This window comes from Pezoporus flaviventris, unplaced genomic scaffold (genome assembly GCF_033815535.1).
Source record: "Pezoporus flaviventris isolate CSIRO_AGI_PZ_B2104156 unplaced genomic scaffold, CSIRO_AGI_Pfla_v1 ptg000029l, whole genome shotgun sequence".
Lineage (NCBI taxonomy): Eukaryota > Metazoa > Chordata > Aves > Psittaciformes > Psittacidae > Pezoporus > Pezoporus flaviventris.
This window is the reverse complement of record NW_026892577.1, coordinates 7368648-7492495: the sequence shown is the minus strand read 5'-3', so window position 1 is coordinate 7492495 and position 123848 is coordinate 7368648. Positions and strand designations below refer to the sequence as shown.

The window sequence follows — 123848 nt, the reverse complement described above, 5'->3', positions numbered from 1 at the left end:
CTGAACCCCACATGTGCATGGCACAGCTTGCTGTGGCTCATTTTGTGCTGTCTTTTGGGGGCAGGTTTTGGCAAGTGACACGCTTTGCGCTAAGCCTCTGCAAGATCAGCACCCAGCATTTAGTGCTGGTGCACCCCAGGAGCTGCCACCCGAAGCAGCGGAGCGCTGCTGCCTCGAAATCCAGCCCCTGCTCTCATTTACATCTAACCAGGGCTGTCAATGCCACTGATTTACTGGGCACTGAATAAATGTTTACTCTGAGAATGGGAACTCAGAGCCATGGTCCCTCGGCATCCGTGTAAATGCTGTCTGCACTGCAGGTAAAGCAGTACCTGTCCTGACAGAGCCCTAGACACCAAGTGGAAGGAGTTTAAGCAATGCCTATACATGGTACACAGGCAATGCAAAGGTGCATCAGGCCTGCAGAGGACACAGGCTCACGCAGTCCCCATGGGTCAATGCATTAGCAGCAAGATCCCGACGTGCCGTTCTGTTTAAGCTATCACTTGTGATCCTGAGCTTCTTCAGTGCCTTGAGGTTTGTTCCTAATGAAATGAGGGGGTGCTGTGGGAGGTGGCTGCGAGCCCTCCTCCTGCTTGGCTGGGCAGGAAATGGTTGTTTCTCAATCGGACCCTGTCCATACCTATGTGGGTGCTTGAAGGGGAAGCTGTGAATTATCCCTCTGGGATGGTCCCGGCTCTGGCAGGTTTTGAGAAAGGAAAAGTGGTTCTTACCCTAACTCAGTAACTTGGAACAGAAGCTTGAGCTCTGCCATAGAGCTGTCAGGGACAGCCATGCAATTGCCATCTGGGCATCATGCTGACCGGACAGCGTGGTGAAGCCATGGACACCCCAGGCTGCAACGGGATCCCTGGAGCAGTGCTAGCACAGGAACTGCTGTGCCCAGCTCCCGTCACCATCTCCTCTTGGCTGATGTGGACTCTGAAGCCGGAGCACTGGGCACACTGCTCCTTCCTGAGCTGCTTTAGAGCACAGGTAGGAGGAGGCAGTCAGAATGAGCCTGGTTTTAGCCATGTTTTAAAAGGGCAAATTCTTTAGATCCAGGGGTCAGGAACAAGCTTCTCCACTGCCAGATGAACTGCAAAGGCTGCTCTGCCTTCCCTGGTGCCCAAGGTTCTGTAGCCCACAAATAGCTTAATATTTGGGAAACTCAGATCAACAGGCACATATTCCCATAAGGAGAGCTAAAAAGGTCTGGCACGCAGGAAGCATTCTCCCATGTCAGCCTATGGCCAGCATATGATCAAAGAGCCAGCCAGGCTTCTCCAGGAACACAGGTACATGTGTGTACCTACCATTTTTGGCTGCTGCCTCCAATTTCCCAAGCTTGGGAAACACGGCAGGGCTGTGACTTGCACCCACCATGGCTCCCCTGTACGCTCCCTGTATGCAAGAGAAACACCATTAGAGGTGAGGACGTGCAGTCAGTTGCAAACAGCTCCCAGTGAGCAGGATGCAGTTGCTGCTGCACCTCCTGCTCTGAAACGTGCTCAGGGCTGCCGCTGCATGGGAACAGGGCTCTACCCGCACACCTGCCTGCTCATGGGTGCTCCCTCCCACCCCAGGGAGGAAACGTGCCCCGTGCAGCTCTTCACCCGGCCAGGGCTCCCCTGCCCCGCTGTGCCAGGTTCCTTTTCCATGTCAGGGTGGGATTAAACCGCCCAGCCCATTGTTCATGGCCGTCCTCTGGAGGGTTATAAATAAACCCCGTTTCCCTGCTGGCTTTGTGCTTTCCCATCTGACGCACCCTTGGTTTCCTCCTGTTCCAGGCACCTTCAAACAAACGGCCCCTTTTTGGCCTTGTTGGTGTTTGTTTGCTTCCGCCCAGCTTGTGTCCGAGCAGGCGCCGGTGGCGGCCGCTGCGCCCGGCGCACGTCTGGTATCGGGTGCCAGGATGCCGGGTGCCGGGACATGGTTATCTGAGAGTTATGTGAGTTTCCCGTAAATTACTCCGTGTTGTAGGTGTGGGTGTTAATGTGCAACCTGGTGACAGAGCAGCCGGTTTCACAGTGTGCGTGTGGTGTGTTAGCGACGGGATGAGGATGCTGAGTGGTCCAGGGGTGGGATGCAGGAGCCAGGCGCCATCCCGAACAGGGTGAGGCAGAGCCATCAGGCTCCTGCAAAGCCATGCACAAAGTGGGTGATCCATGGGTGTCACTGCGGCACAGGCAGGATCACACACCCACCATCCTAAAACATACTTGGGGTGTCCAAACCCAAGTGATTCCCCGATTAGTTTTAATGGCCGTAATTAATTTCTGAGCAATTTAAAGCACGCTGCAAACATGCAGCACTTTGAAAGCGACTCTAACAGCATAGTTAGTGTACATATTTAAGGAACTCTGAAATCCACCCACAGTCTGTGTAACTGCCCTTCCCTATCAATATTGAGGATTACCCATTTGTATCTTCTTTTGTGCTACATGTCTGTATTAGACACGGTCATAAACACAGGTCTGTGCCCTGGGCAGTACAAGGAAGGGTGTGTTTTGCTTTCTCAGCGCTCACATTGCAAGGGCAGGCTAATTGTTAACTCTCCTTGCTTATTTATAGCATTTGGGTGAAATCCCCGTCCCCTGGCCTGAGCCTGGGGTGCAAGGGGAGCCAGAGAGGCAGAGATGCTCTGAGCATCACAGGGTGAGAAGATGCAGCTGCGGGATGGAGCTTTCCCTTCTTTACCTGCTTCTGCTGAAGCCAAGGTCCTGAGGGCCCACACTGGTGTTAGGGCAGCTCTTCTGCCTCCTGAGTTTAAGGTTTTAATGTCCAGCTGGGTGTTTCCCAAGCAAGAGTTGAGGTCATTGCCATCTCCCATATATGTGCTCACACCACTAAGGTCAAAAAAGAGCAGAGAGAGAAATCTTCCTTTATCTTTACATCTGAAATTCAAGAAGAAGAAAAGGAAGCCCAAGCAAAGGGATGTGCTGAGCTCTAACAGCACACGGCCAGCCCCTGAGCTGGCACACGGCAGCCCAGCCCTGGTGACGCTGGGGACACTTCACCCCTGCTCAGCACAGCACAAGTGGGTGTCTCCTGTTATTGGACATGTTCCTTCCTCCTCCCGACGGCCAAGGCACACCATGGTTTCACATCCCGCCCATGTCTGGAGCCACCGGGTCCAAAGGGGGGCAGAATCAGGCAGTGGTTTCCCCGCTCCGCTGCCTCTGTGTGTAACCCAGGTTTATCTGTATTGTTTGACCAGCGCTGGCAAATTGCACCCTGCCTCGTGCGTCGTTAGGGAGAGGCAATTAAATACTGACCCGACGAGTACTGCGGCCAACGTGCCTGGCACAAACAGCTGCAATCTGCACGGCAGCTGGGGCAGGCGGTGCAAAACAGGCACCTTCTCCTTTATGGCTTTGCTCTGACCGTGCTGGGTGAAACCCGCGCGGGGCAGGGCTGGGCAGGGAGCACGCCTGCATCCAGTGGGTTTTCACGGGTTTGGTTTCAGCACAAAGGGCTGGCGGTGCCCATCATGTGTGGTGTTGGGTCACCTCACCAACGGCCTTGGGACTGCTCCATCCCTGGCAGGGTTCAAGGCCAGGTTGGATGGGGCTTGGAGCAACCCGGTCTAATGGAAGGCGTCCCTGCCTGTGGCAGGGAGCTGGAGCTGGATGAGCTTTAAGGTCCCTTCCGACCCAAACCACTCTGTGACTTTTTGCTTCCCCCCCCCCACAGCCCCCATCTCTGCATTTCTCCAGTGGCTTTCCCGCATTGCAGCCCTGCAGGCTGCTTCTGCTGGCAGCACTGGGTGGCCATGTCCTGTATATCCCGATATGATCCAGTGCTTCAGCTCAGCTGCCCATCAAATCAACCCTGTTCCTTCCTCATCACCCATGTGCCCGAGCTCCTGGCACCGAGCTTGTGCCAAAGGCATCCCACCACCAGGTTCCCACACCATCCCCAGGCAGGGTTTGCTGCCACCATCCTGCTTCACCCACCACAACCCACAGCACGTTCGCATCTCCATCCCTCAGCCTCCAACACTGAATCACCCCCAGCGTTTTGAACATAACAAATCCTCTTGCTAATCCTGGGCACCCCAATAAATCATTTTCCTCCATTCCCTGGAGGCTGGGAGCACTCTGAGGGATGGGGCTGTCTTGCTGGAGTGTTTTCTCCGTGGTATACAAATAAGCAGGGGTAGGTCTGAACCAGGATCTCTAGGATCAGCTTCTTGAAGGTGCTGAGAGAATTTCTGGGTAGATTAAGGCAGTACCTCTGCAAACAGCACCTTTCAGCATCATCAGTTTAGTGTGAGGTGTCCCTGCCCATGGCAGGGGGGGTGGAACTGGATGATTTTAAGGTCCTTTCCAACCCTGACTATTCTATGATTCTATCAAAGTGATGCTTGTGGTGGAGCAGGCAATGGGAAAATCAATCAGCACCAAAGTCTCATGGCAGCCTAAGGTTTAAACTGGGTGGTGTGGATTGAGTCACCTGCCACCGGGTTCAGCAGCCTGAAACAGGGAGCAGACCATTTGTACTCCTCTCTGTCGCCAGCTTTCTGAGAGCCAACACCCAGAGGCTTGTTCTGTGTTCTGTGAGCCCTGCACGAAGGAAGGGTGGCCATAGGAGTGCCCAGGAAGGGAAATACCCAAGGCAGGGCACTAACACGGAGCAAACCAGTTCCTGCTGAAGACGTCACCCACAATCAGCTGCTGATTTAAGCAAGGTGTGTGCTGTGCTGCCTGACCGGCCCTGCCGGGGACCCACCTGCCCTCAGCCCTGCTTTGGGGCCTTTTCTTTGGTCTTACTCTGCAAGCAATTTGCTTTTTGTGTGATCCTATGGCACCTGGCATCCTGGAGGAAACAACAGTCGAAGGCCCTGAGAGGAAGGGAAAAGGTTGAAGTGCAACGAACAGGTCACACCGAAATATTCCTTTACAACCAGAGAGTTTTATAGGCCAGGCAATGAAATGGATCAAATCTCTTCTTCAGACATATCTGACAGCACCATGCACCACGTTAGCGGAACCAGAGGACTAGTAAATGAGCTGCAAAGTGCTGACGCACTGGTGAAGAGGAGCAGAGGAGGTGGGGATGTCACTCAACGGAGCCAGGACCTGCACAAGAGGAGAGTCTGGGTTTGCTGTGACATGGTTGTCAATGGATTGCTCAGAAATTGGAATCCATGCACGTGCATGGCTGGGGCAGCAAACCAGGAGCTGAGATGCTGTGACTTGCCCATGGTGCTGGTGCAACAATCAGCCATGGCCAGGCAGAAAGTGGAGGATGCCGAGTGGGAGCAGCCTGGGAGGATGCATGGTCCTGCTCCTTAGTTACAGCGCGAGGAGGTGGAGGAGGACGAGGAGGAAGCCGTAGGGAAATACGGGGGAGAGAGAACAGCTTTTAAACCGTAGATAACATTGGCACACAAACAAATGGGTATTAACTGGTGGGGGCTGCTGGGAGGCTGGGAAATTTGTGAAGGGGATTATATGACGTGGCAGCTCAGAATAGTTGGACTAAATGACCCAGCAGATCCCCTCTGGTTTTGCCCTCCCCTTACGACACCCAGTGCTCTGAGTAGCAGCAGGGATGGTCAATTTGTATTTGAACATCAGGATGTCAAGCAAGTAAAGATGCATCCAAACACTGCTGGGTTTTTCTGTTCTTGGGATGTGCCGGGAAACCCTCCTGGATCAGCTCCTGTGGTCAGAACCTGCCTGCCAGTGTCTCACAGAGGCACAGCGAGCTGCAGGCCAAGGAGGTGTTGGAGGGAGATGCTGGTGAGAAGTGAAGGAAATCATTGGGCAACTGTAATTACACTGTGAGACTCACGAGCTCTTGATGTGTTGCTCCCACACTGACCTGGCAGAGCCAGCAGCTGGTGGCACCAGCTGCTCCTAAGCTTCCTCCTAAACTGATGCTCCTCCTGGGAAGCACTGTCACCTCCAAGCCACGTGCTCCCTTCCCCAGCCGGTCTCCATCGTTGTTGGCACTGTGGGTAGGGGCTGCCTTCACTGTGGCATGGCAGTAGGGCTGCGAGCATCGTCCTTGTGTCCAGACCTACCCCACAGCCTGTGCCCACCAGCAGGTTCCTGCAGCCTCCCCCTGGGCACTGACCCCTTCTCCTGGCTGCAGGGGAGCAGTGACAGCAGGGCCGGGCATGACTTCTGTTCTAAAATGTAATTAACTTTTTAAACTAAACCTGTACCCAGCCGTTGGTTCAGAACAACCCCTGAGCCCCTGCGAGGGCAGTGGGTAACTCTGCACTGTGATTATGTTGTTACCAGCACTGGAGTCAAGTATCGGCTGTGCCCTGATGGATTTCCCACCTTAATGCTAGCCCCAGCTGCTGCAAAGCCCAACTCAGCCACAAAATCCATGGGCACTGATTTGCCTGTGTGTAGGTGGGATCTCTTTGTACGCATTGTGTGACGAGCCCAGGCTCTGAAAGGTGTCGCAAAGCAGAAATGAGGTATTGCTGAAGGGATGGCCCTGGGGAGGGCGAAACTGAGCCCACATCCTTGCGAACCCCTGGGCATCGTTTCCATGCGCTCCATCACCTTGTGGGAGAATGTCTGGAAACCTCCCAGGACATTTCTCCTTTACAGCTGCTGCCTTTCTCTTCCTCTAAGCTTCCTTTTCTGCAGCTGGCCCACCAAGACATGAGACCTGGGGGGAAGCAAGGGAAAAATGAGGCATCTGAGCACCTCAAATTCATGCTCGGTCCCAAGGATGAGTGGTTTTATAGCTGTCAGCACCTTGGGAAGCCTGTCCTGAGTTAATGCATCAAAACACAGTGGGATCGGGAGGTTATTTGCTATGAAATCAGTAAAAAGCTGGGAGGAGGGACACAAGGTATTTGATAGCAAGAGGGGGCTCAAACTACCATCCTCTGGGAGGTGCGGGTCCCTCTTTGCTTTTCCTGCCATGCATCCTGCTTCTAACAGCCCCTCGGCCCTGGCCTAGAGAGCACAAACCTCAGCAACGTGTTGGATGTCACAGATATGGCGCTTAACATAAAACCCCAAAGCCAGAGCATGCGATACCGCACACTGCGAGTATCACAAGTTCTCCCTGCCTGGAGCAGTGTCAAACGACCTTCTCTTTATCCGCCAGCCTGGACTCGAGGATCAATCCATGTATTCCTAGGAGTGGTGTACAGTTTCCCGTTCAGCAGCTGGAGAACTAGATCCTCCGCTTAGCCCATTTCATCAGGGACACGCTCTCCAGCCTTTTGCCACGTCCATCTTCCCACCCACCTCAGCAGATCCTATCCTCCCCTTCCAGAGCCACCCAGACCCAGTGGGAATATTGAGCAGTGAAGCCACCCACTGAAAGATGTGCTTTTGCCTGCTGGCACAATGCAGTTTCAGACCATATGTATGCTTTCCCTTCAGGGTGGGCAAGAAAGAATCCTCTATTATTTTTATATCAGTACTGCATAGCAACTACTGTGAAAGGCCAAGTAAAAACAGCATAGAACGAGTAAGAGCCAAGAGGAGCTTATGCCAGCTCATAGAGAGAGAGAACTTACAATTGCAAAGATGGAGGGGGGGGGGCCATAGGGCTCCTCTTCATCCCTCCACTAAGAAGCAACTCAACCACTGCCTCGCAGAGAAGAACTTGATGATAAGACTTCAGGGTGAGCTCAAAGGTTGAACAAAGGAGAAGAGAAGGAAAATAAAGACAGCATGCACTTAACTGGCTGTATTTAGGAGGCTGCCGTGGATGAGGGCGCTGGACCACGGCTGCTGGATGTGTGAAGCTGATGATGTTGCAAGACCTCCTCCCTTATTGCTCCTTCTGGGCTGCCCCTCAGATCTCTCGATGTGCTTCCCCCTGCCCACCCTTTACTGCAGTGTACCCCCAGCCCATATACCCTAGAAACTTCATTTGTCCTGAGCCAGCTCTCTTGGAAATCCTGCCCTTGGGCCATTCCCTTGGAAATGCTGGTATCTCCCTACCTCATTCCCCAGCAGATGCCACATCTCTCTGCTGTCCCAGGAGCAGACAGGACAGGTAAGTGTTCTTGCACCTCCCGGCATCACCAACAGGCAATAGCCTGAGCTGTGCCATGCCCTGCCCTGTCTCTGAGTACAAGCACCATGGGAGATGTCCAGGCACAGTCTCCAATGCTCGACCAAAGCCCCAACCATGCATGGACTCCCAGGATCCAGATGGGAGCTGTGATAAGGGGCTGTTGCAGCAGAGCATGAGCACAGCCAGACCAATTCAGCACCCTGCTGCTGGGGGCCAAAGATGGACCCCAGAGGAAGAAAGAGAGCATCAAAGGGCCCAGGGCTTGGTCCCACTTAGTCAGTCAGGTTGTGGGGCTGGTAGCCGGGACCCAGAGCTGGGCCAGACCCACCAAGGCTCTTGGGGATGTCTTGGGACATCTTGCAGCCTGGCCAGAGCAGCAGAGCTGCTTGAACCCTGCCTGGGGGACACTTGCTTTCCTCGGTAGAAGTACCTTTAAAGGCAAGTTATCCTGGAACATAGCTAGAAGGGAAGGGAATCCAAATTATGATTAATCTGGCTTCAAACCTGGGGAAGTCACACTGGGAAAAGCAGTGCTGGCTCCTGACGGCTGAATCAGCACCGATCCATACAAAGCATCCAGAAAATCCCAGGAGAAGAGTTGTGCAGGTGCAAGAGGAGGACCAAGACATGCAGTTAGGTAACAGAAGATGCTGCTGTTAGGCACAGGATCTGCAGTGTGACCATACACATCCTCGTCTTCTTCTGGGAGAGGGGATAAGGCTTTGAAATGATCTGATTTTTGAGCAGTGTGGTGCTGGCTACCTCTGCTGCCTTGGGTGTGTTTTCAGTAAGGATTTTAAGCTAAGGTCATGGAAAGCTTTCTTCTCTCTGCTGGTGAGCAGGCGGAATAATGCCCTCAGCACTCCAGCGAGCTGGGCAGCTGCTCGTGTCCAGGTTTCCAGCAGATGCAACCAGGGCTGAGACATCCCCAGTGCAGTCCTCGTGCAATTAGAAAGCCAGAGACTTTATGCCTGATGTTTTAATGAGCGTTTGCCAGTGCACACGTGTGAAGTGGGAATTGCGTCTTATCTCAGCTAGTCAGTGGAGTTAATAAAAGCCAAGCACATTGTGAGCCCTTTATGGCTCAGCCTGGCTCCCACCTCCACCCCCTGCGCTGGTCAGCAGCTGAAATCCTGCTCTTCTGCATGGCCAGATGCCTGCAGGGATAGAGCACACTCCAGCCAGGCAGCAACATGCCATCCCACTCTGCTCCCTGCTCCCAGGCTCCACCTCTGTTTTCCCTGCTCTTCTCCAGGCCATGTCTAAATCCAGCTGATGGTTTGTGTCCCGTCCCGTCCCCCGTCCCCCCCCCCCCCAATTTTCCTGGGACTTCCCATCCCTGAGCACTGTTGATCCATCCCCGTGCCATCCATCAGTACATTGCGGATGGCAGCAGGGGCAGCCTGCCAGATGCAGTGATCGAGCCGTGGTGTCTTAGGGCAGGAGCTGCGTGGTGCTGCCAGCGTGGAGGTGCCACATGGCCATGGGAGAGGCTGGGCTGAGCCATCCGGAAAGCCTGGTTCTGGCACGTGCCCTTCCCAGGACACATGACCCAAGAAATCCTGCAGCCCTGCTTCCCAAAAATAGCCTGCCAGCCCCCAGCATTTGGGAGCCAGAGGGACTTCATTGCATGCGCTGCCGTTTGGGGCATCATCCCCTCTCGGGTGATTCAGGTCCTGTGACACTGCGGGCTCCAGGTACCAATTAACACTTACTAATATGGCATCTTTTAAACACACCACGACCTCTCTTCCCATCGTACCTCCAGCCAGTGGTGACCCCTATGAGGCCAGGGAGCCCCACAGCACCGGGCATTAACATGTCCCCACTCCCCAGCGCATCTCTGGGGTGATGCTTCACCCTGGATGCTCCCACAGGGCTCCTTGCTGGATCCAGACCAACCCGACCGGCAGGTCAGGAGCGGGGTTTCACACTGACAGCGTGGCAGCACGGCTTGGGCGTTGCTGTCACGAGTGGAAGCAGAGCCAGAAGGGTGTCAGAGGGAGCCCTGTGCCAGTGGGGTCCCCTCCTGCTCCCCCCTCCAAGCTCCCAGACCGGAGATAGCAGGCTTATGGAAGTGTGAAGGCTCTCCTCTTCCTCAGCCTGGGTCAGGCCCCCTGCTCTCTCCCAGGGGCAGACTCTTTCTCTACTTGCTTGGCTGCGGAACAAGGGGAAAATAAGGATACATCCCAGCCACGCTGTGCCGAGCCCTGACCCTGGGTCCGCAGGGACAGACGCGGGCTGGGGGTGGCTGGTGCCCCCCCTGCCTACTCCCCAGCATTGATTTGCTTTGGGCCAAATTCATTTATTAACAACTTTTGGAGTCTGTACGGGGGGGAGGGCTGTACGGGGGACACTGCTCAAAAAAGGAGTCATTTGATGTTAAACCACCGGTGTTCCGTGCCGCGGGGGTCTGTGGACATAATGGGGTGTCCCCAGCCCCCATCACCCCCAGGGCACCCCCAGGCTGCTGTCCCCTCGGGTCCCTGCGCAGGGGAGGACCCTCGGGCAGTGGCGGGAGGTGACACGGGGTGAGTAGGGGCAGGGCCGGCCCTGCTGTGCCTCTGCGTCCTGGAGGCGGGTGCAGCGGGGTCCCCACGCCACACCGGCACCCCAGCACCGTGCCACCACCGACTCCGTACCCCGGGGGCCCTTTGCCGGTGAGGGGCCACAACACATCCCGGGACAAGCCCGCCCCCGCCCCACCGCCCGCTCCCCCCTCTTCCCCTCCCCGCACCCCGGGAGCCGCGCAGCCGCCGGCGCTCGCACTCCGCAGGCGCGGCCGGACCGGGCCGCCCCGCCGGGGCGCGGGGGGGGCGGGACGGCGGCGGCGGCCCGTGGGGCGACACAGCAGCGGGGCGGGCGGCGGCGGCAGCGCTAGGACCGCGGCGGCCGCGGGGCTCGCCGGCAGACGGACGGGGGGACAGGCGCGTACGCAGCGCCGCACAGGGAAGCGGCGGCGCGGCGGGGCATGGGGAAGCGCGGCCGGCCGCGGAGGGAGCCGCGGGGCGCAGGGGAGGCCGGCGGGGCCCGGTGCCCCCTCGGGGACATCTGCAACACGAGCCCCGCGGCGGGCATGGACACCTTCCTCTACAACGTGCAGGTGCTGCTGGAGGCCGCCAGCTACCTGGAGCGGATCGAGAAGGAGAATAAAAGTAAGTGTGGGCTTGTGGCCGCGGCCGCGCGTGTGCGTGACCAGCGGAGATGGGGGGGGGGGGGGGGAGTTGGGGGAGGCGGAGAAAGAATAATAGCGCAAAGTTTTGGCTGGGTGCAGGGGACACGGTGACAAAGGGAGCAGGGGCTGGCCTGCACCCCCCGCGGCGGGGGCACGCGTGGGACCCCCCCCGCGACTGTGGAGACCGGGCCCGGGGGGAAAGTTTGGGATGGAGAGCGGAGCGGAGCGGGACGGGGGGGGGGGGGGTATCTCCGCTTGCCGGCGGGAGCGGGCTCGGAGGGGGGACGCGGAGAGGGGACCGCGGGGAGCCGGAGCGGCGGGGGAGGAGGCGGTGACACGTCCCCGCTCCCCCCGCCGGGGCATGGGCAGAGTCACGTAGGCAAGAGGCAGCGCTCGCCAGGTAGCCGGCGGGGAGGGCAGGGCAGGGCGAGCGCCCGGTGCGGGGCGGTGGCCCCGCCGCACCGCCGGCCTCCTGCTCCGCGGGTGCGGTGGGGTGCGCGTAGGCTGCGCCCCTGCGCTTTGGCCCTGCGGAGCGGTGCGCGGAGCGGGGCGAGGGCTGCCGGCGGCACCGCGGGGCAGGAGCGCGGTGCGAACAAAGGGTCCGCCGAGCCTCGCGGCCGTGCGCGCCCGCGGAGCCCCGCGCGCGGAGCGGACACCCGCGGCCCCGCCGCGCCGGCTCCGCCCCCGCGGCCACATGGTTCGCACATGGAGCCGACCCGCCTCGCTCATTGGTGGAAGCCTCCTGGCGGGGCGGAGCCGCTCGGGCCGCTCCACCAATGTACGGCGGCGGGGTCCCCCTTGTGACGTCACGCGTTGCCGAGTGGGGCGCGGAGCAGGGGGTGCGCGGTGGGGGGGGGGATCGAGCCCGTGGTCCCCCGGGTCGCTGTTCCCCCCCGGTGTCACAAGGGATCGTGGATCTCCGGCTCCTCTCCCCCCTGCGCTTCGTCCCTGTTCTCCTCGGGGTTCGGTTCATCTTTAGTCCCTATTATGATTTATTTTCTGGTTATTTTTAAATGATTTTTTTTTATTTTGTTTATTTTCCTCATTCATTTTCCCTTCTGCATTCCCAGTTTTCTTTCCCCCCTTTCCCCCTCCTTTTCATGGAGCATGTGCTGCGTTTTCCTTTCCGTTTAACTTTACAAAGAAATCAGCGAGTCCCCTCACCACACGTCTCCATCGCACACCACCCTCCCCTTGCTGCTCGTCCCCTATGGCACCTACAGGTCCCACTCAGGGGAAGATTGAGGGTGCCCTTGTTCTGCATGCACGCAGCCTTCCAGGGAAAGGGATCCCGCTGCGGAGAAGCGGCTCTGCCGCTAAAGCCGTGGTGGGGATGGTCTGAAAGCCCTTGTTCTCCGCTCGCCCTGAACAAATCCAGGCTGCTTTTCTGCTTTGGGAAGTTGAATTGATATTGGGGTGAGGGGGATTCCCCCGTGCTAATCGCTGTTTCATAATGAATCTGCAAAGCCGTGCAGCTGAGAAGCTGAGCTGCACCGCGGCTGCGAGCAGGGAAGTGACAGGAGTTACAGGAAAACCCGTGTTTGTGTGTGCAGGCAGCAGCACCAACGCTTTGGAAATCAAATGGAAGAACAACGCTTTGGGTTTGTTTTCTTTAAGAGCGCTCTTGTCTTGAAGGGGAGCTGTCACAATCATGGTGGGGTTTCTCTGGAAGGGGGAGATGGAATTTTTCTTGCTGCTGAGGTAGATAATATCTGATGTTTTATACGCTCCATTTATAAATGCAGCATTTTATGCAGCTCCTTGTTTGGAACTGGAAAATGAGCAGGGCAGCAGGATGCAGGGGGTTTTAATTGCTGTATTTTGAAAAGAGGTGTTTGCATCCAAACAGCTCCATTCCGGAGCACTTGTTTTCACTGAAGCTTTCACTAACAATCATCACGGTCGTCGTATTGAAAAGCCTCACTTTTATTAGGCAATTCTGCAAAACCCCTCAATATCTTAATTTGCAATCAGGACATTTTAGATTGAAAAGTCCCATTTAACCAAAGGCTCAACTATTGAACGTGCTGTTCAGAACGTGACCGTCGTAAACCAGGCAGCTTTTACGTGTTGCTCCCAAACAAAGAAAAATGCTGCTGGGATTGGAAAACAATCTCTGAGCGTTACAGGCCCTGTCTAAACTAGGGAATAGCTGCAGGAGCGGAAGGGTTATATCCTAACCTCTATACATGGTCTTACTGGGAAGAGATTTGCATGTGGAGCTCAGGTTATTGCACCGAGAGGATGCTGTGCCCTTCCATCTGCCGGCAGCCTGGCAGGGATGTTGGTAATGCCTGGGCATTCCTTGTTACAGTCTCCAACCTGGCAATTAGCAATAACCCAACCAGCTCAGAAAAGTTTGGTGATGGAGAGACTGTGGCCAAACGCGGTCACTCTCCTGCTTCCTGCAGGATGCCCAGGTCACTTGACCGCGGTGTTACGCAGGGCTGTAAGGAGCTATTTTGGTGTTACTCCCAGCAGGAAGGTAAGTGGCTGAGTCACAGCCCGGTTGGGCGAGGTGCTTACACGTAGGGGAATGACAGTACCCTGCCCCAAGGAAACCCAGTCAAAAACAGAGGAAACAGGGAGATGTTTGTGTCCTCATGGCCAGGACGGGGGATGGGCTGGGTGAAGCACTAGGATGTTGGATGGGATCGGCATCACAGCTGTGTGGGAGCCAAAGGCAGCAATTTAAGGAAGGGCTGTTATGGCTGGGTGAGCTCCAGAGGTTTTCCTGGTTGTTTTACACGGTTTCTAATAAACCACACTCAGCATCCGCATCTGTTCTTCCAAGCCTTTGGTGGCTGTGCCAGGTTATCTACCTTTTTAACACTGTCTCAGGCAGGAGTGGATCCTGTTTGGTAGACAGGCAGGGACAGCCCTGTCTCTTGTGGATCCCAGCTCTTAGATATTCCCAAGTGTGCATGTCATACCTTATGGTGTTTGAGGAGCTGCAGTGAGCCTCCAAAACCCACCAGTTTCCCATCTCTGCCTGCAGGTCAGTGGGGTGAGATGGGTGCTGGAGCCTTCCATATCTAGGGCAGAACTGTCAGTTAAGTTTCCTACCTGCTTGGTGCCTAGGAAGAAATGAGGAGATGATTTTTTTACATTTATAGGTCCCACATCCCATCATCATGGTTTCAAATAATAGCAGAGGGCTCATGGGTTGTGCTGGATGACTCAGGACCACAGGGCTGAGAGCCACGGAGCAGAGTAGGGTGTACCGTCAGGGCTATGGCAGGGGGAGAATATTCTTCGGAAGTGCCCCTTTGGCACCAGCAGTGAAACCACCCATGTAGTATTCACTTACCTTAAAAATATACTGGAGTAGAAATTATTTGTATTGCAGTGTTTGTATTACAGTACTGTTATCAGACTGCTTGAGTAAACTGGAGTATTTTAGCTACTGAAATATAACTCAGTTATTTTTCCAGTTGAGCCTCTGGAAGTGAACAATGGTGCTGCCTTCCTGCTTGCTGCAGTTCTCACGGCGAGACCACAAAACCCAATCCCAACACACCTTGCTAACTGACATGTACAGGTTTCCAAATGACCTGTTTCTAGAAATTTAAGCTTGGTATCTAAGGAATAGAAATGTCACATGAAAAAAAAAATTACAGTGGTTGTTTTCAGCAATGGAAGTTGTGCTGGGGGCAGCTCCGTTGGTGTATCTGTAACCTCTGTAAATGCCACCTCATGAATAAGCATAGCTGGGAATTCATAGCAGCTGAAATGCTGGAGTTTGGAAGATGTTTTTAGAGGGACCTGGAATAAACTCAGCTGAGGTTTAGTATGTGCCAAGCATCCCTTTTGTGTGTGCGGACTCATGCTTTTGACAGTAGGAGTTGAGTAAACATGTGACAAACTCTTGGGATGGGATGACTTATCTGTAATAGACATGGTATGTAATATATACTGATCTCACTGCAGATACAGACCGATGTTGCCATATCCTCTTCTAAAAGCATGAAGGCAGGCAAGCCACTGTAACAGAGGTGTCCTTATTCACAAGTCTAGAAGAGGTCTGCACGCATGGGACAGTGAACTTTGGCCTCTCACAGAAGATAGCTACATCTTCTTTTAGTGCTGGCTATGTTTATTGACCTTCTGACCAGGAATAAGAAATGGGTGACCTTAGATTTGTCCTTTGCTCCTGAATAATCCTCTCTGAAGGAGAGAAAAACTGAGCCTTGGGGATGAGTCAACAGTATCTTCATCATGAGGCTCTTTCTGTTGTTTGCATGCTGCTTGGGGTCTTTTTTTGACAAGCTAAAGTAAAGAAATATCAGAAACCTATAATTAGCAGAGGGGAGAAAGAGCCGAGACTGCATTCGGCCTGTGTGCAGAGCTCCCATTGAATCAATGAGAGCTGAACACATGGTTCAAGGTCAGTATAGATGGTCTTGGGTCTTACAGTGATATGATATATGGAGCAGTCCAGGGCTCCTTTATTTATATATTTTCCACCCAGGTCACAATAAACCCCTTTCATTCCTCCTGGTTTGTGACCTGGCTGCAGTGATTCATGTGTTAGCCACATCCAGGTTGGGTTATTTTGACTCATGCTGTTTGGACCTCAGCATAAAATTCAGAAGGAAGCCACAGCAGGAGAAATGATAGGGCAGAGGTAAAACCATGGGGCTGTGCCAGGAGCACTACTGAGATCTGATCATATTCCTTGTCAGCAGAGCATCCTGAGAGCTGGCAGAGAAGCACTTCTGCTGTTGGATGAAGTATCCCACCTTCTTATTTAGCTGAAGGACTCCGTCCTCTATATGACGTATTTTTTATTTCCAGGAGGTCCTCTTACTCAATTTTGGATCAGTCAAGTGACTTAACCAAAGTCACAGAGTAAGCAACTGACTGACTCAGGATAAACTGGGGCACGACACAGGTCACAACACGGTCTGGAAACAGCAACACATCTCCCAGAGGAAAGGAGCCGGTAGCCCAAAGGGCCAGTAGACCTGTGGCTTTTACCTTATCGATTGGCAGAGCTCTGTCTTTGAATCAGAGTGAGGTATGCAGCATGTGCTTTATTCCTCTTTAAACTCTTGGATATCCAGGTGGTTTGGCTCTGAAATGCCTGTCCTCACTAGTGGATGGGTTCCAGGCACCAGTGGGAGTGCTGAAAGGGATTATCTGATGCCTTGTGAAAGAATGAGGCTCCTGGATGAGAAATGAGGCCACGTCCTATAGGCTGTGTAGGTCCCTTGTGGAAGGTATTGCAGGCATTGGAAGGGTGTTGAGTAGGTGGGACCTGGGATGTTGTCCAGCCTGCTGCTACAAGTCCGCCGACGCTGAGCTGTTAAAAGTACAAGAGACCTGGTTGTTACAGCGTGTGCTGAAACGTGGGATATTCAGGTATGCCAGAGATGATGTTCCCCTGGCTAGGAAAACAAGGGGTTTATGGGTCTGCTGATCTGGGGAATCAGCGAATCTTTTCACTGCTTTAGGAGCAGCAGAGAATTGTTCCTCCTGAGGATCGTTATTTGCACCTTGCTTGCAGGAGTGTTAGGTGTCAAGGCTTCAGAAGCAATATCAAGTCTTTGCAGGGATTGTGTATAGGTGGGCAAAGGAAGCTCTTACAAATTCCTTTGCCCACCTTTGCCATGTTTATATATCTCCCAGAGAGTGGACAGATTTAGGGATTGGAGGATTTTAGAAAAGGTCAAAGAAGGGGTGGAAAACCACGCAGTTTAGTCAAAGGGATTGCCTTTAATGAAAATAACTTCCACGTTGCAAAGCATTGTGTAATTTCTAAACCTTGTGTCCAAAGCAGAGGGTTGGGCATCTCATTTCGTGAGGTATGTTCCTGTTCCACCTCTAGCTTAGGGTGTTTCTTCATATGAGCAATTACGCTGCTTACACCTCAGTTTCCCTTCCTGCAGAGTGGAAAGAAAAGAGGTAGAGTCACTGCAGGTTTGAGAAGCTTAAAACATTACTTTCTGGAAAGCTCTTAGAAAATTTCCTTGATGGAAGATGCGAGTTTAATGCAAGCGACGGTGATGTTGGTAAAAGACCACATCTGTTCTACTTGATTAAAATAGTACAGCAGCGTTTCAGATGTAAATATTAATTGATTTCTGCACTGCAGATTTCTTCTTGGATATTTAAATTGTTGCTAAGGAGGAGGGAAAGGCTATCAGGGAGATTAACAAATCCATTATTAAGGCTGGAAATGGAGGGCTGCCGAAGTGCCATTTAATAAAATGTAAAAAGCCCCTTTCTAAAGGGCGAAGCAGCAGAACACACAATGAAAGTGAATCACAGCTGCCAGAACGGATGCCAGGCAGCAAGCACTTATAATCAGAAAACTGTACTTACAGATCATTTGGAGCCACTAAATTAAATGATCTCATTCTCCCCTAAAATATTCTTCCCTTAGCCCCTCCCCAGTGTTGCCTGTGGATTGCTCAACCACATTTAAAATGTGACTTTTGGGGCTTTTGGTCAGCAGTTGAATAGCGTTGGGCTCTTCTTGCCATTCACTTTCCACCCACTTTTGTTTCTGTCACATACAACTTTGGCATTTTGCAGGCTGACCTGCCGACATGAGCACTTGGGATGGCAACTGAAAGGTTTAGCAGATGTGCTTGGCTCTGCTTGTCTGCCTCTTTAGGGCTCCTTCCTAGGGAAGATGTCCCACAGCTCACACTCAAATTTGTCTTTGTTTCACACAGATTTTTTCTTCTAATTGTACATTGTTTACTTCAGAAACAAAGACTTGGAAGCCGAGCTGATGTGTGAATGGAAGAGCTAATGCTACATCGTTTCACGTAGAACTGACCCTGCTGTTACTTCATTTCAGGGCTGATTTCATTCACTGTGTGTATTGTGTCCCCCTCCTTCTTACTCTTTCATTTTATGTATAAACTTTGGCGTCAGGAGGCTGACACTTTGATATGCTCCTAAACTTGCTCTCCATTTTCCAGCCGTGGCTTTCCCTGGGTAATCTCTAGAGTGGATTTTCCGAATATGCCATCAGAAAATCTAGTGTCAGTGGATGCTGACAGGAACTTGTCTTGCAGAGATTTGGGGGCTTTGTCATGGGTTTTTTGCGAGGGAGGGTTGGGGGTTAATGTTTAGTATTGCTAATCCTGAGAGGCAAATGGCTCCCTGGTTTTGGAAGCAGGTTAGAGGAAGCATAATTAGAGTCCAGAAATGAACTTGCGGAAGGGTATGCACACCTGCGTCCTTTTCCCTTTGTGAATAATCCAAAACCATACAAGTAAGTCCCTGAAACTGATCAAGTCTGAAACTTTCCATGTGATTGTAACTATCTGCTCTATTGGCAGTTCCCAGCATAGAAAAGAGAGGTGGAGAGAGAAAGAATACTTCCTTCCCTGAGTTCTCCTCCAGACAAAAGCCAATCTTTACAAGAGCTGTAGTCGGCTCAGGGTAGGTACGTGAATGGACGCTGTCCTGCCTGAGTGAGGGCTGGGGCTTGCTTTTCCACAGAGCAGGATGAGGGAGGCATGACCCTGAAGGTGTCCCAGCTTCCTGTACTCTTCAGTGATCCCATCTTAAAAGAAGCAAAACAAATCAACCCTTTGAGATTGGGAGATGAAAAGGGCTGTGTAAGAACTGAATGGTGCTATTATTTTTACCTCCATCAGCTGCAAGCCTGCAGTTTTCTGAGAAAACCTCAGAAATGGTGAATCAGCAAAATGTGTTTAAAGAAAAGTTAGCTACCCTGAATCCATTTTTTTTAGGCCTTCTTAAGTTGAGTGCTGCCAACTCTTGCAACTTCATCACGAGTCTCCCAATACTTTGTGCTTTGCTTAAAGCTCTTGCTATCAGATAGGAACCACTAATTGATAATCTCAGGTTTTCTGGGGGTTTTAAAGTACTTTTCCAGGGTACTTTTTACCCATCATGATGAAGGAATACTTATAAATGTAACCTGTCATAGCCTAAAGGTTCAGACCCATGAAAATAATCCCAATTAGTACTACAAAACAGTCCTTTGAGGGTTTCTAAGTCAGTATCAGTTTGGGATTCAGATTATTACTCTGAACCTTCTGATTCTGATTTTGAATGCTCTCTGATTGGGCCCTTTTTGAGAGTAGATCAAATATTTCAGAGACTGGTATCATACAATTGAATGTTAACAGGTTTTTAAGCTCTATTCCAGCAAACGCTGAAGCTGGTAAAATTTAGAGTTAAATAAGTGGTCTCAAGGGCTTGTGCCTGTATGAAAATCAGGATGTAAATACTTGATTAAGGTGCTGAGAAGAGTGATCAGACTGCAAGGTATAGGTGTGACAGTATTTGTTAAAATGAGTGGTCACTATTGTTACTTGTTTACGTGCTGCTTCAAATACAGCGAGGTCTGCCCTCTGTGACACCTGGCTATTCTCTCAAAGGGCTGTGTTCACATTAGGAAATGATGTGAGTTCCCAGAGTACCTTCAGTTCCATCTCCACTGGTGAGATGTGGAAAGCCCCCACGCTGTGGCTGCCAGTTTCCTTTTGTAGTCTCCTTGCTTTATTCTTGCCACAGTCCTGGCACTTGAACAGCCCTGGTGTCTGCAAGGGGAAGGATGAAGTGGCTGCAGGTCCCTCCTGCCTCGGAGGCTGTTACCATTTTGGTGAGCATGGAGCTCAGCCTGCACGTGGTGGCCCAGAGGGAAGCTGTGGCATACTCATCACCCCTCCATTTACAGCTGGGTGCGTGGATTCTGAGTGCCGCTGGGTTTGTGCCACTGATGAACCAGTGCTGTGAGCTGGCAGGGAGGGAGGAAGGAAGGATGGGGCAAACCACTGCCACCTCAGGGCCCAGTGAGCACAGCCATCACCTCAGGGTCTGGGTGAGCACAGAGCCATCTCCTCAGGGTCTGGGTGAGCATGGAGCCATCACCTCAGGGTCTGGGTGAGCACAGAGCCATCTCCTCAGGGTCTGGGTGAGCATGGAGCCACCTCTTCAGGGTCTGGGTGAGCATGGAGCCACCACCTCAAGGTCTGGGTGTGCAAGGAGCCATCACCTCAAGGTCTGAGTGAACACGGAGCCGTCACCTCAGGGTCTGGGTGAACATGGAGCCACCACCTCAGGGTCTGGGTGAACATGGAGCCACCACCTCAGGGTCTGGGTGAACATGGAGCCACCACCTCAGGATCTGGATGTCCATGGAGCCACCACCTCAGGGTCTGGTTGCACAGGGAGCCACCACCTCAGGGTCTGGGTGAACATGGAGCCACCACCTCAGGGTCTGGGTGAACATGGAGCCACCACCTCAGGGTCTGGTTGCACAGGGAGCCACCACCTCAGGGTCTGGTTGCACAGGGAGCCACCACCTCAGGGTCTGGGTGAGCATGGAGCCATCACCTCAGGGTCTGGATGTGCATGGAGCCACCACCTCAGGGTCTGGGTGAGCATGGAGCCATCACCTCAGGGTCTGGATGTGCATGGAGCCACCACCTCAGGGTCTGGTTGCACAGGGAGCCACCACCTCAGGGTCTGGGTGAGCATGGAGCCATCACCTCAGGGTCTGGATGTGCATGGAGCCACCACCTCAGGGTCTGTTCCACCACTACGCCAGGGCCTGGACTGAGGCACAGCCCTCACCTCAGGGTCTGCCTCTGCATGGAACCATCACTGCAGGCATCATGGCACACAGCCATTGGCCCGGGGGAGGGGGGTGCGCTCTGGACCCCCACGCGTGTGTCCGGGTGGGTGTGCGGTGTCCCTGTGTGGGGGCCCCAATGCCGCCACCGTCCCGCGGTGCCCGAACTACATTTCCCAGGCAGCCCCGCGGGCGCGCTCCCGTGAGCGCCGGGCAGAGGTAAACAAAGTGGTGCGGGGCGGGGCGGGGCCAGGGGCTGAGGGGCCGCCCCGGGTGGCTGGGTCCTGGCGGGGCCCGACGTGGGGTGAACCGGGGGCTGGGCCGGGCGGCAGGACGGGTGTGGGGCAGGAGTAGCAGTTGCCTCCGCCGGGAGGAGGATCCCGCTCCTTCCTCCGGCATTTCCTCACGCGTTCCCTTGCCACCTCCGTGCGCCCATCCCAGGAGAGCCGCCCCCCCCCCGGCCGGTACGGAGAGGGCTGTCGGTGTGAGGAGGCCCGGGGGCTGGGGAGAGACGGCGATCCCGCGGTGCACCCCCCCGCTGCCGCCCCCGTTTCCAGCGAGGGGGCGGAGGGGGGCCCGGCGCTGCGGAGTGCCATGGAGCAGGTCCAGATGATCAACATCCAACGGCTGCTGGAGGCGGCCGAGTATCTGGAGCGGAGGGAGAGAGGTAATGGGGGGAAGGAGGGGTGCTGGGATAACAGCCGTGGTAATGGGGGAAGCGGGGTCGGGGTCAGAAATCCCTGTCGGAGGTGTGAGAAGGGGATCAGAGCAAGTGTGTGCTGGAGGAAGTAAACCCCATCAGCGAGGGGTTTGATGAGGGACAGGACTGACCCGCCCTCCTGGAGGTGGTGGCTGAGGTGGAAGGGAGAGAGGGGGAGGTTGCGGCGGATGGAAGGAAAAGTGGTGTTTGGTGTCAGTTTCCCACCAGGGTGGTGGTGGGTGGCTCTGGCTTTGCGGAGACAGCGATGGCATGATGAAATGTGCCTGGTTTGCCCAGTTCAGATAGCTCAGACAGGAGCAGAGACGAGGTGCTCTCTGGGCTGTCCTGTTTTGATGTTTTCAGGTGTTTTAAGTGGCGTGGTCCTTCCTCCAAGGTTGGCAGGGCCTGTGTATTCCCCTTCCTCTTTTCTGCACCTCCCAGTCCGCTTCCTTGTGAATACATCATCAGTCATCTCCCTGAGCTGGTGTGGCTAAGGGCCTCCCCAGCCTGGCTGATGGGGCAGTGATGAGGCCTGCCTGCTGCTGACTGCTGTTTTTTTCCTCTATCTTTTGGTTAATAACCTTTTTTTTTATGCCCTGCCTGTTGATTCTCATGCAGAGTGCGAACATGGCTATGCCTCAGCCTTCCCCTCTGTTCCAAGTCCTGGACTACAAGACCCAAAGCCCACGCGGAGGCTGAGCCGGGCAAGAAAACACAGCGGCAGTGGCAGCAATGCAAGTCTTGCCAACAGGTATGATGTGGGCAGGAACACGTGGGATGCAGGGATGATGGAGCTGGAGAAGAAAGCTGGAGGCAGAGGAGAGAAACTTACCCTGTGGGGAAAGGGGGAAGAATCTGAGGGGGGGTTCAGAGCTGGGAGACACAAATACGGTGTCCATTCTAGGTCTGTGGCACTGAGAGCAGAGGGGACACGGGGGAGCTGTATCTGAAGTGGCACTGCTAGCTGTCTGTGCCAAGACCCAGATGCTGCAGAGGGAAAGGGAATAGGGAGATCTGTTCATAGGGCTGAGGGAGGAGGTAGGCAGTAGCTACACCCATTATATACAGCTGATGTCTTCCCAACACAGAAGTCACTGCTTTTAAGGGATAGTATGTGTGCAGCCTGGGTGCTCTGGGATTGTAATGACAGGCGTGATTTGAAGCAAGGAAATGATATTTTGAAATGGATCCCCTACAACAAACGGGAGAGAGGGAGATGACTGGCTGCTATGTACAGCATGTTAAAAATTCAGTTCAGGAAAACGAAGCTGTCTTTCACTGTGCCTTTCAGGGCAGTGGGGTTTCCCAGCTTTCTGACTGCTGGGTAATTGTAGAACTCCATGTTTTGACAGTTCTCTTATACGGCATTTCTTGGTTTCTTAAATCTTGAAGAGACAACAGGGTTAAGCCTGTCACTTGGTGCTGTGATAGAATCTGCCTCTCCCCTCTTTTTCCTGTTCCTTTTGTTTTCTTTCACTTTGTTCTGTAGGATTGTTCAGAGCTTGTTGAGACCTTCTGGGATAGAGAAACTTCAGAAGCAGAAAGTATAATTTTGAAAATGTAATTGCAAGCTTGCTTTTGCTGCAGCAGGGCTTGTGCAATCCATAAAGTAGTGGCAGGTGGCTCAGGTGATTAAAGCTTTCTTAAGGCCATTGGGAAGTGCCTGTGAAGGCCTAAGGGAAAGGTGCCTTTGCTTGCAGTGATTCTGCTTCGGCAGCATTTGATAATAAAGGTTCTTTGAAGTGATGTTAGGACACCTTGCTGTGGGGAGGTTTTCTTCATCAGGATCAGCATATCCTGAGCTTTTTGTGTGCTCTGTGTTTATATTTACTTCCATCCTTCATCCAGCCTCTCCTGATCTCAGAACAGCTGTAGTCATTTACTTTTTCCCATGACCCAAAGTCCCGAATCCCAGTGACTTTGTATTGGGGAATTCTGGCAAATGCTGAATTGAGATACGCATTTTTCCCCTCTAGGTTTCTCGCGTACTATTTTTCCATCCCACACCTCTTTCTCTCAAAGGCCTTTGTCATGGCAACCTGCCCTTCTCCAGAGGGGGCTGGAAGCACATCCCCCTCAGGAGCTCCTTAGCACGGAATCCAGCAGCCTGTAGGCTGGAGAGGGGTGCAGAACACTCCCTGTCCCTGGGGTCTGGGTGCTCTCATGGGGCACCTTTCTGTGCTGAGACCAGCCCACTGGGCTAACAGTGCTGAATATATTGATGTGGGGGGAATGGCAAGAGAAGCAGAAAAGATACTTTCTAGTGTTACTTAAAACTGTCATTATTCAAGGAATACTGAGGCCAAATAGATTATTTGGAGTGAGATTGTTACCCAGTGTGGTGCCTCCCATGCTTGTTTCTGCCTCAGGGAGTGACAAATGCCAGGTCTCCTCCAGACAGAGACCAGAGTGGGTCTTTTGGGGAGCTCAGATCTTATAGGCACAGTTGGAAATGGAAGTTTCTTTTAGCACAAGTCGTAGCAGCTTGCACTTGCTGTAGGAGATGGCAGGCCTTCCAGATGGCTGCAGTGCTGGGAAGTGACAACTGTGAAGTTCAGGGTGCCTCCAAATTCACTGCAGTGTGTTTTGTGTGACGCTGAGTATAGCATCAGCCTTGTTTAAGGAAGGCTCTGTATCATCCCTTCCTGTTAAAATCAAAGGGACAATTCAGTAAGTTCTGTCTAGTGGAGTTTGAATGGACTTTGAATTAAACATCAAGCCTTGATGAGGGGTAAAACATTTCATGTGTGGACATGAATTGCTTTTGTCTAAAAATGTTTAATTTTGAGCATAATAGAGAAATCATGCATTTAGGTCTTGTGCAGATCTTGTCATTTAAAGGCCTCCTGTAAAAATGTCTCTTAAGCAACCTTGCAAAGCACGGTTGTTTTCTTTTTCTTCTTTACTTATACATTTTTAGAAGTCAACATGTATGCATTGCTGTTGGTCTTTAGTGAACCAAATAATCCATGATTATGTGGTTCAGCATATTTATGGAGCCTGGATGCTGTGTAATTCATACTTTAAATTGAAGTATTTCCCTTCAGGATTTGCAGCCCAGACATGGGCTCTATGCTGTCATGTCACGAGCACCCAGAGAAGTTCTGAGGAGCAGGCAGCCCAGCTCTTGATGGCAGTGGCAGAACAAGTCTTATAGAACTGTGATGGTCTCCCAGTCCCAGCAAAATAGTTCTATTTTCTACCCTGAACAGGGGTGTGCAGATAAGAGGGAAAACATTGCTTCAGTATTTCTCATTTTCATGATGCATTTTTAAGGAGGATATCTTATCTCAGTCATGCAGCTGGCAGCAGATACGATGCAGAGGGCTTCCCCTCTGCAATCCTCAGGACATTATCTGTAGGGATGTGCAGTGTTTTACATGGGTATTTTAAAGACCTCATGTTGCAATCTGAGGGTTAAAACCTAACTATATTTAAAACTATGCAGTCCTGTTTTAATCAGGGGTATTTAGGTACTGAAACTGACCCACCTGCAAAAATATGTGGAGAATTGCAGTCTTTGTGGCCTGGAGTTCATAAGAAACACAGGAAACTTTTTGTTTTAAATGCCATATAACACACAACTAAAAGCAAAACCCCAAGCAGCTCAGTTAGCCAAATTTCATTCAATTAGCATTTAATTTTGCCTCTTTTTTCGTTTGCTCTTGACAAAAATGTCTTCTGTTATTTTGGACTGGGATGAAAAATGAACAGAGATTTATTCGAACATACAGGATTTAATGTTCAGTCCTTCTGAAGACATGTGTGGGGCAGAAGCTGAGCTCTGTAAACTTCCTGGAGAAGTGAAGTAGCCCATGCTGGGAGTACAGTTCTGTGGGCACATGACATCAATGTCACTGGAAGCTGCTCTTAGGGACCCTCCATGTGCAGTTCTAAATAGACCCAGTGATTTGAAAGGTTCATTATAGTTAGTTAGGATTAGACTGGTTTGATATTTATACATTTTGGAAAATAATTGAGAAGATTTTTAAATCAATTTAAATCGTCGTGTCAGCAGGAAATAAAATGAACAGCAGGGATGCAAAATGATTCCCTCCCCCCCCCTTCATACAGTCAGTTTAATGAAGTTATAATTTATAACAGAATCTGAAATTACATTGCAATATTAGATTGTCCTTTGTGTTTGTTTTTATTTAGCCTCTCAGGCATTTAGAAAAGCCTGTTAGTTTTTGGCCTGATCCTGGGGAAATGCCAAGCACCCCCCCAACAGCATTAGGAGCCCTCAGCTCTCCCAGGAGGCCTGTGTTGTTAAGGGCACTCAAAGAATCTGTTGCTCAGTTCCACGGGTGAGGGTTTGATCTCTGTCCAGTTTCTTTTTCCTTTCACTTTCCTCTCTTCCCATTATCCTCCCTTGTGTTTGAGGCTACTACCCAAAGGCCTTTCAGACAACTACAGCCCAGTAGCAGGTTGGAAGCAGCAGCTGTAATGGGTATGGTAAGGCATTTTGGACACGGTGTCTTGCACATTTGGGTGTCTGGGTTTCTCTGCTCTTCTGGCTATTCTAGTGATGCAGCTCATTTTCTCTGTCGTTGCACTCTCTTCTGCTACATCTGAAACTTTTTTTACACGCTTCTAAATCCCATCACTTGGTTTTGTGCTTAATCTTCTCTGTAGCCCTCCACTCTCATAACCTTTGAAGCTGTTTTTTGAGGGTAGGAGTGGGCTTTAAGCTTAATTTGCTCGCAGTGTCCCTGAGCAAGGATTGAGGGGGCAGATAGGTTTGCATTAGGTGCCTCGTGATGGCTTCACGTGCCACAGGCTCACTAACAAGGGTGCAGAAGCTGAGAGGATGTAGCGTGTGTCGCTCGCTGCAAGTCAGCCTTGGCTGGCTGGTGCATGAGAAAACCTGATTTCCCAGAGCAGCAGTTCTGTACAGCTGTACCTCATTGTGCAGAGGAGGAGTAAGGGGGTTGCTGAGCACTTGCTTAAGCATGGTTTTAAATATATCTTTTCTGTCAGAGGAGGTTCCCTGCCCCCCCATTGCTCTGATGGCTGAGTACCTGCCAATTCTCAGTCCTTCCTACAGCCTCTGGGGTTAGGACAGTGCTGATTTCACTGGGGGAGAGGAGGCGCAGGGGGCTGAGTGTCTCTTGTGTCAGAGATTCCTGAAGAAGCGAATCGCTCTGTCAGCCCCTGTTCGTCTACTGTTCTGCACAAAGCCCCTTGCCCCTTTCTTCCCATCCCAGAGATCTGGTCTCTGAGGCTTTTTGTTGGCAGCTTTGCTGCTTCCTTCTCTATATCAGTTGTTATTTGTTTCTGGGTGATACTTGGTTTATTTGCTGGTGAGTGCTTTTATTTTTTTTTTCAACCACTTGCACTCATACTGGATCACACCTTACTGCACAGCTATTGGGAGCTGAGTTTTGTCTCGTTGTGTGTAGGTGGGTTAGAATCTGACCCTTGTGTAATATGCTCGGAATAGAGACTGCTTTCTGTCTCAAGTCTTGTAGTGCCAGGGAGCTTTATTGATGGCTCAGGACTTGGCTTTGCTTCATGGAGTACAAATCCACATGTGTAAACCAGAGAAGGGATGAGATTTGCTGTGCCATGTTTTGACTTATGCCACATTTTGATAAATGTAAGAACAATGGGATTACTATGTGGAATCTTCATGCTGCTGTTGAAATTTTGGCTAGACAGAGTTGGAGATGGGATCTTATCTTCCAGAAGAGAGCAATATATGAATATGCTACTTAATTTTTCAAGAAAGGCAAACTGGACATGGTTGAGCTGTTAAGGATTGAATCCCACTGTCCTGCAGGTTTGTACTGGAATACAGTTGATCAGAGCAGGTTGGCAGGTAGGGCAGCAACTCAACACTGTTCAGCCTCTGCACATCCCATCTGCCCATTTGATATAATTTGCCCCAGTGCAATTTGCAAGTGTAGACAAGCAAGTCATAGTGATGCTGGAGTTTCTGTACCTGCTGGCAATAAGTTGTGCCTTTCCTTGTCTCTGCTGATCTACATCAGAAGCTGAGATCCTGCCAACAATTTGGGAAGAAAAAAGTACCTCATGGAGGTGAGGTTTTGTATGCAGCATCTTCTCAGTGGTACCTGGCTTTGCAGTACAACTGGCAGCTTACCAGACAAAATACAAAAAGTGAGGGTGAACCTAGCAAATGGCATGAGAAGCATAAACCCCATGCCCTGGAGAGGAATGCGGCCTCCAGAAGTGCTGGGGCTGATGTAGCAGTTTCTGTGGGGGATCCCACTGTGTTCCCTTTTGTTACCTTCTTTATTTTATAGCCCTCCAAGAAAGATAATCCTGCAGAGCTGCAGTTCCTGCTTTCTTTTGTGTATTAGCACCATAGCCATCCATAGGGAGATCTGCATGGCAGGGAGTCTATGCAAATCCCATGATTCTGGGATGAATTTATACTTTGATACCTTCAGCAGGTGTAAAATGTAATTTGTGGTCTCTTTAGACTGTCTGAATTGTGCCTTTGTATAAACTAGAAGCAAGCCCAGCTGTCGATGTTGATGTGACTTAGCTGTAACTCACCACTGCAGCATCACTGTGCTGTGAATTGTCACCTTGTATGACTGAAGGGTCTTGATCCCTTTGTCCTCCCAGATTTGGGGGCCTTCTCTCCAGGAGCATGATGTTTTGCAGCAGTGGGACTGTTAGTCAGGGCTCTTGCTTTACATGTTGCAGCACTCTACCCAGATAGAGCTGTGCTGCAGCTGATGTGGGCTGGTTTGCATCACTGCTAGCAGTGCTGATGCAGTGACAAGAAACTTCAGGTTTTAGTTCTTCAGTTGTTAGCCCCAGCTCCCAGAGAGATTTGGTGCTCTGGGATGGTGGGGAGGATATTTGGGCTAAACCCGGTCATCTGTTCCTTGAATTCCCTCATTTTCTCTCCCCATTATATTCAGTGTATAGTCAGTTCTCTGGTTTAAGTAGTATTCCTTGTTTGTCAGGTGTTCTGTTGGTTGCATCTTCCACTCTGAGCATGTTTGTATCTTCTCTGTGTAATGCCTCATCCACAACATCTGCAGGGTTTTATCCTTCATGCTTTTGTTTAACCTGACCTCACCCGCTACTTGACAGTGTATTATTGGTTGTCAGCTGTATGTTTCCTTCTGTTCCCCTGTTTGTAGGTAAGACTGACTCTTTCCTTTCTTGCTCCTGGTTGAGCTTTTAAATCCATTTCTCTTTCTGACCCAACCACACCAGTTGGTGTCATGCTGCTGAGTTAATTGTCTTGCTCATTGGAGTTCCTGCTGTTGATCAGCTCCTCATCCCTCCTGACAAACGTCTGTCCAAATTCAAAGACTGACTGCTGTTTGTTCTCCTCTTGGGAGTGTTAGCTCCTACTGCCTACCCCTTTTGAACCAACAAAGATAGGATTTGGTTTTGTTGACTTATTTTGGGCTCTCTTGATCAGAGGCAGTGCACTTGGCTGGCCTTTGCCTGCATCTCTTCTCTATGAGACACTGCCTTGTTGATCAGCTCAGAGGGAACAGGCCTGCTTTTTCCATCGTGCTGGATATATTCCCATCTCTTATTTCTGTGCTCCCTACTGTACTTCCATTCTCTGATATAAAAGGGATTTCACTTCAGTTCTGTTGCTATATGAATCCAGTTTGAAGTAGCCTAGATGATTTCCAACATTATCTCAATTACTTGTTTATACTTTCCTGCTTGCTCCTGTGATGTGAACTGAGAGCAGTTCTTTTGCCTCAGTTTTGATTAAAGTTCCTCTGGATAAAATGGTCGATTATTTTCTGAACTCTTCTCATTTATCTCTTTTCATCTGTTACACCATCAAGAAGGGAAAACTTATGCGAAGGAACAGAAGACATTGAGATTGTTGTTGAGACTATTACTCCAGTGGTCATTGCCCAGATGCTTGGGCAGCTGTAAAGCGATGTATAGATGTGGTCAGGTAATATGGCACCAGTTCTGGTTTGCTTTTAACAGTTAGGCTACAAACTGCAACAGTTCATGAACCGCTTCATAAGTAGCATGGCCATCTGGGAACAGTGGGAGGTAGCCACCTCACTGCCATCATGTTAGTTGCTGCTGTTTGTGAGCCAGAGCTGTAAGAACAGAAGAAATTGGAGTTCTTCCACTTTTCTCAGCCTTCCCAGATGCTTGATGAGTATGGCCCTGTTGACAGAATACAACCACAGACATCAGGACATGTGGATTCTTTTCCTCGTTATCTTACAGTCTGTATGAGCTTTTGTGCCTCAGTTTCCTAACGCAATGTATAGCTAACAGTACTGTTGCTGTGTTTTCCTGTTTTCAAGTATATTTGCCCTCCCTTCATCTCCAGGTGCAGTATTGCAGCAATATCATTGTAACATGAGAGATAACTGGCAAGTCTAAATAGAAGTGAAGAAAGTCTGGCCTGGCCCACAGCCATACAAATGCCATCAGTTTCTTTTCAAACAAAGTGCGTTTCAGTCAGGTGGTGTTTACTCAGAAAGCCTTCTTTTCCCCAGTGCATCTGAAGGCAGTTTCTTCAGGTCAGAAGATGCGTATTGCAGAGAAGTACGTGTTCCCCAAACAGACTGCTGCTCCGCAGATGACATTGGTAGGGCTATTTCTGGATATGACCATCTTCCTTGAAAGGGTAATGTAATGTGTGGGAAGAAGCATGGTATAGGGCAGAGGGCTGGCATGCTGGGCCCTTGGATCGTTTCCCAAGTCTGCTGCCGAAAGGCTGCAAGATCTGGGCACGTCAGATGACCTACATGGGTCCTACCATCTGTACATTACATGGCTTCCACCATCTGTACATTGGGGTAATGCACACAATTTTCTAATCCTGTTTTCAGGAAGCAGAATCAGTGGTTTGGAGCTTGTGGCTGTTTGAAAGAAGATGAGACTTAGGATCCTATGTTTTCTAGGTAGATTTGAAAATTGACTTCTGTGTCTTTATTCTCTCCTGTGAGTTACTGTGATCTCTCTGCCATGCAGGCACCAGCAGCTGTGATAGTGGTTTTGGTGTGGCCTTGGAAGAGACTGAGTTGCTGACCATGCAGTGAGACTTGTGGAGCCTGCTGGAAGTCAGCGGGCAGGGACTGCATAGAGCTTCCTGCAGCATCAGGTCCCACCCTTCTCTGTAATATACTTAAATATTCAACAGAGAAAACTTTCTTAGCAGAGATATTAAGGTGCTAGCAGGGGCTAGATGAAGAGTGTGCCTCATTTAGTTCATTCATGTTGTTTCAAATTACCTGTTTATGATGTTCATGTAAGGATGTTTGTGTAGGGTGGCACTTGGGAGAGACCTGAACAACAGCGCATACCTGACACTAGTGTGAGGAAGTGTCTGTATTTTGCTGTTCTCATTCTGTGCCATGCTCTTCTCTGTTCATGGGGGAGCTTGGAGGTGAAGCCACCTCACCAGGTCGTGAAAAACATGGTTTTGTCAATGTATTAAAAAAAAAAAGCAAATTCAGGAATCTGTCTACAAGAAGTTCAACTCACATCATGGATCATAGACAGGAAGCTTGCTTTGATGAAGGCAAAGAATATACCTTTTCCTGACCTGTAAGAATCTACCTGAATTTGGCCAAGTTCTGAGTCATTATAGAAGATGGCTGCTGCACCTCCAGGGGAGGTGGGGTAGAGTTTCTCTGCTGAAATGGCGAAGATACCTCCCAGAATGAACATACATCAGACTTTGTGTCTGATCTGTGTGCATGAACACCTTCTGGTGTGGTTACTGTGGGCAGGAAGGGAAGGAGGTGGTTTCTGTAGGGCCTTTGCTCACTTGTAACAGAAGCTAGAAGGCAAATGAATAGAGCAGTGAATGGAGCAGCACACTGGAGAGCTTGCCTCACTCTTGGCCTTTGTCAGCAGCCCTGTGTGCATTCAGCAAGTACCTTTTACTCTGACTTGTTATAGGAAACCCACAAATAGTATATTCTTCGTATTGTGATTTTTTTCCTCCAAGAAATGAGCCTGGGATCTGAGCTTTGGAAGTGCTGATGATGCACAGCCACAAGGGTTCACCAGTGGGAGTTGTGCTTTGAACATGTAAAGTGGCCCAGAAAACCAGGCCCTTGGGGGTCTGGAGGCACTCAAAGGGACGAGAAGCTGCAACTCTGATCTCCCTGTTCATTAGCTTCCAATTTGGAAAGCGAGGATGCTTGACAACAAACGTGCTTGTGAACTGCCTGGCTGCTGCTCTGGGTGAGCCTCTCAAGAAGCCTGGAAGGAAACCACCGGTTCTGTATTCAGAGCAGGGCTTGGCTTGAGGCCACACGTTGAACAATGAGGAGAAAACAAAATATTGAATAGCTGCTTGTTCAGCAAACCCAGTTCCTCTTGGCCGTGCAGGGCCCTGCGTGAGGGAGTGTATGACATGGGGCAGTTTTCCCTTAGCACTTGGGGCTGGGACGGCCTCTGCACACGGGGTCTCTGGTGGGACAGGAGAAGGCACGCTTGCTCCCAGCCTGTACAGTGGGAGGAGAGCCAGCTGGGAACCTCTGTGCTGGCCCCAGATTGCAGCAGTGAATGCAAAACAGCATTCTTGCTGTTGTGTGGCCTGGCTTGGAAAACACTTCCCCTGCAGAGAGCTACCTTGTGCTGCTTAATGGGCTGTTGAGGCAGCCCAGCTCTAGAAGTGGGAGTCACTCATGGTGTTCGGCAAGGAGGAGCTGTCTTCCTGCGCTTTCCTCCCTTGTGCTGAAAAAACAGAACATGCACCAACAGAGGAGTGTGCTTTGTTTGGGACTGCAGCTGCAGTTCCTTCCCCACCTGAGGGTTATGCCTGATGTGTCTGTCACATTGGTTTTATCAGTAAACTAATAGTACTTTGCTCTTGGCTCCTAGTTTAGGTTCTTCTCTGGCACCTCATGCAGTGGTGCCTGAGAGTAGGGTTGGATCACTTGGCAGACTGTGCAAAGCATGAGGATTGTTTTTTTTTTTTTTACCTATTTCAGCTTACAGTAATTATGTAGTTTATCTTTGACCCAACAACACATAATGATGTGTTGACACATCACAATGACACAAATGTCCTTATTAGACATCTCTGGGATGCCTGAGAACAGCAACCCACTGATGTGAGCTGTGTCCTGGGGTTCAAGGAACCCAAGATAAGTACTGTGCTCTGCTACAGAGTTCTTCTGTGATGTTGGGAAAATCACTTGGAATTTGTGTTAGTGTTGTTTCGCTGCATTAAAAGTTAGGGAAGAGTTAATTTCTGAAGTGTTGTCAACAGAAATAATGGTTGTGAAGAGCAGGTACCAAACTGAGAGGGGCTTTATAAATACTGTAGGTGGCTTTGGAGACATTTACTTCTTTAAGGGATGTGTGCAATGCAGCTTTAGAGGTTGATTTTGCCTGAGTGTTGCAGGAGGCTTTCAGGACACTATACAAACCCAGGGGTAGGTGGCTTCCTGCACTTGTGAACCACATGAAGGAGCTCTTTCCCCCTCATTGAGCTGAAAACAGACCATGGGGCCATTTCTCCTTTTCCAAAGATGAACAAACATGAACAGGTGCCAGTAATGCTGTGTCTCCTTCTCTGCTGGAGACAGAGAATGTGAACTTTGGAAAGGGTCTGGCTTGATCCTGGGAAAACAGCTTTGATCAGAGCCCTGGGAGGAATCTGATACCATGTCCATCTCAGAGTGACAGAAAAACTAGCCAGAGTTTGGGGCCAGGTTAATCTGGTGCATCGCCATTGACGTCAGTGAGAAGGTGAAACAGTCTGTTCTGTCTCCTCACTTCTGCTCCTTATGGAGAGGCATTCATTCTGGACCTGGAGACCAAACAGTGTGGGGGCATCACGGGGTGGTGATGACTAAGACTTTTGTCTTTAGTATTGCTTGGAAGGAAGCATTCTGTTAGACTTACTGATATGCAAGGCTGAGGTGAAGCACTTGTTAGCCTTGAGGCTAGTACTTGCAAAGGGCATAAGGACAGCAGCAGCAGGACTTCTGCTCAAGCTATGCCATCTCCTGTTAAGCTGAATCCCATTCCTTACTGTAGGAACTCTTGGCAGTGTTGATCAAGTACCATAAGCTGCTGTGTTCCCAGCCAAGGCCCTGTGCAGCCCTCTGAGAGCCAGGCTTCTGGTAATGCCAAAGGTGAGGTGGTTTAGAAACTCAGGCCTTCAGCATCTCCATCTGTGGAGGAAGATTTGACTCTTGCACAGCTATTGTTTGTCTTACCGTTGGGCTGAAAGCCTCCTGTGCTGTTACTGGTGGAGATTCTTCACAGGCTTCCTAGTCTATGGCTTGTGCAGTTGGTTTTGTAACTACTCATGGTGTTGAACTACTGCTACTTGGAACCCTGGCAAGACACTGAGGCTCTTCAGCCAGTAAGTTTTGTTTTGTGGACACAGGTGGATTTAAAATTGAAAATAGCTGTTGGTCACCCTTCCTTTTCATTTATTGTGTTTTGCCACTCAGCTGCTTCCAGTAGGACTCATTTCTGAGGAAGAAGTTCCATGAAAGAGAGAGCAGTTATGTAGTTCACTGGTTCCAGAAGGGTGGGTTGATCTCGGCTTGGGGAGTGGAAGAAGGCATTTCCTGCAGGGGAGTTTGGTAGCCAGGTGAATGAGTATCAGCAGAGCCAGAGGGTGGGAAAGGGCTGTAGGAAAAGACCGAGATTGTATGTGGTGTGACGATGCATAAGCAGCAGACGTGGCTGAACCTGAGTGAAGAAAGACAGAAAGCAGTTGGTCTGGTCTGTGGATGGGTGTTCTTGCTGTTTCAGGTACATGATTCAGGTAACTGTGCCTTAGTTTGCATATGCTGATGGAATATTTCTTTCCTGATTAATCTCTTGTTAAAGCAGAATGGGATGAGTGAATTTGGAGGAGAAGCATTGGCTCTGTGTTGGCACTGAGGACATGTATTGGAAGAGGTAATTGGAAGTGGTCATTTTTATTCTCACTGACCCCTTTACCTGGGGGCAGTACTTAGGGGCAGCAGCCTCTCCTGAACTGCTGGTACCTCTGTTGTGATGGAGCTGTTGGAGTCCTGGGCTCCTCTGGAGCTGGGAGCTGGTGCCAGGTAGAGACAGGAGGGTGACCAGGTACAAGGAGATGACCTGGTCATTAGGTCTGGATGCCATCTGTGTTTCATGTACTACAAGGAGCCTGGATTGCTGTCCTTTCACAATAGAAAGCAGTAAGCTCACTGAGAAGTCAAATCAGAATGCAGATATGCTGCAAATGCATTCGTGAGGCTGTTTATCAATATTAAATGTGTAAACCAGAAAGGTCAGCAGTGTTTAATGTCATGTGGCAGCTCCGTGATTTTAATTACAGTGAAAAACCCAATGACAAATGAATTCAGTGCTCCTGTTCCTCCCTGCTGCAGTTTGTTTCGTTGGCTTACCTGTGCTCTGGGAAAGTTTGACTGGATCAGCTATGGTAGGAGATTTTATTTATGGAAAAGGGACAAATCACTATGTTTGATTCACTGGGGAATTCATTGTAGCTTGATGTTTCAGGAGCACCTTGTTACAGTGCTCAATAGCAAGGTTGCAGGCAGAATCACAGCGGCTGCTGCAAAAGGCTTGTTGCATCTGACCTTAAATTAGAGTGACTGACGGTGCTTCCCTGTTTGTTCCTATTTTATATGCAGTTGCAGGTATCTGGGATAAAGAGGGATAAACTTCAGTTTCTTTGCTTTCAGGTTCTTGTTGTTTAAAATCAGGCCTGCTCTCTTGGTTTTGTTGTTTGCTTGGCTCCTTTACATTCAGCTTCTAAAACTCTTCCTTGATCTTTTCCCAAGCTGTTCTCAAAATGCACTCAGCAGGATCTTTCTTCTCATATAACATTCTTTCAGTTTTTAGCAGTAGTTAATCACTTCGGGTGTTTAAAATTTATTGTTAAAGAACTGCCTGCTGTAGAAACCTGACTTTTAAATGAGAACCCTGCAGACGGTTTGTGCTTGAGCTCCTTTTATTGCAGCTGAGGACTGGTACATGTGCTGGGGCTTCTTTTCCTCTCTGAACATGTCCATACCTGCGTGGCTGTGGCTTCAGCTTTGCAGGTGGGGGCAAGGGCCTGCTTGCCCTGTCTGGGTATCTGAGTTCCTCTGGCTTGTAGTTCATTCTCAACAGCAGTGTGCTTATGTCACTGGGTGACACAGGCTGTGGCTGACTATCCACAGCAGCAAAGCACTGTCACACTGAATGCGTCCATTCCTTGCTGTTGTACAGGCAGCATTACAGGTAACCCTGAAACGTTCCCCGAGTGCTGCAACAGTTTATAGCTGTGCTGTTCATCTTGTACCCATCAAAAAGCTGGCTGTGGCAAATAAGGGTAGAGCTTTGGTTTCAGTCTGGCGATACTCCGGCGGTTCTCAGCTGATGATAAGCTCAGCTGGGTTAAAAAGGTCCAGTTACATGTGTTTTTAAAAGATACTTTTTTTCCTGAATGTAGTATCAATAGAGGTTCCTGTACTTTTTCCACTTCACTGGCAGCACTGTCCTTGTTTAACTTCAAATAAATCTTAGTAACATGTACAGCCCAAAGACGAGGGGAGAAAATTAATCTCTAGTTCAGGAGCTACAGAAAATGAAATGAATTATGAACAGAAGAGAGAGGTTTTTTTTTCCCCTGTATCCGTTGTCCAAGCAAAGGGAAACTGGCACAGAAGAGTCAGTGATTGGTGGTAGTGGTTTGGGTTTTTTCCCTAAGTTTAGATAAAAGGAAAAATTAAAACTTTTCCAGATTGCCCCAGTAAGACCAAGCAAAGCATAAGCAGGTAAGAGAAGTAACATCCCTGTAGGATTCATCCAGCATTGCTGAGATTCTTCCCTTTGCATTCAGCTTCAGTGGGAAAGTGGTGGTAGGGAAGTTGGGGTTTGGTTTTTTTCCTTGCCACAGATATGGTTGAAAGTCACAGCATAAATTCCCTGACTTGGTTAAAAGCCTGTGACCCCTCTCAGTTGTTTTGTTCATCAGAAGGCAGATAGGTAATAAAGAGTCTCCTGTGTGAGAGGAGTAGGGAGAACCTGCTGGTTTAATTTTGTTCACAGCAGTGGGCCAAACTTTGTTCTTTCGGTGCTGGTCTTGATGATTGGCCCGATATAATATAGGAATTCAAGGCATTACATAGCTCTGGCTTCATAACAGCTAATGGCATAGGCAAGAACAGGGCAAAGTCTCCTGCAGGAACATACAGTAAATAAACCAATGAGCATGTTCCACAGAACATACAGGCAGTGGTTTCAACAGGCCTCAGCTCAGCCTTGGTGGCTTAATTTGTGTCCAAGTTGCCTGGATAAATGGATTTTGCTGGTTTAGACTCCATGGAGGGTATGGGTTTGATCTGGGAGACTTTCTGGATTAAATATTATGTTCATGTTTCTGATTGCTGGGAAGCAGAATTAAGGAAGGCATCCTCTCCTTTTGGGAGGGAATGAGTTGCCTCAGCTTTAGGGGTTTGTCTGTATGTGCCCTGCCTTTACAGTATCCCATATCATGCTGTGCCCAGACATACAGCACCATTTTGTTTTACCTCTGTCCACCTGCAGCTCTCAGCCACAGCTAAAACTCATTTGCCTTGTTTTTCACAGACATCCTTGGCTTATTCCTTGTCTTCAATGACGTTCTGACACCTGTTAAGTGCTCCTCCTCCCTTTTTTTGGAGAAGCATTTAATTATGACAGGGTTTCCCTTGGAGCATATCCTCCATTCAGTTCCCTAATTGTAGAATTCTCTGTGGGATTCTCCAGATGGGGGATAGAGGATAATCTTCTCAGAGCTCCGGAAGAAATGTGATGCCAAATTACAGAAAATAGATCCTTTTTATTAAGCTCTTGGGCTCCTTTTATTTTAAGGTGACCTTCTGTTAAAACGAAATGTTGGCTAAATGGCTATCTTTTTTTAAATAATCCTCAACAACTTTACCTGGGTTACTAACAACATCCTTAGATTAGGAATCCTGAAAGGATTTCAGCTTTTGGCCACTCATGCTGCCATCACAGAGGCAATGAATGAGCAGAATGAACTCGCCAGTTTCCCTTTGGTTTTAGTTGGTCTCATTTTCCAGCTGTGAGCTCTAAGGGAGTGCTGGCAGCTTGCTTGGTGTGGCAGGCAGGTATAAAAACAAAGCCCTCTCCTTTGTCAAGTGGTCACAGGACCACTTGATGGGTCACTCACTTTCCTGTGAGCTGGTGGTGTGGCAGTGCAGTTTCAACCCCTCGGGGGTTTCCAGGCATCCGAAAAATGCTACTCAGTAGCACTGATGTTTGCAAACACAGCAGTGTTGCTGTCCTGGTCAAATATTGCTCCAATCAGGTTCTTTTAAGTTTGCTAGATCTAGTGTGTGACTGCTGAAGGGCTCTAGGGATTGTCCTCACAGAGCATATCCCGCAGGAAGGCTCCCATGTGTTTGATGTGCTCCATGAGCTGTGTTAACAGCTGATACCAAGAGTTTTACAGGGTGAATGGAGAAACAAAGGCATAAAGAAATACAACTGCAGCCCTGTAGTGAGTTGGTGGGAGAGCCAGAAGCAGTCTGGAAATGGCTGATTCTGGTCCCTGTTTTCATCATTGCCTCTTTGTGATTTTGGGTGCATTTAAGTCTCTAGGGAACACTTCCTGTAGCACCAGTAGAAGAGCCAGCTTTGCACATAGCAAGTGAATACCGGAGGGGAAGGATCTTGTCTGCAGGGAGGCTGAGGTTATAGCTGTAGATCTGAACATATGTAGTTGCTTGGCTTTAGGCTGGATGTGCCACAGGGGATGTGTACAGCTTGCAGCAGTTGAACTTTGATGCTGAGAGGTCAGAGGTGGCTAATCCAAATTTTTGTTTGTCTTCCAGGTCTACGCACAATGAACTAGAAAAGAACCGGTGAGTAGCTGCTGAGCTGGATTCCAAGTGTGATGTGCTTTAACCTTACACATGCAGGTGCTGCTTGATCAGCTTAGGCAGCTGTGAATGACCACTCTGCATCGTGTCCTTCTAAAAGGGGGGGGGGGAAGACACAGAAAGATCTGAAAAAGAAGCCTTGGTTTTGGTTGTTTTTATTTCCCTCTGAAAAGGCAAGAAGTGACCCAGTTTTGTGACTAATCTGTATGCAGAGTAAATACTCTGTTCTTCTCCTGATACAGTGAAATCTGATTGGGGCACTTTCCATGCATGAGGTTGCTACGGAATCAGGTTTCTTGGGCCCTGGGTAACACGTGTTACCATGAACCGAAGGGCAGAGCTCTGTGCTCTGTACCCTCTCCCTGCTACCCCTCTGCTGGCTGTGACAGTCACTGTGTGCAGAAGGAAAATACCATTGTCCAGAGGCTTGGAGGTCCTGTGGAGACTCTCTTTTCCAACCTGTTTTAGGATTGTGCCTGTTTATCCTTGAATCTGAAGTTTTAGCAAGCCTTGCAGTTTTGTTACTTGGCTGGCTCTGCTCTATGACTCAACCCTTTTGTAACAGGAGTTAAAGTAAGATAAATACCATTGAGACAAGGGGAGCTAGTTCACACACAGATCAGATTATTGCCTTCTATTCAGGATGCTATAGTTAAGGTTGTGGCAGGGTTTCCATTATAAACTTATCTTGGCTCTTCTGTGGGATTTTAGGGGGGCTGAGCGGGGTGTCTGTGTTTTTTGTGCCTGCTGGAACAAAGGCAGTTCTCTGGCCAGCTGCTGCTATGAAGAAGCCCCCAGGGTGGGAAAGCTGAGTCTAAATAGGTTGATTACCTCCTTTTCCCTCTTAGCAGCCATCATTTAACAAGGGATGTGAGGACTGTCCCCAACAAGGGATGGCCAAAGATACACAAAGGCTTCAAGCCATGTGGGTATCTCCATTCAGACAAGATCTTTGCATTTATCTTTCAGGGAGTCAGAGCTGAGTGCTTCATGCATCATGTTGCCCTCAGTTTCGCACATGTGCCTCCTCCCAGGCAGCAGCAGTTCTGGGAAGCAGCTCAGCCTTTGCATGGTGTGGATTGTTTCTTCCTCGTTGTGTTTCTACTTCCTGGTAGCTTTGGGGGTCTACAGAGTTGTCATGGACCTGCCTTTCCAGGGTTTTTTTTTTGTTTAGGTTATGTTGCTCCCCAAGTCTCAAGTCCTAAGTTGAGCAGTGTTGAGAAGTGTTGGCTCCTGGGTTTTCCAGTGCTCTTTACAGTTTTATTTACCAATGAGGGAAAGAAAATGCAGTGCTTGGGGCTGACCCAGCACGGAGGGTGCTTTTTTCTCCATGACAACAGTAAGCCGTCACTAATTCTCAATGTGGTTATTTGCATGTCTAATTGTTACTGCAAATGCTGCTTGCCCTCAGTGCAGCTTTAGAGCAGAGCTGTATCTATCTTTCCCTGTACCAACCTGGTCCTCTCACACTGCCTAGGTTTGCTTGGGGATGTGACCATTTCTTTTCTGCCCTGAGGCTTGTGGCACAGGCAGTGAAGCTTCAAACTGTGTGGGCGAGATGTTGGCAGCTTGAGTTACATATGTATTGTCCATCTAGGGACTGGCAGGTATTGATGGGTTTAGGATGTGTCTGATAGCAGCTGGCTGTGTGAGCTGGGCTGCCTTGATTCTGTGTCTTTAACTGAGGGCAGTAGTACTACCTGGGGTGGGGATATCATTAGGATGACTACTGTCCAGCACTTTGTTATATATGTTACTAGTGAGAGGGGTATTACTACCTATGCTTCTCCTTCTGCCACTGTTTTCTGAACGTTGACAAGCTCTTTGCTTGCTACGAATTAGTCTTTGTATTGCAGTTTGTATAATACCTCTTCCTCTCCTTCCATCTCAGTTATGCTCCCTAGTCCCCACTTGCTCCAGGTTGAAGTCTCCTAACCATCAGCCTCCTCAGCAAGATCTTTTCTCCAGGGCTTCCCATTCCGAGGCACTGTATTCCAGGTCTGTGTGTCAGACATGGTTTTACAAGCCCCTGGTTTTCATCCTTCTGGGAAGGGCACACACGTGATCACGTTGGGTGGTCTGTCCAGCCAAACTGCTGTATCTGGGATCTTTGTTTAGGAGCACATTGCTTCTGGTTTAGGATTATCTGTCTCTTAATGCAGGTGCTGTGGCCTGATCAGCTACACACCTCTGCAAAGCCAGCTAGGCCCTGCAGTGGCTGTGCTGTGGTTGCAGTGGTTATTACCAACCATTTGGACAAGGAGCTTCATATTGGAAGCATTTATTGTCAAACTCCAAGCAGTGTTTCTGAACTGAGGGGATTGCTTCCCCGTTAGATTTTCACCATGTTTTATTTGCTGTATCGTTAAGTTTGTCAATGTCTCCAGACTTAACTGTTGCAAAGATAAAAGCCTTGATAGTAATGGCTTTGTGGCTGGCAGGTGCTCATTTCCCCTATTATTTGAGATTATTCCTTTTGAATCTCACTGTTATCTCCATTATTGACACACACTGTAATTTTCAAAATTGTCCACTATTAGGTCTCTGACTCTGGTTTTTCCCTTCTTGTCTGTGAACAGCAGCCTGCTTATGTTCAGTTCAATTTGGTTTTAACCCATTCAACAGTTACGCAGAGTTTCTTTCAAGCACTAGCAAGAGAATAGCAGAAAACCAATAGCTCCCCTCCTCCTTCCTGAATATGTTATTTAACTCGGCCTCAATATTGCAGAGCTGTTGACATTTCAATGTAGCATGATTAAGAATCTTGTGCCCCTTTGATGTTGATAAGTAACTAAAAATGTATTAAAAAACCTAAAGCCATGTTTTAAGCTCCACTCCTTTTCTTGGTCTTGAAACATTTCATGAACACTCCAGTGGTTCTGCTAAGGAGCTGTTTCATTTGGTACCAAATATTAGCTCTAATATTTAAGTGACTTCACTTTCTGCTTTGATTTGTCGTTTTTTTTTTTTCGTTAATCTGAAAAGATTGCAGTGACATTTATATAAGGGGCTTTGTTTGATTTATAAAAGATTAAAGTTAATTTATAGTTATTATCTGTCATTAATCCTCATACAGGAAAATTGTTTGCGTTTTTTATTTAATGGATATGTGTTTCGTTTTATCTCTACCCAGGATGAGTCAGAGCATGTATTTAAACAAGAAAACAGCATTTTGCTTCTCATCTGCTGCAAGGCCATAACTAAAACTATACTTTGGAGTCCTTTAACAGGCCCAACAAAAAATGCTTTGTAAGCAATACCCCATCATTTTATAAAAGAAAACATGATAAAGCAAGTGACTGAAAGATGAACTTTGCTAGTGTCATATATTCTTTAAAAAGGAATAAAATTCAGGCTTAAGTTAAATGCTGTGCGTTACACAGATAGCAGAACGAACTGTTGTCTGTGAACATTTCTGGCACACACCAGTTCTGGAAGGATGTGGTCAGTGTGGTGTTAAAAGCTGGTGCATGGCACTGCGATGACTTCCCTGCTGCTCTGTGAAGTGACAGTTCTGGTAGACCAATGTAGTGGTGTTATCTGTCAGAGAAATTACATCTCCTGATAGAACAAGAAGGATGTTTAGAAAGCTATTGATCAGATTAAAAAGAAATAGTGAAGTGAATGTTTTTCTGTATATCCTCAATTTATCTATTTGGTTTTGGTGATGATTGCATTGTAATACAGCAAAAGGGAGGAAAACAAAGCTGAGTAATTGGGTAAAGAATGAGTTATTAGAACAGTGTTTACTTATGGTAACAATAATTTAATTCAAACAATTGAGGGATCTGAGGAGGGAAAGAGACCTTGGGAGAATCACTGGAATTAGAAGTTTCTGAAGATACCACAGAACTTGCATCTCTGCAAAACCACCTCATTTAAAATGACAAAGGACAAAGTCCAAATGAGACAAAACTTCTAGAGCAAGTTGCTAAAGAGTTGTGTTTAATGTAAAAGCAGAGTGAAGTGGTGCAAGATCCTTCCTCTCTGTTGTCTTTTGAGGTGATCAAAAACAAAGTGAAGGCAAAACTCATCATAGTACTGTGTTTTTCAGCCTTTCTGACTCTTACCAGGATCCCCTGTCTATCTTTTGTGATCTCCCACCCATTCTCTCTTTAACGTGCGAGGCTGTTTACTGCACTGTTTCTCTCTGAGGTAGCATATTTTAAGTAGCAGATGAGATAAAGGAAAAACCCTACTGAAACCCTACGTTTAGGAGAAAACCATGACCTGGGTCAGCTTGCACTGAAACGTGGGGCCTTCTGAGGTTCTGCAGCACAGTTTGGTTCTGTTTTTGTAGAATAGGGACTTGAGTGTGTCTGTTAACAAAGTGCAAGAGGAGAAGGAGGGGAAAGCATTTAACATTGAACACTTAAATAATGCAGACATGCTGTCCAGGCTGGGAAAGATAGAGGGAAGGGAAATGAAAGTATAGTGAATCCTTGCTACTCTGAATAGACAGGGATAATTGTGCTTTTGTAGTGCTGTATATACTTGCCAAGGCAGTCTGATCAGTGTTTGTCTTGAACCAACTAATCAATGTGGTGTTGAGTTCAGTGCTATTTATCAGGAGAGCTGAAACAAGGAACTAATCCAGTAAATTTCATTTGTTCTCTGGAGTGGGCTTTGTTTTCATGTTAGCTTCATGTAGCAAACATTGACAGTACATATTGTTTTCCTCATTAATAAAACTTGGAACCTGGGATGTTCCCTGCAGCAGTCAAACCATGTCCAAGACAGCTGAGCATGCGTCTTTGACTCATCCAAAGGTCAGAACATGCACTGATCCAACTGATCCTTGTGGGATCTCTAGCTAAATCCTTCTGTCTTCATGGCCAGTGTGGACGAGGAGCTGGAGGTAGCTCTGTTGCTCGCATGACAGATACCTCCATTTTCAGCTGGGACTAATAGTTTTCAGCAGAGCTGAAGCATGTTCTACTTCAGGAGATGTGGATAACTTATTCCACTGCTGTGCCTGGTTTTGCTTAACCTGGAGAGAAGTGTGTAGGCTGTCAGAGAGATCTTTCTGGATACATTCAGGCCCAGTCTTCACTGTTGAGTATCTGCCTGCCTTTTGATATATTGTGATTATTTCTTTGCATTGCTCTGACAACTCACCAGTTGGATGCTGTAAAACTGGGATCAGGATCCCTGGCTGACATACCTCCTTGTGCAGAAGCAGCATTTTGATTCACTTAAAATGGAAAGTCTGCAGAGGCTTTGTTTCACAGTGGCTGGGCAGCCGAAGACTTTGAACTCTAAGTAAAGCTGCTGCAAAGGGACATTTAGCCTCCATGCCAAATTTTGAAGGAAACAAAATGATCCTCATTTTGTTGAAGCCCTTTAGTACTGCTCATACTGCAATGTCTAGTTTCAATATGATTATCTTTTTTTAATTCAAAGTGGTGCAGTGAAGAATGGATGCATGCCTGCCTGTCTTTCTGCTTCCAGACCTCCTCTGCACCTCCCTTATGAATCCAATAGCAGTTGAAGAAAGAAGAGGAAAAAGAACAATTCTACTATTTTGGATATACTGTCACAAAGCAGGATTTTTATTTCAACAGTGTTGAATTGAACTTGCACAATAATATCACTGTTATAAGCCAGTTTTCAGAAACAGATAGTTATCACCAAGCCCTTCTCAACTAAGATGTGTTTTAGAGACACTTTCTGATGCATTTTCTTTCTATAGTGTAGAAAGAACTGTCAGTGCAATCTGCTTGGCCTTGCCATAACAGTCTGATGCTGAGAATCCTTTTGTCATCTGGCCTTCCAGAAGGGAGACTTCAGAGGAAACCTGCATCTTGGAAAGAAGCATGCTCTGCAGTCGGGTTTCCCCACTTACTGGCTGAGTTCTTGCATTCAGTATCCTGTGCTTAGCATTTTCAGAGTGGTGAATAGAAGAGGTATCAAATGGTGCATTATTGGTTATTTACTGCTTTCAGGGAGCCAGGAGGGGGTCTGGTAGCTGCTGTGGATGGGGAATGAAAGCAGTCCTATATACTTCGGTGGTATCCGATTTGGAGTGCGGCATTGCCAGCTTTGGGTCTTGAATCTCTTCCCAAACTTGCATCCTTAAATTTCTATTTGGGTGTGTTGGTGCAGTTTTCTTTCAGGCAGAACCCTCTGTATGTTTATGGCTGTCCTAATAAAAACAATAAAGACTGGGCAACTCCCCTCTTCAGTCACTGAGATTGGACTGGGGAAGAATCTGGCCCCAGGTAGGAAGTCGAGCATTTTGCTTTCCTAGCTCAGTTTTCACTCACGTCAGGGCTCTGTATCCTTCCCAAATGCATCTCTGGAGACTCTGCAGGCTTTTTGTTCTTTGTCTTTTGCTGGGGTGCTGTTTGAAGTGCTGAGAGCCTGAAATTCTGATGCAACAACTTTCTTGTTCAAGTGTCTAACATTGCTCATGGGCCTGAAAGTGTTGCTAGCTAAAAGCCACTTGGGGAGTTTCTGCCTTAGAGAAGCTGAGGTAATAGGAATATAATTTTTGAGACAGATTACCTGTTAACTACAAGTTTCAGGACTTTGTACTCTTGGGGCAGAAGTTGGAGTTGTGTGTGCTGATCTGGATCTCTATCTGGTACACATGTTGAGGGTACTATAGCAACATAGCCCATGCAGGCTTGTGATAACCAAAGGAAACTCACTGTGGGATAGGAATTGTAGGCAAAAAACTTTCTTGTTCTTTCTGTATGTAGCCCTTTTTCACCAAAGTATCATGGCTCCAAGAACCTATAACCTTATGGTATGCCAAGCAGAGATGAGGGCAGTAAGACACCTCCATTTAACAGGTGATGGGCAGAAACACATGGATCTGGTGCCTGGAGTAATAGGCATGTGGGAGCAAGCTTTCATCGACCTACTCCTTTGCTTCATTGATCCGTATCTCCAGCCGGTTGCTTGCTTTCTCTCTCCTTCACACAAGTGTCTCCTGTATCCCACCGTTGCTTCCTTTAAATCTTCATGCTCACTCTTTGCATCCCCCTCAGTGTCCTCCTTGTCAGTGTTGCCCAGGGCTGGGAGGTGCTGCATAATTCTGTCTTGCTGCCCTCACACCTTCTCCCATCTGAAAAGAGAGGAGGGCGCAAAGTGAATGTACCTTTGCTGTTGTGGGTGGCTGGGGGCTTGGTGCAGTATGGTCTAGCCTGTTGTTTAGGGTGCTGTTGTGGGTAGCACAGTTGTGTACCAGATGTCCATAGCCTTGTCTGGATTTCATTTCGCAGTTGCTGTAGCTGTTGCCTGGCTGCAAATGGTGCACGTCACCCCAAGCAGTTTGCATAGCTGTGGGCAAAGAGACCAGGCAGGTTTCCTCCCAAAAGTGCATGTGACAACCATAAAACAATTAAATGGGCAATGTGCAACCAAGGGTCAGGAATTCTTCTCCCATGAAACCACTGTGTAACGTAGACAGAGTTAAGTTAGAGCCATGGCAGAATATAGCAGTTGATGGTGTCATTTACTTGCCTCTCATTGGGAGTTTGAATGTGTGTAGAGGTGCAGATCACCTCTGCCTGGTGCTGTTTGTGTTTGCTCTTTGGTAGATCCTTCCAGTGCCTTTGAAAACTGGAGTATCCCCTTTTCAGAGGTGACACTTGAGTCTGTCAGATGCAGGCTGAATCTCATATAAAGGTTTTGGGTTTGGCCCAGAGGACTCCCTGGATTCCAGAGCAGTGGGTGAGTCAGCTCTTCTGCCTGATGTTCCATGAAAAAAAAAAAAGGACTGTCTTTTGAAGGTATCCTTTATGTGTACATTGCTGCCAGAGCATCACTTCCATTATCTGTGTAATGAGATTTTCTGTCCCTGTGCCTGTTAATTACTTACCTTTGAGGGTGCATTCATAAAGCAACATGACTTAGGAAAAATGAAAAGCTTTTGCAAAGGAAGGCTGCTTTTTGCTCCTGTTTTTTTTGCCCAGGAGTTTGAGTACCTGCAGACTCGAAGGGATTGCCATGAATGGGATATTTCACAAATAATGTTCAGCTCACAGAAGGTGAGGCACGAAAGGAGATGTAGCAGTTACAGTGTTACATCTTGTACAAGGATTTCTGCCCAGGAAAGGCTGAGGGAAAGGAGGCATAACAGAAACCAATACAGAAAGGCTTAGGCACTGAAACCTCGAGTGGAAACAGGACATGAGCTTGAAGTGCAGCATTCCTTTCATGGCAACGGAGTCTGCAAATGGTATCGGCGGGTTCATGCATGGTCCAGGATGATAACAGTTTGTCTGATATGGGTGCGGTTTTTATCAGGGTAGGTAGTAAACAGCTGCACAGAACTTAGTCATGCTTATAAAGTCAAATGCAGGCTGCTGTCTCCTGGTTGGCTGGTTCCTGAGCTAGGGTGGAATATCTGAAAGCATCTGAATCATTTAGAACCGCAGCTCTTAATGATTCTCAGATGGATACTTGCTCCTTCAGTTGGCCAGTTGTTGCTTCTCCCTGGTTGTCTCTACAGTGCTGTAGTTATGTCATGTGGAGAGTAGTGCCAAGGGTCCCTGTACTAAACCTTGCTGTCCAGGATAGTGAATAATGCAACAACAAAGGGAGGACATTCAGTAGCCACTGTTCTTCATGTGAATAAGTGAGTGTATTTGTAGAGGAAGGGCATGGACAAGGTGAAGGTTGGCATAGCCACACACCCTTCAGAGGGAATATGTGGAAAGGAAAAGGAAGTTGATGCTGGACTCAATTCTGCTGCTTATGTGTATATGGGTAGATCTCCCTGTGAACAGCCCAGGAAAGAAAAGGAACAGAACAGGATGGTTTGGAGGTGAGATCAGCCCTGAGGAGCTCACTGTGGCTGTCCCTAGCCTTGAAGAAGAGCTGGGTCAGCCAAGACTGTCTTAGGACCTCAGGCAGTTGCCAGCATTTCCATCTGCTACCACAGTGTGTGCCTCTGCTCTTCCCACTCGGGTCTGGATTGTGAAGGAGGGATACCTCTGACTATCCCAGGAAGTTCTCCACATTTTCTTCACCAGGAGGGACTTTCCAAACGTAGTGAAAGACACAACCTGTTGAACTGGGGGCAATTCCCTGTAATTCCACGTGTCTAAAACCTAGAACATAGATGGAAAGTGCCCAGCTCCTTCTGGAAACTCAGTGAAATTCTTCAGATGAGTTATTCTGAAAGGGGGAGCAGGGTAGCAGGTTTGTTGTAGAAATCAGAGGCTAAAAAGAGGTTGCTTTATATCTCCCATGTCTTTCATTCCCACTTATTTGGCCTTGTTCCTTTGGGTGAGCTGAGTTGCCCAGTCAGACTTTGCCCAGCTGCATGGGAATCTTCCACACAGCTCAGAAAATACCACTCATTAGCCACACTTTGGTAATGTCAAGAGGCTGAACGTGGGGTGAGCACTCACATTTGCACAGATGCACACAGTTACGTGCAAGTGCACACAAAGAGCTTGCAGTTAAAACCTACATGCCCGTCTCTTTTAACAGAGGAAGACAGCCCCAGCTGTGTATACAGCTTTGTGTTTCCCTTTGATCTGTGTTTGTTTCCAGTGTTCCTCATAGACTGGATCCTGGCACTCCTCAGAGCTGCCTCCTCTCTTCCATGTTTGCAGCTGCATAACTGCATCCAGAGAAGCCTGCTGGGGTGACTGGGGTGTAACTGGTTTCAGCAGCTTCGGGTGAGGGTTTATCTTCCCTGCAACCCATCTTGTTGTTTACTTTCTCCTGTCCTTTCCTCCCCAGCCCACACCACATGGGACTGTTTCATTCTGCTAGTGGAAACTCTGCCTTGCAGATGCCTCAGAATCCTCCCTTTCACTTTGCCTCCCGGCTCCCACACAAGTGGCATTGCTGCCCTTTTACAGTTCCATGCATTAGCTACAGCTGCCACTCTGGAGCAGATCTTTTGCTCTGTCACCAGGGTCAGAGCTCAGAGAGGCAAAATTCCCCTTCGCTTTCCAGAGACTGGGCATGCTGCCCCTGCAGCTGGCTTGGGCCCTGTGCCCAAGGGAGGGCAAGAAACTGTACTCTGCATACTTAGGATGTGTTTTGTGAAGCTGTCAGAGTGCTGCAGGCCCCTCTCAGTCCTTTGGGTCTTTCCCTTTGCCCCAAGGGAGGATAATCTCTGTCTAAACCTTTCCTGACCTGATGCCAATCTAGCATGGCCTTAAAAACCTTTGGCAGCAGGATTGCCTAGGGAGGCAGTGCAACCTATTGCCCTGATTAACTGTTGGTACCATTAGAAAGTTCGTTCTAATGTTAAACTATTAGGAAAATTATTTCAGTGTTGTTCTAAGAGAGAAAAAAAGCCATGCAAACTTGTGAGTGAAGGGGAGAGTTCCAGATGCTTGACATAGTAATTGGCTTTCATAGCGAGAATCACTGTTAGACCCTAGAAGTATGTTGAGGAATTCTGGCTGGGATAAACAAATAGGGGAAAACATAATTAGTTTTCCTTTTCTTCATACATGTGTTTGCTGCTTCACCTACCCAGAAAAGCAGTGCTGATGCCAAAAGAAGTGGGAAACCAGGCAGGAACACTTTTTCTCCACTGGATATACTATGTAGTATGAGCCTCTTAGGAAATGCGCAGAGCCTGTTCTCTGTGGCGTGACCTTGGTGGCCTTCTATGATGAGGCTACAGAACTGATGGACGGGGGTAGAGCAGTTGATGCCATCTACCTGGACTTGTGTAAAGCGTTCGACACTGTCCCACACGACATCCTTGTCTCTAAATTGGAGAGAAATCAATTTGATGGATGGACCACTCGGTGGATAAAGAACTGGCTGGATGGCAGCACGCAAAGAGTTGTGGTCAATGGCTCAATGTCCAGCTGGAGACCAGTAACGAGTGGTGTCCCTCAGGGATCGGTGTTGGGACCAGTCTTGTTTGACATCTTTGTCGCTGACATGGACAGTGGGATTGAGTGCGCCCTCAGCAAGTTTGCCGATGACACCAAGCTGTGTGGTTCGGTTGATACCCTGGAGGGAAGGAATGCCATCCAGAGGGACCTTGACACGCTTGTGAGGTGGGCTGATGCCAACCTCATGAAGTTTAACCAGGCCAAGTGCAAGGTCCTACACCTGGCTTGGAGCAATCCCAGGCACAGCTACAGGTTGGGCAGAGAAGAGATTCAAAGCAGCCCTGTGGAGAAGGACTTGGGGGTGTTGGTCAATGAGAAGCTGAACATGAGCCGGCTTCAGTGTGCGCTTGCAACCCAGAAAGCCAAGTGTATCCTGGGCTGCATCAAAAGGAGCGTGACCAGCAGGTCGAAGGAGGTGATCCTGCCCCTCTACTCTCCTCTTGTGAGACCTCACCTGGAGTATTGTGTGCAGTTCTGGTGTCCTCAACATAAAAAGGACATGGAACTGTTGGAACGAGTCCAGAGAAGGGCCACGAGGATGATCAGGGGACTGGAGCACCTCCCGTATGAAGATAGGCTGAGAAAGTTGGTGCTGTTCAGCCTGGAGAAGAGAAGGCTGCGTGGAGACCTCATAGCAGCCTTCTAGTACCTGAGGGGGGCCTATAGGGATGCTGGGGAGGGACTCTTCATTAGAGACTGTAGTGATAGGACAAGGGGTAACGGGTTCAAACTTAAACAGGGGAAGTTTAGATTGGATATAAGGAAGAAATTCTTTCGTGTTAGGTTGGTGAGGCACTGGAATGGGTTGCCCAGGGAGGTTGTGAATGCTCCATCCCTGCCAGTGTTCAAGGCCAGGTTGGACAAGGCCTTGGGTGATATGGTTTAGTGTGAGGTGTCCCTGCCCATGGCAGGGGGGTTGGGACTTGATGATCTTAAGGTCCTTTCCAACCCCAACTATTCTATGATTCTGTGACCTCTCTTAAACTTTTTTTGGCTTGGCAAAGCAGATTGGAGACTTGGTGTTCACTGGGAAAAGCACGTATGGGGATGCATTTCAGTGAAGGGATTGCAAAGGGGGAGAAGAAGAGAAATCTTCTTCTGGTGTCATATACTTGAAGAAAACAAGGCCTCTGGAGTCATGAGTGTTTCTTGCATTTTGAGTTGTGGTTTTTTTTTACTTGATGATTTCTGAGAAAAATACATGTGGTGGGGAGCTAGCAGAGTGGGAAGGGGGTTGTACTGTGCATTGGGCATGTTGTAAATGGTTAGCAATAGTCAGAGTGGAAAGCTGTTGTATAGAAGTAGGGAACTTGCATACGCCCTCCAAGCTGTTTCTCAGGTCTGTGCAGACAGTGCTGCCTTGCACTTGCCCTCAGTCACTCAGGGAAAGCAAATTGCATGAGTTTCTTAAAGGCTTTTTTTCTGTAAGGAGCATTTGTTAAAACCATTCTGTTACTTAAAGTACAAAATATGATTAATCTTGCCAGCTCTTGTAATCTCCACTGAGTTCCTGGTGTTCTGTGATTGTGAAATCCAGCACCTGGAGTTAAGTGTTTTCTACACCCCACCCCCCCACCCCCCCCAAACCAGTGTATGAGCCAGGGTAACCTATGCATTTAAAACACAGAAGAAGAAGAAGCATCCTATGTAGATGTTTATGTTTGCTTTTTTAAATCATGTGATATCGGAGTTACTCTGATGCTTGTTTTTTTTATGGAGCCTAAATTATATTCTTAAAGACATATGGGATTAACAGTGGCACATCAAAAACTAAAGGCCTTAAAGAAATAAGTTTTATGACTGCTTGATTGCAAAGTCAACAATATAACCTTCATCTTGTCATCGTGATTCTGACTAAACTCCTTTGAATTTCACTGAAGTTCCATCTTGGGAATTTCTTGGGACAGCGGTAAAAGCAGACCTCAGATGGTTTTTGCTGCCTATGTGGAGAGAGCAGTGAGGGGTTATTGAACCATGTTGAGAAATGTGGCCATGGTAAAGGGGCTGGAGCACCACCTGTATGAAGACAGACTAAGAAAGTTGGGGCTGTTCAGCCTGGAGAAGAGAAGCTTCCAGTATCTGAAGGGGGCCTGCAAGGATACCGGAGAGGGACCCTTCATCAGGGACTGTAGTGACAGGACAAAGAGTAATGGGTTTAACTTAAACAGGGGAAGTTCAGGTTAGATCCAAAGAAGAAGTTCTTTACTGTGAGTGTGGTGAGGCACTGGCACAGGTTGCCCAAAGAAGTGGTGCCCATGGCAGGGGGTTGCAACTGGATGATCTCAAGGTCCTTTCCAACCCAAACCATTCTGTGATTCTATGATCTTGTACTTTGGGTGTTATTAACTAGCAGAGAAAGCTGAATGAAGTAGCTTCCCAAAGTGACCTGCTCCCTAGGCACTTCAGATACCAGTGTCACTGCTGACCTACAGGAGCACCTGAAAGCCAAGAGTGGATTTAGTTGTGTGGTACTCTGAAGGAATGAATATTGGCTCCATTTTGTGGCTGAGCAGTGCTTCAGTTCCTCAAGGGATCTACCTGAGGTCACACAAGCTGCCTGCAGACAGGTCTGCTGACTCTCACTGAAAGGTCTTGCCTGCTGCATAACCCTTTCCTGCTTGTGGAGGGAGTTGAAATGTCAGCTCCGTCTGGTTGCTGCTTCACCCTTCCTGAACATACATACAAACTCTGCAAGCTTCTTTCTGGCTTGCCATTTGGCTCTCATGATGAGGAAACTCAATTCAGCCTCCCCAAGGTGAATGGTTTATGGTGAAATATATATATATATATATATGTATATATTCTGTTTTCCTTGTTTGGGATTTGGTTGTTGGTGGTTTTGGTGGTTGTTTTTTTTTTTAAATTATCATTATTTCTTAACACTGATGATTTTTGAAACCAGTAAGGATGGGACACTCTATAGAAAATATCTGATGATGAAGCAGTAATTTATCTTGCCTAAATGCACAAAGCCCTGTGGGTGAGATAAACATGCCAAAATAACAGGGAAGAAGGGGTTGTGATTGTGATTATAATGCAGTGCAACTGCAGGTATTTCTGCAAGCTCATGTGCTTATTTTCTTAATATTATCCTAATAGATGAGCAAATGGAAACCGCTTTGCACCATAGCAGAGGGCCTGGTGTTCCAGCTCCTCTCTTCTAATTATTTTTCTTTCCAAAGCAAACTGTGAACCTTTCAGTGTCTGGTTTGTTCCCAAGTGGGATCCTTACCCTGTTCCCGCTGCGAGAATACAGAACGAGCGAGCGTAAGGCAGCTAATCCTCCCACAAATGTTAGTTTACTCAACTACAGCTGTTCTTGGTTTGGGGGAATTAAAACTGTATTACTTTGTGGCATTGCTGACCCAGGCAGGGGTTGCAAAGATCAAGAATTCACTAGGTAGAATGTCCTGTGCTCAGTATGATGACTTCTTGAGCGCTGTTGGAAGCACTTGGAGTTTTGTAGCTGACCTGAAAGAAAGCTGAGTAATTTTCATGTCTTATGGATATATTTTGTCTTTGCTTCCTGCCTAAGGAAATGGTTTCCAAGCGGCCAGTTTCATGCTTTTTTAGCTTGTTTGAGGTTTGAGCAGTCTTGCATCTCTTGGCCTTCATATACCTGAAGGAGAGAAGAAAGTGCAAGAAAGGCATCAAGGGCAGTTAAAGGAAAAGGGCAAGACAAGAGGCTTGGTTTGTTGTTGTTGGTTTAATTTTCTAGGTGATAAACCTTCCTTCTCCTTGGAAGAACTGTATTGGCAATGAGCTTGTATTAGCACATCAAACCAGCTAAGCAGAAGCAAGGTGTGTTTTCACACTCTCTGGTACCTCCTTTCAAAAAACTGTCTTTCCTCCTACCTGTTTCAAACACTTTTTTGTTTCCTGGTACATCTGTATGTATGAGATCAGAACACGACTCATCTGCTGACAAAGTGCTGGGACCTGCTCAGGTTCTTCTGCTGAGTAACATACATAGTTACCTTGAGTTAAAACTGTTGGTCACTTAACATTAGCTGTCTCTTAGACTTTTGAAATACAGTATTGCTGTTCTTTGTGTGTAAAAATCCATATCCAATAGGAAAAATAGTGCTTCCGAAAAATATAATGTAAAATAATGCTCTAGAAAAATAAAATTCATAGAGCCTTTAAATTCTCCTTCCTAGGGCTTTTTCCCAAACATACATCCTATAGTGACCCTGGCTGGCACTTCCTTTTTTCTGGAAAGTCTGAGGTTAAATTTAAAACAGTTTTACAAGGTGAAATTACATGCACTGCTTCCTCTGTTCCAGATGCATGCCCTCTGTATCTGAAAGGTACAGTGGATATTTGATGACTCCTTAAATATTTCTGACAATGCAGAGAGGTATTAGATGAAGAGCACATGCTTTCCTTCTGGAAGAAAAGATTCTGTGTAAACAACTATTCAAATTGTCAATCTCTTTCATTAGGAATTAGCTTTTCTTCCATGAGTTGAGGAAACTGGAATATAATGCCTGGATGTTCCTGTGGAACCTGCTCTAGGTGGCCTTGCTTTGGCAGGCGATTGGACTAGATGATCTCCAGAGGTCCCTTCCAAACCTAATGATTCTGTGATTCTGTGAAAAGCAATGTATGGGGTGGAAAATCTCTGTCCTATCTTAATGAACAGTACAAATATCTTTTAGTAGCAATAGCTTATCTGTATAATTAAAAATATATATACAAATGACAAAAATAACTTCTAGTACTAGATCATAGAATCACAGACTGGTTTAGGTTGGAAGGGACCTTACGATCATAGAATCATAGCATGAGTTGGGTTGGAAAGGACCTTAAGATAATCTAGTTCCAACCTGGCCTCGAACACTGCCAGGGATGGGGCAGCCACACCTTCTCTGGGCAAGGTGTGCCAGTGCCTCAACACCCTCATAGTAAAGAAAATCTTCCTTTAGTCTCTATCTCTCCTGTCAGTTTAAAGCCATTCCCCCCTTGTCCTGTCACTAAAGCCGTTGTAAAAAAGTCCCTTCCCAGCTTTCTTTAGATCAGAGTATATTCCTGATATCAACATGTTCCCCACTCATTATTTTGACAACAGGAGATATGTTTTCCCAAGTAACAAGTTAGTAGCATTTCTTTACTCTTTCACTGATGGACTTAAATGTCTGTCTTACAAAGCAAGTGCTTCTTTCAACTGGTCAGTGGCGTTAGTAGTTTAAAACCTGACTATTTAGTAGGCACCAAAGTCTTTTTCAGTAGTATTAGGAAGCAACAGGAGCTCTGATCTGAGTTACTGTCTGTGCCTTTACTGCTGTGACACCCTATGGACCATTCTGCTGTAGCCAGGTTACCAGTCCAGGGTCACTTTCCGTTTGCCTGGAGGGAAGCTGCCTGATTACTCAGGTTCTTCCAGTCTCAGTGCAGAGACAAAGGTTGTGCACCATCTTTGATTCCTCCTTGAGAGGCTCTGAGGACTTGGTGATATAGATCCCAACTGGAGAGCTTTTTCCATTGCCTGGCAGTTTTGGAGGCATTTAAAGATTATGGCATGAGAGTATCCCTGCTTCTCAAGTGTCTTGACTGCAGAAGCCCTGCAGGAGCCTGCAATACCTCCTCATTCCTTTCCAAAGGCACAGTGCTCAGCCAGGAAACCTCTGAACAGAATAACCAAGAATAGCTGGTGAGTTTGGAAAATCTTGGCTATCTTTGCTGCTGACCCAATTCTAGCAGTAAAGCTGAAAATCCATAGGTCACAGCAAAGCAGATTCCTGCTCCTCTTTGGCAGAGGAACCACTCTGCAGAGTCCTGATGAATGGCACAGCTGCTTTGCAGGCATGGTGGTGGTATGGAGAAGGATGCTGCACTGGTTGGAGCAGCATCACCAGACGTTGTGGCTGTGAGCACACTGTGTATCCCTAGAAGGATAATTATAATGGGATTAGTGAGGAGGGCAGCACAGGACACTGTTGGCTATTTACAGAGCAGGGCTATTTTTAACCACCTTTTAACAAAGATGGGGTTTTTATTAGACTGGGCTAGTTGGGGCTTTATAATTAACCAGCCTGGGTTGCACGTTGCTGTTTACAGCGTGCTTTGCATGTTTCCCAAGAGCCAAAAGCAGGCTTGTAACCATATCATACCGCCAGGGTAACAAAACTGTGACACCTGTGTGGTTGGCAGTGAGCATGACGGAAATGTTGGTGCCAAATGATCTTGTGCAAGAGGTACCTCGACGTGACCATACCAACAGCAAACTAGGCTGTGTTTAAGTCAGGAGGATGTGATGCAGTGCATTTATGGCCTGTGGTGGCTGTAGGGCTTAGCGTGCTGTTGTAAGCACAGCTCAGCCTAAAAGGGGTTTAGCTGGTGACATTATGTGTTGTGCTATAGTAGAGTTCAGTTAATTATATGCACCAGAATTAGAATACTTCATGGCTAAAGGCCAGGATCAATAATAGTAGATCATCAGTACATAATTTTTTTGGGGGGAGGGAGTTAAATCTGTTGCTGTTTGACATCTCTTAACTGTCCAAATTTTTCTCAAAGAAAGGCACAGAGAACTGATGAACTGAGAGGTCAGTGCTGGACCTGGATGAAAATGAAGGGGCAAGAGAATGCCAGGCATTGATTGCCTCCATTCGTCTGCTGGGCCGCTGGCCACCTATGCTGCTCTCATCACCTTTTCATTGTGAAGCACAGGCTGTTATATTTGGTCTTTCTCTACTGAGTTTAAGCAGCCTGTCTCACTGGTGCCTCTGAAGATCAAAGGGGTTAGGAAAGGATGAGCAGTCATGTTACCAAACAGCTGTGAGTTCATTCTGGAGGAGGCACCTTCCAAAATGGTATCATTTTTATTACTGTGAGCATCTGTATTCTAATTTTTTTTTGCCATTCCTTTAAGCATCCTAGGTTTGGAAGTCATGGGATTACAGATGGTATCTTTTATTATTATTATTTTATTCATATAAATGAGGCTTCTGTATTCTAGCCCTCTAGTTCAAAGAGAAAAACTTCCAAGATGTGCAACAAGTAAGACCCAAAGGCCCAGAAGTTCTTGTGTGAATAAAAATAGCCCCAGATATATCGCTTCAGCTTCAGAATCATAATGTTGCTTTAGCCTAATTGTTTAGGATCAGCTTGATTTGAGATTTTTGAGTGCAGTCATAGGATCTTGTTTAGATGCCAGTGCATTTGGCAACTGTATTCTTGGTCCAAAGAGTTTCTAGCCCAGTCTGTCAGAGAAGAGGACAGAAGCGGGGCAGGCTGAAGGATTATGGCTAGTGATAGCAGAACAAACAGCCCAGCCTTTGCAGTGCTGGTCAGAGGAGAGAGTGAAAAGGAAGGTAGTAGAGACTCAGTGTGAGATGAGAGTAATTTTACTCCCTCAAGTGCCTTCTGACATGAGAGTAGGAGTCCTTGCCTTCCAGAAGTGTTTGCAGTGCTGTGGCCTTGAATCTTGGAAGTGGAAGCTTTCTCACATGTCCTTGTAACACAAGGTGTTTGTAGGCCAACCCCTGCACCCACTGAACAACATGATTAACACTTGGTGTCCACACAGTGTGGACAGACTGACCAACCTTTGGGAGCTAAAGCTAAAAGTGTGTATTCTCCTTCCATATTGCAGCTCAGGAGACTCCTGTTCTACAGGAAAGCCAAATCTTTCATCCACATCTCCCATATGTGACCAAGGGATTGCAGACTGCCTGATTTCCCCCCTCCCTCTGTTCCTCTCTTCCCCATTTTTGATTTTGGAAAGCCTTGAAATAATTAATTTGCCTTCAAAATCAAGATGAAATTAGGAGAGCCCTCAGTAGTATTTGATTCTGTACCTAGAAGGATCTCAGGCAAGGGAGAGACCTTGACATGGAAAGAGTGTGTCTCCCGCCAGACTGCAGTAGTAAGCTAGAAGGACCCATGCTGGAGCAGACCAGTGGTGGCAACAGACCATTTGGCACAAGGTTTGTTGGTCTTGCAGCCTGTTTGCCAAGAGCTTAAAGCTCTTCCAAAGCTGAAATCAGCAAAGAGTCTTCCCATCTAGAAGAGCTGGGGGTATTTGTGTGTGCAAAGGACTTCCTTTGCCAGTGTACCTTGTTTTGGATTTGTGACTGAGGTGTCCTTTGGACAAAATACTGCTGTTGCAGAGCTCATAAATTCATTGCTGTCTGTATTTCATTTCCACTTACGGGCTTGAATCAGGATGCTGCTTTCTGAAGCACTGTGCCACCCGTTATCTCCCTGTCATGTAGCTTGTAACGTGGCAGAGGTGCCTTGATTTGTGTGCCTTTGAAAAGCTGCATTGCCTTGGTTTTGAGTTCTTATTACTGTTATTTGTCTTATTGTTGTTTAATCATGGGCCTGTTCATTTGTGGTTTGCTTTTCATCTGCCCTTGATTGGAGAATGCAGTTGGTGTGTGCTGATCTTTAACTTCCTCAGACAGATCTGGCATGATTAAGATCAGGCTGAAAATGGTGCCCATAGAACTCTTTTTTTTCCTTTAAATTTGTATTTGTATCACATTGTCAACTCTGTTTATTGTCAGGCCTAAATTTTCATTTCTTTGTTTATTTTAAATGATAGAAAAGCTTAAAAAAATGCAAAGATCTAAAGGCTTATTTTTTTTTTTCCAATTACTTTTTCATGGTACATTTTATTAGCATTTGGAATACAAATACTCTTACATGCCAGGAAGCCATCGGTAGAAATTGACTGGAAACAGAGGCAATGAGCAAGTATTTCCTTCAGCCAGGAGCAAATGCAGGAAAACAAATAAACCTGAGAAGAGACCTGATTTACAATCAGAAAGCAAGGCTTGTTCTGAATGATTTCACAGCTTAGGTGGAGAATAATAACTTTTAAGTGCATATTTCTGAGCCAGGTTTCTTCTCAAGCGCGTGTCTCGTCTGTGGTGTCCTGTGGAATGGGGGTGAGTGGTGTGTCTATTGCAGGCTGGCTGGGTGCCACCTGTATAATGCTCTGCAGAAGAGCAGCACTGCCTGTCTCCTAGTGCCTCCCCATCCAGGTGCTTGGCACATCCTCTTCACTGAAGACAAGTGTTCAGTGAAGCAGGGGGGCAGATACTGCAGAGAGGGCTGGGGGTTACATAGGAGAGCAAGTCAGATGAGACATGAGAGCAAGGAGATCAAGTCAGATGATGGCTGTTAGAGATAAGCTCGCCTCTGACCTGTGAATTGCTTTCAGAAGGAATCCATTATTTTTCCCCATTTTCTCTGCCCTGTGGTTTCTGCATGTGTTTCTCATTACTTTTATCAAAAAATCATTCTCATCCAGTGAATTATTGATGTGGGGTCACTTGTATTTCTCCAGGAACTGCTTTCTTTAACCGGTGATTCCCTCCTGAATTTTTTAAGTAATCTCTTAGCTCTGAAATCCAAACAAAGTTGGTGGTTTCTAATTTCAGGGTTAAATTAGACTTGGCTTTGAAAAGGTGTAGAGGGAAGAGGAGGAGGGCAGAGGGGAAGGATGATAATGTCCTTTTCCATGTTAGGATCTACCTTCTGCTGGTTCTTTTGGCGCTGCATTTGGTTTGGTTCTGGCTTTTAACATCTCTTAGAGATCAAGCGTCTGGTTTAGCCTCAGTGGGACATGAGCATATTCCTAATGTTAAGCACATGCTTAAATCCACTGTTGAATTCAAGCCCTGTAGACCTGCAGGCGTAGTACAAAAATATCTGGGAAATGCTTTTCTTTTCCCTCAGATGCTCCCTTCTTTCAACATGCGAAAATCAGAATTCAGCATTTTGAAGAGCTTCTGGAGGCGACTTGGTCATTTGCTGCTGGGAGGGAGGCTTCATCTTTCAAAGATGGGAGGAGAGTGTGTGTGTCTGTGTGTGTGTGTGTCCGTGCATGTGTGTGTTTTGCAGATGTTCAGGCCTTGATTCAGCAAAGCCCATCAGCAGTGTCTGACTAGGGGATAGTGCTGAATCTGGTAAACCTGCTGCTTCAGAGCTGACTGTGCACGTGTGTGACTGACTCTTCAGCACAGAAAGTTTCTGCTCTCAGTTCCCATTGCTTCTGCCCATGGTGGAAGGTGGAAAAACACCCCACAAACCCCAAACCTGTCCTAGCAAAGAAGCTGCAGTCTCTACAGGGATGTTGATGTTCAGGAATGGCTCTGTGGTGGTCTTGCCCACAGCCATTGCTACAACACTTACAAAAGGAGGATGGATCCGAGCAGGAGGACCCACTCAAGCACAGGGTGCACCAAGGTTTGGCTGAGACCACCAGGGTCCAGGGAGGGACACTGCTGGTGGCCTTCCAGCCCTGGGCTGGCTCTTGCAAGGGGCTTCTGAGACATTAAGAGTAGGTGGGTTTCTAGCCCTTGTGCTTTGTAAGCAGCGGGCCCAAGGCTTGAAAGGAGGTTAGTGGCTTCCTGCCCAGCTTGTTGTGGTGCAGAGTGTTGGGCTAGGTTGATTCCTACCCCAAACCCCTCAAAAATGTCCTCAGAGGAGTGGGGGAAGGAAATGGGTTTGGTTTTTTTTTTTTGCACCCACATCATTTTCTGCACTGCAGTTTTGATCCAGGCAAAAGAGAGCTCAGTTCCTGCAGTGGGGTTTGAGTGCATGTTGTACAGGGAGGCAGCTGAAGCTATGAGCAAAAAGCATGCATAAATAAAGGCTTCCTCCCTGTGCTTTATATAATCAGAGTAGATGATGTCATTGGGAGAGGAGAGAAGAGGAGAGCAGGCTGTGAAATTGCAGCCCTCTGCAGCCAGGCAGAGCCAAGTGCAAGGAGGGACTGCACAGAGCAGGGGCCAGGCTCCTCTGAGAGGGGCTTAGGACCAAGGGCTGGGGGGCTTGGGCTTGGAGGGAAGCTGTGGGATAGAAGTAGATAGTCTAAATTCAGTCAGAAGCTCTCACACAGGCACAAAGGGAAAGGGGGGAGAACAGCATGTGCCCAGTGGGCAGCAGTGGGGCTGCCATTGCAGGGGCCAGCACCACCTTCTTCCACATGCAGCCACCTTATAGCTTGTTGTGGATCAGCTGGCAGGGCTATGGGGCTGCTGGTTTAGGAGCTGATGTACCTTCTTCATCCACAGCAGCTCCTGGAAGAGAAGAGAGGGTATCCTTGTTCTGTTTGCCCTCCACGCCACTGGAGAACTTCTAGGCTCTCCCTGGCCCTGCAAGGGGGGGAAGCAGAAGGGGCAGAGGGGCTCTGTCCTAGCCGGAGTTGCCTGGTAAAACAGGATAGAATTAGAGGTGTGTGTTACACTCTGGTTTTCTGAAGCCCCTCTGGTGCTTTGCTCAATTTCTGGCCACCCTGATGCCCCACATGGTAATCTCAAACAGGAGATTTCCCCCTCACCAGGCTGAGCAGGAGTGGGGCACCAGACTGATCTCCTGATAAAGAGGAGAGCCCCCTCCTTTCAAATGCTCCATGGATTCCTTCTTCAGCACATCCAGCACCTACCGTGTGCTCAGGATGATGTTGTGAAAGCCTGTTTTTTTCCAAGGATGCTTAGGCAGGAGAAAGGGCTCCAGCTTCTCCCATCTCCCCTGCAGCAAGTGTGCAAAGGCTTCTGCCGCAGCTGAAACTGGAATTCACCTTCTGTCATGCTCTGCGTTCCCTGGGATCAAAGCAGCGAGAGGGAACAGCCTTTTGCGCCAAGCCTGAGTTGTTTCTCTGTTATATAACAATATGGGCGTTTAGACTTGTTTTTCCAGATATTGGCAGATGCATCAAATATTGGCATAATCCAGTGGTTTAAATGGAAAGTCGTCTGGCTCTGTCTGGAGCCTGCACAATGCTGGTATTTTCATTACATACAAGAACCTGCAGCGTTGTCAAAGCCACGTTGCAACAGAGTCCAGGTAAACAAGGGGGAAAGACATTTGGATCATGGCCTGACCTGTGGGATTACAGCTGTCCAGGTACAGCTCGAGGACTCGATAAGAAAGGTTAATATGTTGGTGATTGCTTTCTCTCTGAAATGGAGTTTTAGCTAAATTTCTTGTGGTGCTTTTGTGCTCTGGAGTTGTATTTTGGGTTTTACTGAAGCCACCTATTAGTGTGTCAGACCTGTCTGTGTGCTCTGTGCTTTAAGAACCCATCGTGGTCCACTTGGGCTGTGGAAGTTGAGGGAGGTCAGGGACTGTGACCGGGATAGGTTTTAAAAATGCGAAGGCAAAGTACTGAACACTTCAGAGGGGGGAGAACTGGGGAAGCTGTTGGATTTGATCTCTCTGAATCATAGAATCACAGAATAGTTTGTGTTGGAAGGGACCTTAAAGATCATCTGGCTCCAGCCCCCTGCCAGGGACAGGGACACCTTCCACTAGAGCAAGTTGCTCCAAGCCTTGTCCAACCTGGCCTTGAACACTGACAGGGATGGGGCAGCCACAGCTTCTCTGAGCACCCTGTGCCAGCGCCTCAGCCCCTTCACAGTAATGATTTTTTTCCTCAGGAAAAGGAAAGCAGCATGCTGGCATGCCAGGATGGTTTGGGTTTTGCTCTTTGCTATCTCGGTTCCCAGGTCCAGTAGCTCCTGAGCAGGAGGTGACTGCTGGTTGAAGGGCCTGGCTGTCCCTGCTCTGTACTGGCCTGTGCACTAAGGCTGGCCTGCTACTGTGTGCTGATGTAAGGCCCTGTGTGTTTCCCTCTGTGAGCTGTGGCTGGAGATACAAACACACTTGAGGTTTGCAGCGGCTCAACTCTGAGTACAAAATAAGGGGAAAATCCAAGAGCAGCACAGAAGTGATTGCTTTGGTCAAACCTGTTCCAAACCAGCCTCTGCTCAGCCAGCACAACCTGGACGTGCAGTGTACTCATTGCCCGAGCTGTGCTATCTGCTTATCAGCTCACACCCTATGTCACAGATGGGTGTCCCCTGCTGATGGCCTCTGCCATCACCCTTGCTGCAGGCATTTGGTGGCCAGCCAGCAGAGCTTAAAACCATCTGTGTGAGCCTGGGCCATTTTCTGGGCTTTGAGATCCAATGTGGGGATCTGGAAATGGGGGAATGTCCACTTTGGAGCCCTGCATGCCAAGGAAGTAACTCTCTGTGTCCTCATGAGGACAGACCCTCTGACTGCTTTGTCCTCTCCCTGCCCTTGTCAGGGCCTGCAGAGTGCAGTAACCTTCAATCCGCTGTGGTTCTGGGGCACAGTGGGAAGTGTTTTGGTGCCCAGGGTTTTATTGCAGGCTGGATCTTTGCATATGGCTTTCAGGTGCTTAACAGTGTGGATCTCATTGGGTCTGTACATAGCCTAGCTTTTGATCAATGCCATACTTTTAACCACATTCCCAGCAATCCAGCCAGTACTTGGTGCTCACTCCTGCTCAAAGTTGATCCCTGGTTCCAGGAATTGCAGTTCCTGGTGCAGTGCCTTCCCTGTTTCCTGGTAAAACCTCCAGTGCTGAGACTCAGCCCAAACTTTGGGCTGTAGATGTGTTGTCCATTGCTCTCTGCATTTAGAAGTGGATTGTGGTATGATTGGCACTGGTTAGATGTTGATTCCCCAAACTTCTTGTTTGCTATTGCACAAATAATTCAGTTTCCACCATGGGCTGGGAGGTGCCCTTGCTCAGCAGGGCAGGAGGAGTCTGTGGTCCCTACCTGTAGCAGATGCTATGTACCAAGTCTCCTGTTAGGTGGAATCAGCCTTGCTCCTCAGCCTCTAGATCTTCGCACACATCTTTAGATGCATATTTAACCTGGGCTGATCCCGTAGGTGAAGTCTATGGCCAGTGCTTCGACTCATGCTGTGAAGAGACATGTGCTGCTCTGTGCTGCAGCTTGATGGCTGTGCTCTGACAACTCTGACTCAGTGACTTGCTTCTGTTGCATAGCCCAAAATGGGTTAAAACCCCACAATGTCTTTGACCACAAGATCGTTGTCCTCTTCTGTTCTCTAGCTGCAAGAAGTCAGTCTCTGTGGGATGACATGAAGTACAGTGCCAGTATGAGCCAGCAGTGCTTACTCATTGCTGACACTACAGGTCATCAGGGGACGTTGGGCAAACAGCTGTAATGGGTGCACACAACTCCTGTTGATGAAGCTCTATGTTTAAAGTGGGCTTCCAGGTAGAACAAAACCTCCCCATGCCAGCCATGGGGTTTTGGGAAAATGGGATTTGCCCTAGAGCAAGCTGAAAAGTAAAAGAGGAGATTGAGGTGATTTGTGGTTTTTTTTCAGTTTGATTTTTGGATTATGATGTCTCTTTTCCCACCCCTCCAGTTGTTAACATTTCATGGAAAACACACGTTCTTCAAGGCCCTTGTTGGTTATATGCAGCCCTGTGGCTGTTCTCGAGACAGAATGATGGACCCTTCCTAAGGAGATGTGTAATTGAAGCAGTGAGGAGCTCACAGCTACAGCACCTCTAGTGAACACTCCCGTGCTGACAGTTCATCAGCAAAACCCCTGACCCTTCCACCCTTAATCATCCTTGCTTGTCACTGGCATAATTGCCTGATTACAGACTCCTCTCCCCCACCCCTTTCAAACCGGGGGCAATAGTGAATTTGAAACACAAATGGAAATGAACTGTCTCTGCTCTTGGTTTCTTTTCTGTTTTCCTTTTGCTTCTTCCCCTGCATTGAGATGGATGGGGCTATGATTCAGTTTCTTTGTGCCTGAGCAGGGGCTGGGATAGGCTTTCAGGGCTCTTTTGCACCAGTGTTTCTTGCCTGTGAATGGTGGAGCTGATGTCATTGTGTTATTGATTGGGATGACAAGTTTGGACATAAATCATTAATGTCTGTGAAAGAGAGAAGGAGGGGGGAAAGGCAACCCAGACTGGATAGTTTTCCATAAATGTGCTGTTCATTCCTGCATATGTGAATACAGAGGAGGAGACGGCAGAAACAGACCATGTGCTTTGCCCACTACTGCCTGACCCATTTTCCCCAGGACATATCATAGAATATCACAGAATGGTTTGGGTTGGAAGGGACCTTAAAGATCACCCAGTTCCAGCTCACTGCCATTGGCAGGGACATCTTCCACTAGACCAGGTTGCTCCAAGCCCCATCCAGTCTGGCCCTGAACACTACCAGGGATGGGACATCCATGTTTCAGACCTGGGCCTGGGAGGGAGGAAGAGTGCAGTCCTTAGGAGCTACCATCCTCCTATCTCCTTTACTGACAGCAGGGATTGTTTGGGTGTTTTTTCTTATTGGATCTTTCTTAATGTTGTGCAAAAAGACAGTGCTTAGATCAGTTCATAGCAAATGTCCCAACCAGCAATGCACAAGTGTGCAAGGGGCAGCAAAACTGCTTTCACAGAAGTTCTTCTTGGCAGCAGGGAGCTGAGAGAGGGGAAATCCATGAGGTGCTTGAACCATTAGACGCTGCAAAAAGCTCATCCTGATGAGTCACATTATCAGTTCAGACAGCAAGAAAATAAACAGTGTCTGTCAGAGGTTAGTAATAATGTGAGTGTTGGTGAGCAGCTGATGTTTGGACTGTAAATAGTTCAGTGGCAGCGTGTCCTGGTACCTGTGGGAATCTTGTGATGTGTGGGAAGGGGGAAGCATGCAAAGTGCCTTGTAGAAGGGAGGTAGAGAAGAAATGATGTTCCCTTCTGAAAGCAGAGCTCTGATGTTCCTCTCCTCCCCTCGCAGCCGAGCTCACCTCCGCCTGTGTCTAGAACGCTTGAAAGTTCTGATACCGCTAGGACCAGACTGCACCCGGCACACAACGCTTGGGCTGCTCAACAAAGCCAAAGCACATATCAAGGTAAGAGCTGCTTTTCCCACCTGCTTTCAGCCTGGGCTCTTGGGAAGTGCAGTTCAGTGGCTCGCTCTTGCTGCCTAGAGGTGACTGTTGAAGAAGACTGACACCTTTAAAAGAAACAAAGACAAGGAAGCCTTGTCCCCTTGGTTCATCATTTATCAGTGCTACAAGCTGCATTGTTAGAGAGTCCATAATGAACTGTGTTAACTACAGAAATGATTGATCTGGAGAGCAGGGGCAGGGGGCTTGTTCTCTATTGTCATCATTCATTGACAGCTGAATCTCTTTAAAGAAAAACATGCCTACTGTTGAATGGCTGCGTTTTGATGGGAAATGTGACGTGCTAGTGACTTTCCACTGCTGAAGCATTAGCACAAGTCACAGGAGCGTGAGACGGGGCTGGCTTGCTGGGGTTCCATGTGTGAACCTGCCAGCTAGCCCACTGTTCTTCTAGATTCACGTTTGGGAAAGCAAAGCACGGAAAGAAAAATGCAGCATTGTCAGTATTTGGGAGAAGCTGAAATACTTTGTCGCAGGTCAGGATAGCGGGAGGGAGGATGGGTGGTGAAGGAGGGAGGAAAAGCACTGCTGAAGGGACGGCGTTAGCCTGAAATGACTCCTCCTTATGCAATGTGCTTGTTGTAGGAAACAAAGAACAGTGCCCTGGTAGATTTCCCAGCTGTGATCAAAGAAATCTGTAGTAGGTTATGTAAATCGCTTACTGAATAGAAAAGTGTTTCTGAGAAACCCGACGAAACCACGCAGCAAGGAGCACACAGCTCCCGGAGCACGTTTTTATGTTGCAGCTTATCGTAACAAACCCCCAGTATGTTTAGTTAAGGGCATTGAGGCCCCTTCGTGGACAGATTTGGTAATGCAAGTGGCTGAATCCACATAGAATGACCCTCAAACCGCTGCATTTCCAGTCGTTCCCCCTGTAGAGGCTTTGTCCTCAGAGACTTTTTATACTAATGTGTATAATTCATCAGGGCTCGGGAGGTGGAAGAGATGTGAGGAGATGGCATTGTTCTTAGGGACTGCAAGGCAGCTTGATTGAGGGCTCTGTTGCAGCTTAAATCCTTCTGGGCCCTGGGAAGGTCTAAAGCAAAGCAAGTGGCTGGGCAGTGGAGGTGGGAGAGAAGGGGAAAAGGCTGAAATGAATTATTGAGTCATATTTGCTCATGTCAGAAACTTGAAGAGGCTGAGAGGAGAAGCCAGCACCAGCTTGAGAACCTGGAACGAGAACAAAGATTCCTAAAGAGAAGACTGGAACAACTACAGGGTCCTCAGGAAATAGAGCGAATACGAATGGACAGCATTGGATCTACCATTTCCTCGGATCACTCGGACTCGGAGCGAGGTGGGTGTCACTCAACTTGTTATCACAAGATGGTAGCTTATCACCTGATGGTAAAGTGAAGATACCCATTGGGCTTTTTGGTCTACTGAATCCCTCAACAACACAAAGAGGAAAACATAAGCAGATACTAGTGGGACTGGAACGGATGTTGCAAAGCAGCATCCAGCTTCTCATTCTGTGTTTAGGCCATGGTATAACCAAGAGAACAGAGCCAGGCAAATTGCTTCTTAAAATTCCTGGAATCGTTCCTTTTTTCCCCCATACTTCCCATAGAGTTTACCTCCTCAGCTAAAACTGGATAGAGATGATCTGAATGGCAGACTGATTTACCTTTCATTAAATATCTCTGCTGTGGTGAGAGGTGTAGGCACAATGGATGGTTGATATTTACTGATAGACCCAAAGGTGCTGTATAGTTTGGGTGTGAGTCTGTAGTTTAAAAAAGTCCCTTTGGAACATTTCTGAACTGGTTTAGGAGCCAAGATACCTGGCTAACTAGATCTCTGCTTTCTAAGGCTTTCTTAAAAGCAGCATTTATGTTCTGAAGTCCACTGAGCATCTCTGAGAGTAACCCAAGTCCCCATGGTGATGCACTGTAATGCCCTACATGAGTGTTCCCAGCTTTGGGAACATAGTATCAAGCAAGTAGTGTGTGTTGGTGTAACTTCATGCTCCATTTCTTCTTTTGCCCACTGTTTTTGTTTCCAACACTGGGATACCAGAGCTCCAAAGAAGGAGGTAGTATAACAAGTTCAGTGTGTGGTTTGGCCAACCTACACTGATAGTGAGGCCAGCATGCTGGAGGCCAAGTCCCTAGGAAGAACTCCAAGCTGGTATCTAGTGTTTTTGAAATGATGTCCACAGCCACAGCATTCCGGGGAAATGGATGGAAGTCTTCCTGCTGGAATGCTGCTTCATCCCTCGGTGGGGGAGCCCCAGCAGCTTGCTGGCTTGAAGGGAGCAGTTGGGCCTGTGGTGCTAACCTGTGTGTGTTTCTCTTATTTTCCTTTTTAGAAGAGATTGAAGTGGATGTTGAAAGCACAGAGTTCTCCCATGGAGAAGTGGACAATATCAGCACAACCAGCATCAGTGACATTGATGATCACAGCAGCTTGCAGAGTATTGGGAGTGACGAGGGTTACTCCAGCGCCAGTCTCAAGCTCTCGTTTGCTTCCTAGAACCAAGTGAGACAACAGTGCAGGGCGAATGATTTCACTGGGGTGATCACACTGGGGCCTAGATGCCAGTATCCTCTTTCAGAAATGACATATTGACAGCTAGTCCTGGAGAGACCTGTACATAAAGCTTTTTGGGTAAAGGAAGCCTCCACAGAAACCCACATGTGTTCATTTGGTCATGTTACCGATCCCAATTCCTGCTGGCAAAAAGCTAGACCAAACACTAGTCCCTGTGAAGTCAGTGAAATCCGTTTGTTTCTGTGGGACCTGGATCTAGACCTTAGTGATGAAACACTTTGTTTTGAATTTCTTTGTTTGAAAGAGGATACTAGAGACTCATCCCTCTCTTTCTGTCATAAGATCTGAGAAATGTCAGAATGTCTTCTATTTAATTCAGGTTGAACAACCTAGTTTAGGCCCTTCTGAAGAGCTTTTGTGGTCCTAAAAGGACCGTGTCCTACAGTCTGTCACAATCCAATGCTGTCGTAATGTACTAGGAAATCCAAGAAGGCTTATGTAGCCTAGGAGTAACAATGACAATAATGATTAAGGTCACATTCTGTGCGCAGAAAAAGAGGGGCTGCAAAGAGAGATGTTCAGGAGAGAACACCATTCAGCTCAGCTTTCTGTTGGACATCATTTAATAAGCAAGTACCTCCGCTGCGGGGCTAAAGCGAGGGGTACATGCTTGTAACGTACCAGCACATCGTGGGCTGTGTCATGCCTCTGGCTGTGACACCGACAGCAGATCTCCCGGTAGGTGCGTGCTCAGGCACACAACCAGCTGAGGACAGAAAGAAACCAGCACACACGAGAGGTGACATGCCAGAAAGTCATACCCAGATACTGAGCCACTCTGACCTTTTTATTTGAAGAGATTTTTTGATAAACATTTGTAAATGTGTTGGGAGGGAAAACCACCCCAAGTCTGATGCGTCTTTTTAGAGCTTGTCCATACGAAACCTTAGATGTCTTTTATATGAATTTATGCCATGAGAAGATCTCTGTTTCGATGAAGCACTTGACCCAATGAAATGCAAAGATGCTTTTTTTTGCCATGCACCCAACGGATGAAGGCTGTGCTAGCTGGAAGAGGCCAGGTTTAGTGGGGGTTTCTTCGGATTTCTTTTTAGAATCATTCCCTTTGCTGACTTTTGAAGTTCCAGTCCAGTAGTTAACCTAGTTAAGCTCAGCACGTCTCTCATGTTAATGTACCGTTTTGACTGCACGTCCTGTTCCCAAGGGCCTTGCCATCTTACCTATGCAGGTGCTGTTAAGAGCTGTTCTAGCAACTGTTTTCTAATTCTCATGAAGACGAGCGTTCTAACCTGCACTTTGAGGGCTTTGCTTTTGGTTTTATTTTTGTCTTTTTAATGGCCAGGATTCTTTTGTTTTCCAAGTTTAATAGAGTCCTCACCTATGGCATTGTTTGAAACTTTGTATATCCTTCAGTAATTTAACTACCCCTCATTACTAAGAAAAAAAAAGAAAAAGGAAAAAAATATGCTTTATGAAATTCATAACTTATTGCTGATTTGAATGGGTTGTTAATTTCACTCCTTTAGATTTTATTTTATTGTTTTAGGTAGGGTTGGGCAAAAAGAGGTAAAATACAATAAAAAAAATTAAAGACAACCGTATTTAGCAGTGCAGTGGAATTGTGTTTAAATGTTAGCATATGGTCCCCATTAAAGTAGCACTTTAATGCCATTAAACATTTCTGTATCTGATATGAGTCGTGTTCTTCCATCTGGGTCATTTGTGTCACCGCAGCCGACTCCTTGTTCTTCTTGTGCCCTTCAGTCCTGCGATGGGAAGATCCTGAGTGAGTCTGCTGGAGACTTCTGCACTGTGATAAGTTGCCTGTGTTTAAATAACCTGATGTTTTCCCTACTGTCTTCCAAAATGTGTCATCCCCTGCAAGAGGCACAACAGTTGCTTGAGCAGAGAAATGATCTTCGCATGGCTGCAGTGAATGATTTCTGTTTGTTTAGGGGTTTTGAAATGAATTTGCTTTCTAACTCTGGATCAGGTTGCTGCTCTTAAAGCTGTTTTCACTTGTGTGTATGTAATCCAGTGTCTCGGTGCATCCATTCTTCTTCCTTCTGGAAGGTGACCTGGCGGGAGCAGAAGTCCTTTGCAGGCAGAACTGAGCTCCAGGTTAACAAATGAAGCCTGGGGGTTTCCAAAGAAGAGGATTTATGTTTGGGGCCTGTATAATCTCTGGATGACACAAGGTTTGGTTCTGAAAAGTGGGAAGGTTTAGCTCTAGCAAGTGATGTTATTCATTTTTATTCTTCTATATTATTATAATTATTTATTCATTATTATTCTTCTTGAAAGTGTTGACCACCAGCAGCCCTGGTGCTGAGCAGTTGAACACCAGTGGGTTTATTTATTTATGACCCTTTTCTGTAGCTGTGCCTTCACCTCTTCCTTCCTGTTATTTCTGTTTGTTTTAAATGGCTGCTTGGGAAAGAAATACCACAGCAAGGAGATGCTAAAGTTCAAGGGGTTTGGAATGACTTTGCTCTCCTGGTTGGTATAAAACAGTGATATGGTTGGAATAAATGTGTCTGAAATGTTTGCTTGTATGCTCCAGGGCCAGTTTGATATCTCCTGCCTTTCCTAGTGTTGTGGCCTCGAAGGGATCTTGATGTCAAGTGCAAATACAATGGAGAAAACAGCAGATGAGTTTCCATCACCCACCACCTGCCTGAGCGCTCAGCTAGCAGCAGTGGTCCAGCCAGGAGGAGGACCAGGCATAAACCAGAGTTAAGAGCCTTTACAGTAACTGTGAAGACATGGGGTTGGTTGCATTCTAGATGAATATTAGCTCAGAGAAGGTTTCATACATACAGGTCAATTCATATGGTTATGCAGGATACCACTTAGATGATCCTAATAGCTCCTCTGCTTGAAAGCGCATGAATCTCCTGAGCTGTCCCTGCTGGGAGCAGTCCCGTGTGCCAGGTTCTGTAATAAAAAGAATGAGTTATTTTCATTCATCCTGAAAGACAAAGGCACTGAAAGCACGTTGCTGTTGGGTTCCCAACTCTGGCATTTCTTAATGCACAGTGATGTGGGATTTGTGCTGCTTCTGAGGCATCGCTTTACTCCTCCATAAGCAGAGAGTAAAGTGAAGCACTTCACTCCCGGTCCTCTCCTCTGTGGCCCGGGGCTCTAGCAACCACATTAGCTATAGTTTCACCCAGAGTAACGCTCTCACCACGTGGCAGTTTGGGGTGGAATTACATTTTCCTTTTAATCTTTGCCAAATTGTGTGAAGGTTTTCTTATGGCTTGCTTTATGGGTGCCATTGTTTTTCTGCTTTGTGTTTATAGAGTAACTGAAGGGCTACATCTATTTTCTGCTTCATTTTAGAAGAATATGGTGACTTTTCATGTAAGAACCAGAACTGGATGTACTTTCCTTGAGCAGCTTGCCCACATAGTAGATGCACATGCCTCAGCTCCCTCCTAAGCTCACTCCATCAAGCCTTTCCTCTGTAAACTAGATTCTTGGTGGGTCCTTTTGCTATGGAAAAACCCATTACAAAACCCATCCAGCACTCACTTTCCTTCCTTCTCCTGACACAGGCATATTACAGCGTGTCATCTCATGTCAGCAGTCACGGTGGCAATGACTCCCTGGCTGCATTTGTCACAGTTATCCTGTTGTCCCTTGAAGGTCGATACAATGTCTGTTCCATTAGAGACATGTCATGCTGAAGGTGCTCTCAAATCCATCTGCCTCAAGAAATCTGTAGGTCAATAACAAAGGGGTTAACTGGACAGAGCTGCTTTATCCCAGGGGCTGTGCTTTTGTTTTCCTTTGTTTTGTTTGATACCATCTATTTCTAGCCTGTGAGCTCCTGCTCCTCATCTCCCTGTTTGTGGTCTGTATTTCTGTGTTGCCCTCTTGAAACAGATGAAACATTTGGCTTCAGTGGGAGGGTTATCTATCATGTGCACTAAATAGAGGTAGTAATTTATGAGGTTTTTCCCTCTCAGCATCATAAGCTTTTCAGCATCATAAGCTTTTTCTTGTAGCATATTTTCTGGCACCAGCCATTGGAAAGAAACATGGGGTCACTTCCTGGAAGAGAATGGTAAAACCCAAGACTTCATTCTGAGGTTAGAGAGGCAAATGATAATGAAAAAGATGTCTATAAATAACAGCATAAAGTCTGGTGGTTTTCCCAGGGCTTTGTCCCATGGATTCTCTGGTAAGCGACAAGTTCTGTGACCTGATTGATAGTGACTGAAACTCCTCCATGTCTGTGATAGTCTCTTAGCTGTCCTGTGGGACCTGTAGGCACGTGGAGTGTGTCCTTTCTCTCTGCTCACACAAAGTATCTGGAAAGTACCATTGTGCCTTCAAACTTCCTTGGAACTGGCCAGCAGGTCTGACTGATGCTTGGGAGGATGAACACAGGAGGCTGTTTAATGGAACTGACCCTGCCTCCTCTGCTAATTTCCTTCTGAAATGTGCACTAATCGCTATCAGGCAGAAGCAGAAATAAGGAGTCTGTGGGTATTGGTACTAGGGTTGTGGTACTAAATATGTAGTAGTTACAGTTTCTGATTCAACAATCTCTGCTGTAGCTTGGCCCACCCCAGCCATACTGGTGCATCTGTGTGTCCTGGTCTCTTCCAGGTAAGGCAGGGTTTAACCTGGACTGTCTGTGAGCACCAGGTAGGCTGGTACACCCACAGCAACTTGCTGTGCCTTCACTTCTCTTCAGGGCTGGGGAACAGTCCAGCCCGTGACAGACTGTGTATTGTCATCACTACATCAAGGGATGAGCACGTGCAGTGCACGCTGGCTATGGATTAAGTCTCTTTCTCCAAAGGCTTTTTCCCTTCTTTTCTTAAAAGAAACAATAGGTGGAGTTAAGCAAAGGCTTCCTGAAAACTTCAGTTCTACCCGGTTCAGTTCTAGCTTCAGGATGGTCCTTTTGGGTAAGGAAGGGGGTGCAGTAATGCTGTATCAAGCCATCTGAAGGATGACGGGTAACATGTCATAGCTATCAGTGCTATCACCTTTGTCATGTCGCATCGCTGCTGGGATGTTTCCCTGCAGGCTGCTGTACACACTTCTAAACAGATTTTATTCTTGAAAGCTTTTCTATGCAGATTCCCTCCTCCCACCCCCAGTAGCAGTGAAGATGAGGAATCAGACACCACCTACTCCCATCTTGCAGTAGGTGCAAAGTACTTTCGGTTCACCTTTGAGTATTGCCCTGATTCCAGCAGGTTCCATAGGTACACTTCCCAGGTAATTTGCCACCCCACCACCACATCCAATTCCACTTTGCCAAATATATCCAGCAGATTTTAAACACTTTATTTAATAAAAGTTAAACATACAAAACTGAAATTAACACACTTTGTATTCATAAAAATCACCTTCTCCCATTATAGGGAGAACCTTTTTCTATGTATGGATTCTAAACTACCAGTTGTAGAGTTTAGCTTGAGTTGTGACTCAGGTAACTGATGGACATTTCCACCAATCAGTGCATCAACAATTGCTGACGTGACCTGATCTAGTTAACAAATTACAAAATGAGCTACATTAACATAATATACAGGGAAATAATGGTCAGGGTTAATGGACAAGAACCACCTTTGAATTCTTTACCGGGGCGGGGGGGGGAGGAAACAGCTGATGTACTCGTGTCCATTAACTCAGCCCTAGATTTTACAAAAATAATATCTACATTGTGTACAGGGCTATCCATTAACTCCTTTAAACACATTACAGGTTCAGAGATGGCACCACTACCGTGAGAGACAAGTAACAGAGGAAAGCAAATCACAGAGAAAATACAAGAAAGCAAGAGCTTTTACACGTTTCCTGAATAAAATGGAAGGGGCTGAGCAGCACTGTACTACAGCTGAAGTCACATTGAGCACTAGGGCCAGTCAGTTAAGGACAGATACTTCAGACTAACCTTTACTAGCTCACAACTCGCTAAGTGGGATCTACGCAGCCGTATCCGCTGCTGCTGTTCAAAGGGACGGGATGGAGGAGGCACAGACTGTCCCCCAGGTCAGCAAGCAGCAAACCCAGGAGATCCTCAAGCAGGTCACACAACCACGGCTGTTCTCCAACACCCTGATCCTCAGGGAGGGGAGGGGAGAGTATTCTTTAAAAGTATAGTTCTCTTGGAATTGGAGTCTAAACACCTTCCTATGGTTTTCCGGTTACATTTCAATAACCTTTCACTAACCTCCTATAAAGTTTGATGAGTACTTAAAAAAAAAAAAAACAACAACAAACCAGACAAAAAAACCCAAACCAACTCTTTCCTCTGCATAACTCCTAGTGCAGGGAATCCAAACTGGAATTCAAGTCAGATCTATTGTTTCTAGCACATGAATCACCATTAGTAATAAAGATCCTATTGGCCCTGTCCTGCCCTCTTTTACAGCTGTACAAACCTATCCTCAGTGGATTGTAAGGCAGTGATTTAGCACTTCCTTAGCAATTCCATGGGATGTACAAGCCCTGATGGAGCCCGCCCAGCGCAGTGCTCGCTCCCAGAGCTGTGGAGCTCTGTAGCACTGAGCTCATTGCTGTGACTGCAAGAACAAGGGAGGCTGTTGGGTGCCATTTTCCTACCACCACTTCTCTTAAGGAAAAACAATACTGGTGTGAATAAAAGGTTCCATATATCAAAGCTGCAGATAACTACTGCTTTCAGAGCAACACATAACAGCAGTTCATGAAAGCATTTACCTGCAGAATGTATTTTTAATGCAGCTACAAAAGGTTTAATGGTAGAGGGGGTCAAATCAATAGCTGGAGATTTAAGGCTCATATCAGCTGAAGCCAAAGTGATGGTGATAGAACGGACTACTTGTGATGTGCCAACAAATAATTTACTTTTAGAAAAATATAATGATAAAAAGATAAGTGTAAAGCCCTGCAGAGATGAAGTTCCACCTTTCCCCACCCTGTTACTGAGGCATTAAATGCCTGACATTGTATTTAGAGGTATCTTGATACTGCGTCATAGGTTTGTCTGCAATTCCACACGTTCCGACTCCAACCTTGCCAGTTACGCTCTCAGGGGAAGCAAAAATACTCCTCTTCACCTGCAGATGAAAGAAAACACCATTTCTAAGTATTAAGTGACTCTTAAAAACAAACCCCAAGCATGCAATCCTAATCCTCTGAACAACAACTTTACAGCTAGGCACACATTCTAGAAGCTAGTTCATTGTGATACATTATCAGCAAGCAACAGAGCTGGGAGCTTTCTGGCACCCAAGTCCTGTATGTGATCATGGCACTCAGGACCTTGGGTCAGGCCAACAGTGAGTAAAATTCACCTCTCGTAAGACAATCTCTAGTAATTATTCATAAGGAAGATGGAAGTTTTACCATTATGTCTGGTAGTTATTGCTCAAGCCATGATAAAAATTAAGTAAGCCTTTAAAGTGTCCTTGCTATCTTTTCTCATAGAATCACAGATTAGTTTGGTTTGGAAGGGACCTTAAAGCTTATTCAGTTCCAACCCCCTGCCACAGGCAGGGACACCTTCCATTAGACCAGGTTGTTTCAAGCCCTGTCCAACCTGGCCTTGAACACTGCCAGGGACGGGGCAGCCACAGCTTCTTTGGGCAACCTGTGCAGTGCCTCAGCACCCTCACAGTAAAGAACTTCTGCCCAAGAGCTCATCTCAATCTCCCCTCTGTCAGTTTAAAGCCATTACCCCTTGTGCTATCCCTACATGCCCTTACAGATGTCCCTCTCTTTCCTGCACTATGCTTGCTGTTCCAGGGCGATTACTTAGTGCTGTGTCTGCCAGCTCATAAGCACAGTATGAAGCCAGCCGTGGAGGTTCTGACAGGCCCTCAAGACCCCTAAGTGCCAGCAAACACAACCTGGCAGCTGCCAGTGAGCAGCTTTCCAAGGTAAGGGCAAGCTCAGCCTCTTCAGAACACCACTCCTCAAATCACCCAGTACAGAACCAGGCCTTTTAAGTGTACAAAACCACACACTTTAGAATCCCAAAGGTGAACCCCCTTTAAAAACCACCTCCCTCCTCTCTCCACGTACTGCACAGAAATTTATTCCCACACTGACAAAACCAAACTAACCTGGCCTTTTTTGTTTTTAGAGTAGGCTCTGTTGTTAAACTGTTGCCACTTGACTTTCTGGTCCTCTCGTTCCTGTTCAAGTTCTTTAATTCTCTGAGCTTTTTTCAAAGCTTTCTTCTTTTTATACTCTCGTTGCTGGGCTATCATCTCTTTTCTGGAAAGAAGGAAAAAACACATTATATATATTTGTGCCTTTGCCTGTAAGAAGCTAAAACCCCTCTAAGACAGACATGCACAACAGTTCTCTGTAAGTAAATAACAGAAAACAGCTTGGAAATGCTCCCAACTTCTAGACAAAAAAAAAACAAGTCTTCCCATGCATAACCACTGCCTTGCTTATTTTGTGTATTTGGCCGTAAGAACAACAACCACCACCTGAATAAGACCATGCCAAAGGCAATGACCATGGGATTAGATGCAGTTCATCTCTAAAACTGAAAATGCACTTATCAGCATTTCTACATTTCAGAGGCATGGAGGGTTTGAGAAACTTCAATAGCCTGTTCGACTGAGTCCAAACATTTCTGGAGGTCTGCAGGACTCTCATGCTACCAAGTATTGGACAAGGATTGAAGGAAAAGAACAGTGTTAATCCAGTAAAGGAAGTTCAAGGAGTTGACCTGTGCCCCTCAGAACGATCTCTTAGGGAAGGCCTATAACAGTCTCTGAAATTATACTGCCTTTTTCCCACAAAACTGGTTTCAGCTCTTAAAAATACCTTTCTGTGTTAGACACAGCAGAACACAGAGTAAAGCACATCTCCCCAGTGATGGGGTCAACACAGCTATTCTAATGCAGGGCTGGGGCAGAAGTCCTTCGTACTGGGAAGTATTGTGGTTAAGCAAATCCCAGTTCTGAGCACAGCCTGCATTAGACCTGGGCTGGAACTTACAGGCTCTCTGCTGTCAGTTACAGATAATAACTTTCTTTTAATCTACCGCTTAACTTGGTATCTTGAGATAGCATAGTGTGAGTAAAAACAAAGCCCATCATGTTCTCTTGCCAAGATACATAACACCCATGATACCAGCCACAATCACCTACCAAACATTTATATGTTAGATTGATTTAAGATACTTTTCAAGTAAACATATGAAGATATTTAAAGAGATGTAGCATTTTTTTATAGTTAGGGGGAACAGAACCAAACAAAGCAGTGTTCAGACTTCCATCAGTATGTTACTCACTTGGACATGGGTTTGTTGCCACTGTCTTCTTTTGCTTTTCTTCCCTCTTCCACAGGCTTGAGGTTGAACAGAGGTGTAACTTCAGCATTGCCATATCCAGCAAATGTGACTGCAGCTGTTCCATTCTCCTCATCTATTTCTTCAATCTCAGCTTCATAACACCTGTAAAGATATCATGGCTGTAAGCATGTGAGTAAAGCTTTAATACTCAGCCCTTCAACACCTACAGTCAGCCAGCTAATGGCATTAAGTAAAGAATCTGCAAATATCAGCCTTCATTTTCAGTGTCAATACACAAACCGAGAGATTATCTGCTCTAGTGGAAGGTGTCCCTGCCCAGGGCAGGCATTGGAACCGGATGAGCTTTAAGGTCCCTTCCAACACAAACCATTCTGTGATATTCTATGATTACTTTCTTAAGGTCAAAGAGGCACAAGTACCAGGACTGGAATCTGCTGTATTTGACCTTTAGTAGCCAGAGGCAATGGCCTCACAGTTAAAGATGCATGATTAATACTGGGGCAAATCTAACCAGATACTCTTGATTTGGTTCTAGCTCTGGCAGGTCATGGCATTGAAAAAGACCCAACAAAACACCTCATCCACAGAATACAGCTGTCAGGGCATACACCAAGGGGTTTTGGAAAATGTCAGCTCACCAGAGCAAAACTCTGGTTCCATTTTTCTCCATATGAAAAAGAATTAAGAAAAACTGAAGCTTTCAAAACATTCCCTCTTCAACATTTACAAAATTAAAAGTGTTCTTATTGATTTTCAATAGAAAATTTGAGACTTGAGCAGAAATCAGCCCGTGTCATCTTTATCTGGATGAATCATTTTTGTCAAACTGACCTCATAATGGGGAAGAGGAAAAAAAAAGACAAGTGACATTTCCAAAAAAATTGAAATTGAGTCTAAATTAAAAGCAAAAGGACACATCTAAAGCAAACAGAGGAATAAAAGGAGGCGTTTAATAAACAGTATTCAGTTAACATTGTCTAAATTAATTTCTTGTGTGATTTTAGTGGGCCAACATCATCTTGAGTTGAATTAAATGAAAATACACGGAAACCCAAACCGCATGAGGTACAAACTGTTAACCCCTGGCTCATCAGCAAACACTGGTCACTTAAAAAATGCTGCAACAGAAGCAGGGCAGGGGCAAAAGCAATACAGTTAAGTCCAGTCAGATCCACTTCAGTGGACACTGGCACATTCTTCCCCAGGCTCTAGTCCTCTAACTCAGTGATCAAAGCAAGAATGACCTAATGGTGACCTAAATTGGTAGGATTCAATTTTAAAGTTCCGGTTATTACACAAAAGCATTTTACTCATTAACAATCTGTGACAAAAAAAAATGTTCACTTTTAGGTTTGTTTTCTACTCAAGAAATGAACAGCTATAATATAATCTCTATGCGGTTACTACATTGTTACTAGACAGACATTCATTGAAGAAACTTCTCTCCAAGAGCTAATGATTGAGATATTAGTCCTGCATAAATAGTGAATTTTAACAAGCTGCAACAGTTATTTATTTTTTTACATTTTGCAGTCTGAAAGATAATTTTAGAACGCTTAAAGATTCTGAAGTCAGAATCTACTGCTTGGCTTCCCAGAGCTTCACATACTAATGCAATGGGAGACCAGATCCAAAATACTGATTAATTCTATATTTACATTAGAAATAGCTACTTCATAGCCAAACCCCAGCATTTCCAATTAAAAATTCATTTCCAATCAGAGGCATGAACTGAGCTACAGCAAGGATTTTTCTTGATAGCAATCAATTACATATACATATATGAATGCAATCACAAATTATGAATTACAGATCTCAAAACCTTTATGAAAGCTTGCCCAGGTCAGTTCATGAGAGTCCACCATGTATTACATTAGCAAATGGCCATTTACCAAAGCTACCCTACTTTTATAAGGTCAGTGACAAACAGGGCATTTCTAGAGAATAATCCCCCCCCCCATCTTTGCTTTTCATTTAACATACTGACCTTTAATAAAGACAGTACAAGAATACCTGATATCATATGTATTTCCTACTTTTTCTTTGCTGTTAGTCACCCTAGGGGCAGTTCAAACTGAATGAAAATCTCTTACCATTGCACTATTTCATGTAACTGTTAGAGAAGTTTTCTACACTTACTGTCCATCCTCACTCCATATCGCCATACACCTATCCCCAACCTTCCAGGAGTGGCTGGGCAGGGCAGAAGCAGAGCTGTCAGAACTTGCAAGAGTTTCTGAAGGTTGTGTTGAAAGGAGATCTTTGGTTAATTCTATGACTTCCTAGAAAAAAAGACAAAAAACCCACAGAGAGTAATTTTTCAGGCTCTGTTACCATGCACATTTCTACCCAATCTTAGTGGTTTGGTGGGTTTGAAGTTACTGAATTCAATTTGTAGCTGATGTAAAGTGGACTAAGTTTGGTTTGTCTTTTTATTCATTTAACTAAATTCCCTCATTGCCAATGTAGATCAAAAGATGTGTGTTCCTCACTGTATTGCAGTGAAGTTACCATTGCCTTCCCCAAAATTTCAACCAGCAGCCTATTATAGCATTTCTTTCTAGGTGAATTGTGTATCCATGGGCACAAAGACAGAGCTAGACAGGCTCAATAAGAGTCCCCCAAAAATCAATGGTGTGACTGAACACATGACGGCTGCACATGATGTTGGGTTATTGACCAAAACAAAATCACACAGCACGTGGCAGAGCTCTGGAGACAAAATGTGAAAGGTTGCAACACTTCTGTTCTCTCTGCAGCTCCCCATTTCCTCCATCCTTTCCCCTTTGGGCCTGGCTGGCTATACTATATATAGTAATCTCCAAAACAGACAGCAACCACAAGTATAATTGCAGCATTTCTAAGTGATGAAGCATTTTTCAGTTACTCAATAATACATGGATTGGCTGAACTGAAGCACCCAGAGCCCAGGTGGAAAAGGACCTTTCCAACACTGCTGCTCTGCAAAGGCCTCTCATTTATGTAAAGGATTCTAAATGCTAAAGAAATTGATTTCCTCAAGTCATTCTAAGGTAAGTGTTTGGTTTTCCTCTAGATTCCCTGACCTTAAGATTCCAAGTCTGGCCAACCCTTGCTTATCCAGCAAGACAAATAACAGGAGCACACAAAAGCCCCTCCCCAGCTTCCTGTCAATATTATATTCTTATTCTATGCAATCAAGCCCACTGGGTTTCACTTGTGTTAAAAGTCAAACGACACAGGTAAATGGCCATTTAAACTTTCTGTACAAGGCAAAGCAACTCTGCATTCCTTAAAGAAATATCCTTCAGTTCTTTTGAGTTCATCTCAGCATGAACCATTGCTAATTTAAATATTTACTGTTTGTTAAGAGTGACAAAGGGTTACAGACAAGCAATGTTCAACTGAAGCTCAGTGGAGCCTGAACTTTCCTCCCAGTTTCACATCTAGTTAAGCTATGGGCATTCAATGACTAGCTCAGGAAAACACCTTGAGGCAGCTGTTCCTCACACTTCAAGTACCTAAAAGATCACAAGCAGCCCCCAAATAAAAAGTTTCTATTAGCATACATGCATTTTTATCCAATAAACTATACAACTGGCATGAACAGCCTAACAGTTTGTTTCTACTGCAGCTGTTAATGCCTGAATTTCCAACACCCTCCTAACAAAAGCACTGCTCTTTGTTTTAGAGGAGCTGCTAGTTAGTAAGCGCAACAGTAAGCACAATCAGTAGCAAGTAAGCACAGAAACATGCTTACAGTGACTTCTGCTCCTATGGTCGCCACGTGCCATAATGCTACAGCTGAACCAGATTTTGATTATCAATCAAGTTACCTAATTTGAGAGTATTCTGCAGAGCCTACAGCATTAGCCTATCCTCCCAAATGTAAAATCCCAAACTATCCCTCAGAGAGCTGTATTCTGCAAACCCAAGAAGCATCATGGTTTGACACAGCTATCTTGTCTCAGATCAAACACAATTCATCAGGCATAAGCCACCTGAAAGTGTTTCAGCTACAAACTACCAGTAACATGAAAACTCTTGGCGTATTCTTGCCACATTCATAGATGGCTTAGTGAACAGCTCAAATTTGAAGTTATAGGAACATCTCCCAAAGGTTATTTTATAAGTCACTTACAGAACAGGCTATAAACAGCAAACTTTGGTAAAAATCTTCATCTGCTATGGATACATCATAGTGCTGAGCACACAAGATTGAAACATGAATTTGAAGTCTAAAGTCTTTAACAGAATAGCTCCTTCAGAGAAAACCCCTGAGCAGGAGCCAGACTGCCCTAGCAACTCACAGGGCCACATGGTTGAACATGGCTTGCTGCCACATCCCCATGATGGGAAGGTGTGACCTGCAGTGAACACCGGTTAGTTTGCCAAGAGTTTTCCTGACCAACTGGTCTTTGCAAAGCCAGACAGAGCTCTGCACTCCAGAACACAACACCCACAGGTATCATCTCCAATTACACAAGAGGACAACTACCATCAATTCTGATACAAAAGGTAATTTTGGCTCTTGGGTGCCCAAAAGTGCTTCAGTAAAACAAAAAATGAAAAGCTAAGACTTATAAAAATGTCTTCTAGTATTTATTTTAATCTTCTTACTCAGGAATAAGCCAAGGGTGTAAAATGCGCTAGTGCATCACTACTTATGGCAATAAAGAATGTTTAATTACATAGTAACAATCTTTTTGAACAGACAAAAGGCTGTTTAGTTGGGACACTGAAGCATCAAACCCAGTTTTACTATCATTTGGTTGGCATATATTAAGTCTGCAAAACATTCTGTCATTGTCAAGGTGGAACATATGGATAGCAAACCTTTTGGGGACGAAAGTGTAAAGATCTTCCCCTTTCTGTTCATTCTGTGCAGAAAGCTTTTATAAAAAAGTTTGCAAGTTGTCCTTTCACATCAATGATCTCTGGAGATCAAAGCCGAGGTCGTGTTGGTATCGCAAATATCATCCCATATGGGTTTTGCTGTGCATTTTAGAAATATAAACATATACACGTGCTTTTAACAGTGTACAACAAAGGACATTCAGATGATCTATAAAGTGCCTCGTAGGCACAAAGCCTTTGGAATTTAAAAGGAGTTCTAAAGATCACCAATTTGAGGCACTACTCCTATTTTGGCTGAGACATCATTTTTGCTGCTGCTATTTCCATCCCAAATAGTGGTTATGGAAGCTCTTACTGGGGAGATTCATACATTCCCAGACCTGATGGCTAAAGCAGTCCACAGCAGAAATGAAGCAGACTCTTGCACTCTCAGGACAAGTTTCAACAGTGCTGCTGGGCTTTTTAATATGTCAATGTGTCTTTATGTGCATGAGAAGCTTAAAGACCACTTACTTCATTTAAAGTTAGGCCATGGTCTTCCAGTCACCAAACAATACCCTAAGGACCAGAAATGGTTTTTAGCTCTTAAGAATGTACTATGCCCTAAAATGTTCCAGAAACTGCAGGTGGCAAATGAAGAACATGACTCTCTTCCTTTCTTATCTAGAAAGCTTAACACAATCGAGGCTTCTTATCTAGAAAGCTTAACACAATCAAGGCTTCTTATCTAGAAAGCTTAACACAATCAAGGCTTAGATGTGCAAGAAATAGAGAACTACAAAAGCTGGAGCTTTTGTCACTGCAAATGCATGTAATAAGCAAACACATCCTGGATCAAATGACTTGACAACTCAAAAAGAAGCAGAAAAGCACAATGCTAAGCCCAGCCATCAGGCTTCAGCATAGTAAAAACAACAACAAAATGACTGAGAAATGCTTTTTTAAAAAGAAAAGAGACAGCAGAGACAGCACTGGCACATCTTTCACCACTCTGGGTAATGTTTTTAGCAGAAGAGTTTGCTGTATAAATGAGTACATCTTGTTTAGTAATCTACAAGACAGGTTTAAAATAGGCCACGCTGCTTTTTTTCAAGTCAATGCTACAATAATTGTATCAAACTACGTGAAAAGAAAGCAGTAAACCCACGTGTTTGGTTTTATTGCAATGCAAATGTTTAGGAAACATGATACACCTGCTAAAGACCCTCACGTCTGAGTTATCCACATCCTCCAGTTCTCACCTGTAAGTCCTTCTTCAGCTTTAGCAAATCTTCGTTTTCTGCATTCCCAGACAAGGCAGCCTCAACTTGCTGAAGCTGAGCTTTGTAGCTAGCTAACTGCTTAGCAAGGTCTTCCGACATCTGAAAGAAACACACACCCCGCATCAAAACAACAGGCTTGCTCCTTTACAATCACCTCTCGTGGTGCAGTGAGAGTGAGAGTGACAAACAACACGGAAAGTCATGTTTTAACACTTCCATAATAGTTAAGTTTCAACAGCGCACCGTTTGACTAAAGACAGCTGCTCACCCGCGGTACGGACTGCTCAACTATTCCCAAACAACACCTACAGCAGAGCAGAAGGCTTACACACGTGCCTGTGTGCGCGCACAGGGCACGCACCCGGCTCACTGCAGGGAACCGGCAGGGTCTTCACCCGCTCCGGAATCACCCACATCTCCAACGCGGCCGCGCAGCCCAGTTTCCCCTCCGGCTCCACCCGCCACAGCCCTCACGTTTCTACCGGCGGATCTCCTGCTGCTCGGCAACTGGCGCCTCACGAGAGGCGACCGCCCGGCACGGGGCCCGCCGGCGGAGAGCTTGTGGCGAGTGGGACCGAGCCGGAGCAGCGAGGAGCGGAGCGGGGCCCGCGCTAGCGGCCAGGCCCCGGCTCAGGCCTAAGCCGAGGCCTAGGCCCAGACTTCCTCAGAGCGGGAAGGACGCGGGCGGCAGCAGGAAGGGCGCGCGGGCTGCGATCCGCCGCCAGTACTCACCTCGGCAGGGATGCGGGGCCCGGGCCGGGGCTGGCCGGGCCGCGGTAAGAGGGAAGGATCGCGGGGCGGCCACCGCGGGTCCCGTCGGGCCGGGGCCGCTGCCGTCTGCTCCGCTTCAGCCGGGGGCAGGGCAGGGCGGGGCGGGGCGAGCAGCCACAGGCCCGGCGAGCCGCGAGACCTCGCGAGAGTGCGTCATGCCGGTCACGTGGCCGCCGACAGAGCAACGCGACCGCCTTCGCGTCACGTGACCGAGGCAGGGGGGAAATGGGGAAGGAGGGCCTGTGCGGCCTGCATCGGCTGGCGGCTGCCGCTCTCTGTGTGGCGCCTCCTCCCTTCTCCTCCTCCTCGCCTCCAGGCGACCGCGGCACTGCCCTCCCCTGACAGGACCGACCCCACGGGCAGGCACTAACGGCACCGTGAATGTGCCCCTTGTAGGCAAGGCACTGCCTTGCTCACAGGGGATGATGCCGGCTCTGTGGTGTGTGGTCGCTTGCTGCATGGTACCGGAGGCTGCGTGCCGCAGTGGGTGCACTCGCTCACATCTGTGTTCTTGGCAGTATCAAACAATGCTTTCTGGCTGCTTAAGTGATTGTTAGAATTGTGCAGGACATGCTACCAAACAGAAGAGAGCAAGTCGGTCCTACGGTAGGAAAGAAAGCTCAGTGGCTTCTTCAAGCCTGTCACAGGAAGAAAATACGTGTATATATATATATCTATATATATATGTATATGCAATAATTAATTTGGCCTTGAGCCAGTGAGCCAGGCAAATTAAGGAGGCATCCAGAGTGTTTCTTAGTATTATCAGGAGGATCCGTGTCTCCCACAAACATCCTGTGCCTTGTGATGGAACAGCACACAGTGCTGCACAGGAAGATGATTTCACATGGATAATTTGGGTTTGTTTACATGGTAAAGGGGGAAATAGATGTACTGTGTGCTGTGACACTTGGATATGGCCTCAGAGGATATCCTGACCAAGGACAGACCATGTTTCTGTATCTTGGTATGTGACTTGAAAATTAGAATGCAGAAATTATTAGATGCTGTTCGCTGACTAATTAGAGCAAGTGTAACAATGAAAATAGCAACAGATACATCTTTTTAGCATTTTTATCAATCTAGAAATAGGTACAGAAAACATTTTCTGATAAGACTTTGTGGACAGATCAGCAAATGTTGGAAAGACCCACAAATGTATTGATACAGAGCAATCCTAGTGACTTTGTGAATGGAACTATGGCTAAAATGTGTGTCAGTACGATCAATTTAAACATCACACCTCAGAGCAATGGTGAGGCATCCCTGCTCATGGCAGGGGCGTTGGACCTAGATGATCTTAAGGTCCTTTCCAACCCAAACCATTCTATGATTCTGTGATTGAAGTGACCAGAGAGGGACTGAGGAAGTGTGCAGTGCCCAGGTATCTCCAAAAGCAACAACAGCAAAAAGGAGAGTGTTTCTGTGGTTGCATCAGCAGGAGGAAGCATAAGGAGGTATTTTACTTCTACAAAGGTTTTGGTGAGAGTTAATACTGAAATGGTATATATATGGTTCTAGAGTCTGGAGTTATATGGTGCATGCAGACTTCTAAAGAGAGCCCCAATGTTATTTGATGTCTGGAGAAAGTGCCCTTCTCTCGGTGAAAGGCTGAAACCTCCAGTATGTTCAGCTCATAAAGCAGGACCAGAAGGTGACCTGATTACAGCATGCAGCTAATTTGAAAGGCAAATACTATGAAGTACTCAAAACATGAAAGCATTGCAACACGCAGTTGACTAAAAGCTGAAGGTACAATTGCCTTTAAGAGGTTTAGGTGTGTTTTTTTTTTCTCTTGGGTTATTTTCAGCTTGGGATAGTGCCTGGTTTTAGACACTATTTCAACACATGCCATTATTCAAACACATGGTGCTACATATAGGGAGACCAGACCTTGGAGCCAGTGATCTTTAACTCTTATAAATTGGACAATCTCATTAATTACATCTTAAAAACCGAATTTTTCTTCACCCAAAAAAGATATTTTTTTTCTAGGTTTTACTAAAGAAGCTCTTTTATACTGTATTGTGGAAAACCACAGTATAAGCAAGACATTTTCCTGCTATTTTACAGATCACATTTTTTAAACAATGTGATTTGCAGTTCATTTAATGATGCTTGGAGGAATATTTTAGTAGTAGCACATTAGCACCATTTAAAACAAGATTTTGTTCTTTCAGTATTTGTGAAGAGATCAAAGCAAGCTCAGGTACATTTGTGCCACATCTGAGTGTTTCCAACAAAGCACCAAGTGCTCTGCTTTTGCTTCCAAAAGCACCCAAGTGCTTTTATCTTACCCATGGGCAGCTGAGTAGATACCAGAACTAAATCTCTTCATAAATCCTTACTTTTTTATGATGTGTTTATACATTGTAGTTCAGTATTGCAGTGTCTTTGTAGAACTGAGCTGTGTTATTTACAGGCTATAAAGTTATACTGCAGTCTAACAAAGTATTATTGTAAAGTAATCAATACCACGTTACTGGAATTTGTATGTCACATTTCATCATACATCATACATAGAATCTTAAGTGTCATTTGTTGCCAAATGTAGACATTTAAATTTAAGACAACACTTGATCACAAATGCCATTGAATTTATTTCCCTAAGTTTATAACAGAAAGAAAAGGCAACTTGATCAGCTTTTACATAAGCCAAACTCTGTTGCTGGTAGCATCGATGCTTTCTGCTGTGATTCCTAGCAGAAAGCTGTCTGATCAACCTGACTGCGCTTGGGGAACAAAGAACTGGTGTCAGTGGAGACCCTCTGTCTATGCTGGTGCTGCGGAGCAGCAGTTCGCGGTGATACCGTAAAGTAGCACATCTTGTTGGGAAGGTGAGGCTTCTAGTAACCAGGATAGCTGGGCACGCCTTGGGGCTCAGCAAGCGGCTGCCCGCCCTTAAGGAAAACTAACAGTTGGAGAAGCTGGTGCGTCCTGCAGCCGTGCTTGGCTTGTCCAGGAGGTGGTAGTGGTGCTGCACAAGACGTCTGTATCACCAGCAGTGTTTAACTGGCAACGCAGGAAACTTACTCTGTTACAGGTTCACGCTTACGCCTCTCTTTTACAGACCGCTGCGTTATTTTTATAGCTAGAGCTAATGGGAACATATATCTAGAGTTATTTGTGAAGATATCAGGGATTATACAGTCTTTTGAAACTCGGATGAGTTATGGTGAATAAACACACTTGAATCAGCAGTATTTTGCATTGCTTAATACCAAATCCTGAAGCAACTAAGGGTCAGAGATTGGACTGCTCAACAGCAAGTAATGCCCTGAAGATATCATTATATCCAAATAGTTTAATGTTCCTGTTTTTCAGCTGTGTCTCTATGGCTGGATTATTGTGCTTAACACAGGAACATAGTCACTGGCAAAAAACGGGCTTCTGCAAACAAACCAGCCTGTCCTCATGACAGAAACTGCAAGCCAGGTCTAGGCCAGCATGCAGACACTGGATTTGTTTAGGCTGTTCTGGTAGGCTGCCTGCCTGGCAGGCATTGCCATGCCAGCGGGGCAGCATGTAACAGTTAAAAAGTCACTGTTATATTCATTTAGATCAAGCCATCGAGATAGTATCATATGAATAGTTTAGTTTAAAGGTTGTTTTCCTGAAGACGTGGGTTTATTCTTCCAGTTGACTTGTGACTTTCAGCAAAATTTGCTTTATTTTGGATATTATTTTTACCATTTGCCATCATGGGCAGAGCTGTCAGCTTTACTCATAGATACAATTATGTGCTAGTTCCCATTAGGAGGCATTTCTTTTGTTGCTGCTTCTGCAATATTTGTTTCTATAAGTTGGACTTTTTCTCTGTGCTGGCTGTTTGGCTCTTGCTGAACTTCAGAAAGCCTCAGCAGTTTGACACTTACAGACTAAAGCAGGAAAGAAGCACTGATTGACCAGGCACATGATTGAAAGAGGCATCTCTTCTGTTGAGAGGTTCAAGTGCCTTTTCCTTTTCAAAGCATGGGTTCAAAAGTTTTTAAGGAAATTGTGCTTCGTTTAAGGCTCCACTTTTTGCTGTTCTGCTCTCCTGAAATTTGGCCTAATTGTAAGGTTTAGAAATACTTTCTTACAGGGAAGTTTGTGTGGAAGTACAGTCAGAGAGGTGAGCATGTGCACATTTCTGAACATCACTGAACTCTCGACAGTGCTGGTAGTCAACAGGGATTGCGGTGATAAGCAAAGACACTGAGAGCTCAAATGTGTTCTGTGCTCTGAATGATTGCAGTAATTATGCCCCATCAGTGGAAAAGGCACGGTGACTAAAACTGAGGAGAAAAAGTGATCAGAAGTGGGGGAGAAAAAAGAGCCAGAGTGGGGCAGCATGAGGAGAAAATGTCAGAATCAGGAAGAACGACTGAAAGCTTGCGTCCATTAGGACGTCATCGGCTTCAGAAGGGTCTGAGGCTCTTGGATTTTCATCCCCTGCGACTGATGGCTTGTGAGAGCTGACAAAACAGTGCTTACGTGGGAAATGACAACCTGCCAGTGAGATCACTTACTTTACTGGCACAAGCAGCGGGTCCGTTTGATGGGTCTTAATCAGGACTACACGACATACAGCTTGTCAGATGGTATTTTCAGCTTAACGTGAGCCTTCAGTTGAGTGCAATATGTCAAGTCAAGGTGCAGGTTCTTTCTCTGAAGCATTCTGCCATCTGCCATGGGGAGCATGTCAGTGCTGGAGGCCTGGGCACTTCAGAAGGTGGCAGCTGGAGAACCTGGTTCTTCTTCTTAGGGTGCTGGGAAGTCTGTTGCTGAGACTCCTTACATCCAGAAGGGGTTTGGATGGCAGGAAAGTTGAGAAGATGAGTGTGGAAAATAGGGAGCAGGGGCAGTGGGCAGAGGAGCCTGGGAGGATTAGCAGAGAAGCTTGCAGCAGCGAGCCAGCAGTGTGGGAGGTTTGGGAAGCAGGAACTCGAGGTTAATATGGGAACAGCGTGGGGGTATTTTGTGTTTATGTGTGGGGAGGGACCTGGGAAGTAAAGAACAAGGCAGACTGCTGTGATGGATTGGGATGCTAGCGGGGAGAGGAGACATGAGGCCTGCAGTAGTGAGGGTAGACAGAAGCAAGGGAGGGAAGCTTGTAGTGAGGACGGGAAGGGAGAGGGAAGGGGATTTCAGGTGCAGCTGACAGCAGTGGTGACTGTGTCTGTGTTTTCCCCACTATGGGTTTCTGCCTGCTGTGTGCCACGCACTGGCAGCCGTGTAGCAGTCACCCACAAAGAGCTGGGTGGCCGCTCCACTGTGTCCTGCAGCTGCAGCTCAGTGCTGGTAGCCAGGCTTTGGTGGTCCACCCACAAGGGAGCTGCATGATCCTGGTCTAAGAACGCAGGATTTACAGTAATCAAGGATGTATAGGTAAAAATAGGCTGTAGTTTGCAGGTCCTGTAACTCTGCTGAATGTTAAAGGAAAGTGATCTGAAAGAAGAGGAAGAGAGCTTTGCAAGAGGGGCACTGAATACCTCTGTAAAGATCTGGATTTACTCTTCAGTGTAGGAATATGGACATAGTGTGAGAAGCAGACCTGTGTATGAAAAACAAGAATTGCCCCATAGGACTTGTCATTGAAAACTGACCAACGAAGCTCTGATTCAGCTGGAGGTAATTTTGCTGCCCACTGGGGCATGGTTACATTGCTTTAAGACCTGTCATACATTCCTAGGTTTTGAGGATTCATAGCATCTTGGCTTAGGACAGCTACCACTCCTGATTAGTGTTACTTAGGCCATATAAGTAGTTTTTGGGGGGTGGTCAAAAATAGGAAGAAGCAATTTGAGACAGTGATACTTATTTATAAAGAGGATTGTGATTATTTGCAGCCTCTTCTGAAGTTAATGACATCACTTGGACACCTTTGGACCTCAGTCTCTCTGTTTGTTTGCCTTCCCATAGAACAAGGGGTACCAAAGCAGCCTTATGTTGTAGAAATGAACACTTAAAAAGTGCTGTGACATACTACTGAGGAATAGCAAATGAAAGCCAGTAAGAAAATGAAGAATTCTCTCTTTAAAGTAGAATTGGAGGAGTCCATGGCAAATAGCAAGTTCTACTGACATAGAACCAGACTGAACGTCTGGCATCAGAGAATTATCAAGGACTGCTGAAGTCTGATTCTGCTATGTTCTACTTCCATCCTGTGAACCTAGAAGTTACCCGTAGTTAACATTTTTAATGCAGAACAATGTAAAGTTCTTTTTGCTGACTACACTGTACATGAGCCTTCAAAAACATCATGTTATAGTAGCTGCAGAGTTCACAGGCATCGCTGTGCTTCCTTTACCCATATAAACATTGTGTGCGATCTGCATAAAATGCAAAGTATGTGCATCACTGTTCCAAACTTTTCCACCCTCCATTTCACTGACAGACTTGCAGATACATTTTCCTGAAGTGAGAGAACTTGTGGAGTATGCACATAGCGGTGAGAGATGGCAACCACCCATCCTGTTGCATGAACGAACTTGTTAAATGTTCCCTTCTACACTGTGTTAGTCACTACTTGAGCAGCGAGACTGCTTTCATGTGGTTTAGCATCCTGTTCCTGGTGATCAGTGTTGTCTCACGTCCTACAGCTGATCCACTGCTTTGAGAAACTGAAAGTCCTTCTACAGATGTTTCCTCTGAAAATGAAACTGAAATGTACAGTAATTGTCCTGCATGTCATTGCAGCTGTCTCCGGATGGTCAGTTTGGATCCCTGGCCAGCAAATGGCGCTTTGCAGAGGGTGTTAGTAAAAGGAGAGTGTATCAGATGGGCACTTGGAACTCTTCTTACCAATATCTTTCTATGTCACTTGAAGGAAAGAAATGTGGAGCTACTGGTTGATATTTCATTGAAGGCTGGATTTCATATAAAAAACATTGTGGTATCCATCTTAATGTGATGACAGGTTACCAAGAGATAGGAGATTTGAAGGACTTACTATATGATTCATGTTCACACAGAGGTTACACCACTATGTTTGGGCTCTGGGATAATTTTTATTCATTATGCATTGGTTGCAAATCTATAGGAGGGTTTTGGTTGGTTCATTGGGGGGGTAATTGTTCTTTCCAGTTTTTTACCAATTTCATCTTGCTGTTCTTAAGTGCAGTGCTATCGACATCCTTTACCTACAAAGGAGGAGAGGTATAGTTGATACATTAGTGCTGTTTCATACACTGTTTTATTTTCCATGAGGATTTTGATTCCCCATGCTATGCTTCCTTTGTGAGAAGGTTTCAGTTCTTCAATGTAGATATAGATCCAAAGTCTTTCCAAAGCTTTCGAGCTGCAGGGGCAGTTAGAACTTAGCTTGGTACTTTGTTGTCTTGGGGATTATGGATGTAATGGATTCTGATTAGGTCCCCTCAAACTATTATAGAATCATAGAATGGTTTGGGTCAGAAGGGACCTAGAAGATCATCCAGTTCCAACCCCCCTTCCATGGGCAGGGACACCTTCCACTAGATCAGGTTGCTCCAAGCTCTGTCCAACCTGGCCTTGAACACTGCCAGGGCTGTTTGTTCTCACCTTGGTCAAGCCTACTGACATAATTTGGTGAGATGATAAAATATGCTGTTCAATGACATTTGACCCTGGACTGTTACCAGTGGAGAGAGCTTAAAACAAGAAGGAACCAATATCAATGGGAGCAAGATGACGTTTATTGTCAGAGACCATTATATCAGGTATGACTTGATATTACTGCAGCATTTTTGAATTAGGCAGCCAAACCTATAAACACACTAATTGTCGAGATGCAGCCTGCTTTCCTCTGAGTTTTTAGTTCATGCCAGGTAAGTAATGTACTGAACTTTCCCAGGAGAGGTGCAGGCAAGAGCATGTGTAGACAAACGCCTGCTCTCCCTGTGTTCAGCAGGAGGATTTGATGTGTGGTTTGTAATTGAATGTGGGAAGGCACAGTGTTTTACAGCATACAAAGGATGGACAGCTAGTCAGCTAAAGTGCAGCTGATGCTGAGCCTTTGGAGTTGAAGGGTTGGTGGGTTTTATGTTTGCCTTTTTTTGAGCATTCATCCTAAAATCTCCGTGGGATTTGCCAGTCAAACAAATAAACATGAAAAGCTAAATATGGCTTCAAACTGCTGCAAGCAGTGGTGACCCATAGATTTTTATCTAGACCCACAAAGCAGATGTCTCATGTATCTAGCTTTTTTTCTTTTCTGTCCTCCCTTCCACACCTGATGAAACTATTTAATGTTGAAATGTTGGACGACCACATACCTGAAGTGGCAGTGGGCTTGTTTAAACGTCGTTTTCTGCTTAGTTTTATAGACCCAGATATGACTAATAAGGAAGTTTCTTCATTCAGTGTTCACGGATGACCAGTTTTTACTCGTATGAGGAACAAAGCTGGTATGAGGAGGTCATATTGCCCAGAGAGCAATTCAGTCGCCAGAGTGAGTCATGACACTGGTATCTTAACCCAGAGGGAGAAAGCACGGTTGCAAAACTCAAACATAGGGGGTATTTTTCTGCCTTTTTTTGGGAGATATTTCCAGTCAGGCTTATTTCACTAACACAGTGTTAATACTGCTACATTTAGAGCATTCATTGGGCTCTCCACCTCCGTTTTATTGTAATACAATGAAGATGGTGACTTCCTGGTAAATCAGAACACTGAGCATAGGAAATACCACTCGCGTATCTCTAGATGAGTTTTCAAAGTACATTTCTCCTTTGTCATTCACTTTGGGGATTCAAATATACATTGGCATAGTGGAGAAGGTAGAGGGGTTTGTGGTGTTCAATTATGTTTACCTTACAAAAATAATGATTCCTTTGGGGCTAGAGAGCAGGTACAACATAGCACAATTATCGTATCAAGTTGTTGCACATATTGAAAACATACTGATAATGGTAGTGGGTCTAAAGGCAGTAAATGCACCCCTAGCTCTGATGTATAGAGGCAGGCCCATTTTATGTCACAGACTTCTCTCTACAGTAGAGTTGCTGTGAGCATATATAGCTCCATGCTCTCCTTCCAGGATCACTGCTGAAGTTGGAAGGGCAGGATATTTGCAGTTGACAAAGCTTTTAGTGGCATCTTTGATTAAGTCAGTAGATCTTCCCTAATTCCATTTCCTGCTGCACTAAAGACTCCCTGCCAGTGGATGATGCTTTTCAAACCGTGAAACCATCTTAAAAATGTAATCTGGATAACATGTAAAACCACTAACAGAATCAGAGTTCAAAAATATATAGACATGGTTTCAGACTAATGTAAAATAAGGCCAAATTAGGCTGTAATATGATTTGAAGCCTAAACTTGAGGGAGTTGTTGCCAGGAGCCGTGGTGCAGAGTGCTTGAAATATTAGATCAGCTGTTAATCCTTTGGTTGATCTTTTTGTTTTAGCAAAATTCTTGGGAAATACTCATTCTAGATTTCTTTAGGGCATCTGTATAGACCTGAGCAGGGAAACAGTATTGTTTTTGAAGCTCTCTAAATCGCTGGATAAGTGTCTGTGGACTAGTCCTATCATCAGTTGTATTGATAATAGAAGTGATTTTAGCACAGTATTTTAGTTCATTAGATATTGATTCACTTCTCTTGGAGCTAGTCAAGCTTTCAGATAGTGCATTTACATTTACATGGTATTAAAGGACTCTCTGTGTGTACTAAGACCAATTAAAAACCTCTTAGACCAATTTGTTGATTGGAGACATTGTTGAAAGTGAGGAGGAAAATTATGTAATAAGTAGATGTCATCCTTAGCATAGAAACAGGAAGAGAGGAAGGAGAATATAGAATAATAGAAGGAAGGAAATTAGGCATGGTTTAGCCTAAAGATGAGGGTTAACAGTTTGGGTTCTGCTGCAGGAAGAAATGCAAACCTGAGTCAATGTATAGCCCATACCACATGGACATACTAAACTGAATAAAAAGTATATTCACCTCACAAGAAACAGAATAGTCTTGTGGAGCTGTTTGTTTTCATTAGGCAAATTGGCCTCTGTACTTGTCTTTGGCCTCTGTAATTGTCTCTGTATTTGTAACAGCTGTAAACTGTTAGCCAGCATAGAGCAGCTAAATGCCATTTAGACTTCACTATCTGCTTCACCATGATTTGCTTTTGCGTATGAATGCATTTAACAGAGGTTGTAAGTTTATTTAGGGGCTGTTTCTGTAATAATGAACCCTTTAAGGGCAGATTAAATAAGTTTTACTTTACAATTTCCTCTTTTTGAATGTTTTTTCCGTAAGATAGATTTCCATGTGAGGTAACCTCAAGTGTGTCTGTAGTTCATTTGCCAGGGGACAAGACTCCGAGGTGTCCCTTGGGCAGAAAGTCTACTGCCCATTGAGACAGCAGCGTTGTTCTCACAGGTAGCGTAAGGATGCAGGCACCCATGGAAGGGCTTTCCATGCCTAAATAGTGCTGTGTTTAAGGTATGTGTAAAAGCTGGATGTAAGGTGCAGAAGAACTGGATGCTCTAAGGTTTCAAAGGGTGGCTATGCATTTAAGCCATTTAGGAATCCTGTATTTCTGGTTTTGTGCTGTTGCTCATATGGCCAGGTTTGATCTTCCTTTTGCTTCATGCAGGCCTCTCAAAATAGAGGACACATGGCTAACTCATGCACATACCCATTGTTCAGACTTTGCTCAAGCTTGAGAGGAATGGTAACTGAGGTAAGATGCCTCGTGTTCCTTTGGTGATCTGATGTAGGCAGTTATTGACATCTGTCATGGAAAAGCAAGGCTAGTTCATGTCTTCCAGGAAGAGGATTTTTAGGGGTTACACGGGGAGAGTGACTTAAAACCCATCAGGCTGATGGATTGATAAGGGGTTTATTCTGCCAAGGACTTGCAGTTTAACCCTGAGCAAAGCTACCTACCTCTTGTCTTTGCTCCCCATCTGCAGAGTGGAAGCTAACACTCACAGAACTACTGCCGGATGCTCAGACTTCTCCACTGAAGGATGTAATGAAAGGAGGGTGCTTGGTTGCTTATCTAAGTCATTTAGTTTATCCGTTGCTGCTTAAAATAGCATCAAGTCAGCATGATGCATGCTCTGCTCTTTGTGGCCCACATAACATATGTTGATGTACAAGCTGGGAGCCCTCCAGTCCTCTTCCCTAACACGGCCAGCAGATACCGCCTGCCTTCTTGCATGCTATTGCAGTCTGACCCTTGTGTTTGAGCAGTGCAGGTGGAGTTGTGTGGTGTCATGGAGGAACTGATGGAGCCAGGAGCTTCTGGAACACACGAATTCAGAGAGCTTCAACGTACAGAGAAAGAGAATATACGTCAGGTAAATCTGCGGCTGTAAATGAAACCTTGGGACACTTCTACAGCCATGACTAATCCTGTGCGCACTGTGACTCAGCTAGTGAAGCATTTATCAAGAAAGGCCTCAGAGCACTCGGTGATAAACCAATAAATAAAATCATCTTGGTTTCTATATAAAACAGAATTATGGAATCTAATTTTGTCACCTGTTCCTTACCCCTTCAAAAATAAACCACCCAAACATTTATAGCCATGCAAGAGAGGGAGCATTGCTTATAGTAAACACACCCTTTGCCTTCAGTTCACATGTGTGTGCCTCCTGATTCGTGCTCTGTCTCCAAGTTCAAAATCTTAAATATCTGAAACCTGTTTGACTCCAAATTATTCTGTAAAAACGTGCTTTTGGTCTGCTTTGTGGTTTATGAACTGTGTGGTGATGGAACCAGATGTAATCCATCAGGGTTGTATCATTGGTAAGCTGTGCATGTTGACTGAGGGTCGATAGAAGTGATTGAAGGACACAGGCTTTTTTGATGGACTTGGTAAGAGAATTTAGACTAAGTACGTTATTTATAGTTTGAATATCTCATAATAAAAACCCCTGCAGAATTCTAGGCTGAATCCAAACTTGACATCTGATTGATTCCAAAACACGAACCAAGGCACGCAGATCCTATTGCAAATTTCTATAAGGCAGTGAGGTTTATTACACTTGTCAATATTTTATTTCATTATTTTTAATTGGCCTTTGGAAAGAACATTTAAAAGACAAAAAGGAGGAAAAAATCTAACAAAAATAACATTTTCAAGGTGGTTTTGCTGGTTTTTGTTTGGCTGAGTCAACCCATTAAATAAGTTAAGATCTTCTTTCTCCCTCTTTTCAACTCAGGTTGTGGCATTTACTGCAAATTAGTATTTAAGGCTGCACCTTATAGTTTAGGGTTGTTTTGTGGTTTATAAACTGCACCTGTCCTAAGATGTTTGTGCAGTGCAGCAACCTCTGCTCCAGCTGAATGTAAAGGGAGTACTGATGTCTGCATTACGTATCAGTGCAGCAGCTCTCATCTAAATGAAGATGATTTTTTGCACCTTAAGTGTGTAGAATTGCCACCTCATGTAAGCTGCTACTGCCAGACTGGGTATGTATATTACTTTGTATCCTGCTTGAGTCCAGCACCTTTCCTTCATATTTATTCTTTCATGGCAAATTTTTCTTCTATAAATACAATGTCTTCAGAAATTGAGTATATCCAACGTTTTGGCCTGTTTGTTTTTTTCTCTGTCTTGTAACTGGCTTTGGGAGTCTGTTCAAGAGAACTTCTAAACCAAATATGGCCCAAATATCCCATTTCCTCACTGTTTTAAATCAGAACTAGACAAACATCAGCTGAGTCTGAAGGTTGTGTTTGGCCTTTGATGGCTGCTCTATAAACAGTATTTCACATGTTCTGTATTTGTCCTGGCTCTCTAGTTATGGGTAGTGTGACTGGATAGAAATAGCTTCATTTTATATGGTGATAAAATTGGTTGCTGTGAAAATATAATTACTTGAAGATATCTCAGTTGCGCTTCTCACTTCTGTTGGAGATGCTGAATTAAGCTATTGGGCAGAATGTGATTAGTTGATCCTGGAAAACAAAACACTTCAAGGTGTCTGTTTGTTATTTAGAGTATTTGTCCTAAGGATGATTCCAGCTGGAATACATAGTAGGTAAAATTTTACAGTGGGAGCCTTTTGCTAAACCTGGCATATCCCAGCCTGCATCTTTGTGAGCAGGGATGTGCGTATAAAAACTGCATCAGTTTTCACAGACCATTGTATGGGCAACAATTGTTCAGAGGCCAAAGCATTGGCAGGTTGAGTTGCACCAAGGCTGTTCCTATGTAATGCATGGGTATAATGCTTAATGTATGGGTATAATTTCTGTTCTCTTACTGCAAGAGAGGTATTGAGGCGCTAGAGCGGGTCCAAAGAAGAACAATGGAGCTGGTGAAGGGTCTGGGGCACAAGTCTGAAGAGGAATAGCTGAGGGAACTGGGGTCATTCAGTCTGGAGAAGGCCCAGGGGGGACCTCCTCACTCTCTACAACTACCACTACCTGAAAAGAGGATGGAGGGAGGTGGGAGTTGGTCTCTTCTCCCAGGTAACAAGCAATAGGACAAGAGGAATTGGCCTCAAGCTGCGCCAGGGGAGGTTTAGATTGGATATTAGGAATAATTTCTTCACCATAAGGGTGATCAGACATTGGAACAGACTGCTCAGGGCAGTGGTGGAATCACCGCCCCTGGAAGTGTTCAAAACCTGTGTAGACATGGCCCTCAGTGACATGGGTTAGTGGTGGTCTTGGCAGTGCTGGGGTAATGATGATCTTAAATGTCTTTTCCAACCTGATGTTGATTCTGTGACTCCCTATACACATCTTTTGTGCTTCCTTACAATATCCAGCCTGAAATCAGCCCAGTTCTGTCTAGCAAAACTACTCAAGCTCTTAGCTGATGCAGACTTTTTGGTGTAGATTTGTGTAGTCAGTGAAGTGCCCGCATGCTTGGTGTGAAAATGCCCTGGCAAATTAGAAATACTACTGCAAATCCATTTTAAAGACACTGACACATTTCACTGCGTAAAGTTGACACATATTCAGTCAATGTAGCGTGTTTCAAAGCCAACAAAATGTAATTGTAGGCTCTTTCTCCTTTCTGAGGTGTTCCTGCCAAGGAACCCAGCTGGGTGCGTTTTGGAAGATGGTGCTTTGACACCTCTGAGTCCCACCTAGAGTCTGCCAGTCAGGTGGACACCTTGCTTGTCAGTTCTTCTCCCCACAGAGAGAGCTGTGAATACAGACCCTCAGCAGCAGGTCTGTATTCACAGCTGCCCACTTTTCAGCTATGGTTTGTTACAAGAAAGGGAAGCTGGTAGATTTGGTTTAAAGTAAAATCCCTTTGGATAGAGAAGCGATTAATGGATACTTGGAAATTAACTGGTTTATTAGCATGAGAGGAAGAAAATGCCATTTTCCCCTTTAGAACATCATGTCATTCTCACTGTTTGCTTTTTGAATAGTGTGTCATATGCGAATGGCATCTGCCAAATACCAAGCAGACGTTTGAGTTGTGTCGTCATTCTCTATGGAATAAATGGAAGGGGCTGGAGTGAGAGCATGCAAGGCAGACTTCATCCAGCAGCCTGTCACTTTGCAAAGCAGCTGTGAATTTAATGGGAGTATAAATGAAAGCAGTTGATAATTAGGCTGCTGGGTATTTTAGCATTATTATTGTTAATTTCTAAAAATCAATTAGGTAATCAAGAGAAGGCTATTGAGAAGCATATGTTTTTTGGGGTTTTTAATATCCTAAACAGGGTTCCAGCTGGGTGACAGGGTAAGTTACAGCTCCTGGTAGGAGCTGGACATCATATGGGACTCAAAGGTCCCACTGGGCTTACAGGAAGGGGCCTGTATTGAGGGAGATGGTATAGTGAAGCATGATACTGATTTGTAATAAAGGGGCTGTGAAGCTTAGTTAAGGCTCTATTTTTAGAACTGTACATAGTGTTAGAGTAGCTTCTCTACCAGCTGGCAGGTATGAATGCCTAGGCACAGATTTCTGACATCTATGGATCATATAGTGATTTAAGAGATCTTAGATTTAGGATTTATGAAGAAGTCTCATGCTAGCTAAACAGAAGATTGGAGTTTCAGAAAGGACTGGGGCTTCAACAGGTACAAAGGGCAACCAGCAGAAGAACTTTGTGGGTAGAAGAGCTTCTGGCACAGGGAGGAGCTGGGGCTTTTGAAACTTGTCAGATCTACCTCTCTGATGGTTGTGTTATTTTAGAACATCTATCAAAGCAAAGGAGCATATGAAAGGGAACAGATAAAGGAATACAGCCATTCCTCCATTTCTGCAGTTACAGGTATACTAGATACAGCATTTTCCAGTGACTGGGACTTAGAAGTTGTAAGACACAATGACAGAAGGCATTCTGTCATTGACAGAGTCTGTTCTTACAGTATGTGAGTAATTATTCAACCATCAAAACCCCTCTGTGCAATCGAGACGAGATGAGACCTCTAGGTAGAAATTAAAGACTAATTTATATCTGAGTTAAAAACCTTGCATCAGAAAGAGTGTCTGAACTTGATATACAGACATCATATACTGACAACAAATCAGCACTTCTTTACACTCTGCTTGGTTTACATTGGAATGTGAATTTCAGTTTTCAGTTAGATTCTCACTTGATTTCCAAGCTTATATTGAATCACGTGGCTTGCACATCTACATGTTGGTAACCAAAGGGAGCACCCAGGAGAACATGGGATCCTTCAATTCCAAAGGCACTGCTTGTAGTCAGGGACTTCAGTCTTCTGCAAACACCATGCTGAATTTTCCCTTTGTTCCCTCCGAATCCAATCATGCAATACTTTGGTGATTTAGTACTCTTTTATTACTGATGTGATTTATACACTCGTTATAGCGGGCATGTGAGCAGCTGTGAAGCTTGATTTCATGGCAGTTCAGTGTTACCTGTGCCTGGAGACAGGCTGTTGCAAGATGCTAGTTTCTCTCAGCCTTTTCCATTTATCCACGCAGCCTGCGCTGTCTTTCCCCAGCTGCTGTCTGGACTGCAGAACAGCATTCCAGATCATGATCTGCTTCCCATAACCTCCCTCCAAATCCCTCAGGCTTTTTTACCATGTTCACAGTTAAACACTAACAATGTGTTACACGGGAAACAGTTCTGCATTACAGCTGAATGTTGTGCCAGGTCAGCAAGTGTGTGCGTGGCTGCCTGCGTATCCTTCCTGTGCCAGCACCACAGGCATTCTCTTTTCCTAGACTGGGAAATACAGAGGTGGCTAAGAGCGCTTACCACTGTGAGGTTTGGATTATAGGAGGAAGATAACAGTTTGCTGCAGCACAATTTCAATTGATGAAGGGGAACAGGGACCTTAATGGTAAGAAAGAATCTGCTGCCTCTTGCAGTGTGCTTGGGAGGAGCAATCCCTCATGACCTTTAGTGTTGTTTTGCTGTCTGGGATGCGACAATAGCATCTTGAAGTGCCAGATCAGGGATACTGATCTGAGATGCCTGAGATGAAAGAGAGTATGTAAAAATGGAGATTAATTCTTTGAGATTAGCCTTGCTTCAGCTGTGAATACAGCCCAAGTGTAGAGGCATCCCTCTAATGATACATCTGACTTGGCATGAGAATGTGGCACTGAGTGACAGCTCTATACCAAGCACTGTCCAGATGGCAAGCACTTGTAAAGCTTTGCTCTTGTTCCTCTTAAACCTAGTTATTAGGATCTTTTGTATCCTCACATGATCAGGCATGAGAGCAAGTGCTGACCAACAGCAAGGTGAGGGGCAGAAGAAGCGTGGAGGCTCCACAAGTGCAGGAAAAAGAGGCTGATTCCGTCTCTCTCGGGTGTCTGCCAGTAGTTGCTGTCTAAAGCAGGTTCCTGGAGTAGTTGATATTGGTCTGATACTGGCACAGAGGCATCCCAACATGAGCAGGAGAAAGGGAGAGAGTGACACAGTGGCAGGGTGATGGGCAAAATGTAGATCGTGGTGAGAAGTGAGAAGAAAGAGACACTGGGAGGGGCATAATGGAGTAATACAGAGCTTAGGAGAAGAATGAAGGGACAATGAGGCCAAGGAAGTAACCGATCTATCTAAAGCTCGTTCTGTCAGCAGCCGGTTATGGTTGGTTAGTAGCAGCACATCCATTTGGAGCTGAATATTGCCTCAGTCATTGTTTTCATAATCCTCTTTCTACTCTAATACTGCAAATTATGCAAATGTGCCAGGTGCATGCTGGGTGCAGGATGCTCTGCAGAATCTATGATGAGCATGCAAGGCTAATAGGCAGCTTTCATCCGAAGCACAGCTCTTCTGCGTGACTCAGAGTACTGGCTGCTGTTGTAAAACCCAGTAGAGTCTGGGACCTGCCAGACTGTTTTGTTTCTCCAGTGCTTACCTAATGGCTAAAGTAATCTCATAGGTTCTTCACATCCAGAACCCATACAGCAATGTGCCGAGCTGAAGAGCCAGGACCTGGTTTTCCTTTAATCACCTTCCAGATCCCAAACCTGGCTTGATGTGGTGGGGGAGAGTGCTGGTGCAAGGATGGCAATCCAGGAGGATAATACCTTAGCTCTGCCACTCATTCCCTCTGGCAAGTCATGACAACTTGCTCAACTAGTTGTACAGTGGGATTGTCCTCTACTGTAGTGGTTTCCTTTCAATCAGTGGTTCATTATTAGCCCTAAGAGCATAACAAAACCATAACACCTCAGATGTTACTTGCTGGTAGCATGACAGATGCTGTTACTGTTGTGGTAATCAGCATGTCATGTAGGGGTGGTGCTTGCTCACTAAAATTAGAAAGAACTGAAGGCTGAGCCTGAAGTACAAACATTGTTATTATGTGACTTGCTTGTTTCTGGCTTTTAGTTAGCAGTTGTCCCATCAGAGTAAGGGTAATGCATGGCAGATGAAGAGCAGCAAACTCTCCATGCAGGTGATTCATGTGTTGTTCTGTTTGTTTTTTTCTCAGTTTAATTTATTATAAAAGACCAGCTGCTATCCCAAAACATATGCCAGGGAAAGAAACATGAAAGTGCAGCGGTACAAAAGTCTTCCTTTTGGATTGTTTCGAACTATTCATTCCCGGTCAGGAATTCCTGCTGCTTTGGTTTAAAGAGTTGCCTTTTCCTCTGCCTCCAAACTGATTCACCCTCACCTATGATGAGAGTCATTCAGCTCTTCCATTTTCCTCTTTCTTGGTTCTCAGTGAGTAACTCCAGTGTTTCTTTGGTTAATTAAAGTTTACTGCAGGAGGAGCAGGAGTGGGTTGAGAGCACTGATGAAGAGATGACTAACAAAGTAATAGGCATGTGATTAAAGTGTGGGCTGACAGGCACAGATTAGCCCTCCCTGGGCTCTGCTTTTATCTTAGCTCTATGTTTTGAAATAATTCTATGTAATAATATATAGAATTTCTATCCCATCTAGCTTATCACGTTCGAGCAAACTAGACAAAATGACTCAATTTCAAAAGGCTCTGATTCAGCTCAGGCTGGAGCCACTCATTGCAAAGTGAAGTTAGGTGACTGACTCCTCTTTTGTTTCTTTCCAGTTCTTGCCCTGTGGGAAGTATAAGTGAGGGAGAGAGTTGGTCAGAGTCGAAAACGAAGGTGGCATTGTAAAGCCTCATGAGATGCATTAGTGACAATCACATTGCAAAGCTCTGAACTGGCAGCTGCTGAGGAGTGGGGAGGACGTGGAGTGGTGGATAAATCATGAAGAGAACAATAAATCTTCTCCCACAGGGAAAGACACAACATACGCTTGCACAGAAAGTTGTTTGTTTGCTCCCTGTGGTGGTTCTACAGGGTTTTTACCCTGCAAAAAAATAGCTTTTCTTTTTAAATGGGAAATCTTTGGGGTTAGTGACTCCTGGCTGATGTAAGAGGACAGAAAGACCTGCTTTAAACACACCATATTAACACTTCCTCTTGCTACTCATATCCTTTTCCCCCTCTGTAATTCTAATATCCCGTGAGTCTCATAGTGAGGCATCAGCCCAGCTGCTGTGCAGTTAACAAAAACAGTGATTTGAGGGAAGCACCAGCTTGCAGAGAGAATAATGAGATGTCCACCTCCCGCCAAATCCCTCCATCTGCTGTTATGGCCACAGTGAGGACAGTGTTTGGAAACTAGATGAGCAAGCATGCAAACTGAAGGTAATTGACATGGCAGGGATGGGAAGGAAAATCCTATGAAGAGGTGATGTCCATAGCACACCAGTGACAGGGAGGCTTCTTCAGTGGTGGCTGCCATAAAGTGCTGTGCTGAGGTACTCACCCATTGGAGAGCACAAATAACAGCATCCAAGTTGCCTGAGCAGCTGCTGCATCAGGACTCTTCGTGAAATACAGATGTGGTGATCAAGAAAGGGAACTTAAATCACAGGATAAGTTATTCATGGAATAAGGAAATAGAAGGGGAAAAGGAAAGTCCAGGTTCCTGGAGAATCAATAACGTTTTAGTATGTTGTTTTGCTCTGGGCATAGCTCACAGTAGCCCAGTACTGCCCATTCTCAGGAGCCTTCTGTCAGAAGGTGCAAAGTTTCCACTTCCACCTGCTGGGGTCATCGGGGAGCCATCAGGAGACTGTCACTGCCCTGCCATTGCACTCAATGGTGGTAAAATAACTTGGATAACTCTTATCAAGGAATGGATAGTACTTCTGAGTAATTTATTTGTAATCACTGCTTAAGAAGCTGTGACAATCTGCATTTCTTTGTTGAGTGAGTATATATCAAACTAGTCTTAACAAATTGGTATTTTCTTCTTGCAGGATACGATTGGTTTATCCCTTTGATTTTAAAATGTTCTTTTAAAGGAGTTCATTTGTCATCTACTTAAAGCTGTCGATTGAATGTTTGTTTTAGAAGAACTTACAAGTTAAAGTAGTGTCTTCATCAGGTTTCTTGGTGCAGCACTTAATGATGCTTTCTTTAAAGCCAAAACAAAACAAAATCCCATGGATGCATTCTTTGTAACATAAAGTGAGGAAGAGATAGATGCTTCATGCCATGATGAGCAATGGGTGAGCTTGCATGTTAACTAAACAGTATCTACAATTTGCTAAGTTAATTGTTGTGTCTATACAGAAAAACAAAGTCCCAAAAACACAAGGTCTGCGAAAGTCATTCTTGAGATAGAAATCATCCTTCAGATGCACCAGGCAGCCAACAGCAATCTTAGGAGCGTCATGTTCAATTCAGCGTGAAGCCCTTGAAACCAGTGTAACTGCAACCTAAGCCTCCCCCTTCTCCTGTTCCAATTCCTGTTTATTTAAGTATGGGATTTAAGGAAAATGACTGTTAAAAACTGGTGTTCAGCACCATGAAGCTCTTCTCTTAGCATCATAGAATAGTTTGGGCTGGAAGGGAACTTTGAAGGTCATGTAGTCCAACCCCCATATCTTCTTTATCTTGATAAAACTTGGAGCCTGAATGTGAGTCGAGGGTTGAATGTGAGTCGAGGGTGGGAGGGGATTTGGACTGGCTCTCTGCCCCCTGGTTCTTGACCAGGTGTGGGGAGGGAGTAGCTCAAGGTTTTAGACATCCAGAAATAAGGGACAACAGCCTGTTGTGGGCTGCTGTCTGAAAAAGTCTATCTAAATGCCTGTGAAATTAGTTAGACTGTCTGAGCTGGTTTGTTGGTGGGTTGTTTTTACTCCCTAAGCTGATTTCAAGACCATCAGTGGCACTCTTACTTCAATCTGGAAGCCAGATGAGTGTTTAAAAAAGAAAAATGATGGTGAGGGAGGAGATGCTGCCTATTCTGAAAAATAAACCAAAATCAGACAACTTCCATGCTAAAACAGATCATTTGACTGTGGTTTTGCTTTTCACAGCAGTGTTTCTGAAGTCATGTTAACCAGCTTTCACGCCAGGCTCCCCATGATGCTAGCGCAGCAAAAAATACCTCTTTTTTTGTGCATCTGGATCATTTACACAGTCTGGTTGCTAGTGTGGGTGTCCAAACAGCTATGCCAGCCCTGGTGGGAATTATGTGGGATGTGGACTGCTACTAAGGAAATTCTTAGGGAGCCACACTGACAGGAACTTTGGAACCAGGAACTCACTACGGTAACGGTCCTGGGTCTGGGCATCCTGATGAGTAATTGGTCTCTTTGGAGCAAGGAAAAGCAGCAGTTCCTGGCACATGGTTATCAACTGGCACTTTGAGATAGACAGGTGATGTGAGTTCCCTCTTTGTCTAGGTTTTTGTATGGCATCACAGCACCAAACCACCAAGTAAAACTTGCTTGGCAGGCACTGACCTGCAAACAAAACTGCTCTGCTTTTTATCTGGCCTGCTAGAAGATTCCTACGGGTTCTGGGAATTGCAAGGTGACTGGGGACTTAACAGGTAGCTTTATTTGTTAGCCTCCCAGCTTAATGCTCTGTAGTGTTTTGTATTTCTTCAATCCTGGCTCTGAACCGAATGCTGCTTTGCTTAATGGCCATGAGCATGAAACAATCTATTTGTCTATGCAGCTGCCTTTAAAGGTGTCAGTTTTGGTTGTTGGATTGAATGCTGGTCTACATGCAGCTCAGGAACCTGTTGGTCCCTGTGTATTACATTACACTGTAGTAAAAACTCACTCAGAGAGAACTGGAGATACCACCAAGGGACACCATGAAACTCCTCATGAGGACAAGTTAAAAGAGCTGGAAGTTGTTTTCAAGCTTCCCCTTTGCTGGTCCTGGGCGAGTGGAGGGGGGAGGAAGGACCTGCTTTTTGCAGATGGAGGAATGATTCACCAGTTAATGCGATCTTAATGCCTGGCAAGAAAAGATGTCATTAGCTGCGTTGAATCTCTGCGTGATACGCACATTTGGTCCAGCGTATAGCACGCTTCTGTGCGCTTGTTCAGCTACTGCTTGCTCCCTGCATCCCTGTCTTGCTCCTCTGCTTGTGCACATCAGATGCTGCTTTTGATAAGCTCTGATTTATGGGCAAGTGACTTTTTAATGGAAAAATGCTCTCATCTGATAGGATGACGAAGAGCTACTCGTTGCTTATTAATAGTGGTTTAAGGGACAAACTGCTGTTTAATCAGTGGTGAGATACGCAATTGGGTTGTATTTTCTCATTTAAACCCTCTTCATTTGAAATGCATGATAATATGAGACATTATTATGGTAACTGCTGTGGTCAGAACTTCTTGAAGTGAGTTACAAAATACTGGTATCGTTAGTACCTTCAATGTTCATTAGCCCTTCACAGCTAACTAACTTTCAAGCTTCAGGAGTTCCAGGAATACTTGTGCAACGAGAATTATTTCTTCATCTCTAACACTAAAACTGATGCGCAACGGTCAGGCATCATAGTACTTCAGCAGTGGCTTTTCCCATGACCACAGTTCATGGGTGGTTTATTAGGTTTCTACTTTCTACTTTACTCATGGGAATTTGCACAAAGGGGTGAGAAAGGTTTTAAACTTGAAATGAACCAGGCTGCCACAGATTTGTTTTCAGATTGCAGGTCCAAGAAGAGAATTTAGTTTCCATGTTACAATACTCAGACTATACCATTTTAAAGCTATTGGTATTCCTAAGGGGAGCAGTATGTCTAAACAAAAAAAGCAAGACTGTTTCTGTTTTTAATAGGGAAAGCATTAAGTTCTTCAGCTGGAGAACTCAATATGTCTGTGTTAGTCAGCTGAATGACTCTGTTGTGATGCTAATGTGGGTCTGACTCTGGATTGGAAACCTAAGTTTATATAACAAAAAACCCTCAGCAGAGTTTAGGTTAAAAGAAGTCTCATAGAGGAGAGTTGTGTTTTTCTGACAATCTGAGGATATATCTGCACCATATTCCATGATAATTAATGTGTAGTATTTAATAATAATTCAATATTTTGAGAAATGGTACCTACTTCAGTTTAATTCCTTTTACATTGAAAGCAAATCTTTGAAGAAGGTAAATCACACAAATTCTGGATTAAGTTTCAACACCAAATTGTTCAAAGATTGCTATTTTCTTTAAGCCTCATCAATCTTAATCTAAATAAACTTTCAGCAGTAGGTAAGTCCTTCCTTTCTTCAGCACTGTTTAAATAAGCAAGGATGTGACTTACTACCTTCATTGTGAAATTATATAGAGCTTTCTTTGGCCAGCTTGATGTGTGCATTGTATCAGGGAAACCAGTGTGACTCATATGGGGGAGAAAATAAAGTGTTAGAAATGATAACAGGTGTTGAGCAGTACCCATTTGTAAGTTGCCACTGTCATATCTGAGAGGGCTTTATAGCTGCTGTTTGACTTCCAGCTGTCTACCTCCAGTGCTAATGTATTTGAAGACCTTGTTATATATCCCATAGGGGAAATTTGCTGACAAGGTTTCGCTGCAGTGAATGCTGAGATTCGGTCGTGCTGCTGTAATTTATTTGCTCTTACACAGTTGGGGTATGTCAGGCAACATTATGCTGGCAAGGGACATGCTTCTTTGCAAGAGAGAGGTTCTGTACTAATAAACCCGACCCTGTTCCATTGCAGGCTCTCATGCTGCAGCTTACTGCCAGTAGCAGCCCCTGGAAATGTCTCTCCCTGGATGCTGCAGACAGCCACAATTGGCAGCTATCTGGTACAGATAAAGCTAGAAAGACATTCTGCTAATACTGGCCTCAGCGATCCGGGGTAAATACTTCTGTAACTCTGTCCTGGAGAATGTGGGCTCAAAGTGGAAGGCAGGGAAACCTTTGGGTTAAACAAAAATAGGTCTAGGAAATTCTCTTCTAGGAAAGCACCTCTATGCTGCCTAGGCTACGAGGCTGACTGGGAAAACCTGCCATAACTGATAATATGGCATAATTGACCTACTGTGCCTAATATGCCTTATTAGGGAATAACATTAAAATTAAGGATGCTGGGGAGGAACTCTTTATTAGGGACTGTAGTGATAGGACAAGGGGTAACGGGTTCAAACATAAATGGTGAAGTTTAGATGGGATATAAGGAAGAAGTTCTTTACTGTAAGGGTGGTGAGGCCCTGGAATGGGTTGCCCAGGGAAGCTGTGAATGCTTCATCACTGGTGGTGTTCAAGGCCAGGTTGGACAGAGCCTTGGGTGAGATGGTTTAGTGGGAGGTGTCCCTGTGCATGGCAGGGGGATTGGAACTGGATGATCTTAAGGTCCTTTCCAACCCTAACTATTCTATGGTTCTATGATTCTATTTCACTTGTGTTTCTTTTCCCAGATTGTACTAATTTGCAGGATTACAGAAAGAACTTATCAGCAAATAAATTACTCTGTGCAGCGCTGCTCTTTGGTACTTTATAACAAAAAAGCTTTTTATAAACACCATCGAATCCTTGCAAGACTGTAGAGATACAGCATCACTTTACACACAGTTTAATGGATCCAAGCAGGGAGTAACAGGCTTGAGGTAGGTAGAATTGGAAAGGGGGGCTCTAGGTCTTGGCTGTCTTTTGGAATAAGCTGACTGTACCGGCAGTATGCCTGGAGTGTGCCTGGAACGGTCCTGGCTTGCCAGCACAGGCTTTCTCTTGACTCACTTCATTCTCTAACAACAAGTGAAAGGGACCAGAAATACAAATGCTGCCTTAGCAGAATGGGGAGAAGTTGGTACGTGCCCAGACGAGCCATCAGCCCTGGATATCAGTTCAGAGACATGGCCGGAGATATCAGAAATGAAGTCAGACATCAGGTCTTTTCCTGTCCTGCTTGTGGCTGAGATAACTGGTCTGCCCCTTCTGAGACCAGCTGTGCAAAGCAGAGCACAAGCTGTGGCCAAATCTTTCTGCACAGAAAGATGTGTAAATCTTTCTGTAATTTCTTTGTTCCTGGCATTCTCAGTTACCTTTCTAAAATGTGTGATTTGAGGAGAGGTAGGGCAAAGAAACGCGGGCTTGCTGCAGTGCAGTGTAATGTACGTGTCATTATATGCAATATGAGGGAAAAAAGAAAATCAACTCGCCCAACACTGGAATGTGAGCAATTCTCTCCTATTACCCAGGAGCAGTCACCTCAGGAGCTGGTTATGTGTAATGTACCAGTCATAAAGCAGTGGGAGTATGTAAAAAATCAAGGAATGGAGTGGAAGGGGGGCTGGGAGATAGTCTTGGAAATGAGTAGCTCTCTCCCACTCAGCAAGCCAGTTCCATTATCTGAATTAGTATTAGAATACCCACCCACCCCAAGGAATGCACTACGTCCTACCCCCCTGCTACATAGCTCTGATTGAGGGTAACTGCTTGCTTCTGACAGAGTGCAGAGTGGATCTCTGTGGAGTGCTTGAGTAGGAGGTGAAAAATCAGTAGCTGATGTGATGGCTTCTGTTTTTGTTTTATTTATTGTGAAACTGTTTTTCAAGCCCAAACAGCAGCCTGCCAGCGAAGGTGTCTCTGCTTGGGATTCGTTATAGTTATTATCAGTAGCAACATGCCTCTGGCTAATTACACTTGCTTTGTGAGTGACAGCCTTTGATTGGACAATATTGCTTTCCCCTCCTGGGGAAGGGGATACTTTTCAGGTCGCAGATTAAGTCATTGCTAGATGGTAATTTCATGGTGTGTTATGGCAGCATGTACTTGAACTAAAGGCTGCTGCTGCTTAACTCTCTCAGGCCAGGTTTTTCACACATCTGCTGGGAACAGGAGATAGGGCTCAGATCTTGCATCTGAATATCTGCCGGTTTATAGCAGCATGAAGATCTAAATATGCCCCTTCAAGCTCATCTCTAATAGGAGCTGGCTATAGAGTTCAGTGAGTTGATGCAATGATGTCCAAGGTGTCCACTTGGATGCAGGGACAGTGGAGTCAAATTTATGGTTGGGAGCTTCAAGATGAGACATCAAAGAGTGACTTCCCCAACAGTCTATGGGCTTTGGGTACAATTTCAGGAACCTCAGGAACCCTTAGAAGCATGGCTGCTGTCAGTAATAATGAAAGTATCCCCCTTTGTCATTCAGTCTGCGGGACAGTGTGTTGCTGCAGACCCTACACCATCTTTGACACTGAGTATGAAGCATTGTTCAAAGACCCATCTGTTCATTCAGTAATAGTTTTTGGTCTCCTGACCTTAGCTGAAGCCAGTGCTTTGGAAATGACTAGAGGAATGTGCAGTTCCTGTTAGTGTTCTGTGTTTGCTATTTGAACTGAGCCACTTAGGGAATGTACACAGCATTTTGCTGACAGGTTTTAACTACCATCTGCAACCCTTAATGAACAATGTCCCTCTGCTTGCCCTGGCATTTTTCACCCGCTCTCTTTCTGCACTACTGCTAATGTGGAACAGTGATGCAGATAGCCTGCTATCAGCGTCACTCTATTAACTCTGAAAGTCCTTCTTGGCTGCGCAGAATGGTGGGGCTCTCCCCACTCATTGCAGCACTTGACTTGAAAGCATTTTTTTGAATCTGGTTTGAAATGCATCAGCTCTTGTTCTGATCTGAAATTCTTGCTTCCCTCTGCTTAGGGGAAACCTACAGTTGCTTAAATAACTAAGCAAATGACACGTTTGTAAAGGAGTAAGAAAACGGTGCTTGTTTTGAAACAACTCTATAATTTCTACCTAGAATCACAGCACTTTGTGTGTAAGACTCACAGCAGCTGTCAGTGGTGTAATGGTCAAAAGAGCACTGGCTGGGTTGTCCCTGCATGAGTCCAGTGAATCAGAGAGTGGGATTTGAGCAATGATGAGGAGCATTAGCAATGCACATCCCACAAAATGGAGATTTCCCTGAACTACTGTGGGGAAATGCCTCAACTTTGGCATTTAGGAAGGGTTGGGTTTCTCCAATAGAGAGAAGGCGATGCCCTGAGGTCAGCTGTGTCTCTTCAACAGCTCAGTCACCCCTAAACTTCCTTTTCTGGGTTTCTCATTTGTTAGAGACAGACCAGCTGTTCTGAAAAGTCAAAGGAGAGTCCAGTCTTTCTTCCTGGAGGGTATATGAGTTAGGGGGAGGCGGGAGAGGAAGGAAGGCAGTGGAAACAAGTGGTCTCTTCATTGCTTTTCTTTATTTCTCTTTTCAATAGGGCTATAAATGTCACTTCCCTCCTAATGTGTCTGGAGGTTGAAGTACTCCTCCTGGAAAGGTTTATGTGGCTCTTAGCAGCACTGTAAGTTTTCTTTGTGCTTTTCTCCATCTCCCTTTTTGAAGGCAGCATCTCAGGGCAGGATAGGTAGGCGTGTGTATCCTTTCCCTATTAGAAAGGTTGTCTTTGAATACCTCCTGATTTTGTTTTTGGCTTGGTTTGGTTCTTAAGAAGATCATCTAAAACAATTCAATGGCCTTCATCAAGGGTTTGTCTCATACAGCTTTAATTTTCCTTCTCCCTCCCCAGCTATCTCTCTTAGCTGGTACTCTTAGGACAGAAGATGAATGAATGGATGCATTCTTTCCTGCCTTTCCTAGAAGGTTCCTCAGGTTGACATATATTGTGTAGGAGGAAAATTGGCTTTGTGTTTGCCCTTGGACTGCTTTGTAAGTAAACCAGGGAATTCAGCTCAAAAAAATGTCAGTTTTGGTTCCTTTTGCTTGCACAGAACTCAAGTTAGGTTTCTTTACAGAAATACCCATGAAGCTTTAATTCACTTTTTCTTGTGTGGCTTGAAGTGCTTTGATGAGCAGAACCCTGTATGCAAGGGCTTAAACAGCTGAGGCAGATGATACTACAAGCACTTAGAAATGCATTTGCAAGTTGCTTTGTGAAACTGTGAACTTTGCTTCCCACACACACCTACATCTGATGCATCATGCCCCATCTTCCTAATGAACTCTGCAGTGGTTTGGAGCAGAGCCACCTCTTTAGAGGTGTGCTGTGGAAATAGAGGCAGAGAAAGGAGGCTTTTCTGGCTCTGTCAGGTGTTGGCTCATCTCAAGGCTTTATCTACCTCAATTTATTTGTTGTAGGAGAATCGCTGATTTCCTTTCAACTTCAGCATGACAGATAGCAGAGCTTGCCACCGGCTCACATACTCTTGTAGACCCTATAAATAGGTGAGAGATAGGAAACTGAAATGCCTGTAGGCAATACAGGTCAAAATACAGCTAAGCAATACATGATTCACAGCCTGTTGCTTCCCATATTTGTAATGGACATTGTTGGCTATAGACAATGATGCCTTGTTTGACAGGCTGATACCTCCATTTGACACTCTTTTCACTTGAAAATTTTGGGACCAATAGTGGCAGGACTGTACAAGTCAACAGTACAGTATATGTCCCATTGTGCCCATCGACCCTATCTTTGCAACAGCATACCTGAGTATGAGGAGTGTCTGAGATCTGTCATAAATCTCATGGCTAGAACTCCAATGCAGTGGTAGTTATACCTCCAAAACCTGCAGACAGTTTGCACACAGGGACTTTGTCATATGCTAATGCTCTGGTATCCAAGCGTGCTCGCACACGCTGATGAATGAAATTCCTCTGCAGCCTCTCTTTTATCAGAACCATGATTTATAGCTTTTAGGCACCCACAGTCACAGAGGAAGCTGGGAACAGAATCTGACTCTCAGTTGACTTAACCACAGAACCATCCTCCCTCCCACGTGCTGGGGTCAGCAGAGCACAGGGGGGTTGACCTGGCCGTCTCTCCTGAAGATCGACATTTCATTTCTCACCAGAGGGTCAGAGATGGGGGAAAAGAAGCTCAAAAATATAACTGGAATCTGCCAATCTGAGAATGAAGCAGTCAGTTTTGCAAGGCTGCTTTACTCTTTCCATTACCTCAACTTCTATTGGGTCAATTCAACTGCCTTACAAATGGGACAATTCCAGGCTTTTGGTAGAAATGTTCTGTTTGTGTCTCATCTGCATGTTACCTATGGTTCCTTGAGGAGGAAAGACATGAAGCCATGTACTTCTAATACCAGTGTTGGAATTCAGTATCTTTCCTCCAGAACTGTTTTCTACCGAGAACATGCTGCTTTTCTGTCCTGTCAGACTTCAGTTTCTTTTATGCTGCAACTTTTTGTGGTTCCTTATAGCTGTATCCCTACAGAAACACCAAGTTACATGTTAAAAATCTAATCAATATTCATTTTATATCTTCATCTTAATTTAGTATCTTAATTGATAATTATGCACATGTTCAACATCAACCATATTTTCTGTCTGTCTCTGCTTGATCAACAGCTTTGTAAAAATAGGTGGGCTACTTCAGTGGGCTCAGAGTAGTTGGGTGATAGTTGCTGTATCCTATTAATCTATGTAGTTTCATCAGTGCTTTAGAATCTTCCTCATGTGATGAAGAGAAAGAATTTTGCTAACAGCAATAATCTGTTAATAGGACTTGGACCATGGCCCGTGTTTAAGAACTTTAACCAAGCATTTAGTGAAATCGAAGGAGAATTTGGGTTTCCAAATGACTTCTAATATTTTCTTAAGGTTTAATGTGCTCAGCTGTGATTTCTAATAGAAAAACTGATCTTTGTGCAGATGTTTGGTTTAATTTCTTTTGAAACTGGTGAATAGCCTGAAGGTGCAGGATAAACCAGAGGAAGAGTTCAGCTGAGCCAGTCAGAAGGCGGCACAGCACCGTGCCTTGGCTTGGCAGTGCCTTTGGGCAAATTACCTGATCCCTCAGCAGTTCAGCCCACTCTGCAGTGGGGATGATATGGCTGCTTCCTACCTCAACTCTGCTTGTGCTAATGAATTCCTCTAAAGACGGTGAGGTGACAGAGCTGGCTCAGCATTGCACAAACGCCCTTACAAGTAGGAACGAGGGTGCAGTGATAGTGTGGAGTTCTCAGCAGCAGGGTTTGTCTCTCTTTAATCCCCAGCGCTTCAGCACAAGCAGAGGTGGAAAAACTATTCAGAAGCACCAGTGGAGTGTTAAGAAGTGAGCAGCAAGTAGGAAGGCTGGTGGGATATCAGTCACCTAAGCCAAAGTCTAGGTGGTATCAGTGATATTGTCAAGGGCAATGGGGTTTGGGCTTTTGTGTTGTTTTGTTGGGTTTTGGTTTTTTTTCCTTTTTTTTTCCCTCTAATATGTAGTTTCAGTTTTGTGACCTTCAGTGCAAATTAGAAATGAGTCTATGCCTTTTTCCCTTTATTTTTCCCCACTTTTACAGGAAAAGCCTGAAAATATTGAATCCAATGGAGCTTTTCCCTCCAGGGAGATCAAAGACCTGGTTCTGTGTTGGTCACTGGTCTCTAAGTTTCTCTGGCAGTGCAATGAGTGGGGTGTTTTGAATCCAACCATAGTAGAATAACTTCCTTTGCTGTGCACGCTTCTTTCTAAATCTTTACTGACAACACTTTCTATGAGCTGTTGTGACAGACCAGTGAAAAAGGCTCTCATGTTTCTAGCTCCACAGCAGAGCACTGGACACCCTGTGACACCAGGTTCTAATAAGTGCAGACCAGAGGCCATGAACAGTAGTAGAAACTCTCATAGGGTGAATCAAGCAGCAATTCAACCTTGTATTGCATGGCTCCTGCAGCTACCTGAAACGTGGATGTAGGCTGTAGAATGGTTAAAAGACAGATGCCAAGGGATGGGAGTACAGGGGTCTCTGTTAGAGAGGTGCTCAAGAGAGGGTTTGGAACAGGATCATGTCTAGCAGGGTTCACCCTCACACAGCACAACCCACACCAGCTCCAGAGGTGTAGTATCACACAGTACACTGCTGCAGTCACACAGCTGTAACTTCCCCATCTCGAGCTCCAGGAAGAAGGGAAAAAAAGACTCTCTCTTCACTAACGGTCTTCTTGTATCTATATATCTATATCTTAGATCTAGCAAAGTACTACAGTGTTTCTTCTTTATATAAAGCCTTTGCAAGCTTTCTGAGCATCTCGCCATCATCTTTCTTGTGTTTTAACTGCATGTAAAAATAGGCACGTTAGGAGTGAAATTGTCACGAAAGCCTCACTGAAATTACAGTAATTTGTGGCTGTAAACAGATGATCTGTATGTCTTCAATTACACTTCAGGCAAACAGTCTCTGGAAATGCAAATACGCGGCTTGGTGCAGCATGGGCTGCGAGGAGGAGGAAGGGATGCGTAGGAGGGCTTTTTACTACTGCTTGATTCCATGCTGCTGATGGCAATTAGCAGAGAAAAGTATAGTTTATTAAAATGTGGGTTGTAGCCAAAAGTATCAACTAGGGCTGGCTGAAGAGGTTTACACGATGCAACTTGAACAGCTCTCCACTTCAGATCTAGTCCAGGGGTTTTGCTGGGTATTGTTGGATGCTGGATTTCATATTACAGTAGCAATGAGAAGCCCTATCAAGGATGAGGACACAAGGTATGAAGCACAACAAGAATGTAATCATCAGTATTCATGTTCTAAAAAGTTTGTAATCTTAATACTTTGTTTTAAAAATGCCAGTTTATGGCTCATGAATCTGTCCTTCCTTGGACTGCCCCTTTAATCCTGCAGCTCCTCTGCTCAGCTCAGAAGATGCTTCTTGGAACAGCAGAAGAAGCTCTTCCCTACGAGGGTGCTGAGGCACTGGCACAGGTTGCCCAGAGAAGCTGTGGCTGCCCCATCCCTGGCAGTGTTCAAGGCCAGGTTGGATGGGGCTTTGAGCAAGCTGCTCTAGTGGAAGGTGTCCCTGCCCATGGCAGGGGGTTGGAACTGGAGGAGCTTTAAGGTCCCTTCCAACCCAAACCATTCTGTGATCCTATGAATTCTCACACTCCCAGTGGACAAGAGCCCATGTAATTAACTGATATCCTTACAGCACTCTGGGTCTGCAACGGAAGCTGCCCTTCTCTCTTGTCAATGGTTCTCATGGCTGGACACTTGTGCTCACCACCTGACTTTTCCTGCTCTCTCTCAGCAGCTCCATTCAAGCATTAGCCGGGCTGACCCGAAAGGCCATGTTGCTCTCCTCGCCTTGGATCAGGTCTCCAGGCTTCAAGGCCAAGCGCTGTGAGCAGGTAATCAGGTTAACTGCACAGCATCTAATTAACTGGTAGCCTTGCCTTTGGCAGCTGTGATCCAGAGTGAGAAAAGCCCTGGGCTTTTCAGAGCACATGTGGCACAATTTCAGCAGAAGAACAAAACATTACAGGGGAAGAGCTTTACAAGTAGAGCAATTAGAAAGCGGTTTCAGCTCCCATGTCTCTGGGACCTCCAGTTCTTCTGTTCCCTGTATGTCTCATTCCCTTCAGCCTCTACGCTTTCAGCCATTCCAAATTTTTGTGCCAGGTTATTTTCTGCTAGGGGTCTTCTCAGAGCGTGCAAGGGGGGAGCTTTTGTCCTTCATCTCTTATTATACGAATAAGTGTAAGGAATATCTTCAGAGTGTTCCCGCCCTTACCCCACTAGTTCAGCAAATCCCTAAACCAGGGAAGCAGTCCAATTATAATGGTACAAACAGATGGAGAAACAGCATCCATGATATCTACAGTAGTATAGTACTTCTTGCCTCTTCCTCTTGTCTGGAATCTGTCTGGTAGTTGCTGTTAAAGACAGGATGTTAAAGTCAGTGACTTCAGGTCCAATTCAAAATACAGGAATTTCCCTGGGTTTCTTGGGTTTAGTTGTTGCTTGTTCTATGGATTTGCTTCATCCCTCAAAAGAAAAGAACATACAATTCGAGGCAGGTTCGGTAATGAAAAGACGTCAATATCAAATCCAAACAATATTGTAAAGCTCAGACTGGGGCTTCTCCATATGGTCCGTTGATATCGCCAGCCAAAAACACAACATGCAACTTCCAGAGCTGGGTTCAGTGAACTTTAAAAACTGTACAAAAATAACTGGCGACAGCTTTCCTCAACGCAAAACCCTTTCTACTCTCTCCCAGAAAGAGCTGTTCCCTGCCGACTTTCAGCACCTCCTCCTCCCCGTCTGCTTGTTCCTTTCTCCCTCTGTTCTGCTTTTTCCCACGTTTGCATGCATATCCTATCCTTCATCCCCAGCTCTTGTTCTTGTGACAGAGAGAGGATGCATCAGAGCTCCCTGCCCATCTTGCCTTCCAGAGACGTTACATCACCTGCTGCTGAGCAAAGCTGATTCCCTGCAGCTTTTACGTTCCCAAACACGGTCCATTGTGGATCAGTGCAGATGTCTGTGTGTATGAATCGGTATTGCTGACTAGTGTCCAAAGGCTGCTGGCTCCTGTGCCCTCAGACTTCCAGAATGGGAAGCAGCTCCCCAGACCTGAAGCAGAACGTGGCTGAAACCTCAGTTCAGCTCAAGCTGAGGAGAGAGTGGGCTATGTGGTGCTGCTCACCCACCATGGGCTGTGTGACATGGGGGGTCAGAAACTGCCCCTGCTCTCACAGGGATCTGCAGCCTGTGTGAGGGTGGGTTGGTGTTGCCAGTCTTCCTCTTCCCTGTTGTCCCTAGCTCTGGGAGGCTGCCACCACTGAACCAAACATGATGTTAGTGTGCAATAATTTACCTTCCCAGTGTTGTAGGCCAGTAAGAAGTGGGAGATGATGCTTTCAGGCTTGCTTTGTAGGTCACCATGATTTTTACTGGATTTTTATCAGGAATTCTTCCAGTATTATATCCATGGGCGTGATATCCAGGATATCTTTCACAGACGTGATATCCAGGAGAACTGTGAAAGACCTCTCCATCAGAAGTGTTGGTGGGCTCAACATACCTCCTTGATGAGTTATGATCAGAGCATGAAGTGCTTGTTGCAGTAAATCGGAGTGCTGAGCTAGCAAGTGCTCACAGCTGGGCAGTTCACTGCTGATGGCAGAGATAAGGCCATAAGGTGACTGCAGACAACAGTAAGTGACAGCATAAAATGTTGTTTTCCTGTTGTTATTTCCTGGGCTGGCTATCTGTCCTCAGATTGCTGCTGTCAGTGATTTGATTTGTCTTTTTTTCTGTGTCCCTAAATAATGCCTTTTTATCACATCCTACTCTCTCACTATTCATTTAATGTCTGTTAAGTACCACCTGTTATCCACCCATCTATCTCATGTAAAGAAACTCCTTGTGTTAGTGCATTGCAATTCCTTAAGGCAGAACTTATTAGATTAGTCTGGTTTCTGGGAAGAACCACAAAAGCATGGGTATTGATGTGATTGCATCCAAAACCCATGGAACTACCGAGAACAATGACTGGCACAAGTAGGTTCAGTTAAACGCCTTGGTTTAGATATTTGTTGTGCTCTTTGAGAGAACACACCAAAAGGAATGTGACTGGCACAAGTGCAGTTAAACAGGGTTAGAGGTCCTTATGTCAGTAAGAGTCATTCCTGACATAGAAGCACCTTTTTAAAGCTTATGTTTTATAGACATTTCATAGAGAAATGGCTCAATTTTAACCAGTAAAGTGACACAAGTACAAAAATGTGCATAGAACAGCACTGAGTAGGAATGTAGCAAATGAACAAATGGTGATTGAGGACGTCCATCTACAGCAAGGCTGATATTTTGGGACAACAGAGCTCTCCTGGTTTTGGTGGGGGTTCTGATGAAAAATGTGTCATCGTGGAGTAACCCAGCTGACATGAGCTCAGTAGGAAAGCCCTTTATTTTCTTCACTTCTCTTTCAAACAGTGTCTGTCCATCAGTGTGGAAGGCAAAATGCATCATAATGCTGTAAGGTATGAACTGGAAATGACAGGACAAATAATAGTGGACGTCACAGAGATGAGTCAATGCTGAAAGACATGGATCACCAGAAGATGTTCTAAGTAGCTAGTGTCAAATAAAGATGTATTTTTACACTGCAGAAGGAGTCTGAAGTATCAGTGGTAGAAAGCAGGTTGAAATGAAACCTCGGAAAAGACATGTAAAGTCCAGGACAACTCAAGAAGTTAAAGACATATGTGAGAACTTTAATCAAAGTAAAACCCAAGAAGTAGAAAGTTATTAAGTTAGCCTGAGTTAGAAAATCACTTCATAAAGACAGAAAAATGAGAAGGTTTGCTTGTAGCAAAATAGGATATTTTCTCTGTCTCAACAGACATTGTAGACCACATTTCTGTGAAAGCAAAAAAGTAGCAGTATCACACTTAATATTAATTATTTCTAATTTAATGGACTTTTTATAAGAGTATTTCTGTAGAAAAAGTAATTAATTTTGCACAAAAGTCTAGGGTTTCTTTACTAAGATATCAGTGTAATGATGCTGCAGTACTGTGAATCAGTGTAAGCTTGATGGTAATTTTAACCCTTTTTGTCATTCATAATGCTATAGAACAGCTTTGTCTTGGTTAATCAGAGCTAGGTTTTGGTGCAAGAGTTTGTGAACATTTCTCTAGTTCTGAAGGACATTTTGGTGCTAATGCTAAACAAGTTGTTTGTATTCTTTTTCTTTGTGTCCTTTCTGTCTATCATCTGTCTGACCTTTCAGGAAGACAGTATCAGTATGACACTAAGGTTGAAGGAATTATCAGTTCTCCAGCAAAAGGCCTGCTAAGTAAACTGGAGAAACTTAAACCAGAAATAAATCATAATCACTGTTCTTTGGTTGCATCACAGGGTATAAAGCGAGGGAGCAGAAACAGAAATGGAGAGTCATGGCACTGGATAACCTGAGTCAGGGTAAAGGGTAGAAAGCTGTGTATAGCAGCATAATTTTCCTTCTGATGCCCCAAAATGTGGATGCCTTTATGCCTACAAATAAAGAGAACTTTTTAGGCCATCATACTTTAGCAGCAGTATTCAGAATAGGACTCAGGGGAGGAAATTAAAGGAAGAGCCCCACCTCTGAGCTTGTTCTGGAGAGAAAGCAGGTTTAGCATAAAGGGAGCAAAGCGAGGATTGTAAGTAGGTGTTGTCTGGCTCATTGTGTCATCTGTGGGGATTCTCCACTGAATGTGGCTGTGCCTACACCATCAGCACAGGGAAGGCCATGGTTTAGACTGAGATGCTCGCTTCCCTTCTCTCTCAGCTTACTGGCACTGCTGGAAACTTTCCCAATAAAGGCCATCTTTCAAGTTACTGGACTGAATGAGTCATGTCATTTGCTTTTAAGGCTGTTTCTGCTTTGGAATACCACAACTCTCCCCACCTGCACTCTTCTCAATTAAAAAGAGGAAGGAGAGAAAGCAGTTAGACTGGTATGAATTACACTGCAATCTATTTGGTCTAACATCTATCAAGCTCTTCAGTCATGTTACCTTGCTTCATGCTATGTTAGTCTCTGTTAGGTTAGTCAGCGGTGTGACAAGAAGGAAACTGAAATGGTGCCAAGTGGAGCTGACACGATGGAAATGTGTATGTGTTTACTGCATACCTACTAGTCGCTAGCACTATGGCAAAGACTGAAACTACATCTTGTCTACAGAGTTTTATGTGGCCATTTTTTAGAGTTGGGCCTCAAATTATCCTCTTGGGTCACAAAAGGTTCTGGACAAGAGTGGGTTCAGGGATGATTGGACTGGCATCCCAAGGGAACATGTACAAACTTTCAGCCTCAGCTCCGTAGGGGTTATTCTTCCCCAGAAAATGTTGGTATCAGGCCAAGGGCAATCAGTAGTAGGTCACAGGCTGAATTGATTGGATCCACTTGTCACCTTCAGGATTGAAAGGAATTGGTGTTTCCAAGTTCGTATCATCATTAAGAAGCCTTCCCCTGACTGACTGTCCAGAAAGCCTTACATTTGGCTAAGATGACTGTATTATAGCTGCACAGTTTAAAGCAATGTTGTGCATACTGGCTGTTCAGAGATCAAAGCTTTCTCTGCAAGCAGATAGGGAAACCTAAATAAGACAAAGTACCCAACTAATTTCTCTGCTTACAGTCTACAGAGTTGGGTTTTTATTGCTTCATTGTATCTGCAGCAACAAGTCTTTATTCATGTATTTTCGTTCCTTATAGGATGCTCTGGGTCTTTTTCTTGTTCCCATAGATGGTTGCAGAAAATACTCTCTTTGGCATTTGCTGTGAATCCTCTCATACAAGAGTAAGTGAAATGAGCCATGAAAACTGAAACTCTTCTCTTAGCCTGGAAGCAGTGTCTCTAGGTCAGATATTGAAGCGCAGAAACAGAAGCTATTCCTTGAACCTTTTTCTGATAAATATATCTGGGAAATCTTTCTCAGTGGTGTGGTTTGTCAAGGATTTAGGCATGTAATTATTGTTATGTTGGGTGTCTGTTGCGGATGCAAATGCTTCATGAATCACTAAGAAAACTTAAGAGTTTGGTCTATCACATGCTACTTCTGCTCTGTCGTCTAGGAATGTCTATAGGCAACATATTTCCTGTGCAATGCCTTGGCATCTTCTGGTGCTGGGCTGAAAGTTTAAAATGTTCCTCTTTTTCCCTGAGAAAAAAAGATTAACAAAATACTTAAAAGCTGATCATGGCAAGACAGGACATGTTTTGTGACAACCAGTGGTAACAGAAGACAAACTGATGTAGCAGGAATAAAAACCTGGGCAGAAATCAGCATTGAGGTTTGGCTTGGGCAAACTTGTAAAGCTGGGCAGAAAATGACCCAAAATTCATGCTGTGAAAAAGAGAAATTTAGGAAATTTTAAATAGCTCTAGAAGGGACAGGGAGATTAAGATGGCAAAGGTAAGCAAAAGCAGAAAGATAATGTCAATTTGGAAAGTGCTTGGACGAGTGGTAGGTCTGGGCCTTGATGGGGGCAAACAGTTGAATCTAGGCCTAGCTAACACATGGTCACTATCCTCCTTAGCCAGAGGGATTCGTGTGGGCCAAGGTTAACAGTGGGTCAGTGCAAACATTACACTGCCTTATTTAGCAGCAGTAAACTGGGTCTTAGCAGAGTCAACCAGCAGGTAGAGAGTTTCTTGGGGGGGGGGGGGGGGGGGGTGTAGATTACTACATGTAATCAGACCAGACTAGCTCCTTTATAGCTAGCTAAAGAATATAAAAGAAATAATTATGAAGAGTTTGTTCTTATTTCTTTGGAACTTCTTTACTAAAGCAAGAGTGGTGGCAACATACCTTAACGTCATCGGTAACTAGACTGAGTAGTCACTTTTAGTTCTGTCAAAGGCCAGGTATGTAGTTCTCTTGGCTTCCCTTTCTGTTCTGTAGGTTTGAGGGGTTTTGAGGGGAGAAGCGCAGGTCTTTGTGTCCTTCCCCTTTCCAACCCTTCAGTGACGTTATGGGCCTGTGCGTGAGAAGTGGTTTCCAATTCTGTTCCTGCAATCAGCTGTGGTTGCAGTGAATGCCCTCTGGAGATCCAGCTATCTGATGCTCTCTATACATTAGGCAGATAATTAACAGTTGTCATTTGTGACTTCAGGTTTATGTATACACATATATATATATGTAAAAGAACATAGCTGCAGTGAGGATCTCTGGGCCCCTTGGAAAAATGTGACCCTAACATTGTTAGCATTTATGTGTTTTGTTCTTAAAGTGTACTTGAAGGGAATCTGAAGTCAGGAATGACGATCTAAAATTAGCTTATTGGGCCAATTAAACTTGCTGGTCCCTTGCAGAATGATTAAATGTGCTCTCCAGGAGGGGAGAGGAAATTGCATCTTGCTGAGGACAAGAAAGAAGTGGCCCTGAAGTTTTTTGAGAGGCACAATCAAGAAGACAGCATCAGTGAAGGGTAATGAATAAAGAGCACTTTGCACAATTACAGCTGCCCCTACCTCATGCTGGGAACGCTGTGATCACTGCAGCGGCATCATTTTGTTCAGGAGAGACTCCTTCTACCACTGTGCACAGCCCAAAGTCCCTTCTGATGCCTTGATTTCAGCCGGCACTGCAGCACCCACACCGATGAGTAGTGTGTGGAGTCATTTCACCTCAAGCTGCATGGTGACAAAAGCCTCCTCCTGCGTGTGTGTGTCTCTCCTGTGTTTGGTGCTGCCTTGTAGGTTTACCCTGGGAACTTACCTTAGCTCCAATCCTGTCACCACTTGCACAAAGAGCCCTTTTGCCAGTGCGCGCACACTTGTAGTGTGTGTTTTCTTGTCCACCTGGTGAGGCAGATTAGAGCCCAGGCTGCTTGTGAAGCTGGGCTCTGACCTGCCCACACTGCAGTAAGGATGTAGATTAAAGTCAGGGCAAGGGAGCTTAGCTGCGGTAATGGTCCAGCATGGTCCGACCAGTTACTTGGCATGGGTTTGCTCGGGCAGCTCTCTTCTTCCTAAGTGAGCATTTTATCCAGGAGGATTTTAAGGACTTTGGGTATTTTGGGGGGATTTTGGGATATCTCACAGCCCACCTGCAGTCATGGAGCATCAGAAGATCTTAGGCTCTGGGTGAATCCTAACTATAGTGTATCACAGTAGAGTTGATGCCATCATGGACGTTATCAGACTACCCGCTCCCATATGTGTTATCCATTACATACTCATTCTCTGAGATGCTCCAGGTAGAGGTGGAAGTTCTTGGGCCTGAGAGGAGTTCTTTCAGTGTGCCTGTAAGAGCTGAGCCCTTCAGTGGGTCCTGGCTTAATTTCCTCAGCAGAAGAGCATGGGTGCCTCAAGCCTGCATTGGTATTACTGTGGAGCTGGAGTCACCAGGATTGCCTGGACAACGGCTGTCCAGGCAATGTCCCAGGTGAAAAGCTTCCTTAGCAAAACCTCCTGTATTTCTGTAACTGCTTCAGCACCTTTCAGTACACAAGGGTGAGCTTTCACAGAAGCATCAGATCTCACACAACCAATGGCACATCCAGAACTCCCCGTGCATGTTGTGTCCAGGTCTTCTGCCCTTGTGGAAAGCAACTGTGTGAATTCCAGCTCAGTCCTCCAAAGATTTTGTGACAGCACCATTTCCAGTCTCACAGGACAGATGTTCTGGGAATGACTGTAGCAAAAAGGCTGGGAAACAAAGAACAAGGCTCTTGGAATCTTCTCCAGAGAACGTGAAGAAAATCTTTTATCTTCATCAATTCACGTTCCTGCTTTTTCCTTGTTCTTTGTTTGACAAATGGTTTTCTATTTACAGCCAGCACATTTTAATGCCTTCTCCCTCCCCCCAGCCCTACTGGGTTCCTATTTTCTCCTTCTGACAATGTTACCATATGGTTCTATTATTCAGAGATTCCTAAACATGTATTGCAACGGTCCTGAAAAGTAATTAGGTGTTGCTGTGGTGTAAAAGCACATCTGTGATCAATGGCTCCCTCTGGAAATTATGGGATAAAATGTCCCAAGACATTTTTTTATCCTTCCACTTTCTCTCCGCCCCCTCCTATCCCTCCCTGCCCTCTAAAAGTATTATAATAAAGGGAAGAAAGTCTGTGTGAACAGTTGTTTTCATTTTCTTTCTTAAAAGCAATGCACAGTGTGATTGGTGGCTTTTTTCAGCTGCAGCAAGGGAAGGAGATCTCAGGGGAGAAAAAGGTCTATATTTAGACTCTGTACATTTAGAATAGAACTTAATTCTATGGTGATAACCAATGATTTACACCCTTTAATCCAAAAGTCCTCCTGTGCCCTGTAGGGAATACAACATATGTCCAGCAAATTGGTAACCATATGCTTCAGCGAGCAAGCTTCCCTCAGCCCTTCCCTGCTCCACTCCATTGATGGTTCCCTGATAAAGCCGTCTGGTCTCACAATTTACTCTGCCTTTGTTGAAGACTTTGTCAAGGGAAGGGTTATTTTGGGATTCCTTCTAATATTGCACGTTCTGTGTTTCGGAAAGGTTTCAGGCACTTGTTTTTACTGCAGAATTTCA

The 123848-nt window shown here is 45.9% G+C and overlaps 2 protein-coding genes across 4 annotated transcripts; one reads left to right on the top strand and one right to left on the bottom strand.

Annotated features, from left to right (window-relative positions):
• The first annotated feature begins 10966 nt into the window (after positions 1 to 10966).
• On the top strand, positions 10967 to 69033 carry MXI1 (MAX interactor 1, dimerization protein). 3 transcript variants are annotated; one of them, XM_061458793.1, is made up of 6 exons: positions 10967 to 11165; positions 22069 to 22201; positions 38226 to 38255; positions 64654 to 64768; positions 65954 to 66125; positions 67140 to 69033. In XM_061458793.1, exons 1-6 carry the CDS (start codon positions 10982 to 10984, stop codon positions 67301 to 67303), a joined length of 798 nt encoding a protein of 265 aa, XP_061314777.1. In that variant the 5' UTR covers positions 10967 to 10981; the 3' UTR covers positions 67304 to 69033. The 3 variants fall into 3 exon arrangements, with proteins under 3 accessions (XP_061314777.1, XP_061314778.1, XP_061314779.1); XM_061458794.1 differs by lacking the exon at positions 10967 to 11165 and adding an exon at positions 21009 to 21417; XM_061458795.1 differs by lacking the exons at positions 10967 to 11165; positions 22069 to 22201; positions 38226 to 38255 and adding exons at positions 57973 to 57993; positions 58787 to 58902.
• Positions 69034 to 72631: 3598 nt separating this feature from the next.
• Positions 72632 to 83585, bottom strand: SMNDC1 (survival motor neuron domain containing 1). The gene is made up of 6 exons (XM_061458796.1): positions 83456 to 83585; positions 82703 to 82822; positions 78765 to 78907; positions 76605 to 76766; positions 75418 to 75571; positions 72632 to 74409 (listed from the first exon to the last, which is right to left on the bottom strand). Exons 2-6 carry the CDS (start codon positions 82820 to 82822, stop codon positions 74272 to 74274), a joined length of 717 nt encoding a protein of 238 aa, XP_061314780.1. The 5' UTR covers positions 83456 to 83585; the 3' UTR covers positions 72632 to 74271.
• Between the last annotated feature and the right edge of the window lie 40263 nt (positions 83586 to 123848).

Coding starts and splice junctions, on each gene's coding strand:
- MXI1 (XM_061458793.1), top strand. CDS start 10,982: ATGGGGAAGCGCGGCCGGCCGCGGAGGGAGCCGCGGGGCGCAGGGGAG. Junction 11,166..22,068: donor GATCGAGAAGGAGAATAAAA/GTAAGTGTGGGC, acceptor ATTCTCATGCAG/AGTGCGAACATGGCTATGCC. Junction 22,202..38,225: donor AATGCAAGTCTTGCCAACAG/GTATGATGTGGG, acceptor TTTGTCTTCCAG/GTCTACGCACAATGAACTAG.
- SMNDC1 (XM_061458796.1), bottom strand. CDS start 82,822: ATGTCGGAAGACCTTGCTAAGCAGTTAGCTAGCTACAAAGCTCAGCTT. Junction 76,767..78,764: donor ATATGGAGTGAGGATGGACA/GTAAGTGTAGAA, acceptor ATATCTTTACAG/GTGTTATGAAGCTGAGATTG. Junction 74,410..75,417: donor CTAAAAACAAAAAAGGCCAG/GTTAGTTTGGTT, acceptor TTTCATCTGCAG/GTGAAGAGGAGTATTTTTGC.